This window comes from Wyeomyia smithii, chromosome 3 (genome assembly GCF_029784165.1).
Source record: "Wyeomyia smithii strain HCP4-BCI-WySm-NY-G18 chromosome 3, ASM2978416v1, whole genome shotgun sequence".
NCBI classification, from domain to species: Eukaryota; Metazoa; Arthropoda; class Insecta; order Diptera; family Culicidae; genus Wyeomyia; species Wyeomyia smithii.
Genome location: NC_073696.1, coordinates 251,506,504 through 251,630,164, shown reverse-complemented (window position 1 = coordinate 251,630,164; position 123,661 = coordinate 251,506,504). Strand labels below are relative to the sequence as shown.

Here is a 123,661-nt window from a genome sequence, read left to right as displayed (position 1 = left end):
CGGTGATCCTCACCAACAGGGTGATTAGGAAGATCAATTGCATCGTATTGCTGCGTTCACTCTAATGTAAATGGATAAATTAATTACTTGATTTGATACTTGGTGCTATAGCACCTGTAATATTACTGTAAACGAAATCCACTTGGTGGTGGCTTTTTCGGTCCTACCAAGTCCTGATAATGAAGTGACACAATTTTGCGAGCAACTGAGAGTGAAAGGGTGTAATTTGGTTGCATTTTATATTGGCAGCTTATCACTTTCATGGTCACGTCAGATTAGTCATTTGATTTACTATTATCTGTGATTCTAATATCTCTGGCGTATATTGATATGAGATCACTTGGAACTAAAAGTTAAAACAGAATAGGTCACAGAGTATAGCTTTATAAAACTAGAAGGAAATATAGCAGAAATGTTTTGTAAAAACCAACCTACCAAATGTTTGAAAATGACTAATGTCCACCTATAAATCCATTAAATAAAAAAACTAAATGACTCTATAACGTTTAATAATCGTTGTGACAACATGGGTTGTAAACACCCTTATCAAGAAATTCACCGCTGCTCATGTATAATGCACCACAACTGTAAAGCGGGCATCCGTTCGTCACGCACTCAGCGAAGAGAGAGGGGTTAAAATAATCGTAACGATCTGTGACGTAAGGTGGAGAGGTGTGGTGTGAAGTTGTGTGGCGTCACATGAACAATTTTTATTTGTTTTAATTGTCTAATTCACCTTCTCCTAGTTCACAACCGCTTGTTTTATCATGAAACTGAACATCATTTGACAAAAACGATGACAGCAAAAAAAAAATCTCCCGAAAAGAGTTGATACCACTAGTAGTGATCGTATTAACATATCCAAAAAAAAAAAAAAAGAAACAGAAAAGTAAGTTCAGGTGAAAACCACAGGTAAAAAGAAATATAACAACACGATATGCATAGATGAAGAAAAAAAAACACGATATGCTTCAACAGTAGAACAGTTTTATTTTTCTCAAACACCAAAAAAGATTTAAAATTTCATCGTACAGACGACTTCTCCAATTGTTTTACGAGCGATCACCTGACGGACTCTCCAACGGAGTCAAAGGAAATAGATAACTGGCAAGTTTAAGCTTCAAACGTTGCTTGACCTCTTGCAGATCTGCCGGATCATCCGGTGACATGGCGGGTAGATCCGAGTTTCCCAACTGATTGCGAATTACATCGGCTCGCGCATCGAGTGTAAGATTACGGGTGATGCTTATCATTCTCCACGGATCAGCATCACCGTTGGTGAAGTGTGTGAAACTAGAGCCAGGATTATCTCCGCCAAATCGGTTATTTGCACGATCAATGCCTCGCTGGATCGATTCCTCAGTAATCCATTCGCCAAATACTTCACGGCACGTATCAATGTAAAAATCAAGCGTTACTCGGTCGCCGAATGGCTGGGAAGGTGAATCCGTTGTGACGAAAAAACCAAACTCGGTACACTCTTGATAGAGCGCTTGACGGAGACCGTATGCATTATACTGAAAATCCCAATCAGTTTCTTTGAGCCATTCGATAACCTCTGCTATATCTGTGCCTGCACAAACGCTATCCTCAGGATATACTGTGTTGAACCAACTCGCAAATGCATCCACAGCAGTTTCCGCATCAGTTCCAGTTATATCTTGGCAGACTTGAGCAAAACCAGTCACACTATAAAACAAAAATACAGCTGTACGATTAATTGGATATTAAATACAAATGTTTGTACTTTCTGCTGTAAATAGTGACCATTTCAACCGTTGCCATCAGAACACTGAAGAAATATTGAACTTGACGCGTATTTTCGGGATCTATTGGTGTGCATATGTTGAACTTCTCGTAAATCAAATCGGCACGTCCCAAATCTATCATGTTCTGCAAAACATGGAATGCCACGAAGATCTCGTTGTAGCACTCCTGACTGCCATGTTCGATCAACGCCTCTGCCCAGGCCTCTGAGAAGTCTTGGAAATTAAGCACAGCATGCATATAGGCACTGGAAGCCCACGCAGCATGTCCTAGATGAGGATACCGAACCCGGAACCAGGCAGCCAACGCTCCGCCTAATTCATTACCGGCAACTAAGACCCTAGCTGTTTCGTCTCCGATATGCTCGCGCTTCACGTAAGTCACGAATGCAGCTAAATCTGCCAATATTTGATCAGTACTCAGCAGACGAAGATTTTCGGTGCTCACATCTCTGAAAATAATCGAGAGTAAAATTTCTCTGTTGTTTATATCAAGTGAGAATTGTCATACTCAGTGAGTCGACTTTGTCCGTAGAACCGTGATTCAAAGGCAAACAGCGCACCGTTCCACTCCCGTGCCATTTCGTGAATCAGCGTTGTCTCGCCAATCAACTCTGGTATGATTGGATTGAGCCCTCCAAGAAAAATCAAAATGGGACCACCTTGCCGGTAGTTATCGGTTGAAGCAAAATAGCGCAACGTCCATTGTTCGGTATTTTGAGCGTTAAAGTGATCGACGCTTGTGGTAAAGAAGTGTTCGGAAACTTGTCGTGAGCTTGAGTCGAAACCGGAACTTGCCGATGCTTGTTTCCTTGCTCCCGCGAATTGCCGGGTAAATAGTTGTGCCGCAAGCTGCCGGCTGGCTTGAGCATTCCGTGTTCTGCGTGGAACGGTAGCGAATGCTACGGTAATCACCACCAGTAGGGTGATAAGAAAAATCGATCGCATCGTTGCGTACCTGAAAAAAAAATTCTCTTCAGATGTCAGCACGCGACAAACACGTGATAAGTTTTATTTCGATAGTTTTTAATACAAGTTACATGAATGTCACAGAAGCAATTCTCTTCTAGAATGTTTTGTTATGCTCAGTTTTTAAAACGCATCAGAAACTTATACTTAACATAGAATTCATGTATACTCACTTAAACGAAACCTACTTGCTGAAGGTTCTTCCTTATCCTAGTAATGTATTGAAACAATTTAGCGGAGAACTGAATGTGGAGAGTGTATGTCTACTGCATTATATATTGATGGCTTATCTCAGCCTCACAGGCACAGGTGATTTCCATGGTTACGTCGAGTTAATCATATGATTGAAAACCATCTGTGAATCCAATATATGTAGCGTACACTGATATGAGACCAACTAACTTCAAGCAAACATTATAAACAGTGACTCATGATTCCTCGTGACAAATAGGAAATTGTAACACTCGTGGTCCTATTTCTTGATATTACTCAAACTCTTAACGGAGATAACGGTATTTGAAGTATTGAATGTTTGTCAATTGTTTTTTTTTTCAGTTTTGATTATGAATAAAATTTTAAAAATAGTTATTAGTATTACTATTTGAAAATATCTAGTACAGTCATACCTCGATATAAGGCAACCTCGATATAACGTAACTTTTACCTCAATATAACGTAACTTTTCAAGATGTATTGAAATTGAAAATAAATGATACAGAACTGTTTTTGTGGTATAAATTGCTTCAAAAAATTTTTTGTAGTAAGTTTGGAAACTTAAATAAAAATACTAATAGGTGATGGGAAATAGGTTTTGACGCATCCTTCAGTAACAATTCACAGTCTTGCATCAATCAAAAAAAATTTTTTTTTGCTTGATGAAATCGTCTCTTAATGGGCATAAGAATGGTTTAAAAATCTGATAGGTGATGGGAAATAGGTTTTCACGCATCTTTGAGTAACTTTTTGTTTCAATTGAAACAAATATTTTTTTTTTTTTTTTTTTTTTTTTTGATTCTGTGCCGAACACGCATCAGTACTGGACGTGTTTGGTGATCGGTCCGATAGAGTATAAAACAAAAGACGTGTGAACAAGTGTTGGCATTGTTTGCCTGGTCGAGTGAAATAAATCCGGGTTCAAGGTCGTTCCTTTGTGCAACTGTTTCGCATCGTGACTGCCAGCTGGTGCGTAAGCCGATTTGGCTGCTGGCTGGATTGTGCTACAGCAGTGGACGAGACACAAACGAGGAAAAAGAAGAAGCCATCAGTGTCAGCGAGTCGTATCGCTGTGTGGAGTGATCTCACACCTGGCTCGCTGCTGGTGGCTGTTTGGTGCTGCTGTATTGGTGCTGCTGGCTGTAACGGCTGCTACTTCGAACGATCGGACAACCAACCTTACTGGAAGGGAGAAATAAAAAGGTACGTGTTCTTGTCAGCGCTAGTGCGCTAAACATAGCGCGATGGATGTAGATCCCTCGCCTCCCGCGCCACCATCCCCGAACCCCTCTGACCCTGACCCTTCTGTTACCCCCTCCCCTGTTCATTCTTCAGTCCCCCCTCGCCCCAGGCTTTACCCAGACGGAGCCCAGGGCAGCTATACTGTTTATTTTCGGCCAAAGGCAGGACCGAAATCGAAAAAGTTGAACCTCTTGCAGATTTCTAAAGACCTGACGAAGGAGTACAAGGGCGTGACCGAAATTTCCAAGGTCCGGCCTAACAAGCTCCGTGTCGTGGTCGGTAACCTGAAAGAGGCCAACGATATAGCTTGCTCTGAGCTCTTCACACGCGAGTATCGCGTTTACATACCCGCACGAGACGTGGAGATCGACGGTGTCATAACCGATTCGAGTCTGTCCGTCGAGTGTATACTGCAAAGTGCCAAAGGGTGCTTTAAGAACAAAACGTGTCCCGAAGTAAAGGTGCTCGACTGCAAGCGATTGCGGTCAGCATCGATCATCGGTGGCAAAACAGTATACACTCCGTCAGACTCGTTTCGAGTTACGTTCGCCGGGTCTGCACTACCAAGCCACGTCTCGATCCACCGGGTTCGTCTCCCTGTGAGGCTCTACGTGCCCCGCGTCATGAACTGCCTGAATTGCAAGCAGTTAGGCCATACAGCCGCCTACTGCTGCAATAAGGCACGTTGTGGCAAGTGTGGGGAGTCTCATGCGGAAGATTCTTGCAGTGTTAACGCTGAAAAGTGTATTCACTGCGGAGAAAATCTGCATGAGCTCTCGACATGTGCGGTGTACATGCAGCGCAGGGATAAAATTAAACGGTCTCTCAAAGAGCGTTCAAAGCGTTCCTACGCTGACATGCTGAAGAAGACCGTTACCACTTCTCCCGTTACTTCGAACCCCTTCGATCTGTTGCCCTCTGAGGAAACCGATTCTGACGATTCACCAGCGGGAGCATCTTACGCCAATCCTGGGGAGTCTAGAAAGAGGAAAAGTGTTTCCTCTCCTAAACTTCCCAGAAAAGGTCCTAAGATTTCTCAAAGTGAAATGAAGGTTACAAACAAACCAAACAGTGCTGCGGAAAAACCGAAGCAAACTCCTCCTGGGCTGGCAAATTTAAAGTCCCAGAAGGAGTTCCCAGCACTGCCAGGAACATCTAAAACCCCAGTTGCTCCTTTTACACTCCCAGTTGATGAAACAAACTCTGGATTAGTGAAATTTTCCGACATTGTGGACTGGATTTTTGAAACTTTCAATGTACCCGATCCAATTAAAATTTTTCTTACAGCATTCCTCCCAACAGTTAGATCATTTTTGAAGCAGTTGACTGCCCAATGGCCTCTCCTTGCAGCGATTGTATCCTTCGATGCCTAATTCAACTGCGTATATGAAGGATTCTATCTCTGTCTTACAGTGGAATTGTAGAAGTATTTTACCAAAAATTGATTCGTTTAAAGTTTTGATAAATAAAAACAAATGCGATGCATTTTCCCTTTGTGAAACTTGGCTTACTTCAAATATTGATCTCAACTTCCATGATTTTAATATTATTCGCCTTGATCGAGACACCCCATATGGAGGAGTACTTTTAGGGATTAAAAAGTGCTATTCTTTCTATCGTATTAACCTCCCCTCGATTCCAGGCATCGAAGTTGTCGCATGTCAAATGACAATACAAGGTAAAGAGCTTTGTATTGCCTCAATATATATTCCCCCCAGAGCACAGGTTGGGCAACGGCTGCTCTTTGATTTAATAGAACTTCTTCCCTCGCCACGTTTGATTTTGGGAGACTTCAACTCTCATGGCGTGGCTTGGGGTTCCCCATACAATGATAACCGCTCCTCTTTAATCTATAACCTTTGCGATGACTTCGACATGACTATTTTAAACAACGGTGAAATGACACGTATCCCGAAACCTCCAGCGCGCCCAAGCGCTTTGGATCTTTCCTTATGTTCGACGTCGCTACGGTTGGATTGCACATGGAAGGTAATCCTCGATCCTCACGGTAGCGACCATCTGCCTATTCTTATTTCAATTACTAACGGGTCAACTCGCATGCGACCAATTGACATTCCGTATGACCTCACACGAAATGTCGATTGGAAGTTATACGAGGAAATGATTTCAAAAGCGGTCGAGTCGATTCAACATCATTCACCACTTGAAGAATACAACCTCCTCGCGGGCTTGATTCTCGACGCCGCGTTGCAAGCCCAAACGAAGAAATATCCCGGCGTAACGATCAAAGAACGGCCTCCCACTCCGTGGTGGGACCAAGAGTGCTCCGATGTCTACACGCAAAGATCCGACGCGTTTAAGGCCTACCAGACGGGAGGTATACCTGGCGACTATTTACGGTATTCGGAGCTTGATACCAAGCTTAAAAGCTTGGCTAAAGCAAAGAAACGTGGATATTGGCGTCGGTTCGTGAACGAGACGTCGAGGGAGACATCGATGAGCACTCTTTGGAACACAGCCCGAAGAATGCGGAATCGCGTAACGGTCAACGAAAGCGAGGAGTCTTCAAGTAGGTGGATATTTGATTTTGCCAGGAAAGTATGTCCGGACTCTGTTCCTGAGCAAAATATTGTTCGCGATGCGTCTCCGGGCCACGACGCGATAGAATCACCTTTTACGATGGCAGAACTTTCAGTTGCCCTCCTGTCCTGTAACAATAACGCGCCTGGATTAGATAGAATCAAATTCAACTTGTTGAAGAATCTACCCGGCAATGCCAAGAGGCGCTTGTTGAACTTGTTCAATAAGTTCCTGGAGCAAAACATTGTACCGCAGGATTGGAGGCAAGTGAAGGTGATCGCCATCCAAAAACCAGGGAAACCAGCTTCTAATCACAACTCTTATAGGCCGATTGCAATGCTATCCTGTATCCGGAAATTGATGGAAAAAATGATACTCCGTCGTTTAGACCACTGGGTCGAATCAAATGGTCTACTATCAGAAACTCAATTTGGCTTCCGCCGTGCCAAAGGGACGAATGATTGTCTTGCGTTGCTTTCAACAGATATTCAGCTGGCGTATGCTCGTAAAGAACAAATGGCGTCTGCGTTCTTGGACATTAAGGGGGCTTTTGATTCCGTTTCTATTGACATTCTTTCGGGTAAACTTCACCGACAAGGATTTTCTCCAATTTTGAACAATTTTTTGCACAACTTGTTGTCCGAAAAGCACATGCATTTTACGCATGGCGATTTGGCAACTTTTCGCATTAGCTACATGGGTCTTCCCCAGGGCTCATGTTTAAGCCCCCTTCTTTACAACTTTTATGTAAATGACATCGACGAATGTCTGGCAAATTCATGCACGATAAGACAACTTGCAGACGACAGTGTAATCTCTGTTACAGGAGCCAAAGCTGCCGATTTGCAAGGACCATTGCAAGATACCTTGGACAATTTGTCTGCTTGGGCTTTACAGCTAGGTATCGAATTCTCTCCGGAGAAGACTGAGATAGTAGTTTTTTCTAGGAAGCATGAACCTGCTCAGCTTCAAACACAATTAATGGGTAAAACGATTTCTCAGGTTTTGGTACACAAATATCTTGGTGTCTGGTTCGACTCTAAAGGCACCTGGGGTTGTCACGTGAGGTATCTGATGAAAAAATGTCAACAAAGAGTGAATTTTCTTCGTACAATAACCGGACAATGGTGGGGAGCCCATCCAGGAGACCTTATAAGGCTTTACCAAACAACGATATTGTCTGTTATTGAATACGGGTGTTTCTGCTTCCGCTCCGCAGCAAACACACATTTGATCAAACTGGAGCGAATACAATATCGTTGTTTGCGTATCGCCTTAGGTTGCATGCAGTCGACCCATACGATGAGTTTGGAGGTTTTAGCTGGAGTACTACCATTGAAAAACCGCTTCTGGAGCCTGTCTTCTCGTATTCTAATCAAATGTGAGGTCTTGAACCGTCCCGTGATTGAAAATTTTGAAAGGTTAATCGAACTTAATTCTCAAACCCGTTTTATGACATTGTATTTCAATCACATGTCCCAAAATATTAACCCTTCTTCGAATATTCCAAATCGTGTCGACTTATCAAATACTTCTGATTCTACTGTGTTTTTCGATACATCCATGATAGAAGAAACTCGTGGAATCCCGGATCATTTACGCGTGCAGCAGATCCCTAAAATTTTTTCCAATAAATATCGAAACATCAACTGCGACAATATGTACTACACTGACGGATCACTTCTTGATGGGTCCACTGGCTTCGGTATCTTCAATAACAATTTAACCGTCTCCCATAAGCTCGATAATCCTGCTTCTGTTTACGTCGCAGAATTAGCTGCAATTCAGTACACCCTAGGGATTATCGAAAAAATGCCCACGGACCATTATTTCATCTTTACGGACAGTCTCAGTTCCATTGAGGCTCTCCGATCGATGAAAGATGTTAAGCACTCTCCGTATTTCCTGGGGAAAATACGGGAACATCTGAGTGCTTTATCCGAAAAATCTACTCAGATTACCTTAGCGTGGGTCCCTTCTCACTGCTCGATACCGGGTAATGAGAAAGCGGACTCTTTGGCTAAGGTGGGCGCAACAAACGGTGATATTTATGAAAGACCAATTGCCTTTAATGAATTTTTCGCACTTGTACGTCAGAATACGATCATCAGTTGGCAAAATGCTTGGACCAGAGGGGAATTGGGAAGGTGGTTACATTCCATAATCCCCAAAGTATCGACGAACCCGTGGTTCAAGGGGTTGGATGTAGGTCGGGATTTCATTTGCGTGATGTCCCGGCTTATGTCCAATCACTATAGATTTGACGCGCTCCTCCGTCGTGTTGGGCTCGGGGAAAGTGGTATCTGTGCCTGTGGTGAAGGTTATCACGACATAGAGCATGTGGTTTGGTCATGCCCTGTACACCGTGACGCCAGGTCTAAATTAATAGCTTCCCTGCAGGCCGAGGGTAGACAGCCGGCTGTTCCTGTTCGTGATGTCTTGGCGAGCCGTGACCTATCCTACATGTCCCTTATATACGTTTTCCTGAAATCCATCCACGCCCCAGTCTAGTCCCGTTCCCCTCCGTCTACACCCAACAAAACGACAAGAACACGTTTGAACCTTAAGCACAAAACCAGCAACCAGACCCCGCACAACAGAACCAGGACCCAAGGACTACGAGCCTCTGTCCCAACTCACGACATCGTGGCTCAGCAGAACGAATCCATACATGCCATTCGACGATTATCAGACGACCATTGAACAACAAAACACTGATTGGAAATCCCATGCTAGTTTTAAGTTAGACTTAATTTCAGCTCGTAGTCGGCAGCGAGGATAAAAAATTTGCTTTAGTTTTTAAGTCATCAGATATAATTGGCGCCGTTAAACATTAAATTGTATTTGTGCCGTGTCAAATAAATGTTATGTGAAGAAAAAAAAAAAAAATATTTTTTTTTTGCTTCTGAAAAAAATTCTAAATGGACATAAGAATAGTTTAAAAATACTGATAGGTTAGGCGTCGTACACAAATTACGTAACGCATGAATGGGGGGAGGGGGTTGCGCCAGCGTTACTTATTGTTACGTAGGGTTTTTTTTTTATTCTCGCTTATTTTCCGTCGGTCTAGTTTCGCCACTGTTGTGGCCAATCACCGACGCCCAGGGAGGCGACTCCACACCCAGGACCCTAACTCACGACCCGTTTATTAACGGACCGGCGCCAACGGCTTTACTTCCTCATGCGATGGAAGGCGTGATCCCAGAGATTTTTCGCCTCAGAAAATCTCCCGGTGTCGGCTAGGATTGAATCTAGACCAGTTGGGTTGGTTGTGAGTGGATCACGCCACCTCACAACCATCGACACCTATGTCGGCGGTGGGATTCGAACCCAGGCGTCTAGCGTGGTTGGCGGAGACGTTACCAACCACACTAGGCCCCCGCTCATACGTAGGGTTTAGTAGAGACAGTTACGTAACTGTGATGTTTGCTCGAAATTGAAAATTCCGGAGGGGGGTCAGGCTGATCAGATTTACAGAATTTTAGGGGGGGGAGTCATGTCGAACGTTACCTATCGTAACATAGGGGGGAGGGGGTTTGAAATCTAGATTTTTAGCGTTACGTAATTTGCTTACGACGCCTTATGGAAACCAGGTTTTTGCGCATCTGTAAGGAACCATAAACATTATTGCATAAATTAAAAAAAAACTTTTTTGCTTCGATATAACGTAACTCGATATAACGTAACGAAAATAAAAATAAAGTTGTCGAGGTATGACTGTATTACAACAATGCGAGAGTGTTGCAGCTTGACAGCTACAGAATCAGAAGAAAAAGTTGATAACAGGGGACAAACCGTTTCGGCAAGCATAAAAGGAAAAGAAGCAGTGAAAAATGGTTTTGAATTAACCCTCTAGTGCCCGAGTTAATTTCTAGACGGGCTTCGGTAGAATCAATATGAATCATTATAAACACTTTCTAAGTATTTATTGAAGCTTTTAGAGGTTTGACTGAAGCCCGCCAAATGGCGGCATTGGACACTAGAGGGTTAAGCAGAAAGTAAAAATGTTTTATTAAACAGCGCAAAACAAATACGTTGACACAATCTTCCACTATCATTCGGAGATTTTTCAATAATTCCGTTTCTTTTTCTATTAATGTTCATTTTGTCCTATTTGTTTTCGTTGGTCTTATCCCATAACCTTCTATAACTAACACACGTCCGGACAATTGATGTAGGACTTCGCAAATACCTTAAATGGCTCTGGAATAGATCATGTTTATTGTATAAACGCACAAAAGTAGCATTAATATGGATGTGTTGTGTTATGTACTGAATTATATATGAAATTCAAATCAAGTTTAGAGTGTCAATTTTTTAACGGTTTCCAGCTTTCCGGGATTAGGGTGATAATAATTTCATTCCACGGGAATCACGAGATCTTGGAAAGTAAGAGAAAATCATCACAATTTGTAGAAAAGCACTGAAACAATGAAAAAAGATGATCAATTTAAAAAAAAAAAAAAATAATGACATACATTAACTTGGCTGGTTATTTGTACAATACGACTCGAAGAACGTACGTATGTTTTTTGTTGAAGAAATCAGCCACCACAGAAAAAAACCTGGAGCCTGGTTCATTAAATTCTATAACATTTTTTAAAGATTGTTGTTCAACTGACCTGATAGTTCGAAAGGCATTACTTCCCCATGAAGAATTTTTACATGGTCCACTGGATAAATTTCGGTGATTCCAATTGTTCCTTGATGAAGTTTTCATGCTCTTCCTGGAGAGTTAGTTGATGCTTATGTGTTGTTGCTTCTTTGGAACCTCAACCTTCCTCTTTTTCTTGGCCAACTATAACAATTTTAGGATGCCATTAGATGCCAAATTCATGTTCTGCAAAAAGTTCATCTAGAAATTCCGTCGCAAATAAGGAGTGTGTTGGTCTAGAATCTTTCGTTTCTCGAAAAAATACCCAAATCACATTAGAGCGTTTCCATGCCAAATGACCTATGGTCGTATAACGACCATTTTTGATCTGAATGGCTGGTAAACGGCTGGATAATGCGTACCACCGGTGCCAGGTGTATCTACGCGAGCCGAAATGTGTCGGGATAAAGATGGTTACTAGTGTTCTGACGGATCTTTGTGAGGTGACTGAAACGTGGAAGCAGCACTTCGACGAACACCTGGACGGCGTCCAGGCAGAGGATCATGGCGACGGAAAAAGCGAGCCCGTCAAACGTAGAAGACGTGCCAGCGATAAGCGAAGTTAAGGATGCCATCAAGCAGCTAAAAAACAGCTTATAAAGATGAGTCCGGAAAAGCTGGCCACCTGTTTGCACCGGCTGATTGCAAGAATTTGGGATATAGAACAGCTACCAGAGGAGAAGATGCGGATATCTACGCTTTCTATAGTCTGCAGTATAGTTTGTCTATCTTGGCTCACATACCAGCTGTGAGATCCGGGGGCGTATTATCAGCGGAAGTCGTGCCTATTATGGGCTCCACGGGCAATTGCGGTCGAACAGCCTTAGCCTTCGCACAAAGTGTATCCTGTGCAAAACGCTTATAAGACCGGTTGTTCTCTACGGGCATAAAGCGTGGACAATGCTCGAGGAAGACCTGTGAGTGCTCGAAGTTTACGAACGACGGGTACTGAGAACAATCCTTGGCGGAGGATGAATCATGAGCTTGCGCAACGCTATGGTGAATCCAGTATTCAAAAGGTGGCTGAAGCTAAACGGATACGCTGGGCAAGGCATGATGCAAGAATACCGGACAAGTACTCTGCGAAGATAGCGTTTGCCTCGCTTTCGGTAGGAGCAGGCAAGAAGGATAGACCAGGTGGAGAGAGATTTGGCGGAGAGTACACGGTGTTCCAGTGGTATTAGAGAGCGGCAGCCAATAACCGAGTGAATTAGAGAAACTTTGTGAATCAGGCCACGTCATTATGACGGAGTGCCATATAAATAAATAAAAAATAAATAACACTGGTAAACAAAGGTTTGGCCCTATAGCTAAAAAAATGAAAGATTGCAGCTTTTCAACCATTCCTGCGAGTTTTGGTGCCCCTAGAATGGATAACATTTTTAGATACTTAAAAGAGCTAAAGCGACGAATCCGGTGAGCTAATGCTTATTATTCATCCAATCTTCTTGCTGTCAGAGAGTGAATTGTAATATATTGACCGTACTTTTTAATAAATTTCTGTTTGCTGCTGGAGAGCCACAAATAACTCACAAAAAGGCGTATCTTTAAAGAAAATTCAAAGTTTCTAAACATAATTTTAAAATATCTCGAAAACGGATGCGTTGAGAGAATTCACTACCAACAGTTTTATGGCTTGAAATTACTATTAAAATCATACTGCATCATTGGAATGGTGTTCAACTTATTTTTTAAGTAAAAATTTGTTTTTTATATCTCCATCCAGGTTTTCTTATCAAAAGTTTTTGATTGATGTCAAGTTTCAAGCAAAAGTAAATTTGAAGAGAAAATTCAATCCTTTTTTGATTTAATGTATTATTTAGTGTTAATTTTTCCTATTTTTTTCAACTTAAAACCATAATTACTTGAAAACGAAAGAATTCACGAAATAAATCATCATGAGCTTTTTGATTTAAAATAATATTTTAAATCATTTAACATCATTAGAATATAATAATATTGAAAAATGACGAGATTGATATATTTTTCTAAGACTTAAACTTTTATGTTTCATTTCTTCATCCTGGACTTTTTACCAAATGTTTTGTTGTAACTTCAGGTTTCTCTAAAAAAAAGCCTAAGAAAAAATTCAACTCTTATTTTTGTAAATCAAAATTTCGTGTTCATTTAAGAATTTTCGCACTGGAAAAAAATTTCAGCATGTATATTTTTTTTCAAGGTTACATTTGTTCCCTACAATTCCCCACTGACAGTTTTTCTGTAGGGGTAAGCGGGATAAGACCGCCCCCTTAAGCAATTCGGTTTATGGGAAAAAAAGTTGCGGCTGCAATTGCATATTTTCTTTGGAGAGGGGCTCTTCTTTTTTGGTATTTTTTACTTCTAAAAAAATGTACACTGTGAAAAATCTGAAAAAAAAATTTTCTAAGTTTTACTTTTTTCCCTTTTTTAACTATCCAAGTTCATATCAATGTTTAGGTTACTTTTTGTGGTTTTCATGAAAAATAGATTTTTAAGAATTGAGGTTTTTCAAGATATTCAATTTATAATATACCTGCCTTTCAGCCTAAAATAAATACTCATTAAACCTGTCTGTATGACTTATATAATAATATAATATCATATTTTTATTCATATTTTAAACTTATTTTTATTTTTTATTTATTTTATTAAAGAACAAAATTACTATCTGAAACTTTACCAACGACTCATACTTCTAACTATCAAACAAACCGGCAAAAAAATTTTTTTTACAAAATTTGAACTATTAAAATTTTTATTATTCCATGATTAGCCAACCATCAAAGTTTACTTACCTTTTGTAGATTTTGCAGGCAAACACATGATTATTTTGAAATACGTTTTAAAATTTTCCTTTCCTCTAAAATTTTTTTAAAGTGTATACTTTTTTCGAAAGGACAAAACTACTATTTTCAACTCTGCCGGAAACGTCATACCGATTAAACATACCATCATGGCTCTAAAATTATGTTTGTTCATTAATACCATTTTTACACAAGTTCACTCTTTTCAAAAATTAGTCATGTTGAAAAATTATTACTATTATAGCTCCAACCAAATCGAAAATGGTCGAATAACATCGTTGTCTTATGTGGCTTGAAATTGCTTCACTGATCCTGTTAATATTCCCTTTGTAGTGTCGAGGCATTTGGGTCTTGGAGTAAAACAACAAACAGTTGTATACGTGGCGGTTTCACCCTGTGTATATTGAGCGGCTTTACGCAGGTTCTTACTCTTCTATAAATGTGTATATGTGGAATATACTCTATCGATACTATCCGGTCACGATTATTTAGATAAAATTGAATAAATATCCGTTGCAAAAATTTACAATTCTTCTTGAATAGTTTATGGTAATCATATTTATGAGATAAACTTTCAATCACCATCAACAGCAGCATTACAGTTTTTCCTCGATTGCACACGAATAGAAATGTACGAACAAAAGTGTACCACTGCAATACGAATAGTACCGCTGCAGTATGAATAGAAGAGTACCGCTGAAATGTACGAATAGAAGAGTACCGCTGCAATCGTAGACGACGAGAGACCTGCGGTTCTTTACTTCACTGGTACTGGTACTGCTTTTACCGGCATGTTTTCTTTCAAGACATCAGTTTTTATTACGTTTTGACAGCTGGTTTAGGAATTCTTCAAGTATGGGGATTGTTTCAAACTTTTCGGAAATCTTTTATCTTCGAGACATCATGGTAGTCTAAGCTCATGGAAGCAAAAATAAATTGACCTATTGGGACGAGGAGACTCTGTCAATTTTTATATCGATATTGATACAGAGAATATCACGGGGAACGGATGGTGTCCATTCACGTCGTCTGTGCTAGGAATGCTCGCATGTAATTGGTTCATTGTTCGCGTAAGTTTCCCTATAACTTTTTATCAATTTTCACCATTGAGCAGTGAAATAATAATGATAACTAGCGTATTATAAAATTGTCACACATTTTATCTATCCAACAACATATTGGTTATTGTTATCCATCATGTGGTTATGCTGTTATTAACGTTTGAAATCTGACGCAACATTTGCCAGTTTCATTTCCAATTTTACAGAATGCATCCCAGTACAGTAAACAAAGACGTAGTCGTAAGACATAGTCAAAATACGCAGTTTGCTAAACTAAATAGGTATGCGAAATTTCATTCAAATAAAAAAAGTCGATTGATTTTTTACAAATTTTCAGATCAATCGGCATGGAAATGCTCATCGAAGCGGATCGAAGCGCTAGCCCCGCAAATGTCCTGTACACTAAACAGTTGGCCGAAGTCTGTGTATAATGAACAGAAGGTCGAGTTCCGAATCAAAATGTAGCACCAAGGCTTTGCTTTTTTATTATTCCTGTATGGACTCATTGATCTTTTGTTATATCGCCCGGGTGTTATTATAGACAATTTTGCTGACATATTTTTGCTATTGATGACATTTGGGCCTGAGCGCTAGAAGGTCAAATAGATGGTTACAGTTTCATTCAAATGAAAAAATAGTTGATTCAATTTTTGCGTAATTTTAGGTCGTTTGGTATGAATTTACTCATATTTTTTATTAAAATTTTGACAACTGGAAAAGGTACGAAAAGCATTAAAAGCAATGAATAATTGTTTGTGTGTTTTATTTAATTATAAAGAAGATTTCCAAAAATTAATCTTACAAAATGGTTCGTTTCTTGACCCCACTTGTACTGTTTTCCTCCTTAGAAAGTATGGTCAGATGAGTATGCCTAGGATCTATCAAAAAGTACAAATTGATTAAATTGAACCTCGAACCGCTTCACAAGCGGTCATCTGACGAACTATCTAACAGACTGAACGGAAACAAATAGCTAGCAAGTTTTAGCTTCAAACGTTGCTTGACCTCCAGCAGATCTGCCGGATCATCCGGTGACATTGCAGGTAGATCGGAACCTCCCAACTGGTTGCGTATCACATCGGCTTGCGCGTCGAGCGTAAGATTACGGGTGATGCTTATCATTCTCCACGGATCAGCATCGCCGTTGGTGAAGTAAGTTAAACTAGAGCCAGGATTATCTCCACCAAATCGGTTATTCGCACGATCAATGCCTCGCTGGATCGATTCCTCAGTGATCCATTCGCCAAATACTTCACGGCCAAATACTTCAAGCGTCACTCGGTCTCCGAATGGTTGGAAAGGAGTCTGTTGTGACGAAAAAACCGAACTCGGTGCTTTCTTGATAGAGCGCTTGACGGAGTCTGAATGTATTGAACACGGAATCCCAGTCAGTTTCTTGGAGCAATTCGATAGTGTGTGCCATATCTGAGACTGCACAGCCATCGGGATATATTGTGTTAAACCAACTCGCGAACGCATCCACAGCAGTTTCCGCATCAGTTCCAGTTATATCTTGGCATACTTGAGCAAAACCGGCCACACTGTAAAAAATATAGCTGTAGAATTAATTAAACATTACATAATGATTACCGTACTCTCTGGTGTAAATTATGACCATTTCAACCGTTGCCATCAAGACACTGAAGAAAAACTGAACTTGGCGCGTATTTTCCGGATCTATTGGTGTACAAATGTTGAACTTCTCATGCATCATATCGGCCCGTCCTAAATCAATCATGTTCTGCAAAACATGGAATGCCACGAAGATCTCATTGTAACACTCCTAACTACCATGTTCGATCAACGCCTCTGCCCAGGCTTCCGAGAAATCTTGGAAATTAGGCACGGCACGCATCAATGCACTGGAAGCCCACGCAGCGTTTCCTAAGTGTGGATATCGAACCCGGAACCAGGCAGCCAACGATCCGCCAAACTCAATACCTGCAACCAGAACTCTAGCCGTTTTGTCTCCAACATGCTCGCGCTTCACGTAAGTCACGAATTCAGCCAAATCTGCCAATATTTGATCAGTACTCAGCAGGCTTAAATTGTTGGTGCTCACATCTCTGAAAATAATGAAAGATAAAATTTCTGTTTTTTAAGTTCAAGTGAGAATTGTCATACTCAGTGACTCGACTTCGCCCGTTAAACCGAGGATTCATTTCGTAAATCAGCGTTGTCTCATCAATCAACTCTGGTACGATAGGATAGACCCCGCCAAGGAAAGTCAAAATGGGACCACCTTGTCGGTAGTTATCGGTTGAAGCAAAATACCGCAACGTCCATTGTTCGGTATTTTGAGCGTTGAAATGATCGACATTTGTGGTAAAGAAGTGTTCGGAAATTTGTCGTTGGCTCGCACCGGAATCAGAGCTTACCGATGGTTGTTTCCTTGCTCCCGCGAATTGTCGGGTAAATAGATGAGCCACAAGCTGCTGGCTGGCTTGTGTGTTCCGTGTCTTGCGTGGAACGGCAGCGAATGCTGCGGTAGTCACCACCAGTAGGGTGATAAGAAAAATCGATCGCATCGTTGCCTGTCTGGAATAAAATCCTCTTGAAGTGTGAGCAAGCGGAAGCAATTCCTCTTCTGGGCACTGAATCACTAGTAAAAGACACTATATAAAATCGAAACCTACTTGCTGGAGGTCCTTCCCGTCTTTTCTAATCGTGGTAATGCACTGAAACAATTTAACGGATAACTGAGAGTAAAGGACTTATATCTACAGCCTTATATATTAGTGGCTTATATCGACCTCATAAGTGATTACCATCGTTACGTCAGGTTAATCATATGATTGAAAGCGATCTGTGATTTTAATATCTCTAGCGTACACTGATATGAGACCAGCTGACTTGAAACAAACATTATAAACAAATACTAATGACTGGGTACTTCCAACGGTAAAACTCCTCGTGACACACCGGAAATTCTGACACTCGTAATCCCATTTCCTTCCGAACAGGGTCTACGTCAATTGATATACTGCCGGTGATAGCATTAGAGCTTGAACGGCGTGAACTCTTAATGTGGAAAACGATGTTTGAAATACACTGTTGTGTTGAATTCATTACTTTTTCTCTTGTAAGGATTTTTAGGAAATTATTCATTTTAAGTTTATTGATTAAAAATGTAATAAGATCCAAAATACACACTTTGTTATGTTCTTCATATCTAAATGCAAACATTCCGCCTTTTCCCTCTATTCAGTGAAATTGAGTAAGACAACAGTGATTTTCGTTCTATAAACATAAAATTTAATCTCACAATTAGCACAAGAGGCACGAATGAAAAATATCTGATGTGCGAAATCAACATCCACTGGAACTCGGAAGTTATTCTTAGCCGGTAGCCAACCACCAGTGATCCATCTGTGGTGTTCAGCTCATACTCGTTGAATCCAAGAAAAGCTTCATTTTCGCTGTAATATATTTCAAAAGTAGTTTGAAATTGATGACATGACAGTATACCAAATTATAAAGTATATAAGTAAAACAAACGGAAATAAATTCTCAGAAAGTGTTTTGGTTCGATAACTAGCTCATTTTAATCATTCGCTGCTGCCTCCACGCCGCTTTTTCATTGCGACAGCAGCGCGCGTACGTGCATGTATCAGATTTCGAACCACAAAAAAAAGTATGAGATAGCGTAATAGCGCCTCACACGGTGTTGTCGCGTGACGACTTTTAAACCTTGTTTGCGACAAAATCTGGACACATAAATTTCGGAATTACACAATCGTGCTATTAGTTTAATTCAGGATACAATACTATTTCGATTTAATCACTATCAGGCTTATGAACGGTCAACACATTCATTCGATTTTTCTTCCTTAGCTTGCGTCACAGTAGGCCTTCGATCGTAAATGTAGAACAACCGTCGCCTCTCACACAAAGATAGGTGGTCAATTGACACTCGCGCATCGAAGAGATGTACACTGTCATGCGTTTGGCGATGTTATTTTGGCCTATTTCTGTCTACTTCGTTCTAATTATGTTGAGAAATATTTTACAAGGTCAATGATATACTACTTACTTCACTTTTATGGCGACAGATCATTAAGATCCTATGCCGAATCCAGAATACGTCTCCACAAAACTCGGTCTTGGGCTGCTACTCTCCAGTCTCCCCTTGCACCTGCTGCTCTGGCATCCTCGTCGACAGCACACATCCAGCGCGTGCGCGGTCTGCCTCGAAGTCGTCGGCCTCTATCCGGTTCTCTACTAAATATTATCTTTGCCGGTCGCTCATCCACCATTCGTGCTACATGGCCAGCCCACTGTGACCTGCCGTGTTTCATCAGCTTGACAATATGATTCATGCGCCTGCGCCACACCCCGTTCTCTAGTTTGCCTCCGACTATTGATCGCAGGATTCTACGCTCGAAGACCCCAAGCGCTCGTCGATCGGCCTCCTTCCACGTCCACGATTCATGTCCGTAGAGCGCCACCGGGAGGATCAGAGTCCTATAGAGCGCAAATTTCGTACGGATCTGTAGGCTACGGGACCTAAGCTGGCTACGCAATCCGTAATAAGCCCTATTCGCTGCCGCAATCCGCCTCTTCACCTCGCGGCTCACCTCGTTGTCACATGTCACGAGAGTACCAAGATAAATAAATTCGTCGACCACTTCGAAAGTATCCCCATCCATCTCCACCGCAGCACCAACACCCGTAGAACTACCACACTCTCTGCCAGCCACCATGTACTTCGTTTTGGCAGTGTTTATGGTGAGTCCAATTCTCGCAGCTTCCCTTTTGAGAGCCGTAAAGGCCTCCTCAGCTGCTCTACGGTTAACACCATGTTCTAGCATTATTTGCCACAGCTCGTTGCGTTTCACTGTATCGTACGCCGCTCGAAAGTCTATAAACAGATGATGCGTCTGCAGGTTGTGTTCTCGAAACTTGACGAGGATCTGTCTCAAGGTGAACATCTGGTCCGTTGTAGATCGCCCCACTCGAAAACCGCATTGGTATTCTCCAACAAAGGCTTCCTGCAACGGCCTTAGTCGCTGGAACAGGATACGGGAGAGAAACGGAATTGAGGAGGGTCATGCCTCGATAATTACTACACTCGAGTCTATGTCCCTTCTTGTAGATAGGGCATATGAGTCCTTCCAACCAGTCCGTAGGTAGTTGTTCCTCAGACCATACCCTTAGGATAATCTGGTGAATTGCACTACACAGCCGCTCGCTCCCAACTTTGAAAATTCGACCAGTAAGCCGTCCATCCCGGCGGCTTTGTGGTTTTTTAGCTCTTTGCAAGCATTCTTCACCTCGTCCAATGTTGGTGGGTCCACAGCTTGTCCGTCCCCCTCAATTTCTATCCTATTCCCCTCGACGACTCTCCTCCCTTCCTCGCCGTTCAACACCACTTCGAAATGTTGCTTCCAACGCCTGGCCACCTGCGATTTATCGGTAATCAGGTTCCTCTCCCTGTCATTGCAACATGGTAGGTACTGGCACGGTCCGGTTCCTGATTCCGTTGATCGTTCTATAGAAGCTCCTCGTGTCGTGCCTGGTGAAGCAATTCTCCGCCTCCGCGAGGACGCGATCGTAGTGCTCACGTTTCTTACGGTGATGAAGCCTCTTTTCGGCAGCTCTTGCCTCCCGGTATTTCTCCCGCATCTGACGCGTTACACGATTAGCTGCTACTAACGTGTTGGCGTTTCATTCTCTGGATTGTTCGTAGTATGTTTATTTTCAGCATGCTGCCTTACTAGGGCTGCGATGCCTAGTCTCGCGACGGGGCTTTGGTGTAGCTGGCGAGACAGCGCATTTCATAGTTCAGCCGTCCGCTCCGGATCAGTCGCTGTTTGACCCGCTCTGACCTGGGGAACAGACGCTCAGGCAAGCTGCTCTCCAAGGAGTATTTTAATATAAGTAATTTGCAAAATTCTTTTGATATAAGTAATTTGCAAAATTTCCGCACACAACGTGCGTTAATTCATTTCTAGAAAAAAGCAGAGTTTCGTTGCAAAACGCTGCGCTAGGATGCTGTATGAGAAAGTCTTGACCAGATTTGACGGATGAATTTTGATGGACGATGAGACATATGTAGTATGTGATGTCGCCAAGCGATTTAAATTCGAGTTTGCTCACAAGTTCACTCGGAAGCTGATGGTGTGGCAGGGGATCTGCAGCTGTGGTAAAAAACCAAGGTTTTCATTACCGGATCAACCATGAATGGCCAAGTGTACAAGAAACAGTACCTCCCGAAGCGGATTTTGCCGTTCATTCAATCACATGACGGTCCTGTGAAGTTTTGTCCTGACTTAGCCAGCTGCCACTGCAGCCGGGAAGTCATGGATTGGTACAAGGAGAATGGAATTGATATCATCGAAAACGCTATCAACCCACCAAATTGCCCAGATTTTCGTCCAATTGTAAAATATTGGGCAATCATCGAGAGCAAGTTGAAGAAAAAGTGGCAGAACGATAAAAAAACTAGCTGGTTTACATAGATGGTGGGAGAAAATAGCGCAGCGAGTTGACAGTTTTACTGTGCAGAAGATGATGGGTGGTATAAAATGAAAAGTGCGTGAATTCATCCGCAACTCAGACAAATAAATTTTTCTGTATTTTTCCTTCAAAGGTCAATAAATTTGCAGCAAAGTGATATCTCAAGATTTTGACGTAGAACTACGTCTCTCAGGAAGTTCGGGTACACACTCGGCTACATAGGGATGTAAAATGAAAATATAAAACCGGAAAACATGAAAAATATGTCCAATTTCAAATGTCAATTTTTGATGGATTTTCTTCGTTTTTACAGCAATCGATTGGAAAGTCTTCTAAGATTCCTCTTAAATGCAGAAAACTGTAAATTTATTATTCGAACTATTGCACTATTGAAAAATGTCGAACTTTGTCTAAACGCAAAATCCGACCTCTGATTGGACGTTATATGATTGCTTCCCTAGCACGGTCGACAGAATTATAAACCTAGTAATTTGAAATGAGCTATTTGGCCTATATAAGAGCAACATTTCAAATTACTGTTTCAGCCTAACCCGCTCATAGTAGTTCTGGGCAGCGACTACTTCTTTTAGTGAAAGGCTGTCTAAAAAGTTGCCTCATTTTGACTACACACCAACGTCTAGTTTTGAGTGTTAAAACAGCTTTTCACTGTGTTAGCTATTACCTTATTCGGCATCTTATCCGATATTGAGTTAAACAGCAAACTGTCCTTTTCAGGATAAAATGAATACCTAATTGGAGAGTTAATATTTTCTGTTAGTTTAATTTACACCTTCAAATATTTGAAAAGTTATACATTTGACTTCATCTCCATGTCTCAGAACGTACTGAATTACCTTTTGCTTCAGTAATAAGCACAACACCCGAACAGCTTCTATTCGCATAAAAATTAAACTATCGCATCATCAAATTTAAAAAATCGTCAAGCCCTAACATGACAAGCACCTATATCATGGACAATGGTCAATCCTTGTTGAAGCGCAAATTTCGATTAATCTGATTGGCCGTTATATGATTGCTTTCCCAAGCACGATCGACAGAATTATAGACCTAGTAATTTGAAATGTGCTATTTGGCCTTTATAAGAGCCTGTTTCAGCTGAAACCTTAATCCTTACTTAGTAGTAGCAGCGAAGAGCAATGGCAGCGGATAGCAGCAGCAGCAATAAGAGCAGGGCCAGCTGGTGTAGCAGCACTTCCTCTAGTGAAAAGCTGCCTTTGTGCAGTAGCGGGCAGCATCAGTAGTAGGTACGTTCAAAGTAGCTGGCGCTTCCTATAATGAAAAGCTGCCGTATTTTGACAACACATAAGCGATCTGGGATGGTGGCATTCGAAATATATGGTACGTCAAATTTTCATTGTAAAAACTGTGTTCAACTGTTTTATCAGAAAAATGGCTTAAAAAATCCTCTGTCGGGGTAGCACACAGATGCGATCAACATTATATCCGATATGACATTGAACAACAATTGCCCTTATAAAGACAACAAACAAATTATTGAAGATTTAATATTTTCTGGTTTTGTGCTGGAATTAAAAGTAAAACATTATTCTAATCCATATGCACTCTGACTGTTGAAACTTGTTTACGTTGTATAGTGTTTGTTCCATTCCTGTTCAGTGATGTATAGCATATTCAATTTAAGTAATGTAACAAACAACCTTATGTAGTTCTACGTCAACCTTACGGTCGTGGCTTTGCATACAACCCTTGTGATTTTTTCTACATGTTTTTGGCGAAGATATGTCCCATTTTGTGCGACCAAATATCAAATGGATTGAGCTTTATTTCGAGACCAACTCATATTACCTCGGGGTGATAGTTATTTCTTACGTGACATTTTCCAAAAAATACGATGAAATTATAGAATTTAAAATGAAAATACCAATCGAGAGACTATTCCAATCACCCCGAACCTATTTTAAGTATTGTGCGTTTAAATAAAAATTATCGAAACGTCGCTGATAAACTGGCAGGCAGTCACTGCAACCATCTCAGCCGCCACTGCGCTGTCAGTCCGGGTTACAAAAACAAATACATTGAAATCATTCCCGCAGTTCGTGTTGTGTGAACACGCAGTTGCTCTATGTGTTTGTAGAGTCGGAAGAAAGTTCGGAAGTCGGAAGTCCGACTTCCGAACTTTAATTTAGTGCTGACGCCACAATAGTTTCCATCTGTTTTGCAGGCGATTTTTTTCAGCACCCGAAGTGACGCCTGAATGGCTGCAATAAAGGTTGATTTGTTTCGATTGATGTTTGTTCACAGATGTCTTTGTGATTATTTATTCGTGATAATTTATTCGTATTCGTATTATTTATTGTGATATTTCTTATATTCGTAAGACAGCTAGATAATCAAAGTTTTCGTTTCCATCATTGAAATTGAAATGATCAAAATTCAGGAGTTTGAGGTTTGTTTCCTTCGACTGCTTAAGCCGTTCCTTACCCTATCATAAATAACAATATTTTGAACAAAAAATGCGATATTTTGCAACAAAAAGGGGGGTCCCACAGAGCGGGGGATATGCTAATCGACACAAAAATTGTTTTTTTTTTTTCAAAACTAATTTAGATGAATAATTCCCCCAACTTTGAGCCAAATCCAAAAGGTAAAAGGCAACCTAAAATTTCGAATGAGGCCATTCAAAATAGCCCGTGAAGTTATACAAAATCGTAAAGAATATTTTCATTAATGTACGTATGGTAGGGAACATATTTTGAGCAGAAGAAGAAGCTTCCTGTGTATTGAGAATTGGAATATTGAAGTTCCCTATCAAAGGACTCTATTCCTATTCTATTGTGAGCAGTTTGCATCTGTTTTTCAGGGGTTTTTCTCCAGCGCCAGAATGGCGCCTGAATGGCTGCAATTTCGCTTGATTTTTTCGATTGATGTTTATTCAAAGTTTTTCCTATGTCGAACGGTATATTTTGTATTCGTAAGACAGCTAGTCAATCAGAGTTTTCGTTCTAGTCATTGGAGGAGTTTGAGGCCTGTTTTCTTCGACTGATTAAAATAGGCACCACTGCTTAAACTGTTCTTTACATATATGGCCTCCGAATTTGCACACATAGTCGTATTCAATACATCTTTTAAGGTCAGGGTTTTTACCAAATAAGAATTCACTCAACAGAATAGAGTGCGAGTAATATGGACCAAATTGTTTGCTGGGGACCCCTTGGCGCATGAAATGAAATCTAGTGGCAAACCTTAGAGACACTCAGAGAGAGAGAAATAAGCGACGAAAAAACCGCCAATCTGGCAACTAGGTTTCACATGTCAGAGGTACCAGTTCTCTTCTCAAAGCGCAATGTTAACTAACTTTTTCTTTCGACTTGTATAACTGATTTTGACGAAGGTGTTAAATTTTATATTTAGGTTAAATTTTATATACTTTGACTATAATTGATCATTATTTTGTTGAACATACAAAAGGTTTGTGAACCACCAGTTGAAAATCACTGTGATAAAGCAACTTTGGAGCATTCTCAATTCATGGTTTAGTAAAAAAACACGAAAAACGTGTGAAAATAAAAATATTCTTTATTGTACCTGATATCAATACCACTCAATGTGTTACCTTTCTTGTTCGTTTGGCTCACAACATTCTTTTCGCATTTCTCTCCCTCTGAGTATAGAGATTAGTGACTTTTCACCTACGCACACTAATGAACGTGTAAACTCATGTAAAGTTGCTTTTGTTTCCTCCAAAATGTAAATCATCGCATCTCGTTGCTCCAACTTTTTATCACTTTTTACCATTTTTGGTCGATAATGTTAAGCAGCTTCCCCCGATTCATGATCACGAATGAAAAATTCATTCAGAAACGAGTTTAGAACTTATAATAAGTATTCAACTGAATATTTGTCCAGCTGCCAAAAACATAGCATAGCAAACAAAAAGGCGATTTGTAAATACTTTCCTCAACTAGGTGCACTAATACATTCGTACGTAAAAAGGTCTATTGCTAGCAAACCAGCTCGCTGAGATATATGTTTAGTGGTGTGCAGATTTTGTCTTGAACGAGCCTTATTTGACTGGAAATTGGTTCAAAAGTCTGTCAGTATATGGGTGTACTGTTATCGGTTACTGGTACTGGTTACGGCTACTAGAAGCGTTTAATTAATTTATAGAGATAAGCGACTTTTCACCCACGCACACTAGGAAACGTGTAAACCCGTGTAAAGTTGCTTTTGTTTCCTTCAAACTGTAAATCATCGCATCTCGTTGCTTCGAATTTTATCACTTTTTAACATTTTTGGGCGATTATGCTCAGCAGCTTCTTCCGATTTCTGATCACGAATGAAAAAATTCATTCAGAAACAAGTTTAAAACATATAATAGGCGTTCAACTGAATATTTGTCCAACTGCTAGAAACATAGCATTGCAAACAAAACAGCTATTTGTAAATATTTTCCTCAACTAGTTGCACTAATGCATTCGTACGTAAAAAGGTCTATAGCAGCATTGAAAAAGTTTTTTTCACTGGAATGGCATGAATATCGCTAACCATCAGTCTTCCAGTCAATATTTTCAACAGACATTGACAAGCAATGGTGGAATAATTTTTCAATAAAGTCCTGCCTGGAGATAACCGGCAAGCGCAAACTCACTGGTCTAGCGTTAGTAATATCGCTTAATAGTAATGTGCACAAAACTAATTGTTTGAATTTTTTTAAAGCCCATTAGTAGTAGTAAAAAGCACCAAATTGATTGGCTTAGATGTATAAGTATAACCTAAAAACCATAAAAAGATAAGTTAGTGTGGTTAGGTTAGAAGTTTCAGATTCATAGGATCCAAATAAATGGCAAAAATAATATGCTATCACAGTACAACAGCTTTAATTCACAATTTATCGAACATTAACAACGATTTAAATCTTGTATAAACTGCAATTCAAATCCTTTCACAAACAGTTATCTCACGGACTCTCATACGGACTGAACGGGAACAAATAGCTGGCGAGTGTTAGCTTCAAACGTTGCTTGACTTCTGCGAGATCTGCGGGATCATCCGGTGACATCGCGGACAAATCGGAACCTCCCAACTGGTTGCTGATTATGTCAGCCTGTGCGTCGAGTGTAAGGTTCCGGGTGATGCTTATCATTCTCCACGGATCAGCATCGCCGTTGGTGAAGTGAGTTAAGCTAGAGCCAGGATTATCTCCACCAAATCGATTATTCGCACGATTAATACCTCGCTGGACCGATTCCATGGTGATCCAATCGCCAAATATTTGACGGCACCATTCAACATAGAAGTCTATCGAAACTCGATCACCAAACGGTTGGAAAGCAGATTCCGTGGTAAAGAACCAACCGAACTCCGTGCACTCTTGATACATCCATTGGCGAGCTCCCTGTTGGTTGAAATCGGAATCCCAGTCAGGGTCCTGGAATATTTCAATAGCTTGTGCCGGATCCGACACTACACAACCTAGGTCTTCGACCCACTTCTCATTGAACCAGTTTGCGAAGGATTCAACTGCAGAATCAGTGCCACCTGCTGTCAAATCGTCGCATACCTCAGCGAAATCCGCCAAGCTGTAACAGAGAAAATACGTTAAACTCACTGCGAACTCTTCGAAATGTTCGAAAAACGTACTCGTTATTACGAATTGTATAAATCTCAACTGATATCATCAAGATACTGAAGAAGTACTGAACCTGGAATGTATTCTCCGGATCTATTTCCGAGCAAATGTTGAACTTCTCGAACAGTAAGTCGGCCATTCCCAAATCTATTAGATTCTGCATCACGTGGAATGCCACGAAAATCTCATTGTAGCACTCCTGGCTACCGTGTGCGATCAGCGAATCTCCCCAGGCCTCCGAGAAATCATCGAAGCCCAGAACGGCATTCATGTAGGCACTGGAAGCCCATGCAGCATTGCCTAAATGGGGATATCGGATCCGGAACCAGGCAGCTAACGATCCTCCCAGCTCCGTACCAGCAACCAAAACCCTAGCCGTTTCATCTTCAACAAGCTCGCGTCTCACGTAAGTTACGAATTCAGCCAGATCAGCCAATATTTGATCTGTACTCAGAAGGCTTAGGTTTTCGGTACTCAAATCTCTGAAAGGATTGGAAATTATTAGTCAAACTTATCTTTGTTGCTTTCAGTGTTTTCATACTCGGTGACTCGGCTTTCTCCGTAGAAACGAGGTTCGAAGGCAAACAGTGCACCATTCCATTCCCGTGCCATTTCGTAGATCAGTGTGGTATCATCAATCATAGATGGCGTAATTGGACGGGTACCTCCGAGGAAAATCAGAATAGGACCACCCTGAACGTAATTATCGGCTGAGGCAAAATACCGCAGCGTCCATTGATCGGTATTTTGGGCGTTGAAGTGGTCTACCTCCGTGGAAAAGAAATGCTCCGAAATTGGTCGCGTGCTCGAATCGTCGCGTGCAGGTGCTTGCTTCTTTGGCTCCGTGAAGCGTCGGGTAAACATCTGCTCGATCAGCCGCCGGTTAGCTTCTAGATTCGGTTTGCTGCGTGGAACCCCAGCGAATGCTGCGATCACCAGCGATAGGGCGATCAGTACGATTGATCGCATGGTTTGGTATCTGCGATGATAAACATTGTGTTTAAATTTATATTTTTGCTGGAATTTTAAACTTCTTCACTCAAGAAAATTATAGATTTTTATAGCATACGAATTCAACATGCTTCACAGTTAATGCAAGCCTCGTTATGAGTTGAATTCATGTCACGTAAATTCCAATAATATTCATCATAATACGCCTAGAAGTCTGCAAATTGTATACATTTATCATGTCAGATTAGTTGCGAATATTAATCTGTTAACAGATTTCCATTTATGATGATGACAATTTCAATAATTAGGCTGATACAAGTTTTGAATAGCTTTTATGTCCACGGTTATCAAAGTTAGCTAAGGGGAGGGCAAAAAATAAATAACACTGAGAAGAAAGAAAAGGAATAGCTTTCATAAAAAGTTGTGTGCAAGTTACGACGTTTGTAACTTGTATGCTAAAGTGTGTTGAAAACTATCACATTATTATCATTATTAATCATTTGGCTTGCCTTTTGATGATACTTTTACTGTCACTGGACTTGTTTGTTGCTAAATTAAGCAAATACGCTGTCGAAAAGTCAATAATATTAACAAAACGGCTTGAACTTTTTTGTCTTCCCCTTCCAATTTTTAACATTTTTGAAGGGGGGGGGGTGACATAAAATGAAAATAAAATTTGTATCGGCCTTAAGAGCTGATAAAGTCAATTGGACAACGTGTAGCAAAGTTGTAAACTGATTGATTTTTTTCCACTAGTACATGCTAAAGTTGCATTTTTTTCACACAAAACCGATCGATCGCTCCGTTTTAGTTGAAACAGCATTCCATTTTTTGTTGGATGATTTGTAACTAGCGATTTTCTTTTTACCCCATGAAGCATCGTTTTACTACACGAACTATTGCATTATTACGTTTTTCGTAATAATTGTGTAGCCACGTGTTAATGGCTTTCTCTAAAACCCAACCCTTGCTACTGCAAGTATAACACAGATTATAAAATAACCCGAACTAGCTACCGATAGCACCAATTTCACATCAATAATCCAATACCTGTTGAACACGAAGGTCCTTCCGAAAATATTAATCTCGCTCTGAAGGAGCGATTTGATAAACAACTGAGTTCAAAGCGTGTAACACGGCAGTATTTTATACCCTCCAGCTTATCTCGGTTTCAAACCTGGCCGTTCAGTTTTACGAGTACGTGGGTTTAACCTTTTTCGTTTGCAATAATCTAAACAGGATAACGAATGCCATATCGCTGGCGCCCATTGATACGAGCTCTCAATTTTTACTTGAGACAAGCTAAAAACCAATAAATAGCCATCGATTATGTCACTACACTGCACTGGAGTTACTATAAATAGATTGGGTTTGGAGAGAACGAATCGTTTTATTCAATCAAAAATGCTATTACTTGAACAGAAACAGAAGTCTCCTTCGTAGCTGCTGTTTAACTTCTTGGATCGACGGGAAACAGGTATCTGCTCATTAGAGCCTTGATTCTACGCTTGATCTCTTGCAATTCTTCGGAATCATTCTCCGAAATAGCTGGCAAATCAGCACCTCCAAGCGCTCCGGGAATAATATCGGCCAACGCAAACGGATTTAGATCATTGGTAATGCTAGCTCGGCGCCACGGATCGGCCGCACCGTTCGTTAGATGCACCTGAGAGGTTGCAGGACTGTTGGCTCCATAACGATTGTTGGCCCGGCGAACACCATAATAAATGGACTCGAAGCTTTGCCAGTCACCGAAAATCCGGGTGCAAGTTTCGGTGTATATTTCCAACTGAACCCGGCTTCCGAACGGTTGCTGGTCCGAGTCGGTCGTAAAGAACCATCCGAACTCCGTACAGGCTTGATACATTCGCTGACGAATTCCCAACTGATTGAGGGCTGAATCCCAATCCGCTTGACTGAAAACTTCCACTGCCTCGTCCAGATCGACTACAACGCAACCAACGTCAACTGCGAACTTAGTGTTGAACCAGTTGGCAAATGCATCCAAAGCCGATTCGGTTCCACCGGTTATATCGTTGCAAACTTCTTCAAAGTCGGTAACACTGCAAAAGGAATAAAAATGTGATTACAATTTTCACTAATGCAAACCCATCATCAAAACCATACTTTTGATTAGCCAAAGTGTGCATCTCTATCGCTTGCATCATCACCTGGAAGAAGTACATCACTTGGATACGATCGTCCGCGTTGATATCCGAGCAGATGTTGAACCTCTCCGAAACCATGTCCGCCAAACCGGAGTCGATCAAATTCTGCATCACGTGGAAAGCCACGAAGATGTCGTTGTAGCAAGTCTGGCTACCGAACTCGATCAGCGTGTCACCCCAGGATTCTGTGAACTCCTGGAAGTCCAAAATCGCATTCTGAGTGCCACTGGAAGACCATGCGGCATCGGCCAGATGCGGATAGCGAACTCGGAACCACACCGCCAAGGCTCCTCCGTATCCCATACCGGACACCATAACATGAGCGAATTCATTCTGTATAACATCGCGCCGCAAGTAGGCGACGAACTCAGCAAGATCCGCCAAGATCTGGTCGGTGTTCAGCAAACGAAGGTTCGCCGTACTCAAGTCGCTAAAATACACACAAGTCGTTTAACATCAACAGTCAACACTGAAAAAAAATATATCAACCCACCTAGTAATTCTACTTTCACCGAAAAAGCGAGTCTCAAAAGCATACACCACACCATTCATCTCCCTAGCCATTTCGTAGATCAGCGAGGTCTCGTCAATCATCGAAGGGACAATCGGTGTGTGACCGCCTAGGAAAATCAGAATCGGACCCCCCGGCAGGTAGTGATCGGAGGCGGAAAAATATCGCAGCGTCCATTCCTCCGAATCCTGTGGGTTAAAGTGGTCCACCTGGGTGGTGAAGAAATTTTCAATTACGACCTGCTTGTTCGGGGTGTCCGCTGTAGCGGGGGTGGATGCTTTGGTAGCCCGTTTCGCAATTATTTCATCCACCAGTGTTCGGCGTTTAGTTCCCTCCCTCGTTCGAGGTAGGGCGCCGGCCATGGCGGTCAGCAGCGCCAGGGTAATGACGACAGTCGCTCTCATAGCTTCGGGGTGCGTCTGCGAACGATAAGAGAAAATCGTACAGGTTCAATGTGTGATCGCGCGACGCAAGTGTTTTTTTTCGTTCTTATCGATAAATGGAATATCAATTGGACGCACGATTAGGCTCCTAATTGAATTACGTAAATCGGTGTACTTGGTGCAGGAACTGCGTTCGATGGGAGATTATCGGCAATTACTAAATCGAAAGCGGGGTAGGGCACAGATTTCATTTATTTTTTGTTTTCATTCAGACGTTGTTCTCATACACCAGCCCTAATTTGTTTTTCATATCAAATTCGATTTGTTGGGAAATTACCTTAGCAATAGATACAGATCAATTGATAAGAAGACGCAAATGTTAAAGTAATATTTATTTTTAAAATGCTAAAAATTTCGAAAAATCACTTTCGTAGTTTCCGTTAAAAACACCATGATTATGATGGAAAATCAAGATCATATTCGAATACTGATGAGATCAGCTATGCTCAAAAGCGACTTGGTCTGTAACTTGCTTGCCATATTCAGTAAATCGAAGGTAGAATGGGTAATAGACTCTTTCCATCCTTATAAGTCTCCGGGAACGGAAGCAATGCAGCCAGTTGTGCTCCAGAAGAGCAAGCAAGTTTTTATTCCAACTTTTACGGAAATGTGTATGGTGGGCCTAATACTGAATTACAAACCTTCTAGTTGGAGAAAAACTTGATTTTTTTTTCATAATTAAAAGCCGAAAGACGAGATAAGACACTCCTGAAAGTTTTCGGGATAATTAAATTAACGCCCCCTTTTGAAGTAGAATACTTCTCTCAGGAAGTTCGGCTACATAGGGATGTGAAATGAAAATCTAAAACCGAAAAAAAGTGAAAAATATGTCCAATTTCAAATGCTAATAAATCGGTTAGAATTCGATGGATTTCCTTCGTTCTTGTAGCAATAGATTGGAAAATCTTCTAAGATTCTTCCTAAAAGAAGATAATTGTCATTTCATTATTCACACTATTGTACTATTGAAAATAGTCAAGCCTTGTCAAAACGGAAAATTCGACCTCTGATTGGTCGTTATATGATTGCTTCCCAAGCACGGTCGACAGAATCATATACCTTGCAATTGAAAACATGCTATTTGCCCAAAATAAGAGCCTGTTTCAGCCGAAGCCGCTCATAATAGTTCTAGACAGTGACAACAGCAGTCGTCCTTCCTTAGCAGCAGCACTAGCCCTGTAGTTGGTCTCCACGTCTCAGGAGCAGCGCGGTTCTTCTCAGCGTGTGTAGCCAGACTGCCATTATTGTCCCGTGTTGGGGCAGCATGAAGATTGCCATCAGGAAATCCAATTTTGAACATCAAAATGCCTTTTTCAAGTCAAATAAACAAGTTATTGAAAGTTAATAATTTTTGACAACGCAAGCAAGCATTCTGTGTTGGATCCTAGCAATTTAAATCTGTCGCACCCGTCTAATTAACTGAATGTGAAATATTTTCCACAGTGCATGTTGTCCGTGTATCTTATGTCGAATTCGTTTTTACGGCAGGACTATCCCGTCCCGGACTACGCTTTGCAGCTGAAAAAAAAAACACTTTCCGAGCAGTTGCAATGGTGTGCGTAATACCAGAGGTAACTGTTACTTTTGTTTTGGTCATTATCGCCAATGTCTTTTATCGCATTTGTGCTACTGTACGAAAAATTTGCCAATTTACTGAAAAATGACAAAATAACAAAATAAAATTCAACCTGATGGTTGACACGCGAAGAACGATAATCAAAGCAAACCGATTTTGACACATTTTTTTTTATTTTAACACATACGTGTGAATGTGTTGGTGTCTTCAAAACTACACTCTGTTTCTTGCGCGGACTGTCCGGGACAGAAAAAGGGTAGTCCGGGATAATCCGGAAAATGTAAAAAAAAACAGTGATAGGACAAAGTGTAGTTCGCGGGGTAGCTACACCGCAAAAACGAAAACGACATTAATTCCCCTACTGTTAGGGCAGCTCAAAGATTGCGATTAACAACCGATTTTGAACCGCAAAATACCTTTTTCAAGGCAAATAAACAAATAATTGAAGGTTAATAATTTTCTGGCATCAACACAAGCAGACATTCTGTGCGGGATGCAATCAAATTCTGTTGTAGTTGTCTAATTTTTACTTTATTGAGTTAACCCCCCACTGTTGGGGCAGCGCAAAGGCTGTGATCAGCATAATCGATTTTGAATAACAAACTGCCCTGTTAGAACGCATTCACGAAAGCAGTTAGTTCGACTATGCTGAGCTAATATGAAGTCGATTCAATCAATCAGCATGAACAGAATTTCGTCGTCTCCCAGCTGCCAAGTTGCAACATGATGCAACACGCAACAGCAAGCAAACGTAATCACTTGATGTTATAAGCCGCAATACGGTTAGGGATGAATCGTTGCGTGTGTGAGAGTACCATCGGTGTTTATTCGCTGGATGCAAAAATCAATTGCGAATTGTGGAATAATTCGTCTGAAGAACATTAGAGAATGGAAAAACTGAACTGAAAGGCGTGGCCTATTTCGTAGCACTATTCGACTATAAAAAAGTGTTTCAGGGAAATCTAGCTACATTCATTAGTCGGAAGGTGAGCTGGATGGACCGTCCACAACGTTGACAGCAGTAGCAGCAGATATCAGCACTCAGCAGTAACAGAGGATAGCAGCGGGTTGCGCCTGTAGCTGCCCTCAAATTAAACAAACAAATCACTAGCCCTGTGGTTGGTCACCACGTCTCAGGCCTCTACCATGCTGAACGCCAACGCGAGCGATCGGGTGAGATTTTTGCCGTACATCAGCCGGCACTCCCTTTAATGGAAAATTTGGATCATTTTGTTCAGAAGAATATTACTGTCGGTAATATTAGAGAGATGCGATTGCATTATATCCGATATGTAATTGAACAATTGTTCTTTTGAGGACAAATAAAACACTTAGTTTAAAGAGTTAATAGCTTTGGGTACCAGTAGCAGTATTGTAGCAGCCTCAGCAGTAGGTGGAGCCAGTACTTCCCTGAGGCCGATGTTATAAGGGAAAATGGAAGCGGCACGGCGAAACAGTTCGGGTGTGCTTAGACGCGCGTCATTTTTCGTTGTTGATATTATTCCCCACATGAAACGACGCGCTTTCGTACGATAGCGGCGGTATTAGCGGTAGATGCAATTGCCAACACTTACTTTAGTAAAGCCGTGTCTAATTTCAATGCGAAAACACCTTTCTATTGTGTTGGGCGTGCGCATTAGACCTCTGCCAGGCTAAACGCGAAAAGCGGTGCGAACCGATTCGCCCGGCCGTAGGTTAATGTACAGCCGGCCGTAAGTAGAGCTGTGTAAAAGTATTCTACTTCAACCTTGCGGTCGTGGCTTTGCACACAACCTTCCTGTGATTTTTTTTAAATTATGAACAAACTAATTGATCATCATATGAAAACAGTTTATATGAAAACTCATTTGGATAAATTTAAATTTGTGTATAAAAACAGCAAAGCAACCACTGATGCGCTACACATTTTAGTTAAAAAATCCATTCAGATCAGAGAAATATTTCTGGCAGCTTTTCTTAATATTGAGAGAACATTTGATAGTTATCTCGCAACTCAATGCAAATAGCCATAGGAAGGCACTACATAGACAGGAACACAATAGGATGGATTCATGCCATGCAAAATTAACCTTCAGTGGACCATGCTAAATTAACTTTTCCTCTATTGAACCACTCATAAAACTTCCATCGAGAAACATCTCATCCAGCCAATCTGCATCAAAATCACGAGAAACTTATATAAAATTTCGATTATGTTAAGAGAAATTGACGTAATATAACGAGTGGTATGCAACAGGAAAGGGAGGTTAATTTACCTTACGCTATGCCCAAACTGCGACTTGAAAGCACCGAAATAAAGCTATTCATTGAAACCAAATATTTGCGCTTCATACTTGACCAGATACTAAACTGAAGGACTCAAAAACACACTTTGCTTATACGCAGACGTTTCCAAAATAAATGATTCCGCGGGAGTAGAATTCACAGTTCTAGGAATTAAAATAAAAACCTTTGGGACACTGACCAACAGTATTTCGGGCGGACATACGCACATACGCAGTAATACTGACTCACTTTTCCTTACTTCCCTGGTGAAACATCCCTCAGAATTTATCCTACGTCACAAGGTTACGCCAATAAACTAGGTCCATGGCAGTGCCCGTAGAGGACTACCGGTCTTACAAGCGTCTTGTACATGGTGCATTTAGCAAGGAGCGAAGTTTACCAAATCTCACGGTCTTGTGGTCGGTGTTAAGTCAGACCGGACCAAGTCGCAAAATTTAAAAAAAACGAGTTAACAATAGTATTGGATAAAGATTTTCTTAAGCTAACATGACCTGATATCATGCCTTATAGTGTGCAGACAAAGTGAACCATGTGTTAAGCAGAAAAAAGTTGAAATTATCGGAATTTACAGCATCGGTTTGAAGTCAACATAAATGAATTACAACACTATCAGGCAACTTATCGGAATGCTTTACCAGGAAATGAGGATAATGTACATGGTCCACTCTGATTGAACACGTAAATGAGAAACGTTAGTCATTTGTGTGGGTGACACAACATTCCACAATTTCAGAAAGAAGTTCAAGTTACAGTAGTAATACTGACTTAAAACTTCATGATTTTACCAATGAATTATATCCTCAGGAGGTTGAAATAATTGATAAGTGTTTGTTTTTACTGTTTTATGCAAGCTAATTAAATTTATGCCCGTAATGAAATTACGAAGCTAAAGGCAACACAAGCAATTGTTTGGAGAAGACCTTTCATAATAATACAAGAAGAAGCTGACTCGATTGACATTCGAGTGTTTAAAGCATGTTGTCAATATCTATTCAATATTATTTTCTAATCAATAATAGAGAACCTGTGCCAACTTTTCATGAAGCCAACTTTGGCCAAAGTTGCTGAGAAAGTGGATGATTACGAATAACTTAATTGAGTGAATTAACCATATTTTTGTTCCATTAAAACATTTCGCTCTTACCATTGATTTGTTGCAACAAACACAGTTTAATGTTTATTCAAACTATTTTCAATAATTGTTGATGTCGCAGAAGCTAACCATGTAGATTAAAAACTTTTTGACTGTTCGACGATCAATGGACCTAAATTATTTGTTCAATTGTTCAGTCATAATGGACCAAGTCATTAATAATTCTTCTTTGATTCAATCAGAGTGGACCAAGTACATTGATTCAGTTACAAACCTGTCCTTTTTGAGCTCACGGCACTCCTTTTTTTCAATTGTCACAATGCATGATACAGTTAGAGAGTTACTCCAGCTTATAACAAACTGCGCAAAAATATTGAAAACTTCAAAATTCCCAGAGCAACAAACTTCAAACTCGTTTTTCTCGAAATGATCAAAATGTCACTTGATCCGGTCTGACTTAACACCGACCTTGTGGAGTCCGTAGTAAAAAAGACTTCCTGCTACAATACGTTTGGGGATTTCTCCGCTGCAGTTGTTGTCTGAGGTTACTACACGGTGACAAAAAAGTCCGGTCACACTTTTTTGGGGTCGCCTGTAGCCTACACGTTGCATCTCTCTGGTGCCATCTATATGTCAAATGAAAGGGTTAACTTTGCTGCCCAAAGTGGCAGAGTTTCGTTTCTGTGCAGTTTGTTTACATTGAGTTGTGAGCCATGGCAGAGTTAAGAGCAGCTGTTATCGCTGAATATGTGAAAGGGTACAAACCCGGACACATATTCAAACACCTAAAACCGCTCGGAGTCAACCGGAAATTCGTGTACCGGACCATAAATCGGTACCTAGAGACCGGAGGCACCGATGACAAGGCACGATCTGGACGACCAAGGTCTGTGAGAACATCAAGGCTGAAAAAGATTATACGAGACCGGATTCACCGGAATCCCGCCCAATCTGCACGGAAGCTGGCCAGGAACCTTAAAATGAACCGAGAATCAATCCTCCTGCTTCTGCGCAAGGATTTAAAACTTACACCGTACAAAAAACAGGTGGTTCATGGAGTTACCAAAGCTACAAAGGACAAGAGGTACCAATGGTCGAGGAAGTTGCTCGGTTGTCGCGCAGATGACGAGATTTTTTTCGGACGAGAAGCTGTTCGTTTTGGAGCAAACAGTCAATCGCCAAAATGATCGAGTTTGGAATGTGGGCCTCCAGCAAGCTCCTGCGGACAAGCTGAACGTTTCCCGGATCCAAAATAAGACGTCAGTGATGGTTTGGGGAGCCATTTGCAAGGAGGTAAACTGCCTCTTATTTTTATCGATAAAAGGGTCAAAATCAACGCATCGTACTACCTGGACACGGTTTTGAATAAAAATGTTCTGCCTCAAGCTGAACTATTGTTTGAAGACGATTACTACTGCTTCCAGCAAGATGGCGCCCCATCCCACACCGCAAAGGTTGTTCAGGCGTGGTGTGAGGAAAACTTGACCGATTTCATTTCGAAGAATGAATGGCCTCCGTCGTCTCTGGATCTGAATCCACTGGGTTATTTCGTGTGGGGATACATGATGTCGAAGCTGAACGACTATAAAATAACAAATTTTGAGCAATTCAAGCGAGTTATCACGAAAATCTGGGACGAGATGCCGATGGAGCACGTGCGCGCCGCTTGCGACGACTTTCCGAGACGTCTGAAGCTGGTTCGATCAGAGAAAGGTGGTGTAATGCCGAGATATCGTCTGTGAAGTATCTTTATGAGTCACTGAATAAAGCTATGAAAGCCAGATACAGATTTTCTTCTTATTCTTTCAAATATTGAGATTTTCCTGTGTGAACGGACTTTTTTGTCACCCTGTAATAATCCGAAACACACAAAGTCGTCAACAACCTCGAATTCATCTCCATCGATCACTAAGCTACTGGCTATGCGATCCCTTGCGCAATTTTTTGCTAGTATGAGGAAAGTATGATTATTATATTCCATTTCTTTCTTTGGAATGTCCTCTACAATTTTTTACTGTAGTACTACCTCCAGAAAATTAATAGGCGTTAAAAGAAGTGACAATTTTGTATTCAGATGGTTTGCCTATCTATCATTTAGTGGTTAGCTTCAAGGAGTCAAAGCCGAATTTCAAATTCTCCTTATTTTCATGTACAAATTATGTTCAAGTATGTTAGGTACACTTAATTTCAACAAAAATAAAATAACCAACATGCTAAACTTTTAAAATCGACGACACTGGTTTTTTAATCGGTCCAGAACCTTTTTGTGAGTCTCACCGAGCGCTTCAAAAGCTGAGCTCTGGTGAATGGGGAAAAAACGACGATCAAAGCAAATTGGAATGTCATAAGCGGGTTACGACAATCGAAAAGACTCGTAGAGCTAAATCGCGAGAAGAGCTTTGCGCTTCTCAAGCTCAAGAAAACAAAGACCTGATGCCGTTCACAAGCCTATTGACTGGATATTAACTCATCAAAATGTGTGAGTGAGATGGAGCATACCACAAGAAATAAAATAATGGTCGCAGTGGTTCAGTCTCCTACAAGTACATTTACATGTTTTCTAAGTCAAACCAACTCTGAGATGCAACTAAATCATTTATTCCGGATTCTAAATGAAGCAAGCTTTAATCTTCGCTGGAGCGTTTAATTCTGAGATATCGCAGTTTTCCTTCCTCGGAATCCTGTAATTAACGTTTGCATTAAAAACAGTCGAAAATTGCCGATTTCCATGGGTTTAACTTCACACGCACTGACGAAACTAACGATGCACCAGCAGCATCAATCATGGTAACCCATGAGTTTGAAGGAGGAGCTCTATCAGTCGAACTCTAACCGTGATGGCGAAAACGGTGAAGCTACTCCGCACACTTGTGCGCGTTCAAAGAACGGTACCCAGTCTCGTCGAAAACGGACATCTTGCAGCACTTCGCGGACGCCGCATACGACCGTTCCGGCATCTACAACATCTTAGCACTATTGGACAACAATAAAAGCATCGAAAGGAAGCCCCGTTCCGGACGGCCGACCCTGACCCGACCCTGATTTCTGGGGAAACCTGAAGCGTAAGGTTTACTCCAACAATTTTGTCGCGCAAACTGAGGAAAAATTGATAAATGAAACAAAGAAAGAACTCAGATATGTTGGCGTTGCGTTGACGTTAATTTGACAGAAAATGAATCAATATTGAGGTTTTTAATCCTGGTTCGAACCATACCAAAATTGATCCTGGTTTGAACTATGTAAGGTAAGGAACGGCTTAAGCAGTAGCGCCTATTTTAATCAGTCGAAGAAAACAGATCTCAAACTCCTGAATTTTAATCAATATCGACAATTCCGCTGATGGAAACGAAAACTTAGATCGTCTAGCTGTCTTACGAATATAAGGAATACCGTTAATCACAAAGAAATCTGTGAACAAACAGCATTAGAAACAAATGTAGAGCAACATGTCAAAAGGATCTATCTGCTTTGATCGATTTTTTGATCGATCGGTTTCTTTCAACCGCCACGGCTTATTAAACACGTTTCATGATATGTCCTTTACAGCATTTGATAGCGGAGAATCTAATCTAGCTTTTTAAATAAAAACCACGTTGGGAATAGTTACTTTAGCTGAACTATTAAACAAATGAAAAGTCAATCAAGAAAATCGATGAAAGTAGATAGACCCTTTTGACATGTTTCTCTACAATTCGACCTGTATTGCAGCCATTCAGGAGCCACTTCGTTTGCTGAAAAAAAACGCCTGCAAAACAGACGGAAACTGGTTAAAATTAGTGCTGGGACTTTTAACCGGATATATTCGTGATCCAGTTATCCGAAGCTCGGATCACGGATGTGTGAACGAATATCATTCGGATGTCCGGATATCCGGATACGGTTTTTTTTTCTGTCTTTTAGGCCCGTTCGAATGAAATGTAACGCAAAAAATGGCTTTTTTCACAAACCCCATCCCCACATAAGTCATTATTTACATAATCCTCATTAAATTATGTTCGGATACAATATCCGGATATCCGTCTTTTCGAAAATCCGGATATCCTGTCGGATAATATCCAGTTGATCCGGATTATGGATATTTGTCGGATATCCGGATATTTTAATCCGGATAGTCCCAGCACTAGTTAAAATAGGTTCAGGAAAATTGGAATAGTGTTCCTCGATTGGTAAATTTAATTGATTATTGTTGAAGTTTGCTAACTTTGTTTTACAATCTCAAAATAACTTCGGGCAGAGAAAAAGATAGAGAACAGATTGATATATTTCTGTTTGAATTCCAGCCAACACATTTCGAGTATTTCGTCTCAATACACAGGCGGTTCCTAAAGCCGCTTAGAATATGTTCCCTACCCTAAAAACCCCGAATAATCATATTAAATTCAGTTATTTGAGATAAGAACGATTGCATAATATTCTTTTAATATCTGTCTAAACATAGAATTTTTTTACATTAGAAAAATTACAGCCTTAAGTTCAATTACTTACAATCGAAAAAGCTTTCCATTTAGTTATGGTTGTTGATCTATGACCTGGTTTTTCGACATTATTTTATAGCATTCGAACCACTCAAGCAAAAACAATTTTACAATATTTAGGCATGAATATTATTCCATTCCTGTAACGTTCTTTCAATCAAAAAAATTATTTAAAATGAATTTTAATCAAAAATATGACTGCATTTTTTATCCTGCTTCGAACTACTGATGATCGTGATTCGAACTAGCAAGCTCCTCATATCACCGATAAAGTCGCCACGATTTTTTTATAATTCAGTCAGAGCAGTTCACATATTAAATGCTTGTATTGCTCTTAGGGGTTATCTATATCCGGTCAGTATTTAGTTGAGTCATTGATAGAATATTTCATATTTTGAGGAGTCAAAAAAAACTTGCACGTTTTAATCAGTAGTTCGAACCAGGATCATTATTTCTATATCATCAAATTTCAAAAAGTAAATCATTTAGGCATTGAAATACAATTTTGAGTATTACATTATAATCGTTACAAGTGTATTTTCACATTAAAAATCAGTTTTTGCACATAACCGCCATCATTTATTAGAAACGCTGCGATCAATCCAAGTGTATCGTGAAAAACACTGAAATTGGTATGAACCAGGATCAAACCGAAGGAGCGGTAGCGAGTAAGGACAGCATATACTTGGACAATAGAGTCGGCCAAAGGCCGCGAGTGTGTGTTGTTTAAAAGAAAATAGACACATTTTTTGATTCTGCCATTCGATATTCTGCCTTATGAAATATTCTGCCTTTCGTAATTCTGCTTTTCGTGATTCTGCCTTTCGATTTTCTGCCTTTCGTAGGAGACCCAAAACTTGAAACTGATGATAACAAAAATACTCAATCTTCAGGAATTACTTAATTTTAAATTAATAATTAATAATTTTTTTAATTTAAAATTTTAAATTGAAGTCGTTTTCGCATAGTTTCAATGTCATTTTGACATAAAATCTGACGAAACTAGAAAATGTACTAAGATATACGTTAACAACAATTGGAGTGGGGTACGCGTTCGGTTTAGTAAACTCATGCTTCTCAAGGCAAATTTTGGCTCGCGTCGACATTCATAAAACCCATAAAACCAAACGTTCAAATAATTGAAATAGTAATTTAATTCAAGTAATTCTACGTTGGCTGCTCAATATCAATGTAATCAATATATGCATATCAAGAACAATTAACTTACGAAAAAAGTTGTGACAATTATGAAAAACAGGCCTTCAAATATATTTTCCGATTTTCTTCATGTTATGGGTTTCAAACGGTGATTTGGCATCCTGGAAGTAGTGTCAAATTTATTTCCGGCCCTCACAAGTTCCTATCTCACACCTCCACGAGTCATGAGAATGTGCGACGCAATCATAAGCGCGATAACCATCTTTCGGCGGTGGAGGAAATGTTTCGCCAATCCGTCTGTTCACCAAGATGGTGCGGCTGAAAATAGCGTCTGATCTCCTTGTTAAAAGCAACTGATTATCGTCCTGGTACTAGCGTGGGACACTAAACAGAGCAGACTCGATGGTCCTCCGGCGAAACATGGGAAACCCAACAAGTCGCCCATAAAAAGTTACGAACGATCACATGAACAAACGACACGGAACAATTGGTAAAGACCATGGCGACGATAACGGGTATTGAATTGGAAATACAGAACATAAAACTGTACGTCGTTATGCTTCCCGGGCTGCGATAGGATCATCTACAACGAGTTAAATCCACGCAGCTTCGAAGTCGTAACACTGCAGGAACTTTGCTGGACAGGACAGAAGGTGTGGAAATGCGAGCATCGGGTGGCTATCTTTTACTAGAGTTTTGGCGCTACCAACGCGCTGGGAGCCTGTTCTGTAGTACTGAATGCGAACGCGTTATCGGGCGGTACGTATTAATGTGTAAACTGGGGATTAAAGGTCGTTTCTTCAACTACACCATCATCAACCTGCACGGCCCACACGAGACGAAACCCGACGGCGAGAAGGAAATGTTCTACGCGTGAAAATTGTCTTCGGCGACATGTCCTACTCAGGTATCACGAAAGGGCAATACATAGACCGGTGGTTGAGCCGAAAAGCCTTTACGCCGTATCGAACGACCATGGTAACCGGTGCATCAGGATCAGGATGTGGAAGGATGGGACGTTATCGAAGGAATGAATGGAAGGAACCGAGTATCCCATCTATAATAAGAGCGACAAGCTGAATTGTAGGAACTATCGTGTAATCACGCTACTAAGCGCTGCTTACAAGGTACTCTTCCAACTTTCATGACGTCGCCTATCACCTATCACAAAGGAATTCGTACCAGGTAAGATTCATTGTGGCCCGCGATTTTTGCACTGCAGCAAGTAGGTACTCCAGAAACGCAGCGAGTACAACGTAACCGAGCACGGCCCTTTTATTGACTTCAAAGCAGCTTGACACACGAGATCAGCTATGGCGAATTATGCACGAACACGGGTTCCCGGACAAACTTACACGACTGGTCAGAGCGACGATAGACAGAAGCATATGAGTACAGTGCTCTCGGGTCCTTTTGAATCTTGAGAAGGGTTACGGAAGCAGGGGCTCGAGGCTTAGTTGACCTCCCACCACGGATTCTAATTGACGATGACGAAATCGACGCTCCGATCTAATAAAATTCGCCTCTCCACAAAGAAACTATTAGACCGGTGATACTCCACGACCACAAACTTGAAATTTGCTTGGAGGACCAGTATGCCCTTGGGGTTTTCGAACAGAGTGTGCTGCGGTCGGTCTACGGTGGGGTGCGAATGAACGTGGGACATGAAACGACGAATAAACCACGAGTTGCATCAGTGGCTGGGAAAACTCACTAGAGAGTAGCAAGAGTGGCAACGAGCAGCCATGAGTCCAGTTCCAGTATAATGGCATCAGCTCTTAGGTACAGCAAATGCCACACAGGCCTTCCTCTGATTGGTAAGGTAAGATAAGTTATGTTATATAGGATGCCTATATACTACCGTGAGATTTTGGTATCTTCCATTTCGTTGTTACTTATTCGTACGTTGAATAAAATAAAATAAAAAACAAAGTGACGTTGGCACTCATTGCAATACAAAAATGGCGAGAAATTCATTCGTTTTTGGGCCGCACTAAAAAACTGATCACTTGGATCTACGTCACAATGTCATATCACGGCAGAATAATTTACACGAGTTATCATTGTAAAATAGAAGTGATTGGCCCTTCAACTACTGATAAAAAGTGTGAAATATAACTGTGGCACGTTTTCCCCGACTGTGTGTGTTGATTTTACTCCCAGTTCCTCTACTAGCGAGCTTGAAAGATTTGCGATTCGTTTTTTGATTAGCTAACGGAAACGAATTTATGAACCGACGAAATTTGCAGTGCCATAAATCGGTAAACCTTATCAGTACGACGATGCATCAGAAGATATATTATGGCAGCCATCGATTACGAAAGCTAAAAACGAGGGTTGGCTACGAACTTTAAAAAAAATACTCTTAGCTTCCCCCAATTGGTAATATACATAAATACATACAGATTATTCTTATAGACCCTATATAAGTGGGGCATCGTTATATGGAAAAAATTAAACTTGATAGAACAAAGCCATAACCAGGTTTTTTGTTCTATTTGGAACCCATAACAATTCTAAACTCATCGGAAGTTTGCTGGCTTTGTCTACGCGCCAAAATGAAATGTCAAATTTTGCATTTTCCATTCTAGAGAGCTTAAAATGGCTTGAACCATACCTTTCATGGCTTCAAAAGGTTGGTTTTTTACACTTAACAACTTTGCCGAAGACACTGAAGAACTTTAAGATGTTCCAAAAAAATGCTATAGCATTTTAAAGTTATGTAGGTCAAATTAAATGCTGAAAACAGGGCTTTATTCCGTTGTCTGCATTATTTAATTTACATACATTATTAAGATTGTATCTTGTACAATTATCACGATCAATAGCTATAGTATTAAAGTTGTTTGAACATTTAAAATATAATATAAAAAGGCAATGGTGCCAGATTTACTGCTTTCACCCCGCAGGTCTATATATATAGTGTCTTAAAGCACCTGGAAGCACTTGTTAAAAGTATTTTTTTATTCACTGCTTTGTTCATTGTTCTAATTCTTAAATGAACCACGGGTTAACCACGGTTCTCAGCTGCTTCCAACATTAATCCTTATGTGTGTAAATAATATTGAGTTAAACTTAAACACTTAGAAATCCAGCAAAAAACGGCATGAAAATTTCTGTTCTCTGACAACACACAAATTATTTATTCACTTCATTCTTTTGAATCCATCATACCTGTCTAGCTTTCTAGAACATATGACAATTTTACACTTAACTTCTAAATTTCACTCACTGCAACCTTCGACGAGAACCGGAAAGTAACTTGAACTTCCCAACGCACAGTTGGTTTAATTTATATTCGATTTAGTCCCGGAAGAACTTATCTCGCAATGCTCATCCTGCTGAGGTATCACTGACAATCAGTTGTAAAGCAGTGTCATCATAAAATTATCAATTATCGCCCCTAGCGTATTGACCGTTATCCTGGTGTCTAAGGCGCCGCGTCATAAACGTTCGAACAATAAAATGTGTCTTATGAAAATTCCGACAGATACGGTTTTTCGCATGTTATACAATCTAAAAATATCATATCATAGTCTCGATTGTCCATCGGGTGTCTCATCGCGGTCTAATCAATTCTTTTTTAAACCTTCTAGCAGGTGTTATACAATTACAGACAGACACTTCCTCCGGAAGTTTTGACTCGGAAAGTGTTAAGCCTGTAGTACACTCTTTGTCTAATGGTCAAATATTTGACCTTCTGACATAATGGTCCAACCTACCAACGCGTACAACAAACCAAAAAATGTTTGCTGTTACCAAACCTGGTTCCTACGCTACGCGCTTCTAGGTCACGTGCTCCGTTGGCAACGACACAGCAGGCTACGTTTCATGTTCGTTAACACGCAAACAGGACATAATTTTCGTTTATTGCAAAATTGTTTATTTCAGAAAACCTTTTTCTGCCTGCATTTGAGTTGTTATTTAGTGACTCGGCACTGATCCGACATTTTTTTTTGGAAGTTCTCACTGCAAAGATGTCGTTTGAGGTTCGAAATCATACATATATTAAAAAAAAACATGTTTTCAATTGAAATCTATCATCTTTCAGCAAGACAAACGCTCACTTTATGAACGCCGTCGTAACATCCTTTACCTGGTGGCCAACTATTTCTCCATCATGGGTCTCAACCAATCGCGTCAGGCTCTGCTGGACGAAACTCACCTAACGGAGGAGTTCGAGGTGTGCGATAACATCGACCTGGACACGATCTACCAGGAGTACTGCAGTTACTATCTGCTCAAGTTTGGCAAGCAGCCACGGGTGGTGAAGCGAAATGAATCCAATGCTGTGCAATCGGCAGTCCCGGCACTGCCACAGCGGAAGCAATCTGGCTACCGGAAACGTGCACAACCGACTGGCAAACCGCTGGCTGTAGCACCACGTGGTGAACCGGAAGCGGACATTAACGACATCAAGGGATTGGGAACGAATCTGGTGGTTTCCCAGCTGGTCAACCAACAAACTGCGCCTTTGCCGATTGAAGCGGTTAATCCGGTACCGGCAGTTGCCAAAATAACGGAGAATGGAAATCATAGTGCTACAACGATGGCTAGCTTGAGACCGTTTATCAGACTGCATGAAAATTACTCGAGTGAATGGAAAGAACTCGCCGATGTAGTTTGTAGGTAATGCGTGTTTATCAATTGTCGAATCGGATACCTTCTGTACGTACAACAAAAGGACACATACGGAAGTAACATTATTTAATGGTTTGAACTTATATACACGCTCACTCTAGATAACCCAAAACTAAGTCAAAACCTAATCAGTTTCGCTAAAACCGTATGTACTCAAAATTTAGTAGAAGTTGTTTTACTCATTTTTGAGTACCACCGAATGTTGTAAAAATTGAGTAAATATTACCCATATTATACCTGATGCGCGATGCGTAAATGTTACTCATTTTCGACTCAAAAATGAGTACTTTAAGCTTCAATGAGGGAATTTCGGAAAAATCATCATTATTGACTCGATATTATTATATTTTGCCTTTTTAATGAATTTTATTTAAAAAAAGGCTTATTTCATGAAATTTACCTCTGTTCGCTGGGACACGGGAGATCTTTGAATTTATTCGCCGTATATCCAACCAACGAGTCCTGGTGAAAAAGAAAAATTGGCATTAGTTGCAGTCAATTATTTCAAATTATGAATTACCTACCGATAACAACTAATTTCAAACATTTTTATTTCTTCCTTTTTTCAGACGGTTTGCTTGGTTTTCTGTTTGCTTTTAATTGCAAAAAAAAAATAACAAAAACAACACGCAAGCACCAGTTACCCAATTTTGAGGAAATTTGCCGCCATGATCAATTTAATTCTACTCATAATTTGACATCTTCGAACAACTGAAAAAAATGATTAAAGTTCAACTCAACCGCTGAGTAGCCCAGAGTGAGCGTGTAAGTAATACATTTCAATGTTCTTAAATTATTACTTAAAAAAGAGAACAAAAACATGGCTAACACTTTATGGTCCAGTCGTAGCCTACATGTAGGCGCTATAATACAGTTTTTAGGTTTTTCGATTTTTTTTTAAATTTGCCTGTTAACTGTCCCAAAAACAGAATTTCACAGAACTCTTAAGGCTGATACAAATTTCGAATTCTTTTTATGTCCAAGAATATCAAAGTTAGCAAAGGGGGTGGCAAAAAATAAATAACACCGAGACAAAAAAAAAAGAAATATCTTTGATCAAAGTTTATGTGCAAGTATGACGTTTGTAACTTGCACTCAAATAATTGTTGAAAAATAACACTTTATTATTATTTTTATTTATTTCGCTTGCCTTTTGACGACACTCTCGCTGTCACTGGACTTGTTTGTTGCTAAATAAAGCATTTATGCTGTCGGAAAACCAATAAAATGAACAAAGCGGTTTGAGCTTTATTTTTCTTCCCCTTCCAATATTCAAGATTTTTGAAAGGGGGGTTGACATAAAACGAAAATAAAATTTGTAACGGCCTAATTAAAAAAACCTGTGACGCTTGTCCATACCATCTCTGTATTATCTCTACGGTTTCCGCCATTGGGGCACCTCTGAATTGCAGCTAATGTTTGAAATGTAAAATGAACCCAATTCACGCACTCTTTATTAAATTTCAGGGACCTCATCAAAAAGGACCTCCAGCAGCGCTGGAGTCAAGTAAAGGGCTTAGATTCTGCCATTAAACTGCTAAAAGAGAGCGTCATCACCCCGCTCCAATATCCGCAACTGTTCGTAGGCTTAACCAAACCGTGGCGCTGTGTGCTTCTCCACGGCCCCCCGGGCACAGGAAAAACACTGCTAGCCCGGACGCTCTGCTCGGAAACCCGAGATTCGATTACGTTTTTCAACGCAACCGCAGCGACACTGATATCGAAGTGGCGAGGCGAGTCCGAAAAACTAATCCGGGTACTGTACGATGTGGCCAAATTCTACGCTCCTTCTATAATATTTATCGACGAGTTCGATGGATTAGCCTCCCGCAGAGACTCCGTCGGAGAGCACGAAGCTTCCAAGCGGTTTAAAAACGAGTTCCTCTCGTTAATAGATGGACTGGACAGTGGGACGGATGACGAAAGAGTTTTTCTGCTGGCTAGTACCAACATACCGTGGGAGATAGACCCCGCCTTCTTGAGACGTTTCGAGAAAAAAATTCTCATAGATTTACCCGATGCGCAAGGCCGAAGTTCGATCATTAACGAATTGCTGCCAGAATACAGTGATTGGAGCGCCAAGCAACAGGAGGAACTGGAACGCATAACGGTGCATTTCACAGGAGATGAGATAAGGATAGCGTGCAAGGAGGCGTCAATGATGGTGATACGAGATCAAATTGGACAAGGTAAGTTAGAGCTCAAATGTTTCGTATTTATTGGATTTCATTTGATTTTACAACAATGAACTAGACGTTAAATATCTTAAGATAAGTGGAAGATGTTACGCTGTTAACCGCCGCATCGGAAAAATGATTTGATTGCACATGGCTTATCTAATCAGTTTGATAATTGGTAATTAAATTATGTAACGCATTTCTGCTTTTAGGGCCACAGCCGGCTAATCTCACAGTGAGACCGACCGCAGTCAAGTTCACTCAGCTGAGAGCTGCACTCGATAAAATTAAACCTGCATCGCTAGGATTGATTGAAAAGCACAAAGAGTGGAACCGAAAGTACGGTAACGGTCCTTGAGAAAAGCAAGTACAAAACCCGACCATCTTCTATGAACAACCGTGTTTTTATTATCTCTCATTTTGTTAAATTATTTTGCGGAACTTAAAATATTCAAATTCCTGATCAGTAAAAAAGCGAAATTCATTACGAACTCCGCTTGTTTTACAAACGAACGAAAAGAAGGATCCTTACAAGCTAAAAGTAATATAAGTCAAAAATAGAATACCTCAACAAAAAATTACCCTCCTCACTAAGATGGTCTTGCTCGCTTCTGCGACATCTTCTGTCCGTGGTAAAGTCCTGTGTAATAGCCGCTCATGTACCAGGACATAAGCATGGCCGAGAGATTTTCTGACTCGAGATCGTCCTCATCCTCTAGCATCGGAGGCATTGGCGGTGGCGGCGGTACCATAAAGGAAGCACCCATTCCCATCGGTCCGGCACTGTAACCGGCAGCTGGCATCGTGGACGGGCCCGCCTTTGGCATCCGAAAGTTCGGGCTGTAGTTGATCCGAATTTTGCTTGCTTTTCTAGTAAGCTTTTCTTCATCGTCGCTTATCTCCATCTGCTGGTGTTGATCGTCTTCTACAGCCAATTCTGCCGCGTCCTCACGCTGCTTACGGCGGGCTTTACGACCCCAAGAAGGAACCAGGTTCTCCACCGGAACCGTCTGTTCATTGTTATAGCCAATGTAGCGAATAAGGGCTTCGCCCTCCTTCACAGCCAGTATTTTAATCTCATAGTCGACGCCATCATCGTACGTGGCACGGTAATACTCCCCCGGCTTGAACACAGCTTTTTCATCAATTTCACTAGAACCTTTCTCTGCAGCTGTGGCGCCTTCTTCGGAAGGCTGCTCGTCTTTCACTGCAGCGGCTTCTTCATTTCCGCCAGATTCGGCCTGCTGTCCGGAGGACGCAGCGACTTTAGCTGCTAACATTTTTTTGTTAGTTTTCATAGCCAACCGCTTAGCGACCTCTTCCTTGACCATGGCTAGCGATTCATCATATTTACGTATAATTAACGTGTCGTCCCAGATTTCGTCTGTCGAGTGGTCACTTTCGGAACCGCTCGAGTTCTAGAAAAACGAAACATGGAGGACAAATTTTTGCATCACACTCTGGGAGTTGAATCAGTTAAATGCTCACCTGTTTAGCAGACGCTGCGTTCATTTGATTGGTCGGTTCGAATAACGGATTCAAAACACGAATTTTGGCTAAATAAAAGTAATAATCAAAGAGCAAATTCAATTCTCAATGCGAATGAAAGAATGGAGATTGTTTTTCGGCGTTTTCTGATGCGCGGTGATCATTGACAGTTTGTGCAGTGCGAGCGTCCGAGAGGCAAAACAAACTAGAGTGCGTTCACAGATGTGCCAGGCAAAGATGCCAGTGTGTTTTTAGCTACTGAAGCTGAATCCATGCATTACATAACGATAGCATTGTAATATTTATTATCTGTAAGAATGGAATTAAAGTATTTTTGCTATACAAATGCATTTTTATGTCAACATTTTCGTTTCATTTGGCAAATTCTATTGACTTATCACGATAAATTTTGTTCTGCTAGAAAAAAGTTGAGATATATCTTCACATCTGACATCCCTGGACTAGAGTACAATTGGCTTTCCTCAACGGCCAAACGTTTATACGTTTTATATTTCACCATTTAAAACAAAATTAAAACGTTTAAATCATTTCGCATTTGGTTTTTTTTTTTCAAATAAAAGTATTTTAATCTTTTTGATTGCTTTTTTTTCAATTTTTGACCTATGGTTAAATTTATAACTCAAAAAAAAATGGAAACTAGCTTAGAAAAATATCGTGGAAATATAAAAAAACACGAAGGAGTTAAAACATAATAACTACAGCTGTCTCATATTCTACGCAAACTTTACGCAAGGTGAGACAATTAAGTTGGAATGGCAGTGTAGTACTCATATACATCCTGAAATTGAGAATCTTTCACTACACGTAAAGGGGGCTAGAAATTTTAATGGCTGGGTACTACGGGGATATTTCTAATGTTTTAAATGAGAAAACATAAGGCGCAAACGGTGTGACAGTAAAAACTAAAACAGCTAAAATTTGATCTCGTACTAACATATAAATATTTTAAAAAAAAGTACGCAAAAAATCACCTAATTTGGGTTAACATAGCGTTAACATTTCGAGCAATCTAAATTCTAAAACCGAAATTCATGAAAATTGCCGGGTCTCCCAAAACAAAACTGTTAAATGACAAGTGTCAAGGACACGAACAGTCAGAAACCAGAAAGAAATAAGCTAATGAAGCCTTCAGGGTACAAAAATAGAATAATTTTTCTTACCATGGCTCTGAAAGTTACAAACCATTGAAGTCCACTAGACGCTGATGGCTGTTCACAATAAATGTACATTATAGGATTTCTGAAACCGATGATTGAAAAACCAAAAATGTTCTATGCAGAAAAATCATGTTAAAATTGTGTTAACATCTTGTTTTTCAATTTATCAATAAATTGCCATAACTGCAATCAAAATATTGTAGCATTCTTATGAAATTAAGTATATGAAGCTAAGAACATAAAAGAGTGCCCATACACTTCATGGGGTTCCCAATATTCATTTGGGTAAAACCCCTAATAATAATAACCGGAAAAACGATTGACTTCTGGACTACCCACAGTACCGTAGAATATTTTCCGGTAGTCGTTTTGGATTATATCACCAGCAGGTAAAAGTTTGGAAAAAAAGAGAGGACATTTTCAATGGTAAAAATACATTGTATACCTGTTACACGTCGGGTAAGGGAAAAACAGAAAAGTTAGAAGTAACTTTTCTAAGTTTAGCTTTTGGATATGAATTGTCTTCCAGTTACATCTTGACAATCTGAGTTGCGTGATTTGAAAAAATGAGAAGAGAAGTTATATGAGACAGGTGCAAATATATATCAAATAAAACACAACTATCTTTGTTCTATTCGCGAAGCGCCTTTAGCAGAGTGCGGTGTTAAAGTTTTTTTTTTCTCTTACTCCATTCATCATACGTAGAATATAGAGCATAAACAGCGAATTGAAAAGCAGCAGAAGAGCATAAAACAAAAAAAAACACTCACAAACATCATCAGGTGGTGTGGCCCGCACAGCCCAAACAAAACGCGCTGCTGCTGCTTACCTACCGAGCTGAAAACAACGCGGCGCCAGCAGGCGAAGCATTCGCGAATTGACAGCTGACCGGGTTGGACGTTTTTTCGTGCATAGTAGGCAGCATCGCCAAGCAAGCACACGTGCTTTACCAGCGGAGTATCATCGGTACCGCTGCCAATAAATCGAAGAGCACCCCCGAAACAATGCGCTTCGCGCTAACAATTGAATGCCGAATAGCTGCGAAGTGTGTTAGTGCTTTTGTGCTCTGGAAGTGTTGATAACAGTTTGGTCACCTAATTAACAAGGCAGCTGAATTCGACTAATTTTCACTTAACACTCCCAAAGTGATGATATTTATTACTGTCGCTGACAGCGGGATAGTTAATTCGTGGTGTGAGTTACTCGGATAATCATTAAAATGTATACAAAATGAAGAAAACGTGATTGTGCATTGTTTTTTTTTCGGGGTGAAGTGAAATATAATGTTTATCTCCGATGTTTTCGGATATTCTTCAACCTATAAGTTGATTATAACCTAAGCAAATGGCACAATTATGCGACGGATGTATGCGAGCTGGTGGAGTTGGTTTTAAGATTTTTACGGTGATTGGTTTATTGTTTCGAATCTCAAATTAGATGATTGCTAAAATTGTCCGAACCGGTGCAGTGGGCATTAACAACAAGTGAACAATCGCGAGCTGAATTTGCCATACGTGGATCGTGTTTTTTCTTCTTCGTTTGTTTAATCGGCATCTTGGAATCGAAGCGCCATACCGGATTATAATTATGGGGCTATTTGGATGGATCAAAAAGTGAGTATGGTAGTACTTATATTAAGTGATGTTATTATACTACAACACGGCCCATTGCTGTCATTAGATATAGTGCGGGGCTGAAGTGCGCCAATTTGGGAATGAATTATCTGAATTTAGTTAGTTTTTGAGCCCTGAGTTTATATCCTGTGGAAATTACTGTTAGTCCAGTATAACTTATCTGAATAATAACAAAGTTAAAGAATTTATTCCAATCGATATGTAGAAGATTAGTTTTTATTGCAAATGTTACCCCAACAAACAATTTGTTACTTTTAGTTTATTAGGCTATTATTAAACGGATTTCTGCTTAATAGACTTAATCAACAAAATTGTTTGCTGGGTACTGCATGTCGGATAGACGAGCATTTTGAAGATTCAACATTTCCATGTTCCAACAAGTTACACCGTTATGAATTACAAAAAGGGAAATATAATATTTAAGAGGGAGATTGTACTAAGCGGTATACGAGATTTTTCATCAATTTATGAATTGCCTTTTCAATCAAATTTTAATTTTTTAACACATTTCAACTATTTATTTAAACTGGAGTTTGAATGTTTGACATCCTGACAATATTCAAACAAACAATTCTGTTGTGCAACAGTTTATTGCTTCAATTCAGCCAAAATACATTTTACAGTGGCTTCCTAATCTGTAAATTATTTGTTGGGATATCAACAAAGCCGGATTAACGATTGTGGGGGCCCGGGGCCCAGTTTACAGTGAGGGCCCCAAAATAAAGCAAAACCGTTTTCTTATCGTACGAGTAAAAAACATTTATTTGTTATTGAAAAGTTTCCAAAAATTTGCTAGAATTTTTTCTTACGAGTTTTTTTTTGCAGAGAATTTATTGATTGAATGAATAATCAACATTCAACTCCTTCAGAATATTGTACTCTCAACTTAACGATGCTAAGTTTGACAGCCTTCCATTCTTCATAGTCGTACGCAACCTATTTTCAATCAGTTTCATCTTCGAAAAAGACCTTTCTCCAGTTGCGTTCGAGATCATTAGGCTCAAATAAATCCTTGAATAAAATAATTGTTGCAAGGCACTAACGAGTTTTCGAATTTTTTCTTCATGTAATCTTCTGTTTTGAGCTCCACTTTGATATATTCGCGGGGTTTTGTGGCGATCGCTCATTTTGAATAAATGTAATAATAAATTCGGTTCTTGCTCACTGTTTACAGCCAGATCTAACTGTCGAATGATTTAGACCAGAGGTGCCAGATGTTCTCGAAAGATGTCTGTAACTGCTCGAAATCCGGAAATTTTTTTCTTGATATCTGAGAAAAAAACCTACCGCAATTTGAAAAAAAAATGCTATCCACAGGCAAAAATTTGCACACAATTTGAGAAAGACTGCGCAAATATAAGGCTACACTGGCAATAATCTACAGAAACTAGGAAAAAACTACACACATCTGCAGGTCAATAAAATCTGCATTTTGCAACGCAAATCTGATATCCCTGATTAGGACAAGTAAACTTATTTTTGGAATCAACAGCAATGCATTAAAAAACTTGTGGATTATTTTCTTTCCTGCTTGATCTCCCATGCGCGCTGGTTCGATTCAAATGGTGTGTTAATGTGTGTCATTCCAAGAGAATCGAAGGTGAACTCTCACGGATGTTGTTGTAATAATGACGCTCGCGAAAAAATAACACTGAAGGAAAGTTTCAGATTAAAATGGTCTGTTCAAATTTTCTTGCTGTAAATTGAACTTTTGATTGAATCTCATTTTCGATAGAGAAAAGAACTTTTTCTCGTTTGGTGGGGGCCCGGGCCCCCCCTTAAATCCGGCTCATTTCTTTTAAATAGGAATATAATCCTAGTACAATCCAAATCCAATTTTAATCATTTCAAAATCCATTCAATATCCAGACCAATTCAAATTCAATAAAATTATTATCCAAATTCAATCAAAACCCAATTCCAATCTATATAAAATTCATATCCAATCCAAATCGAATCCAAATCCGCTCTAAATCCAATCAAAATTTGATTAAAATCCAACCCAAATTTATTCCAAATTAGTCCAAATTCAATCCAAATCAGATTTAAAAACAATCCAAATTTGATCCAAATCGACTTCAAATCCAATCGAGATACAATCCAAATCCAATCCAAATAAAATTAAAATCAGATTTAAATACAATCCAAATCTTATCCAAATCCAATATAAATCTAATCAAAATCCAATTTATATACAATCCAAGTACAATCCATATCTGATCAAAATCCAAATCAAATCCAAATCCGTTTCAAACCCGATCCAAATCCAATTTAAATCAGATCCAAATCCAATTCAAATCCAATTCAAAGACAATCCAAATGTGATCCAATCCAAATTCAAATCCAATCCAAATCCGATCCAAATTCAACCCAAATCCGATCCAAATCCAATTTAAATCCAACCCAAATCCAATCCAAATCCAATCAAAATTCAATCCAAATCAGATCTAAATACAATCCAAACGCAATCCAAATCTGATCCAAATCCAATTTAAATACATTCTAAATCCAAACCAAATCCAATCCAAATCCAATCAAAATCCAATCAAAATTCAATCGAAATCCAATCTAAACCCGTTCCAAACCCAATCCAAATCCGATTGAAATACAATCCAAATTCAATCCAAATTCGATCCAAATCCAACCCAAATCAAATCCAATCCAAATCCAACCCAAATAAAATCTAAATCCAATCCAAATTCGATCTAAATCCAATTCAAATCGAATCTGAATCCGATTCATATTCAACCCAAAACCGATCCAAATCTAATTTAAACCCAATCCAAATCCAATCCAAGTCCAATCAAAATTCAACCCAAATCAGATTTAAATACAATCAAAACGCAATCGAAATCTGATCCAAATCTAATCTAAATACAATCTAAATCCAATTCAAATTCAATCCAAATCTAATCGAAATCCAATTCAAATCGAATTCAAATTGACTCAAAATTCCAATCAAAATTCAATTGAGATCCAATCCAAACCCGATCCAGATCCAATTTAAATCCAATCCAAATCCGATTCAAATACGATCCAAATCCAATCCGAATTCGATCCAAATCCAACCCAAATCAAATCCAAATCCAATCCAAATTCGATCTACATCCAATCGAAATCGAATCTAAGTCCGATCCAAATTCAACCGATCCAAATCCAATTTAAATCCAACCCAAATCCAATCAAAATCCAATTCAAATCAGATCTAAATACAATCCAAATCTAATCCAAATCTAATCCAAAACCGATCCAAATTAAATTTAAATCCAATCCAAATCCGATCCAAATACAATCCAAATCCAATACAAATCGACTCCAAATGCAATCAATATTCAATCGAGATCCAATCCAAATCCGTTTCAAATCCGATTCAAATCCAATTTAAATCTAATCAAAATCCGATTTGGATACAATCCAAATACAACCCAAATACAATCCAAATCTGATCCAAATCTAATCAAAATCCAATCCAAATCCAATTGAAATCAAATCAAAATCCTATCCAAATACAATCCAAATCTGGTCCAAATCCAATCCAAATTCAAATCCAATTCGAATTCGATTCAAAACCAATCCAAATCGAATCCGATCCAAGTTCAATTCAAATCCGATCCAAATCTAATCCAAATTCAATCTAAATCCGATCCAAATCCAATCCATACCCGATCCAAATACAATTCAAATCTAATTCTGATACAATCCAAATCCAATCCAAGTCCAATCCAAAACCAACCAAATTCCAATCCAAATGAAATCTAAATCCATTACAAATCCGATCCAAATCCAATCCAAATCCGATCCAAACCCAATAAAAATCCAATCCAATTCAAATCCGATCCACATACAATCCAAACCCAAGATAAATATGATCCAATTCAAATCCAAATCAAATTTAAATACAATCTAAATCCAATTAAAATCCAATCTATATTCAATCCAAATCTAATCCAAATTCGATCCAAATCGAATCCAAATCCAAATTGAATTTTGATCAAATTTATTCCAAATTCGATCCAAATCCAATCCGCTTTATATTGAAATATCACATTTTTCGCTCTAACTTTTTTATTTAAAGTTTTACCTTAAAACTATTTTTGAATGGCTTTTTTAGAAAAACAATTTGCAATGCTGACATCGTGAATACCACAATTCTACTCAAAGTTAGGCACCATTCACATACCACGTGGACAGATTTTTAACTATTTTAATCCCCTCCCCCTCCCCGTGGACAACTGCCCATATAAATTTTATAAATTTTGTATGGACCGTGGACATTACACAGGCTGATTTTTTTAGGCTGATATATAAAAATCAGAAATCCGTGAGTAGCTAAACAACCTAATTCAATTTGAAAATATGATAAAAAATGTAGTACATAATTTTAGAATTTCTGTATTCAAAAGTACAAATATTTGATTTTTCGGTATTTTGTCTAAATATTAGAATTAGTTATCTTTAATTTGAGATAAAAACATCGAGAATCGATTGACTGATTCGAAAATTATGAATTCCTGAAAATAAATCGTTTCTTTCTGGCCACCCTATTTCGGAACTAATCGCCCAAAGAGCTATAATTGTACTCAAAAGTGGCAGCGGCAAGGAAAAAACAACCTTATTCCACATACATATTATTTTCAAAAATCAATAACCATCGACATTGAACCAGTCGATCGATTTTAGATGTTTTTGGGTCAAATTATAAATAATTAATTCTAGTTTATAAAGAAAAAGAAAGAATTAAAAACGTGTACTATGGTGGCAGCGAAAATGATCATGTAATCGACCATGTACATTTTGTTTATTGAGCTAAAAAAATGTTCTGTGTTAAATTTCAGCTCAATCGGACATGATTTAGGGGTTCCTCAAAGTGTTCAAAGTTATGATGTTTCGACTCTCGAAAATGAACATCCCTAATTAAAAATCTAATTCAAAATGCCTAATAAACATTAAAATGATTTACCAAACCACATGTGAATCAGTTTTAATGTGTATTAGGTATCTTAAACACCATTTTTTTTATTAAGAATGTTAATTTTCGAGGGTCAAAATACTGAAATTTTAAGAGCTTTGAGGCACCCCTAAATCATGTCTAATTAAGCTGAAATTTCGGCAAAGGTTATTATTTTGGGCAAATAAACAAAATGTACATGGTCGGATCTTCAAAATCGATTTTTCCATATATCGCATTGCCACCCTAATGTGTACTTAAAATGCAAAAATTATGAAATTTTTATAATTTTTATCATGTGTTCAAATTGAATTTGCTCATATACAAAAAAAACATATTTTGAGAGTTTTCTCTACATGTAGAGTCAAATACGGCCTTCGAAATAAAGTCAAGAGATACTTTTATGTTTGCCCCAAAAGAACGAAAAACAAATTAAAGAAAAAAAGGTGTTTTTTTAATCTAAATCGGTTTTTCCAAAGATAGATTAAAAAATTTGACGTAGAATACGTTTCACCTTTTAAGGGTACCAATATCGAATGAAACGGCAGAATGTAAGATTTTAAATGCTGTCAACTTTGCTATCACTGAACGGGTTTCAGTCATTGATGTCTCATTTGAAAGAGAACAAACTTCTCTACTTTATGAAAACAATTTTTGAAACATTTTTTCATAGTAAAGAGGTTGAAATGTACAGCCAATTTGATTATAGTTCAACCAATCGCTTGCTCAAAGCACAGTCGACACTACAGTATACAAACTATTTGACTTGTGCATGTGCGTATGTTGTGCAGGACATAAATGGTTTCGTCCTGACATGTTTCAACACGTTCTGGATAACCAGAAATTCAATATTCTCATTTATATACCTATATTCATTGAAAATTTTCAAACTAAACTTTTCACGCTAAAAATCCGTGCCAACGGGGCTTGAGACCATATTATTAAGAGTAGCACCATCATCATCGAAGGCGGTTTCAGGAAACAGTCGTCGTGACATGGGTCTACATTGGTATTATCTTAACGATGTGCTTGTTGACTAATGTACTTCTCGTTCAACGTTCGTCTTTATACCTAAAAGCGAAGCGCAGTTCAGTTTAACCTTTTTTACATTCTTCCATAATACCACTTCCGCGGCCCCGCCTAATTTTTTTTTTCAACTCTAATATTTATTTAAGCCCAACCAAGTTAGAAAAAAATCTTTTTTCATTCTTATCGTATATATTTTACAATTCATCTGTTCCCTGAACCTCATTCTTGGATAGGTATTGTTTAAAAAACTATATCCTATCCACACACCTTCATAAAAAATTACTGTTGAGTCTAAAAAATTCCAGCTAAAAATGTGTTTTCGAACGAACAACCATTTTGAAGGTACAATTAAAAGACCGTTTATTTAATTCAGCAGTGCATCTGATGTTAGAAACCATCGGCTTCACAAACGACCATAGAGCAATTCAGGTGATGTAATTAGTTTCACCAACGCTTCAACTTCTATTAAGTTACCATCCATCTTCCAGCGGAAGCGGCATTCTGCCGTTCTGGAACAGTTAAACTATGCACAACCGGTCCGGCCGTTCAGACCACGACAAACCACACTCGTATCGTTCCGTATCAGGTGCAATCTGCTAAAACTGTGTCACCATTCAAACACCCAGCGCCAATTTAAATTTCCTCTGCACAGCTCCGATTGCGGTTCCTCTTCTGCTGACCCGATTCAGTTTCCAGCAATGGCCACTGCACTGGAGCGCACTTTTGCGCTAACATTCCTAATGCATGCCCACCCACCCAAGCTGTTACTAAACAGTAGCCAGCTGCTGGCTTCACAGCGCGAGATTCACCTAATAATAATTACATGTACTGTTACTGTTGCGAACTAAATATATATAAAAAACAGAACGCCGACGAAACCAAACAAAAACATTCCGCAAAAAAAGAAACAAGATTTGTTGCGAATCTCATATGTGTGGAACAACAACACGCTGAAACTGCAATCACATGTGCCAACCAGTGTCATATCTTTGCGACCCGATCACTGTGACCGTCGCTGCTGCCGGGTACTATTGTTGTCGGACAGTCGGCTGCCGGTCGGCATTATTGTTGCGGCGGTGATCGAGTAGGCGCGGATCATTTACCCTCCCTTGACAACTGGGCGCTTAGCGAACGACATTGTTATGCTATTTACGACCACTGACCACCCCCACCCTCCACAACCGGTGCGGTTCGCCGGTAGCGTGAACTTTGGACAGGTGTGTACCCTTCTTCTGCGGTGCGTACCTACCTTTTGTAACCTGCGTAACTCCAAGCTAAGCCATCTGGACTGTTTTCGATTTTTCCCTGTGGATTGTCACGCTTGGGCGCTCGCGCATGCATGAGCGAACAACATTTGCTAGCGGAGCGTCATCGCTTCCATATTGACACAACCACGAAGAACGAACGAATCATGCTTTTTATTCAGTTTATGTTATGTTCATTTCGCTTTCAAGGTTTAACCCACGTTATATTGAAATTGAACCATAAACATTCGGTAGCTTCAGCTTATAAAAGGAAAATTCGATAACAATTATGTCACCTTAGTCACGGTACTTCCTACTCTGTAAATCATTTCTGAGAAAGTGACAATTCAGTGTCATTAAGGATGACACTTGTTGGAGTCTAGCCTAACTAGAAATCAAGGTCGGTCCAATTGTTTGCTGCTTCCGCTTTCAACCGGAGAAAAACTCCCTCAATCAACCGCTGTGAACCGTATTTCCTTGCAAGCGAGTCTGACGGACAAGATTTATTTTGATTATTTCGCCACGGAAGCTGACTTTAGGCGAAACAAGTAGATGATGGTTTAGCTTATTCAGTACTTACTGTATAAAAACACAATAAGTTCTAGCTTGCTGAGTTTGCTACCACCTGTCAGTAAAACCAATGTCGCGCGATGCCGACAAACTGTGTTTGTATAATCTGTTCTTTTTTGTACAATCTACAGATTTTCCTGTTCTTTGTTCTTACCGTAGCAGGCTTTATTTTTCTTTTGTGCAAAAGAAAATTTCACTCCCACCGACCATGACGACGGATGCCGCCACTTTGCACCGATTTCTGAATGCATAGCCCAGGTCACGGTAATAATGTTGCTAATTTTGTTCTTTCATTACTGCTAGCAGCAGGTGTAAAGCGATTGTTGATTGTACTTTGGCTGGGACACACAAACATTATGAGCCTTCATGGTAGAAAGACTTGGTAAATAACCTCTCAGTGGTTTGAATGGTTCAAGGACTTGAACGGTACCTGCGAAGTTTTTAAGAAAGTATCCGGAAATTGTTCACACACTTTAATTTCAATTGTATTTTTACCAGAACCTCTGACCCTGAGCACGGCGCCAACACGAACTTACCGAGGTTGACGTTATAAAATAGTTCGAGCAAGTGTTTTACGTAAAAAAAAGTAAGAAGTGAAAGACTATTAATGCAGATCTCTTTCAGGAAATTGATGATGATGATGATGATGATGATGATGATTCATAGTTATCCAAACCGAGTCAGTCTTCACTTTACTCTATTATGTATGTTATCATCAGAAAGATTGATTGATGCATTCACAGATATTTTATCCAAAAAAAAAAAAAAAAAAACAACTAAACAGTATAGTTGAACTAATTTAATTTTATGTTAAAGTTTCCCGAAATTCGGCAAATATTGCAGCAACGAGTGATGAATTTAGGAATGCTATGTGCGAAACAGAAACCAAGAGAGGTTTCTTGATTCAGGAAATATGAATTCATTTAGATATTTTTTTTTAATATAGATGAATCAATATCATTTATAAATAACATACAACGGCCACAACCGGTGCCTCCCGACATGGTTTTAAATGTTAAATATGTGTTTCTTATATGGCTGCGCTGATCACAATCTTCATTAAAAGTGTCAAGAATGTCATCTTGCGTAAGAGTTGTCATTGGAGGTACGATTACACTATTTATTGCATTGACTTCTTCAAGCTACATACCTCGAAATTTCTTTCATTTCTGGAACTGAAGCCAAAATTTTCTCTTTACTTATTTCCACTTGCATTTTTTTACCTTAGGCGACATCCATAAATTACGTAACGCAAAAAAATGTAATTTATGGATGGAAGAACAAGAGTAAATCTATCACCCCAAATAGTTGGGCAAGAATATGGCGCTGAATAAACTATGTCTGAGCAAAAAAGCAAACATGTTACTGGATTCCAAACGAAAGCTCGAAGTACAGGGTCAGGCAATTGAAGTGATACATTGAAGCAAACAGATATATTTATCAAAACAAAAACATTTTACTTCAAATTCATTCAGTTTCACTTGAAAACATACCACTTTTCGAGGATTCACTTGTCAACTTTAACTTGTTCGCCCATGAACTAAACAGCTCGCCGTAGACAATCGAGAAACGCATCGCACGAGGTTTTTGTGGTATTTTATCCCAAGCTGCCGTCAGATGTCGCTTCAGGACTTCCACACCTTATGTTTTCTAGAGTAGACTTTGGCCTCCAACATTCCGCTATCTAGAGTTAGGTTTTCTAAACTTTGTAAGCCGACACCGAGTCCTGTTAGAAAACTCAACCCCTGGTACCCTGTATAGATAATATTGCTGATACTATATAGGGTGGTTAATTAAAAAAGAGGTAGGGTAGGGAACGGCTTAAGCAGTAGCGCCTATTTTATTCAGTCGAAGAAAACAGGCCTCAAACTCCTGCATTTTGATCAATATTGACAATTTCAATGATGGAAACAAAAACTTTGATTGTCTAGCTGTCTTGCGAATCTAAGAAATACCGTTAATCACAAAGAAATCTGTGAACAATTGCAATTGAAACAAATCGACGTATATTGCAGCCATTCAGGAGCCACTTCGGGTGCTGAAAAAAAACGCCTGCAAAACAGATGGAAACTGCTTAAAATAGGTTTGGGGTGATTGGAATAGTGTACCTCGATTGGTAACTTTGATTGATAATTGTTAAAGTTTGCTAACTTAGTTTTACAATCTGAAAACAAGTTCTGACAGAGAAAACGATAGCGAACAGATTGATATACTACTGTTTGAGTTTCACCCAAAATATTTCGAGTATTTCGTCTGAATACACGGGTGGTTCCTAAAGCTGCTTAGAATATGTTCCCTACCCTACGATAAAATGTTTTAAAAATCGGCATAATAAAATAAGGATTAAACGTTTTCAATAAGCGTGTATCGGCCCTACGATTGAATAAATCAATCGTGTGAAAGTGAATGAATAGCAAATCGCGTTGACGGCATTCAATCGTCTCGCTCATATGCGAGTATGAATTAACTCATAAACTAAACTTTTCAAGGTGGCAGCACTGTATCCCTTCTTGACTATTGAGTGTCCTTCGGGTTTCTTCTTAACCATCAAAAGTCCTTTAAAGAAAGCAGACCGGGAATCCGAGTCAGTTTTGAGACAGACGTAAATAAGTGTTGACGCGTTGTGAAGTGACCAGTCGAAAAAAATAAGTGATCAAAAATAGAGAAATCCGACACCCTGGTTTCACTTGCTTAAACGAGCGGTTTTCCCTGTTCTTGTTTTGCCTCTTGAACCTTCTAGATCTTGTGGAGCTTGGTTTAAAGTTAATTTTTAAAGATATGACGGAGACTTTGACCAGACGTTGAGATCCACCGTCAATAGGGTGCCAACCAAAACGGTCATTTTCAGAACCCCCTTACAAAATCTTCACCTGTCCAGCCTAAAATGAGGTGGCACAAAGCACAAAGTTATAAGTTATTAACTATATAACATGGCATGGCACAAAGCACAAAGTTATAAAGTATATAACATGGAACTTACTAAAAAGTTAATTTTTTGTACTTAACTTTTGTTAGTTGCATTTTTCACACGTTTTTGTTGAAGACCACACATCTCCAGGACTTTTCCTTACAAAGTTATAGCATGTTTTAGCTTACTTTTTCGATGAATTTAAGAACGTATAAAATAAAAAGGGGCCAGAAGAATCATAATGTTAATACTTTTTCTCGAAGTTTAGCTCGAGTGCTCAAAACTGTTATGTTCTATACGTTGTTAAAGTTATCGAAAAAATATGCTGAAAAGTTCTGGAGATGTGTGGTCTTCAACAAAAACCTATGTTTTGTATGCCCAAATGCTTCTTTAGAACAACGTTTCTGTGTAAAATGTAGCTAACAAAAGTTAAGTGCAAAAAATTGACTTTTAAGTAACGTTTACAGAAAATACTCTGTAACTCTGTACCCAATGAAGATAGCAATTTTGTTTGTTCAGCAAAGATTCATATTTTTGCACGTTCTAAAACTTTGACGAATTAACCATTCCTCTATCTCTTAACAAAAAAAAGTTAGTATTTTGGATATATGAAAACCTACTGTAACATATGCTCGCCGTACTCTAATATGGGTGGATTGGGACAAATGGAACCTAAAGGAGTTTATAGTGCTTCAGCTTAACTTCAAAGAAAAGTGTTGACATCATGATTCCACTTGCCCCTTTTTAACTTATACGTTCTTGAAGTTATCGAAAAAATAAGCTAAAATATGATATAACTTTGTAAGGAAAAGTCCTGGAGATATATGACCTTTGGCAAAAATGTGTGTTTTGTGTGCCCTAACAATTCCTCCGAACAATGCTTTTATGTAAAATGCAACTAACAAAAGTTAAGTACCAAAAACTAACTTTTTAGTAAGGTCCATGTAATATACCTTATAACTTTTTACTGAAAGAAGATAGGATTTTCATCTGTTCAACAAAGTTTCATATTTTTGAATCTTCTACAACATTGCCGAACAAACTATCCTTCTATCTTTTAACACAAAAAAGTTAATTTTTTTCTTTTTAGTATAGTAAACTTTTCATACTTTTTGACAATTTGCGATTATGAGGGTCATTCATACAAACAATTGTTCCGAGGCCACTTTTAAGCTAGGATGAAGGTAAAAGGCGCTATGGAATTAAGTTCCACTTTTTGCCTTATTGGACCACTGTACACTGTGGTATACTCTGTGGCATGTAAGCACAGCCTATTGGGCGATAGACCCAAGTTTTTCTGTCAGAGCTGATGAGGTTTACCTTCGTCTCATCCGACCACAGAATATTTCGTCACTGCTTTTCCTTCACCGGACCGATCCAGTCGAAGTGGTCTTTCGCGAAATTCAGCCGCGCCTTCAGATGCTTCGGCGTCAACATCGGAACGTTCCGGGAACTTGTACACCTAGCCCTTGCTCCACCAGCCACCGCTGAACTGTTCGAGAACTAACTGATAAATTTATTTCGTCCTGGATCTTTTTCGAGACCTAAGTAGGATCTGTTTTGGAAGCTTGCTTTATAACAGAGTCATCCCTCGCGGTCGTTTTCCATGATCACCCAGTCGCACAGTGTGTCCAAATCGAGGAACGGACGGCAAAAATATTGTTTCAAGTCTATGTTATCCATATCTTCTAGAAAGTTGCTTCGTTTACTGCTGTCCTTCATATGCTTTAATGGGATTAGTTACATATTTCGCCATATAGAGGGTGCCATACCTAACTTTTAAACGTGACTTGCTAGACGAATAGTTTTTTAGGCAAAGTTGTGTAAAATTTGATTACAAAACAGTTTGCTGAATACCCCAAACTTCTAGAAATTGAGATTTCAGAGCTACAAGACCTTTTTCTAAAAAGGCTTTTTAAAAGCAGTTTTTCATCCACATGTTCAACTCTACGGCCTAAAACATGACTGTATATAATTGAGAGTGACGTGGTATATTTTTTTTTGTAAAAGGTGCTGTATCTCTAAAATCTCAATTCCTAGAGGTTCGAGGTATTCAGCAAACAGTTTTGTAATAAAATTCTGCACAACTTTGCACAAGAAACTGTTCGTCTATCAAGTCCCGTTCAAAAGTTAGGTGTGGCGCCCTCTATATGGTGAAAATTGTAGCGGGTTGCATAGAAGCATATAAAGGACAACAGTAAACGAAACAACTTTCTAGAAGATACTGATAACATTGGACTTCAAAATTTCCTATTTCCGTCCGTTTCTAGATTTAGCCCCATGCATTGTGGTATCTGTTCGTTGGGTATGGAAACGGAAACGAAGTGTACGCGCCGGCCTTTGTGCTATAAAGAGCGCACAAATGCAAGTAAAAATCGGTATCTTCAGTTGGCCATATATTCTAAACTACTAATAACCCACTATAGTTTTGTGTTTTTCTCTTGATCAGAAATGTACTCTATCGGATGGCTTCATAGAAGCTTGGATTCGTTTGCGCCTTTTCGAGTTTCAAATCAAATAAAAAAAGCCTTTAAAAACACTTTTTCCAGTTTTTATTCATGAATACTGTATATAATAATCAATATATCACTAGAAATTGTTCATCCTGATTTACCACGTCACTCTTAATTATATACAGTCATGTTTTAGGCCTTATGGATGAAAAACTGCTTTTAAAAAGCCTTTTTAGAGAACGTCTTGTAGCTCTGAAATCTCAATTTCTAGAGGTCTAAGGAATTCAGCAATCAGTTTTGTAATCAAATTTTACACAACTTTGCAGAAGAAACTATTCGTCTAGCAAGTCACGTTTAAAAGTTAGGTATGGCGCCCTCTATACGGCAAAATTTGTAACTAATTCTATTAAAGCATATGAAGGACAGCAGTAAACGAAGCAACTTGCTAGAATATAGGGATAACATCGGACTTGAAAAAATAGTTTTGCCGTCCGTTTCTCGATTTGGACACACTGTGAGTCGTTTCGGATTTTTTTTTAGGTCGTGGAGGGCATTAAACACGGAGGTTTTTTATTGTCTTAAGTATCCGCTGTGTTTCCGTGAAATCATGCGCGCCACTCATTTTTATTTTACAGCAACTAGAATTCGAGAAATAAAACCTTACATATTTCTTGAATCTGAAAAACTCTAAATACCGCCGAGAAACAATCAATTTTCTTAAAAAATCGGTCGAAACGAGAAACTGGCGTTGAATTTGGTCGCAACGGTTTCAACTTATGACAGTTAATATTGCGTCTTGCTGTGATTGCGTTAAACTTGCGATTTTTAAGGTTTTCATACTAGCATAAGTGCTCGCCGCTAGGTTTCGCATATGCTGACCCGGCAAACTTTGGCTGTTCTCTAGAAACCGCAAACCGTCATCTTTGAGTTGAGAATCCGGTCCAAAGTCAATTTTTGACTTCTATTCATCCTGATTACGGAAATATCCATATTGAGTGGTATTCGGCTCCTTCCCATAAACCGTAAGTCGCCATCTTAGAATTCGAAATGATATCTGGGGTCGATTTATGGTTTCTGTGCATCATCACGTCAATTTCTGGTCATTCTGGTTCCGAAAATATTCATATTGGAAGGTAGGGTAGGGAACATATTCTAAGCAGCTTTAGGAACCGCCTGTGTATTCAGACGAAATACTCGAAATGTGTTGGGTAAAAATCAAACAGTAGTATATCAGCTTGTTTTCAGATTGTAAAACTAAGTTAGCAAACTCTAACAATCATCAATTGAAGTTACCAATCGAGGGACACTATTCCAATCACCCCAAACCTATTTTAAGCAGTTTCCATCTGTTTTGCAGGCGTTTTTTTTTTCAGCACCCGAAGTGCCTTCTGAATGGCTGCAATATAGGTCGATTTGTTTAGAATGATATTTGTTCACAGATTTCTTTGTGATTAATGGTATTGCTTATATTCGTGAGACAGCTAGACATTCAAAGTTTTCGTTTCCATCATTGAAATTGTCGATATTGATCAAAATGCACGAGTTTGGCCTGTTTTCTTCGACTGATTAAAATAGGCGCTATTGCTTCAACCGTTCCTTACCCTATTAGGTTATTGTCAACTGCTTTCCAACCGGAGATCGTCATCACAGAATTGAGAATTAAAAATGTTGTGTAAGGTCGAATTTCGGTTTCAGTGCATCATTACGATTCCGGTAATATTGGGTGATATTTGGTAACTTTCTGCTGTTTTTCAGAAACCGGAAGTCGCCATATTGAATTTGGTGGGTTGGTGGTAGCCGCCTTTTGGTGGGCTTCAGTCAAACCTCTAAAAAACATTAATAAATACTTAAAAAGTGTTTACAATGATTCATAGTGATTTTACCGAAGCCCGAATTAACTTGGGCACTAGAGGGTTAAACGACAGTGTAATAAATTTGTTTCACTACAATTTACTTCAATAGAAGTAAATTAACTGACAAAAAAAAACGAGTATTGACGAGAATTTAAATGGACCTGCAACTAAAAAAAAACAGGGTGCTCAATGAATTTGGATGTAATTTCTAAAATTCCAAAATGATGTGTGAATATCACATATTTTATTTCCAAGTATTAATAAAATACTTTTTATAGTGAACATCTACAGCACTGCCGTGAGATAACAAAGTGACGTAAGTGCCATTTTTTTTATTTGTTCATTATACGAAGACCTATCTTTTGGTATCTTCCTTTTTGTTGTTACTTATTCGTACGTTAATAAAAAAAGTGACGTAGGCACTTCGATACAAAAGTGTCAAAAAATTCGTTCTTTTTTTGTGCCGTACTGAAAAAATGATCACTTGGATCTACGCCACAATGTCATCTCACGGCAGAGCAGATGTTTTGAAATAACCCGTCTCTTTACCAACTTTAGGGTGAAACGTTGTTAAAGCCACAAATGACCGACTTCGAGCCAGCGCTTTGAATTTTAAAAAGTACAAGATTAGGCAATAGTAAATGTGTTTCCTATGAAAATGCTATTTTATGGTTGCTTCATCACAGCAAACATAAAGTAGCGTTCTTACAGATGCCGAGTCTTGTCGAAGCCGATCATTTGTGGTTTCGACACCGTTTCACCTTAAACGCTTTTTGAAGCTGTCGCAAGCGGCATACACGAATTCCATGGTTATTTTTTCCCAGATTTTCTGAATGACCGCTGTGCTGTTCCAAGTTTAAGATCTTGTAATTAGCAAGCTTCGACATCAAGTAGAGCCAAACAAAAAAGTCGTTTGGGTTCGGATCTGGGGAGCTATCCAGAAAATCTGTCAAATTGTCTCTACTAAGGCTGTGCGAGATTTCGAATGATTTCGTATAATTTCGCAAAACTCGAAATTTCCCGAAATTTCGCGAAATTTCGGTTTCGCGAAATTGCCTAAAAATTTCGTTGAATTTCGCTGAACTCCACCTAAAATTTCGCGAAATCAAACTTCCAATTTCGACGATTACGAAATTTCGCGAAATTTCGGACCAAATTTCCGATACACATTATTACATTATTTTGGTTTGTGCTCATTGCGACTATAAATTAAATTGAATATATCTCAACAGTTATCTGGTATACTATGTCAGACATAGAAGATTCAACTCTCAGCCGGTAATTTTCGTTTTTAAAGACAAAACCGTAACATCATGCGGGAGATATTTTTTATTCACGCAGAGCATAAAATTCATGTCATCACTGAAGTCATATTCGAGGAATATGAAGCCGTCCAAATGCGCTACAAGGTATCTAGTAATTTGTTTGTAGGAATAAATTTTACGCATCTTTTACGTACATCAAAATGTGGTTATATTTGCAGCGCACAAGGTTAAAAAGGTCACTTTTTGTTTTTCGTTAAGGAGGGCATAGCAATTTCTGTCAAAACTAAAGCTCTGAAGCTTTATCTTACAGGCCAAATGTTCTATGCCACTCGACTTGTAAAAATTTTAATGCGTTTATTCGGATTTCTCTGTGTTAGAGGACTCCTCTTCGCACACCGTAGTGTATTTAAATGTGTTTTTTTTTTCAGATAGTTCATTGCTATCACTAGGCTGACCAGATATCATGCCTTATAGAGTGCAGACAGAGTGATCGATGTGTCAAGCAGAAAAAGTTGTAATTGCCTGAATTTTTAGTATTGTTTCAAAACACTCTGCTTTCAAAGTCAGCATAGGTTTCAAAATTGCCAGGTACCTTATCAAAAATATTTTAAACGTGTTACCAAAAAAGTATACTACATCAATAAATGAATAAAAAGCACATGGTTCGCTCTCGTCGAACACATAACTGAGAAATGTTTCTCTTGTTTTAGAGGACACAAAATTTTACAATGTCAAAAACAAGTTCAGATTATAGCATAAAAGCGATTCTGACTTTGCACTTGACGAATATACAAGGCAGAAGAAAAGAAAGGTTAGAAAGAACGAGAAATAAGAGAACGAGGATGATTACGAATAACTTAATTGAGCAAGAAGAAAACTATTTGTTTGTTACAACATTCCATTCTAACTGTTGATTGGTTGAAAGAAAAATAATTTTTGGTTTGTTTCAAAGGGGCCGTTCCCAAACCACGTAGTCATATATAGGGAGACGGGGGGGGGGGGGGGGGGGGGGCGGTGGTTATCTAAAGACCACGAAAAATCACGCGGGGGGTGTGGGGGTTAACGAATAGACCACGTAGTCTTTTTTCTGACTTATAATTTATTATTGCCACTTAGTCAAGACGAAGCCTTCGCAATTTTTTAAATAATAAATTTATTTGATTAATAAGTGAACGGAAAGTTTGAGAGTTGTCAGCAATTAACTGTAATCAAATTTTTGAAACATATTTCAAATTTATTCGAACGAAGAAAAAATTTATTTTTATTTTAAACTGGCTTTGCCTTATATGGCATTTACTGCTTTAGAATAATAGTTCTATTTTGCAATGCGTCGGGATTCATGACATTTTTCCTGGAAGTATATTTCAATACTCAACGACCGGTAAAAAAACCAACGTTTTGGTCTTAAAAACAATATATAAGACCTGGATGTTCATGAACTGAAGGGAGAAAGAAAGATGTTTATATTTTGTTCGACATTCAAAAACTTTGTAATTTATTTAAAAAAAACTAAGTTACAAATCCGATACCTGAAAATCACTAAAAGTAAGGTTTCACTTATTATCAACTAAATATTTTTCTAGATGATTTCTAGATGAGTATACAATTTACCATATCTATAAGCGAAAAGTTTATCGTAGATGATCAAATTACTTAAGCAAATTTTATTTATTTTGATACTCAACAACAAATTAAAAATCATTTTGAATATACTCAACAGAATAGCGTATTTTAAATTACTTTCAGGTAAGAAAATTGTTATATTTGTTAAAGACAATGAAATATTATTAAAAATTAAACAACCATTATCTATTTGTTATTTTGGTTTTGAGAAAATGATATTACTAAAAATTCTATTTACAATTTGCGCAATAACTAATAATCAGTTTTCTTAAACCTTCATTTTTTATAAATTTTTCATACTTTATTGTACATATATGCAGAATAAGATCACAAAACAAAAGACCACGAAAGACCACGGGGGAGTAGGAGGGTATAAAAGGGATCAAAATATGACCACGTAGTTTGGGAATGGTCCCAAATGCATTTTATTATTTTTGGTGTCGCAGAAACTCACAGGGCATATTTTTTTAGGTCAAAATTATTTTCTACAACCTTACCAGAGACACTAGTTATGCCAGTCAAACAAACCGATTTAGCTGAAAAAATAATTTAATCTCAAATTGGGCACTCTGTGGGTAGTTAAAATATTTTTATAATCGAAACAGTTGGTTTGATTGGCATAGTGCCTTTGGCAAAGTTATTGAAAAAAATATTGTCCTTCCAAAAATAAACATGTTGTAAATTTTTTTTTTTTTTGAAAAAATATAACTTTTTTTTGATATCTTCATCGTTTCGGTAAATTTTTTGTAATTTTTATGCAAAAAAAAATAAGATTTTTGAAAATAAGCTTTTTTATATTAATTTTAATTTTTCTTTTACATTAAAAAAAATGAATTTTTTGATTTTTTTTTATCGGAAAGATAAAATTACTATCTAAAACTTTTCCAGAGGCGTCACACTGATCAAAAAACTTTTGGCTCTGAAAATATTTATAATCACAATAATCCTCCCAAAATAGCATTTTAAATAGCTTCTCAGCCTATAGAAACGTTTATGCAAAGTTTAAGCCAAATCTAAAATGACAAAAAATATAGAAACTGGGACATTCCGCGTCGAACACTCGACAGAAACGGACGTGCAAAGTGGTCGTTCTATTACAATCCGGTCCGTGTATACGAATAGCCAAACAAAAGAGTGTATTATTCGCGCTAAAGGCCAACTAGATTGTGAGTTGTGTCGATACGTTCTGTACCCGGCTCACAACTTTGGCTGTATTGGTGCAAAATATCAGCTGCAGTTTTGATCTGTGCACCGTGAATAGATCTTTTTAATCCAAGCCCATCAGTTGACAGTCGAGTCCGTGTCGCTGTGCTGAGTGATCTCACAACCGGCTCACTGCTGGTGGCTGTATTGGTGCTGCTGTACTGGTGCTGCTGGCTGCTTTGGGTGCAGCTTCGAACGATCGGACAACCACTGCTGGAAGGAAGAAGTAAAGAGGTACGTGTTCTTGTCGGCCCTAGTGCGCTAGTGCGCTACATTTAGCGCAATGGATATAGATCCCTCGCCTCCCGTGCCACCATCCCCGAACCCCCCTGACCCTGACCCTTCTGTTACCCCCTCCCCTGTTCATTCTCCAGTCCCCCCTCGCCCCAGGCTTTACCCGGACGGATCTCAACAGGGCAGCTATACTGTTTATTTTCGTCCAAAGGCAGGAGTGAATTCAAAGCGTTTAAACATACTGCAAATTGCTAAAGACCTGACGAAGGGGTACAAGGCCGTGACCGAAATTTCCAAGGTCCGACCTAACAAGCTCCGTGTCGTGGTCAGTGATCTGGCACAGGCCAATGCTATCGCTTGCTCTGAGCTCTTCACACGCGAGTATCGCGTCTACATACCCGCACGAGACGTGGAGATCGACGGTGTCATAACCGATTCGAGTCTGTCTGTCGAGTGTATCCTAAAAAGCGCAACCGGTTGCTTCAAAAATACCGAAACACAGGCGAAGATTTTGGATTGTAAGCAATTGCGGTCCATGTCTCTCGTCGGCGGTAAAAAAGTTTACACTCCGTCAGACTCGTTTCGCGTTACGTTTGCCGGATCTGCACTCCCTAGCCACGTCTCGATCGACCGGGTTCGTCTGCCTGTGCGATTGTATGTACCCCGTGTTATGAATTGCACCAATTGCAAGCAGTTAGGCCACACAGCCGCCTACTGCTGCAATAAGGCACGATGTAGCAAGTGTGGGGAGACTCATGCGGAAGATTCTTGCAGTGTTAATGCTGAAAAATGTATTCACTGTGGGGAAATCCAGCATGAGCTCTCCACATGCCCGGTGTGCATGCAGCGCAGAGATAAAATCAAGCGGTCACTTAAGGAGCGTTCAAAGCGTTCTTACGCTGAGATGCTGAAGAAGACCGTGACCACTTCTACCATAACATCGAACCCCTTTGATCTGTTGCCCTCTGATGAAACCGATTCTGACGATTCATCAGCGGGAACATCTTATGCCAATCCTGGGGAGTCTAGGAAGAGGAAAAATGTTTCTTCTCCTAAACTTCCCCGTAAAGGTCCTAAGATTTCCCAAAGTGTAATGAAAAGTACGAACAAACCAAACAGTGCTGCGGAAAAACCGAAGCAAACTCCTCCTGGGCTTACAAATTTAAAGTCCCAGAAGGAGTTCCCAGCACTGCCAGGAACATCTAAAACCCCAGTTGTTCCTTTTGCACATCCAGTTGATGAAACAAACTCTGGATTAGTGAAATTTTCTGACATTGTGGACTGGATTTTTGAAAATTTCAATGTACCCGATCCAATTAAAATTTTTCTTACAGCATTCCTCCCAACAGTTAGATCATTTTTGAAGCAGTTGACTGCCCAATGGCCCCTCCTTGCAGCGATTGTATCCTTCGATGCCTAATTTAACTGCGTATATGAAGGATTCTATCTCTGTCTTACAGTGGAATTGTAGAAGTATTTTACCAAAAATGGATTCATTTAAAGTTTTAATAAATAGAAACAAATGCGATGCATTTTCCCTTTGTGAAACTTGGCTTACTTCAAATATTGATCTCAACTTCCATGATTTTAATATTATTCGCCTTGATCGAGACACCCCATATGGAGGAGTACTTTTAGGGATTAAAAAGTGCTATTCTTCCTATCGTATTAACCTCCCCTCGATTCCAGGCATCGAAGTTGTCGCATGTCAAATGACAATACAAGGTAAAGAGCTTTGTATTGCCTCAATATATATTCCTCCCAGAGCACAGGTTGGGCAACGGCTGCTCTTTGATTTAATAGAACTTCTTCCCTCGCCACGTTTGATTTTGGGAGACTTCAACTCTCATGGCGTGGCTTGAGGTTCCCCATACAATGATAACCGCTCCTCTTTAATCTATAACCTTTGCGATGACTTCGACATGACTATTTTAAACAACGGTGAAATGACACGTATCCCGAAACCTCCAGCGCGCCCAAGCGCTTTGGATCTATCCTTATGTTCGACGTCGCTACGGTTGGATTGCACATGGAAGGTAATCCTTGATCCTCACGGTAGCGACCATTTGCCTATTCTTATTTCAATTAATAACGGGTCAACTCGCATGCGACCAATTGACATTCCGTATGACCTCACACGGAATGTCGATTGGAAGTTATACGAGGAAATGATTTCAAAAGCGGTCGAGTCGATTCAACATCATCCACCACTTGAAGAATACAACCTCCTCGCGGGCTTGATTCTCGACGCCGCGTTGCAAGCCCAAACGAAGAAATATCCCGGCGTAACGATCAAAGAACGGCCTCCCACTCCGTGGTGGGACCAAGAGTGCTCCGATGTCTACACGCAAAGATCCGACGCGTATCTGACCTTCCGGGATACAGACGATGCCGACGACTTTAAACGTTATTCGGAGCTTGATACCAAGTTTAAAAGCTTGACTAAGGCAAAGAAACGCGGATATTGGCGTCGGTTCGTAAACGAGACGTCGAGGGAGACATCAATGAGCACTCTTTGGAACACAGCCCGAAGAATGCGGAATCGCGTAACGGTCAACGAAAGCGAGGAGTCTTCAAGTAGGTGGATATTTGATTTTGCCAGGAAAGTATGTCCGGACTCTGTTCCTGAGCAAAACATTGTTCGCGATGCGTCTCCGGGCCACGACGCGATTGAATCACCTTTTACGATGGCAGAATTTTCAGTTGCCCTCCTGTCCTGTAACAATAACGCGCCTGGGTTAGATAGAATCAAATTCAACTTGTTGAAGAATCTACCCGGCAATGCCAAGAGGCGCTTGTTGAACTTGTTCAATAAGTTCCTGGAGCAAAATATTGTACCGCAGGATTGGAGGCAAGTGAAGGTGATCGCCATCCAAAAACCAGGGAAACCAGCTTCTGATCACAACTCTTATAGGCCGATTGCAATGCTATCCTGTATCCGGAAATTGATGAAAAAAATGATACTCCGTCGTTTAGACCATTGGGTCGAATCAAATGGTCTGCTTTCAGATACACAATTTGGCTTCCGCCGTGCCAAAGGGACGAATGATTGTCTTGCGTTGCTTTCAACAGATATTCAGCTGGCGTATGCTCGCAAAGAACAAATGGCGTCTGCGTTCTTGGACATTAAGGGGGCTTTTGATTCCGTTTCTATTGACATTCTTTCGGGTAAACTTCACCGACAAGGATTTTCTCCAATTTTGAACAATTTTTTGCACAATTTGTTGTCCGAAAAGCACATGCATTTTACGCACGGCGATTTGGCAACTTTTCGCATTAGCTACATGGGTCTTCCCCAGGGCTCATGTTTAAGCCCCCTTCTTTACAACTTTTATGTAAATGACATCGACGAATGTCTGGCAAACTCATGCACGATAAGACAACTTGCAGACGACAGTGTAATCTCTGTTACAGGAGCCAAAGCTGCCGATTTGCAAGGACCATTGCAAGATACCTTGGACAATTTGTCTGCTTGGGCTTTACAGCTAGGTATCGAATTCTCTCCGGAGAAGACTGAGATAGTAGTTTTTTCAAGGAAGCATGAACCTGCTCAGCTTCAAACACAATTAATGGGTAAAACGATTTCTCAGGTTTTGGTACACAAATATCTTGGTGTCTGGTTCGACTCTAAAGGCACCTGGGGTTGTCACGTGAGGTATCTGATAAAAAAATGTCAACAAAGAGTGAATTTTCTTCGTACAATAACCGGACAATGGTGGGGAGCCCACCCAGGAGACCTTATAAGGCTTTACCAAACAACGATATTGTCTGTTATTGAATACGGGTGTTTCTGCTTCCGCTCCGCAGCAAACACACATTTGATCAAACTGGAGCGAATACAATATCGTTGTTTGCGTATCGCCTTAGGTTGCATGCAGTCGACCCATACGATGAGTTTGGAGGTCTTAGCTGGAGTACTACCATTGAAAACCCGCTTCTGGAGCCTGTCTTCTCGTATTCTTATCAAATGTGAGGTTTTGAACCGTCCCGTGAATGAAAATTTTGAAAGGTTAATCGAACTTAATTCTCAAACCCGTTTCATGACATTGTATTTCAATCACATGTCCCAAAATATTAACCCTTCTTCGAATATTCCAAATCGTGTCGACTTATCAAATACTTCTGATTCTACTGTGTTTTTCGATACATCCATGATTGAAGAAACTCGTGGAATCCAGGATCATTTACGCGTGCAGCAGATCCCCAAAATTTTTTCCAATAAATATCGAAACATCAACTGCGACAATATGTACTACACTGACGGATCACTTCTTGATGGGTCCACTGGCTTCGGTATCTTCAATAACAATTTAACCGTCTCCCATAAGCTCGATAATCCTGCTTCTGTTTACGTCGCAGAATTAGCTGCAATTCAGTACACCCTAGGGATTATCGAAAAAATGCCCACGGACCATTATTTCATCTTTACGGACAGTCTCAGTTCCATTGAGGCTCTCCGATCGATGAAAGATGTTAAGCACTCTCCGTATTTCCTGGGGAAAATACGGGAACATCTGAGTGCTTTATCCGAAAAATCTACTCAGATTACCTTAGCGTGGGTCCCTTCTCACTGCTCGATACCGGGTAATGAGAAAGCGGACTTTTTGGCTAAGGTGGGCGCAACAAACGGTGATATTTATGAAAGACCAATTGCCTTTAATGAATTTTTCGCATTTGTACGTCAGAATACGATCATCAGTTGGCAAAATTCTTGGACCAAGGGGGAACTGGGAAGGTGGTTACATTCCATAATCCCCAAGGTATCGACGAACCCGTGGTTCAAGGGGTTGGATGTAGGTCGGGATTTCATTTGCGTGATGTCCCGGCTTATGTCCAATCACTATAGATTTGACGCGCATCTCCGTCGTGTTGGGCTCGGGGAGAGTGGTATCTGTGCCTGTGGTGAAGGTTATCACGACATAGAGCACGTTGTTTGGTCATGCCCTGTACACCGTGACGCCAGGTCTAGATTAGTAGCTTCCCTGCAGGCCGAAGGTAGGCAGCCGGCTGTTCCTGTTCGTGATGTCTTGGCGAGCCGTGACCTATCCTACATGTCCCTTGTATACGTTTTCCTGAAATCCATCCACGCCCCAGTTTAGTCCTATCCCCTTCCGCCTACATCCAACCAAACGACAAGAACACGTTAAGACCCCGGATCCGGAAACAGCAACTAGACCCGCACGATACTCTCAGGCCCCGAGGGAGACAACCCAATATGCCAGTCCGTAATATCTTGGCCCAGCAGCGGAACATATTCAATATGCTGCTTACCTATGGCGATGGAAAACCATCAAACAACTATTCAGTGCTTTTCATGCAAAACATTCTAGCTTAAGTTAGATTTAGTTTCAGCTCGTAGTCGGCAGCGAGGATAAAAAATTTGCTTTTAGTTATAAAGATACTTTAGAAAGTAAGCTACCAGATATAATTGGCGCCGTTAAACATTGAATTGTATTTGTGCCGTGTCAAATAAACTATAGATGAGGAAAAAAAAAATAGAAACTGGGACATTTTTTGTGGAACTGCTCAGTTAAAAAGTAATTTTAAGTTGTATTAAAAAATGTGCAAACATATTGGAAACTTTAAAGTTTACAGAATAGTTAACTTAAATTTCGTTTTCCTCGAATTGATAAAGATGTCACTTAGTCTAGTCTGACTAAACGGTGTTAAAGAAAATTCAATAACACTGGTCGACAAAAGCGAAAAAAAAGTTGCCCTAAAGCTCAAGATGGTTGGTTGCCCTCCAAAAGTTTTACAGCTTTTTAACCATTCCTGTGAATTTTGCTGCTTTTAGAGAATGCAGAAATGCATCCGAAGGCCGCCGAGGAATTGCTTATCGGATTCGTCGCTTTTACGTTTACATAGGGAAAAACCCTTTGGAAAAGTCATCTTTGCTAGGGACACCAAAACTCACAGGAATGGTTGAAAACCTACCTACCATCTCTCATGTTTTCCAATTCGAGCTCTAGGACAAAACTTGGATTTTGAATGATGAAAGTGCTATGAAAGAAGGATTACTAATTTACTATTTTAAACATAGTTGCATTCAAACCAAAAGAATCAGTTCAGAAGTTTATTAAATTATTATTTACAAAGACATTTCGAGTTTGACCTTTATATCATTTGTATCTATCGCGCTACTATTACCTGCAATATAATCTGTATAAATGAATGCATCAAGATTTCAGTTTTTAGCGTTTTTGATTTTCTCGACAATGTCGGTTTATCGATATCTGAATACCTACGTTACTCTTCGTCGACCAGGTAAGCACCTTGCGATCAGCTGCTGAAGGGTACTTCGTTAGCGTACGCTCCAACGTTTCAAATCATTGTAATGCTATGTTTCAGAAACATTCATTTTATTTTTCGAAATTTCGCGAAACTTAGAGACCAATTTCGTTTCGTCTCGAAAACTCGAAATCCACCTTGATTTCGTTTCGACTAATTTGGCGAAACCGAAATTAAGGGTTAATTTCGTTTCGTTTCGTTTCGACACCAGAAAAGCCAGTTTCGCACACCCCTAGTCTCTACCACATTGTGTAACTGCTCCAGGACAAATAGTTCCTCCTCAGAAAAAAATGAACTCGTGACCACTTCACGCTTCTTGTAGGCCCCACATTCAAGTTCAGTTGCCAAAATATTGTCGACAGATCTAATGGATATATTTAAATCGGTGCAAGTTTTCGAACTGTACGTTGCCTTTTCCGTCGAATACGCTCCTTTACAACTTTATTGATTTGCGATGTCCTTACAGATCGTGACCGACCGGATTTTCTACGGTCCCCCAAAGAGGATGTCTCCTTGTATCTTTTGATGGTTTTATAAACGAAACCACCCATGATTTCAGACGTATGAATATTGTGCAAAGGCGGTCACCGGCCAAAAACCGCTTTGCTACAACTTCCCAAGTATGCTTCATCTTGCATCAAAAACAAACCACAACTGACAAACCACCATCACCCTGCGTATGTGTGAGGTCATACATGGAGTAAAAATTGTCACGAATATGTTCATATAACTTACTCGAAAACTTGTACATATTATTCGAATAACGGGTGACAGCTAAAATTTTGGAAGTTATTTCTCATGAGGAGGCATTCATTGTTAACAGGAAAAAAATAAACATTTGAAAAAGGCCCATAATCTGCTTACCGACGAAACTATTTCGTAATGGAAGAACATGAGTGGTGTATGTCCGATTTTTCGAATGTATCTATGATTCTACCAATTAACTGTTTGCAATATGTTGCTTTTGTGCACCCAGAAGCCCAAAATCCCAAAGAAAACTTCGATTGGGCGACACTAAGGCAGATGCGTTGGGTTGCGTATTTTGGGTACAAATGGGGTCGAGTGGTTGTTCAACAACCCGTTGGCGCAATATGATAGTATTCTATCTGGTCAAAACATATACCTTCCATCGGCATCGTGGTTTTGAAAAAATGGAATCAAAATTTTCTTCAAACAGTCGTTCTGGTTGGCAGGATAGTAAACCGGAACATTTCGCTTTTCAAATAGTTTATCCTGAATTTTCAACCCCCTAGTACCCAGTGCCGCCTATTTCTAAGAGGAAATAGAGGATTAAGCAAATCACGGTGTCAAAATTTCGATTATTATCGAATTTTCATGTACCAACTGGATAAGTATCAAGAATCGGGACGTTAAAAAATATTTCATCGGCGATTTTTTGAAAAACTTGGATTTTGATTTTTTTTTTCGCAAATCTACAAAAAAATCCCACTCACTTCACTAATGTCAGTCATATTAACATAGGCAGCAACCAGTGCATTTGAGGGTAGTGCAGTGTCATTTAATTTCAAAAATTTAACAATTAAGTCATTCATTTTACCACAGAAAAACAGACGTACCACTCCATACAAAATTCTAAAAAAAATTTGGTTCCGATTAACTTGTGCGACATTTACTGGATATATTCCACAAATGATAAACATTCAGCCTTTCTGCTGATTCTGGCAGCACGGCACGCGACTGTCTACTGAGTTCAAAGGCAAAAGGGCTGATGTGCACCTCCGCTGCGGCGGGAATATTCCGCGTAATTGAAACTCATTTGAATTGACCGTTATTTTGATCCATGAATATAAATTTCAAGGTACCGCTGTTTGTCTGTGATGTAAAAATAGGAAATCACAGCAACCAATGCATTTGAGGATAGTGCAATGTCAAATCATTTCAAAAATTTTACGAATAAACCATGAAGCTTGACTACGAGAACTGTAAAATTTGGTTTGCGCCTTGTGCTTAAAAAAAATCACAAGAAGGTTGTATGCAAAGCCACGACCGCAAGGTTGAAGTAGAATACTTTTACAAGAAAGATAACCTGGCTGCTTGCGTGTCAGTCATTTTTTCTAGTAAATAAACGTTGACCGTTCATTGGCAGTATTGTAATTTCTTTTTGTCTGATATTTTGAATGAAGTTCATTGGATATTTTTGAATTTTGTGCAAATGCGAAGTTGAAGTACTGCCGAATTGTAATATGCACATTTAATACGACATCATTAAACGGGAACGGAACAAAGGCTACGGTTATGCAGAACGCGAATGCCGGCGCGATGCGATTCGCCTTACCGTGGTGAAATGTACAGCTCTTTTTAAGGCGAAGTAGAGCTATACATTTCAACAGATTTCGTCTTGCCGAATAGCATCGCGCCGTTATTTGCGTTCTGCGTGACCGTAGCCAAACACTAAGCGACGCAAACACGTAATAATAGTCAGAGTATGCATGTAGATGAAGATAATTACATTGGATTATAGCGCAAAACGAGAAAATATTAACTCTTCAAATAATCATTTGTGTTCTTCAAATTTCAGTTGTTCAATTTAATATCCGTCGAAATGTTTGTTTATTATCTGATGAAGCTCTTATATAGGCCAAATGATGCATTCCCAATTTACTAGGTCCATAACTCTGCCGACCGTGCTTGGGAAAGCGCGGTATAACGACCAATCAGAGGTCGAATTTTGTGTTTTGACAAGGCTTAAGAGTTTTCAATAGTACAATAGTTCGAATGATAAAATTGCAATTTCATGCATTTGGTAGGAATCTTAGAAGATTTTCTAATCGATTGCTGCAAAAACGAAGGAAATCCATCGAAAACTAACCGATTTATTAGCATTTGAAATTTTTCTCACTTTTTTCAGTTTTAGATTTACATTTTACATCCCTCTGTAGCCGAACTTCCTGAGAGAAGTATTCTAATTCAAAATTAAATCTTCATTAATTCATTTGTTGTCCTTATAAGGACAATTGTTCAATTTATCATAGGATGTAGTGTTTATCTTACATCTCTGTGTTACCTTGATAGTGAGGACTAAGGCGCACGGTCAACACAATGAGAAAGGTGTTTTCACATTGAAAACTAGACACGGCTTCACTGGAGGAAGTGTTGGCAAATGCATCTACCGCCAACACCACCGCTATCATACGAAAGCGCGTCGTTTCATGTGGGGAATATCAACAACGAAAAATGACGCGCGTCTAAGCATAACCCGAACTGTTTCGCCGTGCTGCTCCCATTTACCTTTACATCGGCCTCAGGGAAGTACCGGCTGCATCTGCATCTACCGCTGAGGCTGTCACTATACTGCTATTGGTACCAAAAGCTATAAACTCTTCAAATAAGTGTGTTATTTGTTCTCAAAAGAACAATTGTTCAATTCAAAATCGGATTTACGCAATCGCATCTCTGTAATATTACCGACAATAATATTCTTCTGAACAAACTGATACAACTTTTCCATTAGGCCTCTGCCATAATAGACGCGAAAAGTGACGCGAACTGATTCGCTCAGCTGTAGGTTAATGTACAGCCATCAGTAGAGCTGTACATCAACCTACGGCCGAGCGAATCGGTTCGCGCCGCTTTTCGCGTCTACTATGGCAGAGGCCTTAGAGGAAGTTGCTGGCTGATGTATTCACTTCATGCAAGCCTGCTGCTGATGCTTCCCGCTACCACACTGAAACAGCATTTTAGTGAAGGGAGTGTCGTTGCATCAGCTGACCCTACTACTATCGATGCTGATATACCCGCTGCAACAGCTACGCTATGCATAGCCATGCCACAGTTGTGGCCGCTATACGCTGGCCCAACTGCTGAGCAACTGCAACGCTATCCGTAGCCATGCCACAGTTGTGGCCGCCATTGGTATCCGCTGTACCTGCATCTGCTGGCCCTGCAGCTATCGATGGTGAGATCCGCTGAAACTGCTACGCTTATTCGCAGCCATGCCACAGTTGTGGCCGCTATCCGCTATCGATGGTACCCACTGCTCGCTCCCGCTGCTGCTAAGGGAGGACTGCTGTCGTCGCTGTTCAGAACTACTATGAGCGGCTTCGACTAAAACAGGCTCTTATATAGGGATGAAAATTGGAATGAATTATTTTACGTACGTGGTGGAATGATATAACTTGAAAAATATGTGTGACTTCAGAGCAATCATTTGATAAGCTCCACCTCTTTTTTCAGTTTCTAAAGTTTTTCCTCAGTTTCGTAGCACGGATGCACAAAAATGATTTCTCGTCGAGCCGGACCGATAGCACTCTCATTGAAGCAACAAAATAACATGTTTTGTGTCGTGTTGTGCAGCTTGGTTGAAGAAAATGTTCCCGTCCCCGTGTTGCATGTAAGCAGATTATTGCGTTCAGTAGACAGTTGATAATGTATCCAGCGAATAAACACCGATGGTGCTCTCACACACACAACGGTTTTAACCCGTATCTTATTGCGGTTTGTAACATCAAGCGATTTCGTTTGCTCGCTGTTGCGTGTTGCATCATGTTGCAACTTGGCAGCTGGGAGACGACGAAATTCTGTTTATGCTGATTGATTGAATCGACTTCATATTAACTCTGCATAGTCGAACTAACTGCTTTTGTGAATGCGTACTAACAGGGCAGTTAATTATTCAATGTCGGTTATGCTGATCGCAGCCTTTGCGCTGCCCCTACAGTGGGGGGTTTACTAAATAAAGTGAAAATTAGACAACTACAACAGAATTTGATTGCATCCTGCACAGAATGTCTGCTTGTGTTGATGCCAGAAAATTATTAACCTTCAATTATTTTTTTATTTGCCTTCAAAAAAGCATGTTGCGGTTCAAAATCGGTTGCTAATTACAACCTTTGAGCTGCCCTAACATTGGGGGAATTAAGGTACACGGACAACATGCACTGTGGAAGCTATTTCACATTCAGTAAATAAGACGGGTGCGACAAATTTAAATTGCTAGGATGCAACACAGAATACTTGCTTGCGTTGACAAAAATTATTAACTTTCAATGACTTGTTTATTTGCCTTCAAAAAGGCATTTTGATTTCCAAAATTGGATTTCCTGATGGCAATCTTCATGGTGCCCCAACACGGGGGGAATAATGGCAGTCTGGCGACACACGCTGAAAAGAACCGCGTTGCTCCTGAGACGTGGTGACCAACCACAGGGCTAGTGCTGCTGCTAAGGAAGGGCGACTGCTGTTGTCGCTGTCTGGAACTATTATGAGCGGCTTCGGCTGAAACAGGCTCTTATATAGGCCAAATAGCATGTTTTTAATTGCAATGTATATGATTCTGTCGACCGTGCTTGGGAAGCAATCATATAACGACCAGTCAGAGGTCGAAATTTTCGTTTTGACAAGGCTTGACTATTTTCAATAATACAATAGTGTGAATAATAAAATTACAATTATCTTATTTTGGGAAGAATCTTAGAAGATTTTCCAATCTATTGCTGCAAGAACGAAGGAAATCCGTCGAATACTAACCGATTTATTAGCATTTGAAATTGGACATATTTTTCACTTTTTTCGGTTTTAGATTTTCATTTCACATCCCTATGTAGCCGAACTTCCTGAGAGAAGTATTCTACTTCAAAAACCAAATCTACGAAGAGAATAGGCGAGCAGTGGAAGAAAATGCTCTTTTCTCACTTTCTGCCTATGAATAACGAAAATAATAAAAAATATCCTTGAGTTTTGCGCGGAAGTTGTTATCTGGGGGTGTACTGAAAGTCCAAAGTTAAATGGAATGTGATCTAATTATTGTCAAATTACTTATTGCTGACGCACCTTTTCAAACAAGGTCTGAAGCATCGAGATGTGCACGTCCACGACTACAATAAAGATACTTAAATATAAATAACTTTGAATTTTTCAAAGGAAAATGTTTTTTAATGAATTTATTTACCTATTCCGACCAAGAAAAAATATTAAGGAAATTTTCTCTACGAGAACATAAAGGCAAACTTGTTCTCTGGATTCCCGTACGTTTTTCCTGCATTCCCACAAAAATTGTTACATCTTAATTTTTTTTGCGCTGAACGTCTTTTAAATAAATAAATTCAATTTTTCAAAAAAATCGTCGATGAAATATTTTTTAACTTTCCGATCCTTGATTCTTATCCAGTTGGCAACATTTCTGCGAAAAAAAATTAGAGGTACATGAAAATTCGATAATAATCGAAATTTGGACACCGTGCAAATGAAATATAACTATATAAGGCGTTTGCGCAAAACTTCTTGTTTCGATGCCATTGCGTGCATAAACAAAACAAGAAACAGAGAGGGAAAGGTTACATATACACACTTTCATTCCTCTCTGAGCGTGTTTGTTGTTGAGTATAAGAACCTCAAAAAATGTCTCAAAATTTTAGTTGGCATCCGTTGTATTGACAACGTTTCACTATTAAATTTTTAAATTCGGTTCAATTTTACTAACTTTCCCTAAGAAAATAAATGGGATTAACTGTCGGTAAGTATGTTCAGAATGAATTTGAAAAGATTCGACTACCCTCTAACTCTCTATCAATTTAAAACAAAACATTGGCTTAAACTGTCAAAAATTAAAAAATTACCCTATCTATAAAATAATTAAGAATACTTCTTCTTTCGAAGGAATGTTTAATTTATAAAAAACTTGTCAGTTAGCTATTTTCAACGTAACATACATACATAACGTACAATATTGTTACATCATACACTACTTTTATAACTATACAAGTTATATTACCAAGATAACCATCATTCACTAGAAGATTAAATGAAGCTCGTAAGCAAATACAGCAGAGTCTAAACGAACGGCTTTTCATTTCTGAACGGAAAAAGCTATGCAGCGCCATTATGCGACGATTCCTCAGCCGCCTTGTGTGTGTCTGCATGCGATAACCAACGCAACCCGCGGCGTGGCGATGATGGTTATCGAAATGGAAGCAAACGGTGCACCGGCAATAACTTACCTACAATTAAACATGCACGCGACCCATACCGCAAGCTATGCATCTTCCCGCTATCTAACTTGACGATGACGACTGGATCGACAGACAAACGCGCGCTGCAAACGCGCTTGCTAAGTTGATTATTCCAGGTAGCGTAGGGAAGCGGGTGTAAACAATGTTTGACAGTTTTTCTACACCATTGTTGATGATTTTAAGAGAATAACGGTTATCATTGTTACTTTTCGCATTTATAGTAAAGTATCTAAAACCTACTTACTAAGAGGGTGGAGATGTGTATTTTACACTCAATACTATGTGCTCGAATAATAAAATCCTAGGGTACTGTACTCAAGCTTGTCGCCATCATCATCAATCGCGATGGTTAATTGTGTGGTAAGTAAGCAGCCGAGGAAAAAAGAAGCCATGAAAAAATCGTTAAACGGTAACAAATAGAGCCGTACAAAGACTTGATTGCACATGAAGTAAGCTTACCCATATCATGGACTGATTATCTAGAGTAAGTGCAAGAAAAAAAAAAAACTGTACTGTGACGAATTCGGATCAGTAGGCAGCGTAGTATGTATGGACTCAACTGACACCGCTCCGGTTCTCGCTTTGATTACAGCATCACAACAGCAGCAGTAAAAAGGAGGCTCCCTCTAGCATAAATCGTTCGACCGCCAAATATCTCGATTGACCTATCTTTCCAGATGAGCGATCCCGTTATTTGCCCCGACGGACAAAAATTGGCTACCGAATCCGGCCATTCAAGTGGTGCGCATTCTTTCACATCCAGCCGCCGCCACCGCCGCCGCCATAACCCATAACCTGGTGTTACGCTACTACGTGCGCCCCGCCGGACGAACCAAACATTCGCAACGTAATTGAATCAAGCGGGGCGCGTCCGAACCGATACGATCTGCTCCGCACCCCGAGGAACGAGAACTGTAGCACAACATTACAGACGAATCTGGCGCGCCAAACACCGGCGCACCAAACATTAATCAATCAATGGACGATCGAATTTCCGCTCACAGCTTCGATCCGGTCGCTATCACGTTCTGGCTGTTCCTCGGCATTCTTTCCGAATTGTGGTCGTGTGTGGCTCCACTTTAAAAACTCGACCCAAAATTGCCTGAGAATCAATTTCGGTTCAGAACGGGCAGAGCCAAACACCGGACGACCGCGACCGGATGATAATCCTTCAACCGGAACTACGTCCACGCACCGTAGCGTCCGCGCGCCGTCTTTGGCAGACGCGCATTTTGATGGCTTGTAGCTGCGCTCTACGACCAGCAAATGAAACCATTAGCGGAAAATATATGAACGTGCGCGCGCAGGTGGAGAAAAAGTGAAAATCACATCTCACTCACTGTCCACAACAGTCCTCAGGTTACGCCATCACCGTGACCAGACCATGAGTTTTCAGGGTTTCTGTGTCCGGCCGCCTTCGAAACACCAAGGCGCCCCCCGTTGATGAGATGTAGAAGCAAAAAATGTGTATTAATGAGCGCGAAAATCATCCAGTTTATTCGTTGGATTTGAGCACTCCCATAAGTAAGCACCAACGGTAATAGCAAAGTCGGAGCAGCTGAAGCGTTAAGGTTCATTAATGGTGAAACGTAATACGAATTCGTCGAGATTTCAGTTTTCTCCTCGTTTTTTTTTTTTTCAAAGTAACCCTTGGGGATCATCCATTGATGATGTCACGCGTTTAGGGGGAGGAGGGGGTTTCGCTTATTGTGACATTTTGTGACATAGTTACTGTCTCGGCTTCCTATGTCGTCGATATGCGACTCCATCAACAGCATCCTTGGACTAAGAACTGAACGCCTTTTCTAGTTCTTCTATAATTTTTTTTCTTTTTAGTTTCAGTTTTTCTTTCAGTAAATAGTTCTTATTAAGAAAAAATGCATTCCTAACAAATTCCTCGACTTACAAACAATTATTACCAAAGAAGAGGGAGGAGGGGGGGTATAAAAACGTGACGTTATTAAGGGGGGGGGGGGGGTCAAGGAGATTGTGACAGCTTGTGACAAGGGGGAGGGGGGGAGTTATTTTTTTCCAAATTTTTCGTGACATCATTAATGAATCGTCCCTTGTCTACAGTGACGACGGACTGGTCCAGCTTTTCATTGCGCAGTTGAGTTTTAATGAATGTAAAAATGAGATTTGTTAGCTCAACATGCGCATATGTTGGCGGAACACAAGGCTTTTAATATATTATATATTATAAAGCATAACCAGTGCGCTGGTGGAAACGCTGGTTGGGATGGACATTTACTAGCTATTTGTGTGCTGCTGATGATGGCCTCGCGCCGCCGCCGCAAGTTCCCATAATGCACACGTGAGCTTTCGGAAAACGTGCTCATCGCTTCTTCTGCAACCACAACACGTAAGCAAACAACGTTTGTCAGTTAAATGGTGTCGATTTTTCGAGTTGAACATGGATGCAATGGACAACGATGTTTTATACTAAAAAGCTTTTTGTACTTTCAATAAGTCGTGATTGAATCACTCGTGAGAAATGTTGGGAATGTTGGGAACAGGAATTTCCGAGCTACCGTAATTGGAAGTCCCCTGCTGTGAACCTGCGAAAATCGATCCCTTTTGTTCGGTAATAGTAATGCGTTACTCGTTAATAATCATGCACTATTTTACAGGCAAATGTGTGATTTTGTATATTAATATAGGTTTTGATTTGAAAAAGTGGGTCTTGAAAAACGAGGTTTATGATTACCGAATCGAGGTAAACGAGGAATCACTAGGCAATGATATATTTTTTTACTATGATAATCAACCTAACTAAGTTTAGATAGCCGTGTTTTTTTTTTTTTTTTGTTGGCTATTAAAAAGAAATCAATACATTCTTCGTACATGGTTGACATGATTTGACGTAGAGAATGGTCGGTTTGCCAGTTTCTCACACTGCTGGAAAAGGTAATTACAAATCAATATATTTTATGGCATTCTCTAACGTTTTTCTACCATTTTCCTTCTAATTCCCAAATTATCTGCCTATTAACGTGCTAGTTTAGCAGAGTAGTAGCTACGACAGATTACAGGTAATCAGACAATGAATATAATGTTTTTACCTTAATTAAAACTCTAATTATATATTGTTGTTCAACCAAAAAAAAAAATCTTAACGCCAATTCGTTTGGATTTAATTGCTGCCGCAAAAAAATCTCATAACGCATTCTCACCATTTTTTTCTAGTTAATAAATAATTTTTTACCTTTGAATATTGCACTTAGAGTTGCAAATAATTTAATCATGGGAAACCTCACTAAATAACATACAGATTCAATAATCTTTTTTGGATTTCCTTAGCAAGGGCAAGCAGTAGGTTTTATCCTTTTTTCTTCCCCATTGGCGAAGAAACCAAAAATTGATACCTAAGGATGGACGGAATCACGTTGGCAAGTAGTTTCCGCTTGCTACCGTACACCGCTGAGCTATTTGCAATCATTCGTGATAGCGCTGTAATACCTACCCGTTGAGGCCCTCTTACAGACATAGTTGACGTATTTCTTGAACGTAGGCTTGTTATGATCCATAACCCCCAAGAGTTTCGGAGATCGTTTTGAGGTGCACCATTACCTTCGACTCCGACTCTAACCACCACCTTTCAGAGGATTTGCGGTAATTCACAACCGTGACCTTCGTCTCATGGTGCGCTAAATCCAGTTTCCTGGTATCCAGGCCTTACGTAAGAAATGCACGGCTGTCAACGCGACCTCTCCAATGGACTCGTCGTTATGTCGTCCTCAAAGCCGATGATCACAACCCCTACAGGGAACTTCAGCTTCAAAACTCCATCGTACATGACATTCAACAGCACCGGACCCAGGATAGAACCTTGCGGTTCTCCTGCGATGATTGAAACGCATTTCTGTCTCCCCTCCGTCTTGTAAAGTAGTACTCGATTCTGGAAATAGTTTCCGAGAATCAGTGATGGCATGAACTCGTGCAAAGTTGAACTGAGTAACACTTTTCCAGATTTGAATCCAACTTGTATCTGCTTCCTCTCGATAGTTTGAGTTTTTTTGCACCGCACACTGTGATCGATTGAGTTTAAATGCGTGCAATGCATGCAGTGCACGATGTATCCAGCGATGCAGGCGATGATGTAACGCGATGAGTTTTGTTTTTAGATCGAATTTATGCTTTCAAAGGACAATGCAACAAACTGTTGCAGCAGACGCGGCGCGAATTTCATCGCATTTCGATTTTTATGCAATTGTTGTTATACAGGATTGAAACTCAAATCCAACTCAAGTGTAAAACACTGTTAGTAGGGTTTATGTGCAAACCGAAAATAAATGTGCAAGCAAGTTTCAAAACTCACTTGGATACGAGGGCAAAGTCACACTGCCTACTCTGCCAAGAATCATGTACAGCGACACCGGTACATGAATGCTCCTGAGCGTATGCAACACAAGACAGCTTCGTTGCCTGTGTAAGCTTTAGCTGTATGTTAGCTCTCAATGCTAGGTTATTCAGAGTAAGTTAGAGTAAAAAGAGAGAACAGTCGTCAGTACAGTGTCGCACAGCAGTCTTTCCGAAGCCTGGTTCCTTTTTCGCAACACTTACCTCCTCTTCAGTCTCGACACGGCTGTCGTCGCTTACTGATTGGATGTCGAGCAGGTTGGCCGACCATCCCTGGTTTATGTCTGAGATACTCCAACTTCACTCGTGAGACTCGACCGCCGGAGGCCAAGGACCGGATGGGCACCTCGCACCTCCCATAAAGTGCTTGGCGTCCCGTTTTCCGGAACATGCCAGGCACTCGGAAGCCTCCCCGCAGTCTTTTGCTTTATGGCCTGCAACACCGCAACGCCTGCACAATTGGCTCCTGTCGGGCCCCTTACAGGCCCAGAACTTATGCCCCCCTCAAAGCACCTGAGGCAAACGTCCGGTTGCTGGAGTTTTGCTTCAACGTTTCGACCTTGAGCTTCAGCTTAAACGACCGTACATTTTAAGTTGCTTCTCCGTAATCAGCGTAAGATGACTAGTTTGGGATTAATTAACCATTCAATGTAACAACAATTCAGTCGCTCTCACTTTGTATAGATCGATAATGGAGCCGGCTACGTTCTTACGGTCATGTTAGGGGAAGAAGTAGGAAGTGCTACAATCGTTGTTACCTCTGCATCTCTAACGGCCAGTAACGGGAAGGAAGGATACTCTGTCGCCGTAGTCAGCGAGGGATTTTAATAATGTTACTCTTTCCTCTACACGCCTACATGTAGACACTACTGCACTTGTTTACAGAGCCTCGTAAGTTACCCTGCCGAGCGTCGGCAATTATAACTGCCAGGAGAGGTATTCGTTCAACTGTATGTGACTTTTTCTTCTGGACCTTAGCGTGATAGTCACTCTGATATCGAACGGTCCGATTTTATTAAGAATCGAACTCATGACCATTCGCTCATGATAGTGGACCTGTAACCTTGAGGGTACGAGCTCCTCTAGGCGTGATTTTGCTCTATCGTATCAAATTGTTTACTATAAACATTACTTTTGATATAGAACTACGTCTATCAGGAAGTTAGGGGCACAAATTGAATATCTAGCGATACAACCATGGGAAAGGTGGTCCGCGTTTGAGCGCTCACATTTCAGTCATTTATTAGGCGACATCCATGAATTACGTAACGCAAAATATCCAATTTTCGGACCCTACCCCCCTTATGTAACAAAACGTAACGCAAACGCCTACCCTCCATAGAAATTACGTAACGCTGTAGAAGAATTTGCTTAATTAAAATGCTAGTTTTTGGAGAGTCCCTCCAGGGAATTTTTGTTAGGTAACGCTGATCTTACCCCCACCCCCCGACCACCCCTATGTAACAAATCGTTACGCTCAAGGATACCCCCCTCCCCCTATGAGCGTTACGTAATTTATGGATATCGCCTTATCAGATATCTGACATCAACCGATCAGAAACTCTTACGGTTGAGTTCTTGCAACTAACATGCGTGAAAACATGCGATTAATTTAGATACACTATTGAAAAATTGATAAATAACATGTATTGTCATGATCACTATCTTTTTTTCTAACCACAGCCTACACTTAAGTATACACACGATTTAACTTTGCACACGATTTGTTGTTGTTATTTTGCTCGTTCGAGTGCACAACGACACACCCACCGGAAGTATAACTCTCAGTAGTCACATATAGAAGCTAGCATGCAGAACTCTAGTCTTCATTGTCTATCTGATCACTGTAACAAAAGAACGATTCACTGGAAATTGGATCGAACAGCATTAAGCAGAACTTGTATGGTTTTTGCTGTTTCAATTTGGACCACAGACGAATTTAGCAGACCGCACTGCTCAGCATTGCTGAACATGTCTGGACATGTAAATGATTCCGTCAGGATCTGGCGTATTCGTTTTCAGCCCTTTGGCCAGTGCTTATAGTTAGTTATGCGTGTACTGGCAGCGTGTGTTTACGTGTCGTCAGTTGAATTCAATACTGGCACGACTCAAAATTTTGCAGTTTTGAGTTATTGATGGCAAACCATGCCAAATACTATAAAGTTTCATCTCACAAAGGCCCGTTTTAAAATTCACAAAAATTCCAGAAATATGAGTAGATGTGCCTTTATTGCACAAATAAAAAATATCCCTAGAAGGACGGAAAAATGAGGTTACAACTCTCATTACTTGTTTATTTCATGCACATGATAGACCCAAAAAGGTTCAATAAAAACGGGAAGTCTTACAATTCGAATTTCTCACAATGAAAAAAGAAATTTTCGACATAAAATATTCCGGTTTTTATTATGCATCCTGCGAACCTCAACTATAATCCGCCAGGAATGTAGTGGAAGACCGGCCAAAGTAGTGGACAGAAAAGGACTTTTTCCTGTTTGTCAAACCATGGTCCAAGCCTAGTGGTTTGGCTATCAATCAAAATATAAACCAGAACGAATGTTTGAACAATATTATGATTCCATTTCTTCCAAAACACCATACAGATGAAAAGTATGTGTTGTACTCAGAGAAAATATCATCACAGCACGTCAAAAAACACAAACGTTCCTGAACAGCCACTTGACTCTATTTGTTTCCCAAATACGCAACCCAACAAATCCACCTCAGTGTCGCCCAATCGAAGATTTCTTTGGGATTTTGAGTTCCTTTGGTGCAAAAATACCTGGAGATTTCCTTTCTTTTCGTGACTATGAAATTTTTTTTTGATGAAGAATTGACGAGCTTCTTACACAAAACCCAGTGCTAGAAATATTATTTATATTTATTTAAAATACTACATTCTAATCAAATGTTGAACAGCCTAACTAGAAAACAATGAATATTCATTTGTTCAATCATACAACAATGCATTATGCAGAAAAATAATCGCTAAAACATCAGATTTCTGCTGTCATCCTTTTTTTCGCTTTCAGACTAACAGAACAATTTTTCAAATAATAAACAGAAATCCACATCTGATACTGTACCGAAAGGACAGTGCCATCACAGATTTGATAGTAACTTTTCAGCTTTTGATTGTTCGATTGCCAATAAATATACTTTTTTTGTAATTTGACACATTCTACCGTGACGTTACAACGTTTTGACTATTCTGTTGGCATCATTTCAATTCTAACTTGTATTTTTTTCATGAAACCCTTTGATATTATTACAGGTTCGGAAAGTAGACAAAATTTCCTATAAGAATGATGCATAAGATATTTGTTTACTTTGTTTATATTACCTTGGGGAGTAAAAATGTAGCGTGACGTTACAACGCGCGAGAAATTGAGGTGTCGGGGCTTTTCTTACAAAGGTGAAAAACTCTGCTCTGTTTGGAATTTTATAACAATTTCTTCTTCCACGATTTGATAACAAATATTAATCGAACATTTTGCCATGTTTAGAGTACCTATAACTGGTAACATCTATATTTGAGAAGCTTTTATATTTCGTGACGTTACAACGCTCATTTTTCAGCAAGAGGTATTCTCACTCCGTTGTAACGTCACGAAAATATGAACCAGTCGATATCCATTATTTATCACATATTTCTTAGACATTTTCATATGAAATAGTTCAATATCTGATTTCATGTATTTCTACTTCTACTTTATGCACTTGGTTTGTGGGGTTATTCATAAATTACGTAACAAATTCACTTTGTCGTTTAATGTTTGGTAATGAAAAACCAAACTTAAACTTGGAGATTTTCAGTGAAGGAATGTGAGTTATGATCAAATCAATTCTTTTCATAAGTGACATATGCATCATAAATATTCTCAAAAGTGTCTTATATGACATTATGTGTAAAACATATAAAATTTATTTTTATTGTAGTTTTTTCACAATGTTAGAGTACGTTAGCAGTTTATTCAGGATTTATATTAAAGTTTACAAATGTGTCCTTAAGTTTATAAATGTGTCCTTAATTCCAGTAAATACAAGAAACCTTTCAAAAATAATAATAATAACACAAAAATGCCGCTTGTTAGCTTTTTTCGCTCCCGTAATATTTCCTTGATTTTTTGAAACTCAAACTACTTATTCAAGAAAATTCGAGTGCATTATTGCCGCTGAAGATTTTTTCATCTAGACTTGCCCCAAAAATAAATAGCTGGCTTATTCCACGATATAGTGTTGGTCGTTCAAAAATGTTCTTCTCATCGTTATATGTGGTGATGTCACATCCCGTAATTGCGATAACCATCACATTCGGAAGATTGGCTTGGGCGATGCGGACGAAGTACCTATTCATTTCATTAATACGGTTACCTTGCGTCAATAGTTTTTCTCTTATGGAACATTCGCATGTTACGTAACGCAGAAGTTGACAATTTTCAATTCCCCCTCACGCAATGCATTGTAATATAATATAATAGAATAATATTAGAATTTTTTAGAATGTAACGTTACTCATGGATGACCCACAGTTTAATAATCAAAAACATTAATCCATTTTACAAAATTTATTCTCTGTTATATGACAGATGTAACGTGAACTAATTTAGACGCAACAAGTATGTTTTTAAACATAGACGAATGTTATATAAGGGGAGAAAAAAATTTCGTGACGTTACAACGCAAACTAAACCCGGTTGTAACTCATGTTGTATTCAACCTAGATGCGATCTTTTAGTATCAAATTAAAAGTATTTTTGAGTATAAAGAAAAAACAAAATATTGCTTTGATTAAATGTAAGGAGTTCCTATGAAGTAAAAAACTGTACTTTTTTCGTGACGTTACAACGCTAAATTACCCCTGTTGTCATATTGGCCTAAGATCAACATATTTGAAATTTCACTTCAAAACCCTTTAGGCAACGAATAAAGCACTTATTTCAAAGTCATATAACATAAAAAATGTATTATAAATACATACTCCTGATCATTTGTAACCATTTTAAAAATATGTAACCAAAAACGCTTGTTTTTTGTTTATTTTACATGAACTTTGCAATTAGTTTTCTACAGTTTCTTAAACACTATAAATTTGACATTTACGTTTTTGTAAGGTTCAAACTTTATAGAATCTAGGAAACTTGGCCTGGCGGTTTCATGTATGTTCCAGCGCGCGGTAGGGCAGTTCGTTGAACCTAGTCCTGTGCGCCGCCACGCCGCGCCGCCGCCGATGATTTTGACTCGGCGCGCCTCCGAGAAAATTTTTATTGCGCCGCTGAGGAAAATTTTACCGCGCCGGTAGTGATTGTGTATGCTGGATTTTTTCCTGATTATAAAAATACCGCAAATCACAGCCGATAAGGGAACGCTTGTATATTAAGTAATGCGGTATTTGGCAATTCTCAATACCACCTTCGTTAAGTACACACAAAAGTTGGACTGTGCGTAACCACGTCAATATTGCGTCTTTATAGAGCATTTTATGTACTGTTTCGGAACCAGTGCAACGAATGTGTGTTGTTCATAACGCATTTGGTGCTCTAGCGAATGTTCAATGTATTGGACGGCTCTAAATCAAAACACTTTTGAAGTACTGATTTGTACTGGTATTGGTAATGTTTTTCAGAATGCTGCTATGGTTAAAGCAGTGCAAGCAGTAATTAATACTGATGATCTTGGTACTGACTAGGTTAATGCAACTATGAACTGATCGATTCACTATCGAGCAAGATCGCGCCAAATGACCTATGGTCGAATATCGACCATTTTTGATTTGAATGAATCTTTGCACACGTATTTGGCTTAGCAAACTGAGCATTTTTCACAGGTGGAGAGATTTTTACACCCATGAGTTACATTCTAAAAGGGCGTATGCCTTTTGGCATAGGTTTTATTCGAAGCATTGTAGCCCAGAAACCGTTGGTTGTATAGAAAAACTGTCTGAGAATGAGTTGTAGGGAATTAAAAATGCACCATAAAAAAATATACACTATACAAAAAAAAATGTTTTTGACCAAAAAAAATTAAAAATAAACATTAAATTTCAATTTAAAAAAAAGAGTTGAATTTTTTTTTAATTTTTTTAAAGAAACTTGATGTTAATACGCAACTTTTAAAAAAAAGTCCAGGATGGAGAAATGAAAAATATTTTTTTCATGGTAGATTAATTTTTTTATAAAAATTCTAGTTCATAAGCAGACAGTATGTGAAGTAGAGAGAACGAAAACTAATCGAACTGGAAATATGATACAGATTTGGAAAAATATACCGCATCCCGACGGGACTTGAACCCGCAATCTCCCTGTCTCCGGCATGGTGTTTTGACCAATTAAACTACGGGGGACGGATGGTACTGTTCCACAATCTATATCGTATCACATTCCGCTCCAGATTTTCTGGAGATCAACATGCGGGAAATCACTGAAAATTTTGCGCAAACTACATATTTGATCATATTGCGCTGAAACAGAGATTTTTGTAGATAGTTTTGTTTTTCCACATCGATTATAAGCTTTTTGCAAAAATTCACGATGAATTCTCGTTACTTATTTGCTTGAACATTAAGGCATCGAAAAGAACACTTTTTACTATTTTCCACTATCATGGTGATATTTGCGAACTTTTCGGTCAGAATGGGTCGCTTTCGACCCGTCATATTCAAGCGCGACTTTCGTGGAAATAACATTACATAGTACGAGTGATTTAGTTGCGTTAAACGCTATTTCAAACATACCAAAATTTTCCAGATGATAATAGTTATGAAAATGTTCCAAAAATCGCAATAGAAAATGAAGAATCTGTGGAGTTTAACGAAGAACTTTAGTCGAATGAAAAAAGTTTCCCATGTTTTTCAGTATTTCCATGCGTAATCTAACGAAATATATAAAGGTTGAAAACGTTCTTCTAACGTAAGATTTTTTTCCAAACTGAGCGTCTCTGGGAATGATTTTTGTTTAGGATTTACACTTGTTTGTACTTTCTCTGCTTGGTTTATTATTTTCCGGTTGTTCAATTGTTTGATTTTTTATAGTTTTTATCTCTATTCTTGACATCCTTACGCATACATTTTTATTTATGAACATTGAATCAAAAAAAAAATCTGAACATGAGAGTACAAAAGCCCACATTATGCGCAATATTTTATAAGCGGTAATTAGTGTCACGCCGATACACGCCGCCGCCGCCGAAAAAAGCCAACGGCGTAACGCCGGCGCGCCGATCGCCGCCGAGGTAAAATGTTGTCTATGCCGCCGCCGATGATATGGTCGGCGCACAGGTCTAGTTGAACCCAACCTTAGTGGTTCTTTTCCGACACTTTGGAGGACGATCAGTCAAGTCGTAAACGGGGAGTAATTAAAACTAAAGTTCGCAACAATAAAACAAATGCCCGCTACTTTTTTGTTATTGCATGTTCTTATGAACTGCTAATTTTAAGGCACCTCACCTGTTGTTGCTGTTGTTGGCAAACACTATTATGATGTAAAAGGCTCGGGATGGGAAGCGCGCCATAGCATGCGAACCCGGTCGGGGTTGGCAACACTCTTTTATTTTTAGTTGTCATGGTTGTTTGACTCAGATTGTTTTTTATTTTTTCAGCTCGATGTGAGACAAAGGTTACTTCGCCGGTACCGTCGCATTTTGTGTCCGTTAAATTTGTAATAAAAGAAAAGGGATGAATAACGAATTGACGGCTTTTGTTGATCTGCTTTTGAGAGGATAAGCACAGTACTGATTGCAAATTACTTTTTTTAAACTTTACACACGAAACTAACAGGTTCAAAACATAAAAGTACGAATTGATCGCTACCATCGGTCTACATTGTAATCGAGAACAATTGAAACATGATCGATGAAAATGAGAAAACTCGAAAACCGGTGCAAAAGACAAAGAACAAGTGTGAAAGGCACCAGCAGGTGTACTTTTCTATTAAATTTAGAGGAAATGATTGTTACAAAATCGATAGCTCAATACATTAAATAGCGAATTCGGCACACTTCTCCAATTCTTTGTTTATAGCCTTCTACAACGGTACGAAGCGCCTGAACCCCCTAGAGTTTAATTTGCTTCGGGATGCCGAGCCCCGGAAGACTGTCTGGTGGTAACGGGCTATTATTACACACAAAAGTTCAAGCCAAAACCAATTTCTGTGTTCTTCCAATTCACCTGTGGTTTCATCAGATTTCGTACGAAAATTGTGCCAGTTTTTATAGACAGTTTTTCGAGAACTAAATAGCTTATTAGTGTAACATTTGTTGCAGCCAATTTTCGCGTGTAGATCAACATGTCGGAAACACGGAAACACATCAATTCCGTGCTAACCAAGATCATGGGAACATTTCTTGAGTTCCAATTGATCATTGAAGATTTACAACCCCTCACCACAGTGTTGTGTGGTGAATTTCATTGCTTTTGTTTTGATTCTGCACGTCGGTTTGGGTGTGAGATGTGGTACTTATGCTATAACCGCTCCGTATTCTGCCTTCCAGCTGATGGATCCAACCAAAGCTGGACTATTTAGCGCCTTTCTCGCAGCACGTGAAGAATGGCCATAATAACGTTTTCTCTTGTGCGAATTCTGGAAATCGCTTCAAATTGGTTGGAAGCACCGTTCCAGACGAGTGCCTAGAACAATTTTGCCCATCGCATCTCACGCGAGATTGAAGCGATAGGTGAATGATTTAATAACAACACTAAGTTGATTGTTACTTTTCAAGTGTGAACTGTTAGGAATGCGAAACAGATGGCTTATGCTGGGAGTAAAACACGACGTTTGTTAGAAAAAAAAAAAAACACCGCTTCTTATTAAACGCTGCTGTGGGTCTCGCTCGATGATTGATATTATTTCGCAGACAGCGGGAGTCAACAGTTTTGAACCTGGAGCATATTTCTAATTGACCGAATTCCTTACCTTAGATGTTAAAGCGATCATCGCAGAGCCGCCCAATCAAAGCCTTGGGCGGAAAAAATCAATTTATGTGTCCCATCCCTCAGTTGTCTTTGGTAATCACCTGCATCCGGTTGCGGAGAGTTTCGAGGCCAACTGCTTTCTGGTATGTTGCCACACAAGGCACGGAATCTGGGCGCTGAGAAATCACAGCAGTGCAGACAAAGCCAGCAGTAAAGTAACACATACGTACCAACGAACGGTCCAATTAAAAACAATGATAGCGATAATCGTGTGGAATAAGTGATAATAATAATAAGAGCGTTTCAAATAGGCAAGTGAAAAATACCTACGATTTCCAACAATTGCTACTATGTACCTACGGTGTAAGTTTCCTATTGTTTATTATCCATCACGCTGCGCTGTAGGGAAGGACATTGGAAATGAGATTGGTTGGTACTGGTTCTGTTTTCGTCCAAATTTTGTGGTAGGTCTGCATTCAGACGAAGTACGGAACCGTAAATTTGAATATTTTCATCCAAAGTTTTTTTTTTAAATCAAAACTTGAAGTTAGACTGTTTTTGACACTGACAGCTGTTCTACTAACAGTGATGCGCCTGAAATTAGACTGATTCTCGTTCTCGAGTTACATACAAATTTCCATGCCCGTTCAGTAATTTCCAAGTCTATGAGAATCAGACAGACAGACAGAAATTCATCTTTATATACCACTATCAAATATTTTACGAGCTTTTCTAGCCCGAAATGTAGAAATAAACCTTCAAAACTTTTTTGGTGCAGTTTTTCTTGTTGGGACATGAATTTTTAAACGATACAACTGTTAAACAACATTGGTAGCAGTAAGCATCAATTTAATGCCGTTATAGAAAACAGAAAACCATTTAAATATTATCTTACCATTCAAACTTATGAAATCGCATCATTGCATTTCTCGTACCAAGTGCAAATCGCTGCTCAAGTTTAGTGAGCCAAAACGCCGTAAATCACTGCGAAAAATAACGAGTTCCCCTTCGATTGATATAACCAGTGAATTGACGTTTGGTAAATGGTAATTGGAGAAAATAGTCTGCCGATAAACACAACCGATTGGCGCAGATGGACCATGGCACCAGCCGCAATCCGCTAGCACTCTTGATTATCGCAGCTCCTCACGTGCTGCATTTATTATAAAATAGTCGTTCAATAATAAACGCTTTTTTTTACTACCAATCGGAAAGCTCCGCTATGGATTTTATCTTCCGCTGCGCTGCGCTTATCTTTCCGCTTTTCTCCTTTTTTCCACGTCTTGATTTTTGAAAATGCTACGCAACTGCTGACTGCTGGCACATCTGACGCGGGGGGAAAACGGGCACTTTTCCTTTTTTCTGTGTGTGCTACAGAAAGCGAACAAATAAGAAAAAATGCTCAGACAGCCCACGCATGCTACGACGACTATGGGAAGATTGCATCGGGTTGCGAATGGAACAATGATGCCGTAAATTTACCCATATTTGCACTATGTTTACATGATGTACATGAAAATAAAATGAGTAACATCTCGCCTGTGAATTGTAAGCGTCTAAATGAATAGTGGTAGCACTGTTAAACTCACAAAAAGATGCTCGATGATAAGCAAAAGTGAATCAGATGGCAGGACAAACGAACAGCGATTCGCTGATTGGTTATGCCTGGCCGATTAAAACTGTTCAAAAATCGGTGCACGTACGGCAACGAAAGAATTTTATAGCAATCAGGGGGGAAAAATTGCAAACGCCGCCGCCGGCGTATTTAGACTGTGAACCAGGTTATGGAAAATGCAATGCTAATGATGATGAGTGTTTCATATTTTTATAAATCGCTTCGAACCGTTGCCTTGTTTGTATGTTTAAATGAAACAATTGAAAAAACGAGGAGGGTTCTACTGTGTGGCGGATTTAAATTTACATCCACAAATGGACGTTGAAGTGATTTTAGGATTTAAGTTCAGTTTTATTGGATTGTGTTATTCATCATAATCAGTTTTATTGTCGAAATGAACTTTTCTCCGGAAGCGTCAAAACAACCTGTTTCCAGCTCCATTACAAGATAAAATCGGATTTTTAAGATTTCCAGCTTAAGATCGGACTTTCCAATCTGCTGTTGATCCTTGACCAATTCTAGCTCATCGTGAACAACATATAAGTAACGATTTCACTCAAAACTCAACCTTCAATGTTATTAATTAAATAGAGGCAGCTATCAAAGCCGGACCGGAAGCGACATTTTCTTTCAAGCCCAGAACAAACACGTAGAATTTCAACCTTCGCGTTCTTGGGGCGCTTTTCACCGGCACGTTCAGACCAAGCGCACACAAATCACGTTGTTTGCGCAAAATAGTGAAATCGAAAATTCTCCACCGCTCGCTTCATCCGCATACACCTCCTTCCTCCGTCCACGTTCACTCGTCTTCGACTACCGCTCATCAGCTGCATTCGCGCGAGAAGCTCGCATCAATGTGCAAAATTTTCAACTCTTTTGGCTACCCCTCAGCAGCCAGTGCGGAATTGAAAGCCGATGTTTGGGCGAATTATTACATTTATTCAATTTCGACAAATGCACACAATGTCAGTCTGAAACGAGATAGAGAGAGAGAGAGACGTGCCCCTTGGTGCACGAAGGAATCTGTTTCCATCCATCCGCTCTCGCTCGAATAGTAATGACTGCTCTAGGTCATAAGCAGCCGGCGCGGATCCATCGGGTGGGACAAAAGTGAAATGTTTTTTTTTTCTTTTCGTGCTTTTGATTGCATCAATTTTAGGAACCTCTTGATGAGGAAGGTACGGTACGGCCACGCGTTCATCTACATATTTGTTGGACCTTGCCGTGTGCGCAATCGAAAATAAAACAAAAAACTTTTACTTTTGTTCCGCGTGCATTTTCGGTGCCGGTCTCATTACCGCTGCCGTTGCGTGTTTGGCTCTGCCTACATTAAGAAGCTCTTCAAAAGGGATTAAACAGTCAACCGGGGGCTGCCGGCTGTACTGCGAGGATTGAAGCATAATTACTGTTTTTGTTCGAAGTTACTGACGTGCTGGCAGGCCTCACGAGAAACGGTCAGCACCGGAGATTACGTGACGGCGTAATTGTCGGGTTGTGCGTGTAAGTAATAACCAAGAACGCACCCAGCAGATGCTCTGCTGATGCTATGACCCAGAAAAATACGTAAGTAAAGAAGTACCTCGCTTCGGAGGCTGTGATCTAATAATGAGCTGCGATCAGCCAAGATTCACTGGATGCTGATGCTGGCGGTCATTATTTTTTTTTGTTTCGTTAAATGAGGCTAATAAAACCTGAATCCATTAACCTGTTTTGAAAATCCTATTTGCGCTTTCTTGTATTCTCATGGATTTTTTTTAAATAGACTAGTACAAACACAGAAAAAAGCCTCAAGCTCAACAACAACCTCAACACTTTGCTCATAAGCCACCAACCATGACTGTATTCTTTATCAACTATATTTTCGTTTCATAAATGTACTCAAATAAAGGAGAATTTGCTGTTAGTAAAGTAAAAATGGTTAACATTACTAAATCAAATCTAGAAATCTAGAGCCAAGACGAAATGAATTAGATTTTCCTTCATGCCATACAGTTTGGCTCACCGTTGACTTTTTGCTACCTACATCAAATTTGTCATTCAGGGCCTTAAGTAAACTGCGGTTGTAGTTCGAATGCAGTTCAAAATGGGCGATTGATTTTCGCACATTCATCTCATATAGAAAGATAGAAAGCAGCCGAAAGCGAACAAAATGGAATCGAGCTTCTGATTGGTTGAGTGTGTACCACTTTCAACTCGACTTTTCACTAATTTGATATTTAAAAGATACCTTAATTATTATTCCCCAAGCCTGGGGAAAAATTCATTAATTTTTCAGTTGTACATTTGTTTGTCATGAGAAGGATACTTTAAGTTTGTTTATTCATTTGAGTTTGTTTATTTTTGACAGTTCCATACATTTTCTGTCCATTCTGTTTGGGCCTGAAATGAATTCCAACCTAGTTTTCGTAGTGCATATAACAAAAACTGTTTTTGTACGGATTCGATTCTATTGGAATGGACGTCTTGATAAGGCAACCAAACAACACTACACTATTCTAAAATAGATCTAACATATGTAACAAAGAGAGTTTTTATAGTGTACGGGTCTACAAAATGATTACTAAACCATTTTTATAAAACTTAGCATAATGTTCTTGGCTCTATTGATGATCGTTTTGTAGTGATCAATGAGTGTTAACTTAGAATCCATAATTACTCCTAAATCTCTAACTTGATAACACCTTTCTACGACTTGATGTTCAAGAGTGCAACTGGGATGTGCAGGATTTCTTCTCCATGTGTAGGAAATAATATTACATTTTTTTACGTTGAGAGCAACAAGACTTTTTTACACCAAATGTAGAAAATGTCAATCTCTTGTATAAATTGTTGGATGTCTGATTTGTGTTTTATTTCCATGTACAATTTCATGTCATCGGCATATATACATATATACATCATTAACAAATAAAATGAAGCGCAAAGGGCCTAAATGGGAGCCTTGTGGAACTCCAGATTCACTTTTACTGTTACAGAAAGGTGCCCCTAAACCTAACCGTTTGTGTCCTATTCGTTAAATAAGATTCAATCCATCTAAGTAGGCCCAACTCAAATCCCAGTTTTTTTTTAATTTGAACATGAGCATGGAAATATTTACTCTGTCAGAAGCATTACTAAAATCCGTGTATAAAGTTTCCACGAAGTTGCCTCTGTCCATAGACGCAAGAGAGAAAGCAACAAATTCAAGTAAGTTGGTAGCCGTAGACCTTCCTTTGTAAAAACCATGTTGGTTACACGTTATGCGGTTCTCTACTTGATTGAATATTTCTTGGTTTACGATAGCTTCAAAAAGTTTGGGGATAGATGATATTATTGCAATGCCACTATAATATTTGATGTCAGATCTTTTACCTGACTTGAAAATCGGTACAGAAAAAAAAAATTTCCAGACTGATGGATATTGTCCGGACGTAAGGGATAAGTTGAAAAGCCAAAACAAGGGTTTTACGAAAGCAGGAGCAAGATTTTTCATAAGTGAGGGTGGAATTCCATATGGTCCCGGACCTTTTGAAGCATCCAGTTCTTTTAGTGTTGCGAGGATTTTTTGGGTAGTAATTTGTTTAACAGATACGTTATTTTATTTGTTCATGCAAGTGCGAAAAGTACTCAAAGTCCCTGACTTCGTCGTTATTTTAATAAACGGTTTGAAAAAAACTCGCAAATTTGTTGCAGATTTGCTTTGAGTCAGTACTTGCAAAGTCTTCATTAAACTAGTTATTAGTTATTAGAGTTATTAGACTTTATGTTATCGTTTGCACATTTAAAAAACTGTTTTGGGTCTGATTTAATGTTTTTTTTTCTACCCTTGTGTTGTAGTTCTCATACGCTACAGATATTTTAGTATTCAGTTAATCACATATGTTCAAATATCTGTCTAAATTTCCTTGGTCTTTATGTTTTTTGTAAGTTTTATGAGCTTTTTGTTTCCTATTCTTTAATTTTTAATTTCTCTGGTAAACCAAATGGGATCTTTTGAGCTAACCATTTTTTTTTATTTTGGTACAGTTGAGTCTATATCACTGTGATGATGAAATTATCAACCACTTTGTTCATATCTGTTTCATTTTTTAGAAGTGATTGCCAGTCGATGTCAGTTAATTAACGATTGATTAGTTCAAAATTTGCTTTAGTAAAGTCATATGGGTTATTCCATACGAAGTGTACATGCCACTTGGACACAACCATCACAGATTTTGTTCAAAGTTGGGGGAATTATTCATCTACTGTCTCTTTGGAAAAATCCCAATTTTGGTGTCGATTGGAATACCCCCGGCTCTCCAGGACCCCCCACTTTATTGCAAAGTCGCGCAATTTTTGTCAAAAATATCGTTTTTCTTTTTCTTACAATTCATAAACGTAAGATGTCCGAAAAATACTGATAGATGATTTTTGAAGAAAATAAGCCAAGGAATCCAGAAAAAATATAAGGTCCGACCGGAAGTGTTGCCAGATAAATTATTTTTGTGTTTGAAAAGTAAATTTACATTTTTTGGTGAATGCAGCCATTTTTATTTTAAATTTGATAATTTCATCGTGTTCCTTGGAAAATTTCACATATGAAACAACTATCATCCCGAGGTAATATGAGCCAATCTCGAGATATAACAATTTACGAAAAAAGTTGTTAACTTCGTAATTATTTTATTTTATAATTTATAGACGTAAGACACCCGGAAAATAGTGATAGGTGAATTTTGAAGAAAATGAACCAAGGAATCCAGAAAAATGTTGTTTTTTCCCGGAAGTGTTTCCAGATAGATTATTTTTGTATTTTAAAATTAAATTTGTATTTTTCGGCCATTGCAGCTAATTTTATTTTTAATTTGATGGTTTCATTGTGTTTCTCAGAAAATTTTACGGAAGAAGCACTTACCACTCCGTGGTAATATGAGCCAATCTTGAGATATAACATTTTTACGAAAAATTAATTACGAAATTCAGAACTATTTTCTTAAAAATGCTATATCTCGAGATTGGCTCATATTACCACGGGATGATAAGTGTTTCTTACGTAAAATTTTTCAAGAAATACGATGAAACCATCAAAATTGAAATAAAATTAGCTGCATTTGCCGAAAAATGCAAATTTAGTTTTAAAATACAAAAATAATCTATCTGGCTGTTATATCTCGAGATTTACTCATATTACCTCGAGATAATAGTTGTTTCTTATGTGAAATTTTCCAAGAAACACGATGAAATTATCAAATCGAAAATAAAAATGGCTGCATATGCCGAAAAATGTAAATTTACTTTTCAAATACTAAAATAATTTATCTGGCAACACTTCCGGTCAAAAATAATATTTTTTCTAGATTGCAGTATGAAATTTTCCATTTTTCCATAGGGGATATTCTGCTTTGTCAACACTAGAATCTTCCGTACAATTGGTGAATAAAAAGTCTAAAAAACAGTTTTGCTCATTTCGGATTGAGTTGACCTGACGTAATCCAAGTTGACTAAATCCCTCGAAAATAAATTGCAGAGTTTCGTTTTTTCCTACTGCATGAAATAAACGCGATTCATTATCATCATTTACAATAAAATCTGCATCATTTTGATTGAAATCTCCATATATATGAATTTTTGAGTTAGTGTTGGACTTATCATTCACTAATTCTACCGTCCTTAAAAATTTTTCATATGATTGCTTTTTGGATTTTTTTTGTATTGGAACAATTGCCCCCAATAATTAAACAAAAACCGAGTTTCGTTTCGGTTAGCAGTTAATGAGTATTTTTTGTGCTGCTTTCACAGCAGGCACCATCCATTTCTCTATTCTACAGTCAGAAACTGTCTTCTGCCGTGTAGCGACCGACAGCAGAAAATGGTAACTCTACCTCGAATAGTTACCCGTTAAAGCCAAAAATACACTTAACAAAGGGCTTATATTGCCAATCCGAACAGTGCTGTCTGATGCCTACCGAACTAAAGAGGAAACTCAATTCAACTCCTATATGATTGCTGCTGCTGACTGATGTTGCTGAATGCACTTGGTAGAAAAAAACGAAGCTGGTTGTTTCATTGCCTTAGAGAAAAAAAATGAACAAGCCTCGTAAACACAGAAACGAGAATGACGAAACTTGAAAAAAAGTTGTGTGCGCTTCATATGAATCATCTCTCGGAAGACATTTAAGAACTGCTGCTGAAGCTTCTGTTTCAGAATCCAGATTGGAATTGAACGCGAGCCGCATGCCTGTGCTACTGTTTTGCATGAAAATGAGATCATTTCTTCCACGGGAACAGTTGGATGATAGATAAATCGACCAAAGACAATATTTAGTACATTTCATCTGTGTGTGGAAAGCATACTCGTTGTTGGTTAAATGATATTGATTTTAAATTAAATTTGGACTTGTTAATTGTTTTTCTTTTTTTTTCAAAATGTCGTACTGTTGATGCTGATCTTATATCTTTTTTTTATTTCATAGTGGTTTTAACCTTAAGGGTCATTCGCCACTCATCTTATCTATCTATCTAAACATATGAAAATGCAGCTCTGTCTGTCTGGTCCATATAGGCTTGGAAACTACTGAACCGATCGGCTTGAAATTTTGTATAAAGGGGTTTTAGGGGCCGAGAAAGGTGACTAAAACCTGCATCAGACTAGCCGCTGCAGCGGTCGACCGCTACCGCTCCGTTCTTTTTCGACCAATCAGAGCACAGCGGTCGACCCTCGCTTGTTGTTGCAAAAAATAGAATCATTTCTATTTTTGCCGCCAACCGTTCCCAACGGTGACTGCTGTCATTGTCATGGCGAAGGCAAACGTGCCTCTTCTCTTCACACCTACACGAATTCACATTTAGAGACTTGGCAAATAAAAATGTGTGCTTCTCTTTTTGGCACACACGACAGCCAGTCAAAACATTTCACAAGAAGTCGCCATTTTCGGTTTCTGAAAAACAGCATAAAGTGACCAAATACCACCCAATATGGGTTTTCCGGAATCGTAATGATGCACTGAAGCCACAAATCGACCTCAGACAACATTTTGAATTGTAAGATGGCAATCTCCGGTTTCTAGAAAACAACCGAAAATGGCCGATTTCTACCGAATATGATTATATCCGGAACCAGAATGATACATAAAAACTAAAATCGACTACAGACACCATTTTGAAGTCTTTGATAGCGACCTCCCGTTTTTGTAAAACAGCAGAAATGACCTAATACCATTCAATATTAATGGTTCCGTACTGTTGATGCTGATCATATATCTTTTTTTTTTTTATTTCATAGTGGTTTTAACCCTTAAGGTCATTCGCCACTCATCTTATATCTCATAAAATACAGGAATCGAACGCTGCATAAACTATAAACCTATTAGTGCATTTTTATATCGCTATACATGATTAAAATCTTACATATAAAACGTTTCAGGAGATGCGAGAGAAATCTCAAAATGGGCAAATGGACCCTTCCGGAAAGACTTAATCCTACGTCAAAAAAAAACATTTTCGTAAAAATTCCACAAGTAATTTATCGTACATCTGTTCCTTATTTTTATGTATAACACGTAGTTTATATGTAAAACACATAAAAGATGCCTGGATTACAGTGGACAGTGAACTGTATATAAACATAATTAAAAGGGAATTAAATAAAAATAATAATAAAAACTAATTGTTAGGTCACTTTTTCATTGCCTAGAAATTATTCGAATATGCTTTCCAAGCCTTTTTTCTCTAAATGGACAATATTCTTGGAAAATTATCATTTTATGCTTCTGTACAAAAAAAAATGGCGTTTGAGACATATTTGCGATCACGTATTTGACATTCGCCAATTATGCAAATAGTAGCTCTCATCGGAACTAATCATTTTTCGTGTCACACCAATTGAAAACCTAAATTAATCCACCTAGTGGTCAGACCCAGCCTTTCTCATTCAAACTTATTATTTGTAAAAATAGATTTACATGAACGCTTTAATCCAATAAATGTGTATTCACTTTTTGGGTTTCTTAAATAATGATGTTGTAATAGAAGTATAAAATATGAAATTTGACGTAATGTAAATGCTCAATAAATAGCGAAATAAAAGAAATGATCACAGATCGACTTGAACTGTCCTACAGTACGGTCGCATTTTACCAACAGCTCGAGGCTAAGTCTTAGACTACCGAGAGATATTAAAATTTTGTTTTTCGCTTTCAACAGGCAATCTTTTTAAAAGACTACCTGTTGAAAGGCAAAGTAATAAATTTGTTTTTAAAGTTAACGAGTGTTTAGTGAATTAATTTGGTTTGAGATATTTCTACTCAAATTCTATAGTGAAGTGAAAGTGTAGTGAAGTTGTCCAGTTATGCCTGGAAAAAATAAAAAAGCTCGCTTTGATGCGGCATCAAGGAAACGTGAGGCATCTCCTCCAAGTGACACTGTAATTTCGACTAACAGGTATGATATTCTTTCTTCTGTTGGGGATCTAGAATTCCAAACTTCTCATACTGAGCATAAAGCCGTTATGAAGAAGGTTAAAGTTCCACCTATTGTGGTATTTGTAGCAAACTTTAAAGCATTTCGATCAGAACTTTCATCATTTCTATCGAATGTGAAAGTAAATTTTCAAATTGGTCGCCAAGGCTAAATTTGTATTTTGGCCGAATCTTTTGATGGCCATAAACATCTTTTACAGTATTTGACTGAAATGAAATCAAAGATTGTTTGTCAGAATCACTTAGTTTTGCCCCCAACCAAGTAATTTTGATGAAACGAAAGGCAAATGCCAAATTTTTTCAAACTGGAATACACCAGAAAATTACTTAGTACATTTTGATCGTACCAAAGTACATAATTTAAAATGTTTAGAAAAAGCACGTGTTTTATTCAACGTGCGAATAAAGTGGGAAAATTTCAAGAGACATGGAGGAATCCATAATCTTACGCAATGTCGAAATTGTCAAGCCTATGGTCATGGAACTCGAAACTGCCATATGGCTGCAAAATGTATGAATTTTAAATAATGCTGTAAATTTTCTAAATTGGAATGCTCGCTCTTTAAAAGCGAAAGAGGATGAATTTTCCAATTTTTTAACAGTCCACGATGTGCATATAGCAGTTGTGACTGAAACACTTTTAAAGCCAAATATTAAACTGAAAAAGAACCCAAATTTTATAGTTCATAGGTTTGATAGAATTGATGTTGCCGGTGGTGGAGTTGCAATAGTTATCCACCGTCGAATAAAACATCGTGTTTTACCCCATCTTGAAACCAAAGTTATCGAGAGTTTGGGAATTGAAATTGAAACGAGTATTGGCATTTTATTTATAGCCGCAGTGTATTTGCCTTTTCAATGCACTGGTGAGCGAAAAAATTATTTCAAGGGAGATTTGCAAAAACTCACAAGAAATAAATCTAAATTTTTAATCATCGGTGATTTTAATGCGAAACATCGATCTTGGAATAATGCTCAAAGCAATTCCAATGGAAAAATATTGTTTAATGATTGCTCGGCTGGATTTTATTCAGTTTCATTTCCAAATGGTCCTACATGTTATTCTTCTATTAGGAATCCATCTACAATTGATTTGGTACTAACAAATCAAAGCCATTCCTGCAGTGATTTATGAACTCATGCTGACTTTGATTCTGATCATCTTCCCATAACATTTTCTTTTTCCCATGAAACTATTTTAAATCCCACTAGATCTGTGTTAAATTATCACAAGACTAATTGGGATAGATATCGTTCTACGATCGAGGAAAATTTGAATGATGATATTATTTTACAAAATAGTGCTGACATTGACAGAGCATTAGAAAATTTTAGCAGCTTAATACTCAATGCCCGGAATTTATCGGTTCCTAGGGCAAGAGTGAAATTCAATGCACCAATTATTGACAGTGGACTTCAACTTCTTATACGTTTGAAGAACATACGGAGACGTCAATACCAAAGATCTCGTGATCCTGCTTTGAAAATTATTTTTCAAGAATTACAAAAGGAAATTAAACATAGATTCACTCTCTTGCGAAATGAGAATTTCATGAGAGAAGTTGAACAACTAAAACCTTATTCAAAACCTTTCTGGAAGCTTTCGAAGGTTCTTAAGAAACCCTCGAAGCCCATTCCAGTCCTTAAAGATGGTGATTGCATTTTTCTAACGAATGAACAAAATTCTCGAAAACTTGCTCAGCAGCTTGAGAGTGTTCATAACTCCGATTTGAACGTAGTAGTCCTATTGAAAATGAAGTAAACCAAAAGTATGTTCAGTTCACCACCCAAGAATTTCTTTCCGAAGAGGTATTGGAGACAAACTTGAATGAGGTGCGAACCATTCTCGAAAAATTCAAAAACATGAAAGCACCAGGAGATGATGGGATTTTCTATATCCTCATCAAAAGACTTCCCGAAAACTCTTTAAATTTCTTGGTAAAATTTTTTAACAGATGCTTTGCACTAGCACATTTTCCTACGAAATGGAAAAATGCCAAAATTACTCCAATTCTAAAACCCGAAAAGAATCCAGCTGAGGCATCAAGTTATCGACCAATTAGTTTACTTTCCTCTATTAGCAAACTTTTTGAAAGAATAATTCTTAATAGAATGATAACACATATTAATGAGAACTCAATTTTTGTAATTAGCAGTTTGGTTTTCGCCATGGGCATTCCACTACTCATCAGTTACTTAGAGTAACAAATATGATTCGAACTAATAAATCTGGAGGCTATTCAACTGGAGCTGCTCTTCTAGATATAGAAAAGGCATTCGACAGTGTTTGGCATAAAGGTTTAATAGCTAAAATGTCAAATTTCAGTTTTCCGTTTTACTTCACAAAAATGATACAAAGTTATTTAACTGACCGCACTCTCCAGGTTAACTATCTAAATGGTAAATCTAATAGATTGCCTGTTAGAGCTGGTGTGCCTCAGGGGAGTATCTTGGGCCCAATCTTATATAACATTTTTACTTCTGATCTTCCTGATTTACCACCAGGTTGTGAGAAATCTCTGTTTTGTGACGATACAAGCATTTCCGCAAAAGGAAAAAGCCTTCGTGTTATATGCAGTCGGCTTCAAAAAAGTTTAGATATATTTTCTTCATACTTACAAAAATGAAAGATTTCCCCTAATGCTTCTGAAACACAGTTAATTATTTTTCCTCATAAGCCAAGAGTTTCATTTCTCAAACCCACCCATAACCACGTTATTAAGATGAACGGTGTGGTCTTAAATTGGTCTGATCAAGTTAAATACTTAGGGCTAATTTATGATAAGAATCTTACTTTCATGAGCACATTGAAAATATCCAGTCAAAGTGCAATAAGTATATCAAATGTTTATATCCTCTTATCAACAGGAATTCTAGACTTTGTCTCAAGAATAAACTGTTAATTTACAAACAAATATTTAGACCAGCAATGTTATATGCAGTTCCCATCTGGACAAGTTGTTGTGCAACCAGGAAGAAGACACTTCAAAGGATTCAGAATGAACTTTTGAAAATGATTTTGAAGCGTCCTCCCTGGTTTAGCACGAACGAGCTACATAGGCTCACTAATGTAGAAACATTAGAAAATATGTCAAGCCAAATTATCAACAAATTCCGACAAAAATCGTTGCAATCCTCAATTGCAACGATTAGCTCACTTTATAGTCAGTAAGATAGTTTTAAGTTTATTTTTAGTTTCGTTTTATTCCTTTTATTCCTTTTTTTTTCTTGACAAGTAGGTTTAATAATTTTCCTACAATTACATTATCTTAACTGCGAAAGCTAGTAACATTCAATAATACTAAAAAGCGTACAAATATATATAATAGTGTTGAAATGTCACCATTTGTGGCAGAACACACAATACTAGTTCTGAATAGATATTTTAGTACATAAATAAATCATTACAAACTCCCCCCCCCCCCTATAAAAAAAAGAAATGACTCTTAATTTCGAACAATTCAATCACGAGCGATACCGGGAACATTCAAATGGTACGATACCACATTCAAATTATATTGTGGCCACATATATTGATCAAAGCAGGTATAGTTTTAAATAGCCTTTGAATTTCGTTTCTTTCCAAAACTTTTGAACCACATATCAAATTGTTATGAAGTTTGTTATTTGTAAGTTTGAGAGATGACTCGTTTGTATGACACTAGTAATGTTCAAATAAGTCGTGTAATCTTTGAGATAATAGAATTTCGTTGTTTATTAACAATTTAATACATAACGGTTGCTTAGTTCGATTATAATCACATGAAATGGGAACGTATAGGGCAGCCAAACTTTGGAACCACGTGTTCAATCATAATTCATCAGTTAACCCTTAACTAGCCTGTTCATGTGATAATACAATTGATCAAATCGGTTGTGTACTTTCTGAGATAATGAAGTTTCGTGATTTTCACAATTCGGTACATTACAGACGAAGTTACAGTTCGATTACAGTAAAATTCAAGAGGATGTTATGAGTCAGCTAGACCTTTCATTTGACACTAATTTCGTGAAAATCGGTTCAGCCATCTCTGAGAAAAGTGAGTGAGTTTATGTATTCTTCGGAATATGTTTCTTTTCATAGCTAGATTTCACATTTTCAAACATAACAGGCAAAGTAATAGTCCGATTGCAAAAAAATCAATAGGGTCTTATAGGGTAACTAAACTTTTCATACGACACTGATTTTGTGGAAATCGGTCCAGCCATCTCTGAGAAACATTAGTGAAATTAAACATTCTTCAGAAGACGTTTCTTTTCATAACTTTTGAACCACATGTTCAATCTATATAAAATTCAAAAGTTAAGGGTTTTCAAAATAACCCGTTCATTTGATACCAATTTTATTTAAATCGGTTGTGTGGTTTCTGAGATATTGATGTTTCGTGATTTTTACATTTTTAAACATAACCTCTAAAATGAAAATCCAATTACAATGAAATTTAATAGGGTCTCATCGGACAACTAGAACTTTCATTTGCATATAATTTCATTAAAATCGGTCCAGCCATCTCTGAGGAAAGTGAGTAAAAATAAAAATCTACACATACACACACACATACACTCACACACATACAGAAAATGCTCAGCTCGTCGAACTGAGTCGAGTTACATATGCCATTCGGCCCTTTGTAGCACTTTCACAATTTTTGAACCACGTGTTTAATCACTATAAAATTCATCAATTAACCTTTAACTAGCCCGTTCATTTGATACCAATATTATTCAAATCGGTTGTGTTCTTTCTGAGATAATGAAGTTTCGTGATTTTTTTATTTTGATACATTACAGACAAAGTAACAGACCGATTACATTGAAATTCAATAGGGTGTTATGAGTCAGCTAGACCTTTCATTTGACACTAATTTCGTGGAAATCGGTTCAGCCATCTCTAAGAGAAGTGAGTGAGTTTAAGTAGTCTTCGGAATATGTTTCTTTTCATAGCTGCATTTCACATATTTAAACATAATAGGCAAAGTAATAGTCCGATTGCAAAAAAAATCAATAGGGTCTTATGGGGTAATTAGACCTTCCAAATGACACTGATTTTGTGGAAATCGGTTCAGCCATCTCTGAGAAACATGAGTGAGATTAAACACTCTCCAGAACACGCTTCTTTAAATAACTTCTGAACCACACGTTCAATCTTCATGAAACTCAGAAGTTAAGGGTTTTTTAAGTAGCTCGTTCATTCAAAACCAATTTTGTCAAAATCGGTTGAGTAGTTTCTGAGATAATGATGTTTCGTGATTTTCACATATTTAAACATAACCTCTAAACTAAAAATCCGATTGCAATTAAATTCAATAGGGTCTTATGGGGCAACTAGACCTCTCATTTGCAATTAATTTCATGAAGATCGGTCCAGCCATCTCTGAGAAAATCGAGTGAGATTGGGTGAGCGTTACACACACACACACAAACACACACACACACATACACACACACACATACAGAAAATGCTCAGCTCGTCAAACTAAGTCGATTGATATACGAGATTCGACCCTTTTGAGCACTTTTATACCTTTGGTTTTTCCAGCGATTGTTATACCTTTCTAGGAGAAAGGCAAAAAAATAACAAGAATGGCTGTTTTGATTTTTGTCCCGCTTTCCCACACATTCAACTGTGCGTTGCAACGTTGAATGTGTTTCTGATGTAGCGTTACGGCAATTCCCTGGGATAGGGGTGCAAATTGAAATGCCGAAAACTTCGAGAGTGTCACGAAAATTGTCTAGTTTTCAATGCTAATTTTTAACGAATTCCCTTCATTCTCGCAGCAACCGTTGAGAAAATTAACTTAGCGCCCATCAAAATGCGGAAATCACTATTGTGATATTAAAAAACGTTAGGCTTTGTTTGGAACGCCAATTCCTGACCACCACCCCTCTGACCGCATTTCTCCTTTCGCTCGATGCTCAGAGTTTCAACATTTATGATGTTATTTGATTGAAAAACTATCTAAACAAACTTTAAATTATTTATTATTATATTTAACAAAAGTTTTCATTTTTCAGTGCGTTGATCGCCTTTTTTTGCTTCTGATGTTGCCAACGCTCGCTGTACAGTCCTGAACAAACCTTTCGAACACAACTTGCCACTACGACATTTTTCTCCCCAAACGCATCTTGACATTTTTTCTAGAAATGAGAATTACACACGTTTTGTGCGACGTTTTTGGATATTACTTATATCACTGATCTTGTAAGATTTTGGTAGGCAGAAATAAATCAAAATAATATCGCAAAACCGACGACAATCAGAGCCGGCGTCACACTTTTTTCACGAGTTCATGGGTGGCCGGAACTATCATCATGGCGGACAAAAACATGCATGTGGGCATATTTTTAAGTTCTTTCTTCGTTTGTTTTAATCAATTCCTCCTCAGTTTTCGCGACAAAATTGTTCGAGTATCTTACGCTTCAGTTTTGCCCAGAAACTCTCGATGGGGTGCAGCAAGGGGACGCTCCGTCTCCTCCAACGATCGCTTCAGTAGTAATCCGACGGCAGATCCAGCCAGTGCACCGCGTTTTCGCCCTTATATTTCTTTATTACCGACGCAACTTGCGACAGGCACTTACTATAAATTTCCCCGTTCACGGCCAAGCCGGAGCGAAAAAAGCGCAGCTTTGACATCCTTTTCTCGCTGATTGTCAGCTATAGCAGCACCTTTTTGGGGAAGTTGGCATGTCAAATGAACTTCCACTCAGAGCTCACTTCCATCGTGGAAAAAATAAAATAGGAAGTGCCAGTCAGTGTTCACCAGGTAATTTTCACAGTTTAGCCGGTGGCACCGACCTTCTGGCCAAGCGCACGCAGCGATGTAGCCTCTTTTCCCTCGGTCTTCCTCTTCAGCATCCTTTGAAGCTTCTTATCGCTCAGGATCGGCGACCGTTTGAAACTGGACTTTTATTCGATGCTTTGATTGTTGTTGATTATTGATAGTGTTTGATTGTTGTCCACGAAGTGTCGCACGATATCCGTTTTTGACGCGGCTCGGTGCCATTCCTCGAATGCGCGCCAGCAGAGCGGGTGGAACTACTGAACAAAACACTTGCTGTAGAATTGTACGACAAACAGGGAAAAAACAAACACAGCCAGCTCAATTTCAATCGCGTACCACACCTTGAAATAAATAAACCAATCAAGCGCGTTGGCCACGCCATCTGAATTCACTTTCTTTCGGAAATCGAGCACAAATTGAACGGATAATTTGATCACCATCCAAAAGCTCTTCCCCTAAGCAACTGCTCTCTCGGTACAAACAAACAACGAAAGATTTGCACCGTTTCCTCGCCTGTCGCGTCGTGATTTCGCGCGCGAGTGACGAACCCCGCCAGCTCGATTTGCGTGTTGATTCTTTTCTGCGCACAACCATCCGCCGCATCGTTAGGTTTTTAGGTATAGGAATTGACTCGTGGTCATTCCTATGGGCAGACTTATCACAGTTCATTAAAGTAAACCGATTACCGATGTGGTTTTAGGTGCTTTATTTTTATTACAGGTCTACAAAACATTGTGCGAAATCTGTGAGGGGATTCTCTTTCTCTGCATTGCATTTGAAAACATTCAACGGTAATTTGAAATTTTTCCCACAGTCATAGATTTTTTATTTCTGAGGGAGTCTAGCGAGAAGAAATATCGGTTTTGCATTTCTAGCGGAGAATAAAATTCAGTAGAAGCTAGTCATTTATTCTGGTTAATTCTGTTAATTCGTTGATTTTTTCTTAGAAACTAGAAACTCTGAGCTACTAAAGTACACAAAACTTTTAAAACTAAGACAAACGCAGAATAATACCCTAATTCCACTATACCTTTAAGATTGGAACGATCATTACTAATTAAAAGAAAGTGTGAAAACCACGGCGTTTTTCGTTCGTTCGGCCGCTTTCTAGTTTTCGCAATTGCAAACAGTGCAAAACCATTGTTTTAAATCCTCTTCCTCTGATGGGATAGAAATAGTTGACCCAGCAGAGGCAATGGACATTCTTCACGTGTCTCGGTCCGGTATTTAGGCTCATTACGACGGAACCGTGTGAGGTTGTTGCATTGCAGTACCTTTGTACTCTTTTGTCTTTCGCATGTACGCTTTAATTTGCTAATCGGTGAGGAAACTTTATCACACCCGCTTTCAGACTTTTCCTATCGTCTCCGGTTGCACATATATGAGACTGTGGAAACAATAGTTCAAGGTGGAATCTGACCAAGTAACCCACGATTGTCGGTCGGTTGCAGTTTAGTTTAGAGCAACTTTCTTTTAAATGTTTTTTTTCTGCTTTTAGATTTAACAAGTGTGGGAAGAACAGATCTAGTAGGCGTAGCTAAACGATTAGTAGAAATGTCATCCCTAGAATGTACTTTGTTTTATTTTTCCAGGGACTCAAACTTCCACCGACGACGCGAAAGTGCGCCCCCGGTTAGTAAAAACATAACGTTTAACGGAGCCAGTGCTACTCGCGACGACGGGTACCTCGAGAAGCTACACAAATTCAATGAATGGCGCGCAAGGCAGCGGCTCGAACGAATCAGTGAAGGCTGCACGCTGTCCTCGCCAGATCGCAGAATTCCTAGTGTCATTGAGGAGGAAAAAGTTACAGACGGCGGCGAAATTAGTGATTTCAGTTCCGACGTGGAATTGACTAGCGATGAGCGCAAAGTGTTGAATAAAAAGCTGGATATACCGAAGAGCCCAAGATATACTAGACATCGGCAAGAGGTTGGTGTTCCCAAAAAACCCAAACGATCGGTTGAGTTCTACAGGAACATCAACAGAATACCAGAAAATGGTGAAAGCAGCCTGAACAACGAGAAAAACAACAACAGCGCCGAAAGATATTCGCTGCCAGCTGTTATGCCGTCCGGAGTTCCCAGCAGGATCAAGATAAATCATTCCAAACCTTTCAACAACACAATTTACGAGAACGAGTGCGAAGAATTCGAGCAGATGCACGTCCATGACAGCCTTGGAGAAACCTGCACCGTCCAAAGTCCACCCAGTAAGTTCTTCAAAGAGAACTGCAGCCCCTACTCTAACACTAGCATCGCCTGCACCACTAAGACGACGATCGTAGACAGCACACCAAAGAAGGAAGTAAACCTTCTGCAAAAAGCCGCCCGCTCCCGTCGATACAAAGAAAAACCAGCACCTCCACCACCCATAATGCAGCAAGCCGAACCAACGCAGCAAAAGAAGCACAATCGTACCTTCGAAAGTGGCTCGGATTCGCCCTTCACGGGCTCCTATCGGAAGTACGACATCAACTCATCTTCCATCTACGACGAGCACGTTATTTCGTCCCGTGCCTATCGAGGAGAAATGAAACCCCAAAACTACAGCCTCAGAAGCCCCACCACCAAAGAAAAACGTAAATCACCGTCCTATCAAACGGTGATCAACAAACATGGAGACCTGGTAGATTATGCGCTGCCCTTCAGTGACACAACCGACACTCATTCGGAGCTGAATTCCACTAAACATGATGAACTGATCAATGACACCATTGCGTGCAATATCGTCAACGAAAACTTCCAATTTTTGAACAGTGACATTCATCCTTCCACGGTTATAATTGACGACAGTACGAGCATGATCACGGAACCGATCAGTGTGCTCAAAGAACGTGCCCCGAAGATTGTTACCGACCTGGACCGATCCAATCAGAGTACGATCAAAGGTGAAACGGTTCAGCTGGACGAAGTTGATCTGGTGATTCACGAACCGCAGGATATTCTACTGGAGCTGGACTCGCTGGAGCGATGGAGCAAAAGCATTCAGATATCGGACGACTTTTTGCAGAACCAATTCGCGGAGAAAAATTTGGTGGAGTATTTCCAGCGTGCTTCAAGCCAATTTTTAATTTGCTGGCCCAAAGAAGTACACTATCGGGTTGGAGCGTTGCGAAGCGCCTTTGTTGCACCGTTGGAATTCTCCTGTGGGCTCTTTCGGAAAGTGCCTGTCACGTTGCGGAAGTACTCACTGAATGTGGAACGTAATCTTTACTTTGCGGAACAAGCCTGTAAGAGGGATTTTGAACTTCTTAGTCAGATCAAGCACCATGGAATCGCTTCCCTAATGGCGGTCTGTCACGATGTCGGGTTAAATCAGGCAACCCTAATCTTAGAACCGTTTGATTTTACTCTGTTTGATTACATGCATAAGATGGTGAGTTGTTTTGTATGTTATTTGATGGATCGCTGTTGATGTCTGTTTTTCTTTCCAGAACAAACGTTTATCTCTCCTGCATGCTATTACCGTTGTCCAGCAGATTTCGCTGGCAGTTTCGTATCTCCAGGAGTGCGGTTACATCCATTCGAACATCTCCAGCGGTTGCATCCTAATGCGCAAATATCCGTACACTGTCAAATTAACTTCCTTCGAGCTGACGACAGAGATGTCGGATTCGATTCGGAAGGAAATCGAAGAGCGGTACGGTAGTACATCGTCTTCTCGCAACTCCATGACCTCTTCGCAGCAGGAAGAGCTGAAAAAGATCACCACTTATTCACGTTTGATAAAAAATGACGAACAATTCTTGCGCGATAAATATCGCAAACGGTCCAAGGAAGTATCCGAGAGCCGTAAAAGACCGACCGGAGGTCTAGCGGAGGAGAACGGTGCGTATGATCGTCAGGCTGGACGTTACTTACCCTACTGTAAGGAGTACAGGGAGAAGTTTTCCCTTTTCTACTACGTCGCTCCGGAGTTGCTAATCCCAAAGTGTAACTTTGTCTTCCCCTCCAAAAGCACCGATGTGTATTCACTTACGCTTCTGCTGTGGGAGATCCTGAATGGTTACATCCCATTTGTGGTGTACAGTCGGCAGGAATTAGAGAAGCTTCACGGTTCAACCAGTTTGCATTTACCAAAGTTTGAGAAAGAGCGATGCGATTTCTTCCGACAGATTTTCGACAAAGGTTTGACAAATCTCAGCGGCCGGAAACTGAGTGTGGCCGATATTCTAGATACCATGGAATGTCTACTGATCGAGCAAGGACAGGACAAGGCCGAACGAGTGAATGGTTTTGCCGAAGACTACGAAGAGCAGTCCAATACGCTGGAAATTAGAAAAAAGAACGAAATAAATGACATTCGAAAGCAAAACGCTTCAGAGAAGACGGAGAAAACTTACTTTCAAACTACTACCGCAAATGCGGAACTTATAACTCCCAAGCGCTCGAAGCAGCAACCCAAGAAACCAGCTCGTAAGATAAACAAGACGTCAGTACAGAAAGAGCAGCAGGAAAATGAACCGAAGAACAAGAAATCACCTTTTGGCTCGAGCTTGGCCATCTACCAATCCATATTCGACTTTAACAACAAATTTCTATCGCCGCGTTCATCGAAACAGATCATCTACGAAAGAACGAGTACAGTTAAAAAGCACAAAAAGTCCTCACGGGCAAACCAACACGCTGCCAAGGAACTGTTTGAACCAACTAAAATAGGTGAAGGAGATTTCGGAAGCTTCTACCAATTGAGCAGTGAAGAATGTAAAAGTAATCTTGCAAATAACAATCCGAATGTGTTATCCAAAGCTTCTCTGAAAACCAGAGAGATTTATGATAAGGAGAGTCCCGCTAAGATCAATCTGAACAGTGAGAAGTCCAAATTTCTGCGAGAAATAATTATGGACCAGGAGCCAGACTGCGATCGCAGTAATCAAATCCAACAAATGGACACTTCGAAATCGTGTGACAGCTCCCCCGGCACCAAGCGCAAAAGTTACTCATCAAAGCTCTCAAACTCATTATCCTTCAACTTCACCCTACCTGACACTCCCATTGCTAGAAAGAACAAGATTCGAAAGCACGCCTGGCTTTCCGATCAGAAGTTGGTGATTTCGGATGAAAACACCTCTACGCCAGTCACGCCCCGGGGGCGCAGATCTTGTTCGTTGTTCAATGATCTTGGTTCACAAACAAACCGCGACGGTCGATCCCAAGGGGAACTCTACACCCAGCAGAATCTGAATATTTCCTCCTCAATGCAGGAAATTAAACCCAAGAAAATTAACATCAGTGTAAACATCATTCGAACACCGGACATGGGAGAAAAACTGAAAGCACACAGCCAGGAGTTCAACAAAACGACAGCTGCAATCGTGGACATAGGCATCGAAGAACCGGCAGCTCCCGAGCCCACCCAAAAAGCCGAATCCGCAGAGAACGTGTTCGAAGAGACACTCTGGAAAAAAGAGAAACAAATTTGCGAACGTACAAAGCTCCACCATTCGGCCGATAATATCGACGAACCGGATTCGGAGCACGTAGCTTCGGTTCGCGAAATGGTACGTAAGATCGAAACCACATTCGAAAACACTGGCTTCGACTACAGCCCAAACAGGAAACAGGAAAGTTCCAAAAAACAACCGCCCGAAGATAGGCAATGTTGCGAGGAGTCGGTTGTTGTGGCGGAAAATTTACTCATTCCAACAAAAGTTCTGGAACTTGAGAAAACAATCGAACAGGATCCGGTGGAAAACGAACCAAAGCGAGCGGTAACTCGGCTAGATGTTGTACTCACTAACAATACACTCAAGAAAAAGGAACAACTACTGCAGCAACAAAATTCACCAGCTTTTCCCGAATCAGCGGTATTCAGTCCAAACTCGCAGCTCTTTTTGCGTCGTAAAGGTAGTAATGCCTCCGGAAGCCTCATTCAACGCACGGTCTACCGCGAAAGCATTCTCTCCAGTGCGGATCTACCGGGGCTGGACAATGTGAGCCCTTCTCAGGGCTCCACGGGCTCTCCATTGCCACCGGGAAGTACTCGCAAGAAAAAACTAACAACTAGGGTAACGGTAAACATGCGAAAAATCTCTCGCCGTGCGTCGGACATCGGAACCAGTCCGGCCACTTCGCGACCCAGTTCAATCAATCTAGATGACGACACTCCATCGTCTGGTTACATCACACCAGCGAACGGTTCGGTACCGGTTCGGCATTCGTGTGGCAACGATCTGCTCAAAGTGTTGGCTAAATTGCGCCCTATACAACAAGCCAACGCGGAAGGGGACAGTTCCAGTTCCGCAAATCAAGACGATCGTCGACTAGTTCGTACCCCAGTGAAGGCACCTTTAGGTGCCGGCCGAACTGAAAAGCTGGTTTGCTGCAATTGCGGGACCGCGAACATGGTGCCTGCTGATAGCCCTAATGGTAACCGAATTTCAAAAAATCATTCTTTTGAAATACTAATTTTTGTTATTAATTTAATTACTAGTACCACCCGGAAGCCGCATCGGAATGTCAGCCGCATTCAGTGAGTTGAACTTTCCACGTGAAAGCCTGGCTTCCATGTTTGACGAAAACCTTGGATTTGTACCACCCGGAACCCCATCATCACGGCAAGCTCTCTCGGCAACACCCGTTCGTAGTCATTTGCGATCAAAGGTCCGTTCACAGCTAATTAATGTTTTTTTTCTCACAGATTGCAAAATCAACAGAGGATCTGTACATCGACGATGACTTCTACCAGGGGCTTGACCTGGCCGCCAACATGGAGCTGGTGGAGTTCGTCGACGATGGGCACTACCTGGACGAGTACGGGTATGATATTTACACGACGGAAGAGATTTACGATACGGGCTGCGAGGGGAAATGCGACGGACAAAGCGGGCAACCTGCCGAAGGTTGCGAAGAGGAGGAACAATTTTTAACCAAATGTGCCGATCTAAATCCATCCTGCTCGGACGTTATCGGATCGGTGTTTTCACCGGGGGGTTCCGAAAGGCAGTTTGACGACGACGTCCAACAGGACCAAAATGAGTGAAATTTTACGTGATGATTAAGGGATAGACACTTTTTCGATGTTTTTTTCTCCAAATATTTCTACAATGTTATAAGGATGTATTTTCGAAGCAGAATTTATTCCACTAGATTAAACTATCTATATTGTTGAAGTTATATGAGCAATCGAATAACATGAATAGTATTTATTGAGGTGCAACAGTATTTGGATACGTTCGGCCACACGGAAGCTGAAGATACAATCTAAACAAAGGATTTAGTGATACATATATTATATAAACACACTTACTAGACAGCGTCACAAGATGTCCCTTATCAAATACCAAATAGTTGAGCGATATTCTACGTATTTATTACAAAATAAATGAAATATTACAGTAATCTGTTTCTATTTTCTAGAATGAAAAGAAATTGTCCAATTAAGCTTTGCACCACTCAATTAAAATCCAAGCATTCGAAGAACACGAGAGATAAGAAACAACCGTCTCACAGAAGAATATGATGGCAAAAAGAAGGGAAGGAACTGATTCTCCAATCATCTTTTCCGACTCTATTCTTTATTCTCCGAGTGTATATTCTCTCGGCTACTACTGAAAATCTAGACCTAGCGATATCCTCGGCGAAGAACCAATGAAAACAATGGATTCGTTGGAATATCAATAAAACCTGTTCAATCCCGTGCTCATTTCAGTCCGCAACATTTACGCCTATCTGGCAAACAACACTTCTCACTACACCTAAGCTCCAAAAACCAGTCATAGTCGTCATAGCGGAGGTTATCCTCCCTGAGGACAACATCGGATCATTCCGAGTTCAACCATTGTCAGCAACGGACGTGCGATAGATCGACTGCGATACTGTTTCCCTGCATAGTTTAGAGTAGTGAGGGGCAAAACTACGCACGGGGTAAAAGTACGCATTGGCCTTTTCGAAGCA

At 39.4% G+C, this 123,661-nt stretch overlaps 8 protein-coding genes across 9 annotated transcripts; 2 read left to right on the top strand and 6 right to left on the bottom strand.

The window, feature by feature from the left end:
* Positions 1-975: 975 nt before the first annotated feature.
* LOC129730453 (thymus-specific serine protease-like) lies at positions 976-2,973 on the bottom strand. Of its 2 annotated transcripts, none has more exons than XM_055689793.1 (4): positions 2,909-2,973; positions 2,278-2,724; positions 1,748-2,218; positions 976-1,689 (listed from the first exon to the last, which is right to left on the bottom strand). In XM_055689793.1, the coding sequence occupies exons 2-4, from the start codon at positions 2,712-2,714 to the stop codon at positions 1,053-1,055; spliced, it is 1,545 nt and encodes a 514-aa protein (XP_055545768.1). In that variant the 5' UTR covers positions 2,715-2,724; positions 2,909-2,973; the 3' UTR covers positions 976-1,052. The 2 variants fall into 2 exon arrangements, with proteins under 2 accessions (XP_055545768.1, XP_055545769.1); XM_055689794.1 differs by having other exon boundaries at positions 2,924-2,967.
* Positions 2,974-16,150: 13,177 nt separating this feature from the next.
* LOC129729188 (dipeptidyl peptidase 2-like) lies at positions 16,151-16,967 on the bottom strand. Its single transcript, XM_055687679.1, has 3 exons — positions 16,825-16,967; positions 16,697-16,770; positions 16,151-16,590 (listed from the first exon to the last, which is right to left on the bottom strand). Exons 1-3 carry the CDS (start codon positions 16,965-16,967, stop codon positions 16,151-16,153), a joined length of 657 nt encoding a protein of 218 aa, XP_055543654.1.
* Positions 16,968-17,012: 45 nt separating this feature from the next.
* On the bottom strand, positions 17,013-17,757 carry LOC129729187 (putative serine protease F56F10.1). Its single transcript, XM_055687678.1, has 2 exons — positions 17,354-17,757; positions 17,013-17,295 (listed from the first exon to the last, which is right to left on the bottom strand). The coding sequence occupies exons 1-2, from the start codon at positions 17,755-17,757 to the stop codon at positions 17,013-17,015; spliced, it is 687 nt and encodes a 228-aa protein (XP_055543653.1).
* An 8,763-nt stretch (positions 17,758-26,520) lies between these two features.
* Positions 26,521-29,358, bottom strand: LOC129730891 (thymus-specific serine protease-like). The gene is made up of 4 exons (XM_055690493.1): positions 29,301-29,358; positions 27,841-28,278; positions 27,311-27,781; positions 26,521-27,249 (listed from the first exon to the last, which is right to left on the bottom strand). Exons 2-4 carry the CDS (start codon positions 28,266-28,268, stop codon positions 26,628-26,630), a joined length of 1,521 nt encoding a protein of 506 aa, XP_055546468.1. The 5' UTR covers positions 28,269-28,278; positions 29,301-29,358; the 3' UTR covers positions 26,521-26,627.
* A 262-nt stretch (positions 29,359-29,620) lies between these two features.
* On the bottom strand, positions 29,621-45,220 carry LOC129730554 (putative serine protease K12H4.7). Its single transcript, XM_055689973.1, has 4 exons — positions 45,135-45,220; positions 30,912-31,348; positions 30,378-30,848; positions 29,621-30,313 (listed from the first exon to the last, which is right to left on the bottom strand). The coding sequence occupies exons 2-4, from the start codon at positions 31,331-31,333 to the stop codon at positions 29,701-29,703; spliced, it is 1,506 nt and encodes a 501-aa protein (XP_055545948.1). The 5' UTR covers positions 31,334-31,348; positions 45,135-45,220; the 3' UTR covers positions 29,621-29,700.
* Positions 45,221-45,826: 606 nt separating this feature from the next.
* Positions 45,827-49,136, top strand: LOC129727724 (katanin p60 ATPase-containing subunit A-like 2). The gene is made up of 4 exons (XM_055685821.1): positions 45,827-45,949; positions 46,012-46,589; positions 48,069-48,790; positions 48,991-49,136. Exons 1-4 carry the CDS (start codon positions 45,938-45,940, stop codon positions 49,134-49,136), a joined length of 1,458 nt encoding a protein of 485 aa, XP_055541796.1. The 5' UTR covers positions 45,827-45,937.
* A 27-nt stretch (positions 49,137-49,163) lies between these two features.
* LOC129727725 (survival motor neuron protein) lies at positions 49,164-50,449 on the bottom strand. Its single transcript, XM_055685822.1, has 2 exons — positions 50,267-50,449; positions 49,164-50,196 (listed from the first exon to the last, which is right to left on the bottom strand). Exons 1-2 carry the CDS (start codon positions 50,288-50,290, stop codon positions 49,369-49,371), a joined length of 852 nt encoding a protein of 283 aa, XP_055541797.1. The 5' UTR covers positions 50,291-50,449; the 3' UTR covers positions 49,164-49,368.
* A 1,876-nt stretch (positions 50,450-52,325) lies between these two features.
* Positions 52,326-123,094, top strand: LOC129731556 (uncharacterized). Its single transcript, XM_055691648.1, has 5 exons — positions 52,326-53,057; positions 117,356-119,141; positions 119,200-122,134; positions 122,199-122,344; positions 122,406-123,094. Exons 1-5 carry the CDS (start codon positions 53,032-53,034, stop codon positions 122,745-122,747), a joined length of 5,235 nt encoding a protein of 1,744 aa, XP_055547623.1. The 5' UTR covers positions 52,326-53,031; the 3' UTR covers positions 122,748-123,094.
* The last annotated feature ends 567 nt before the right edge of the window (positions 123,095-123,661 follow it).

Excerpts from the sequence above, each read along its gene's own strand:
- LOC129730453 (XM_055689793.1), bottom strand. The coding sequence starts at position 2,714 with ATGCGATCGATTTTTCTTATCACCCTACTGGTGGTGATTACCGTAGCA. Across the intron at positions 2,219-2,277 it reads GGACAAAGTCGACTCACTGA|AGATGTGAGCACCGAAAATC; the intron begins GTATGACAATTC and ends GATTATTTTCAG. Across the intron at positions 1,690-1,747 it reads GTCACTATTTACAGCAGAAA|TGTGACTGGTTTTGCTCAAG; the intron begins GTACAAACATTT and ends TTTGTTTTATAG.
- LOC129729188 (XM_055687679.1), bottom strand. The coding sequence starts at position 16,967 with ATGATTGATTTAGGACGGGCCGATATGATGCATGAGAAGTTCAACATT. Across the intron at positions 16,771-16,824 it reads GTCATAATTTACACCAGAGA|TGTGGCCGGTTTTGCTCAAG; the intron begins GTACGGTAATCA and ends TATTTTTTACAG. Across the intron at positions 16,591-16,696 it reads TGCTGTGGATGCGTTCGCGA|ACTCCGTCAAGCGCTCTATC; the intron begins GTTGGTTTAACA and ends CAATACATTCAG.
- LOC129729187 (XM_055687678.1), bottom strand. The coding sequence starts at position 17,757 with ATGCGATCGATTTTTCTTATCACCCTACTGGTGGTGACTACCGCAGCA. Across the intron at positions 17,296-17,353 it reads GGGCGAAGTCGAGTCACTGA|AGATGTGAGCACCAACAATT; the intron begins GTATGACAATTC and ends CATTATTTTCAG.
- LOC129730891 (XM_055690493.1), bottom strand. The coding sequence starts at position 28,268 with ATGCGATCAATCGTACTGATCGCCCTATCGCTGGTGATCGCAGCATTC. Across the intron at positions 27,782-27,840 it reads GGAGAAAGCCGAGTCACCGA|AGATTTGAGTACCGAAAACC; the intron begins GTATGAAAACAC and ends CAATCCTTTCAG. Across the intron at positions 27,250-27,310 it reads TATACAATTCGTAATAACGA|CTTGGCGGATTTCGCTGAGG; the intron begins GTACGTTTTTCG and ends TCTCTGTTACAG.
- LOC129730554 (XM_055689973.1), bottom strand. The coding sequence starts at position 31,333 with ATGAGAGCGACTGTCGTCATTACCCTGGCGCTGCTGACCGCCATGGCC. Across the intron at positions 30,849-30,911 it reads GGTGAAAGTAGAATTACTAG|CGACTTGAGTACGGCGAACC; the intron begins GTGGGTTGATAT and ends TGTGTATTTTAG. Across the intron at positions 30,314-30,377 it reads CACACTTTGGCTAATCAAAA|TGTTACCGACTTTGAAGAAG; the intron begins GTATGGTTTTGA and ends TTCCTTTTGCAG.
- LOC129727724 (XM_055685821.1), top strand. Across the intron at positions 46,590-48,068 it reads CTCGCCGATGTAGTTTGTAG|GGACCTCATCAAAAAGGACC; the intron begins GTAATGCGTGTT and ends ATTAAATTTCAG. Across the intron at positions 48,791-48,990 it reads ACGAGATCAAATTGGACAAG|GGCCACAGCCGGCTAATCTC; the intron begins GTAAGTTAGAGC and ends TTCTGCTTTTAG.
- LOC129727725 (XM_055685822.1), bottom strand. The coding sequence starts at position 50,290 with ATGAACGCAGCGTCTGCTAAACAG. Across the intron at positions 50,197-50,266 it reads ACGCAGCGTCTGCTAAACAG|AACTCGAGCGGTTCCGAAAG; the intron begins GTGAGCATTTAA and ends TCGTTTTTCTAG.
- LOC129731556 (XM_055691648.1), top strand. The coding sequence starts at position 53,032 with ATGGGGCTATTTGGATGGATCAAAAA. Across the intron at positions 122,135-122,198 it reads GCCTGCTGATAGCCCTAATG|TACCACCCGGAAGCCGCATC; the intron begins GTAACCGAATTT and ends TTTAATTACTAG. Across the intron at positions 122,345-122,405 it reads AAGCTCTCTCGGCAACACCC|ATTGCAAAATCAACAGAGGA; the intron begins GTTCGTAGTCAT and ends TTTTTCTCACAG.